At 39.8% G+C, this 144,179-nt stretch overlaps 4 protein-coding genes across 10 annotated transcripts in view; 1 reads left to right on the forward strand and 3 right to left on the reverse strand.

The window, feature by feature from the left end:
- The first annotated feature begins 8,865 nt into the window (after nucleotides 1–8,865).
- paqr3a (progestin and adipoQ receptor family member IIIa) lies at nucleotides 8,866–36,735 on the forward strand. 4 transcript variants are annotated; one of them, XM_044332351.1, is made up of 9 exons: nucleotides 8,866–8,983; nucleotides 12,555–12,600; nucleotides 22,285–22,519; nucleotides 23,289–23,451; nucleotides 28,037–28,192; nucleotides 31,203–31,400; nucleotides 31,487–31,577; nucleotides 32,054–32,232; nucleotides 34,092–36,735. In XM_044332351.1, the coding sequence occupies exons 3-8, from the start codon at nucleotides 22,326–22,328 to the stop codon at nucleotides 32,194–32,196; spliced, it is 945 nt and encodes a 314-aa protein (XP_044188286.1). In that variant the 5' UTR covers nucleotides 8,866–8,983; nucleotides 12,555–12,600; nucleotides 22,285–22,325; the 3' UTR covers nucleotides 32,197–32,232; nucleotides 34,092–36,735. The 4 variants fall into 4 exon arrangements, 3 of the variants coding, with proteins under 3 accessions (XP_044188286.1, XP_044188294.1, XP_044188274.1); XR_006398643.1 differs by lacking the exons at nucleotides 8,866–8,983; nucleotides 12,555–12,600 and adding an exon at nucleotides 20,513–20,697 and having other exon boundaries at nucleotides 34,092–34,330; nucleotides 35,130–36,735; XM_044332359.1 differs by lacking the exon at nucleotides 12,555–12,600.
- A 63-nt stretch (nucleotides 36,736–36,798) lies between these two features.
- Nucleotides 36,799–85,329, reverse strand: bmp2k (BMP2 inducible kinase). Its single transcript, XM_044332328.1, has 16 exons — nucleotides 84,340–85,329; nucleotides 64,166–64,284; nucleotides 62,655–62,760; nucleotides 61,907–62,049; nucleotides 59,295–59,416; nucleotides 56,942–57,023; nucleotides 54,854–54,986; nucleotides 54,018–54,121; nucleotides 53,846–53,925; nucleotides 53,500–53,648; nucleotides 52,331–52,533; nucleotides 52,052–52,234; nucleotides 50,596–50,858; nucleotides 48,843–49,012; nucleotides 48,146–48,265; nucleotides 36,799–39,972 (listed from the first exon to the last, which is right to left on the reverse strand). The coding sequence occupies exons 1-16, from the start codon at nucleotides 84,488–84,490 to the stop codon at nucleotides 38,519–38,521; spliced, it is 3,582 nt and encodes a 1,193-aa protein (XP_044188263.1). The 5' UTR covers nucleotides 84,491–85,329; the 3' UTR covers nucleotides 36,799–38,518.
- Nucleotides 85,330–95,456: 10,127 nt separating this feature from the next.
- Nucleotides 95,457–106,788, reverse strand: anxa3a (annexin A3a). Of its 3 annotated transcripts, none has more exons than XM_044332372.1 (15): nucleotides 106,723–106,786; nucleotides 105,839–105,843; nucleotides 105,093–105,127; nucleotides 104,955–105,002; nucleotides 104,720–104,807; nucleotides 103,710–103,804; nucleotides 102,320–102,433; nucleotides 102,147–102,237; nucleotides 101,407–101,486; nucleotides 100,934–100,990; nucleotides 100,752–100,845; nucleotides 100,565–100,660; nucleotides 100,308–100,366; nucleotides 98,980–99,102; nucleotides 95,457–96,343 (listed from the first exon to the last, which is right to left on the reverse strand). In XM_044332372.1, the coding sequence occupies exons 3-15, from the start codon at nucleotides 105,105–105,107 to the stop codon at nucleotides 96,278–96,280; spliced, it is 1,026 nt and encodes a 341-aa protein (XP_044188307.1). In that variant the 5' UTR covers nucleotides 105,108–105,127; nucleotides 105,839–105,843; nucleotides 106,723–106,786; the 3' UTR covers nucleotides 95,457–96,277. The 3 variants fall into 3 exon arrangements, with proteins under 3 accessions (XP_044188307.1, XP_044188324.1, XP_044188316.1); XM_044332389.1 differs by having other exon boundaries at nucleotides 95,457–96,615; nucleotides 106,723–106,783; XM_044332381.1 differs by lacking the exon at nucleotides 105,839–105,843 and having other exon boundaries at nucleotides 106,723–106,788.
- A 1,349-nt stretch (nucleotides 106,789–108,137) lies between these two features.
- fras1 (Fraser extracellular matrix complex subunit 1) overlaps nucleotides 108,138–144,179 on the reverse strand; it is a 298,584-nt gene continuing 262,542 nt past the window's right edge. For both annotated transcript variants that reach the window (XM_044332436.1, XM_044332428.1), the window contains exons 46-73: nucleotides 142,461–142,640; nucleotides 136,424–136,548; nucleotides 133,340–133,480; nucleotides 132,554–132,781; nucleotides 130,662–130,775; nucleotides 129,055–129,205; nucleotides 126,751–126,910; nucleotides 126,491–126,659; nucleotides 125,725–125,971; nucleotides 125,174–125,518; nucleotides 124,002–124,162; nucleotides 123,539–123,686; nucleotides 123,156–123,361; nucleotides 122,893–123,049; nucleotides 122,260–122,460; nucleotides 121,940–122,127; nucleotides 121,032–121,307; nucleotides 119,281–119,513; nucleotides 119,021–119,181; nucleotides 118,476–118,690; nucleotides 117,416–117,566; nucleotides 116,898–117,005; nucleotides 116,512–116,671; nucleotides 115,082–115,198; nucleotides 114,199–114,365; nucleotides 113,599–113,804; nucleotides 111,528–111,674; nucleotides 108,138–110,322 (exon numbers count right to left, since the gene is read on the reverse strand). In XM_044332436.1, coding sequence (XP_044188371.1) covers nucleotides 109,741–110,322; nucleotides 111,528–111,674; nucleotides 113,599–113,804; nucleotides 114,199–114,365; nucleotides 115,082–115,198; nucleotides 116,512–116,671; nucleotides 116,898–117,005; nucleotides 117,416–117,566; nucleotides 118,476–118,690; nucleotides 119,021–119,181; nucleotides 119,281–119,513; nucleotides 121,032–121,307; nucleotides 121,940–122,127; nucleotides 122,260–122,460; nucleotides 122,893–123,049; nucleotides 123,156–123,361; nucleotides 123,539–123,686; nucleotides 124,002–124,162; nucleotides 125,174–125,518; nucleotides 125,725–125,971; nucleotides 126,491–126,659; nucleotides 126,751–126,910; nucleotides 129,055–129,205; nucleotides 130,662–130,775; nucleotides 132,554–132,781; nucleotides 133,340–133,480; nucleotides 136,424–136,548; nucleotides 142,461–142,640 — 5,444 coding nt within the window. In that variant the 3' untranslated portion in view covers nucleotides 108,138–109,740. The remainder of the gene's footprint in view (nucleotides 110,323–111,527; nucleotides 111,675–113,598; nucleotides 113,805–114,198; nucleotides 114,366–115,081; nucleotides 115,199–116,511; nucleotides 116,672–116,897; nucleotides 117,006–117,415; nucleotides 117,567–118,475; nucleotides 118,691–119,020; nucleotides 119,182–119,280; nucleotides 119,514–121,031; nucleotides 121,308–121,939; nucleotides 122,128–122,259; nucleotides 122,461–122,892; nucleotides 123,050–123,155; nucleotides 123,362–123,538; nucleotides 123,687–124,001; nucleotides 124,163–125,173; nucleotides 125,519–125,724; nucleotides 125,972–126,490; nucleotides 126,660–126,750; nucleotides 126,911–129,054; nucleotides 129,206–130,661; nucleotides 130,776–132,553; nucleotides 132,782–133,339; nucleotides 133,481–136,423; nucleotides 136,549–142,460; nucleotides 142,641–144,179) is intronic.

Raw genomic sequence — 144,179 nt, forward strand, 5'->3', positions numbered from 1 at the left:
ACTGTCTTCAGTTAGAACTTTAAAGAAGTAAAATCAGAACTGTATAAACTCTTTGTGATGGTGTTCCTCAGGGAACCGTCTCCGGTCACCTGTGATTTAAATTTAAAGGTTCTTCAAAGTTCTTTTTTATTTTAGGGGGCGGAAAGCACTTTAACTACAGTTTAAGATATTCTTCTCAAACTCCTTCCTTAAAAAATTGCAAATATGGACCATGAAAAGGGGAATATAAATTCTTAAATTACTGTTAGAAATCAGAATAAACCAGTAATTTCATGCCCTCCGTAGCCAAATTTCCACATTTGTTCTTGATTTATAATATGTATTAATTGATTTTAGCATCATATTTTTTAAGATGTCTGTCAGGCTTATAAGACACTATATTTATGAAATACAGTTTTTGAGTATTAATAATTAATTAAACACTCTTGCAGATGTGTACAAGCAAAACAAAACCCAGAAATATAAACAAGGAATACAAAGTGAAGCAATCTAGAAGTGCAAATGCAGCAAAGTAATTCCATTATGTAGATATAAATTATTATACTTTTGCTGCCAATCACTGAAATGGCCAAATCTTCCATCAGGATGTCCGAGGTTGGCCTCCAGTGGCCAAAAATGCCAGAATATACCTGCATGTGCAAACAGGAAATCAAACTGCCAGGCTGGTGCAACCATTAAAAACAGCCCATCCTCACAAGAGTACTGTAGTATAGGTCTAAAATTCAGCAAAAATGACCTATAGTTACGTTTCGAGCAGTAGTAGTAATTATGACCCATGACGGGGTCATAATTAAGGTGACAAATTGCCTTTTTGGGACGAGGCGGGTTGGGTGAATGGCTAGTTAGATGGCAAAAAGTGGGTTTAGTTGCAGGAGACCACTGTTCAACAATTGTGGTGTTTACTGCCATGACGACGAAGGTTGTGTAACTTTATGGGAGTAGAAACCAACATTATTATGCTACTATTCTGGAAAGCGGTATATTACGCTCCTATAAGTCGTCCTGGAGTGCAGGTACAGTCGACCTATGTGGTTGTTTCATTATGAGGATGTGTTGATTAAAAAATGTCTTTATCTGAAGGTTTTATGAGTTGTAAAGATACAGTCAACAATAAAAATGTTGTCCAAGCAGGACCACAGAACAGCTTTACTTTTCAATCAATGTCAAATGTAACTGTAGTTACTGTATTATGGATCATTTTAAGTTCAATGACCCTCCTATTATTTATCTTCTATTGTTTAAACTTAAATAAGTGATACAGCAATACATAAATACATATGTCTGTTAACATTTTCCAAGCTTTTACAAATTATTATATTTATATTCACTCCTAAGTTTCTTTAAGTTTGGAAAAAGCATTTGTCTGTGTGACATTATTACATTCATATTATGCATCATCTTGTTCTGTAGTTCTTCATTTAATGTTCTAACTCTGCACAAATCTATCAAATGTAATTATTCTACATTTTATACACATTTCACCCAAATTCAACCATATATTTTTGGTATTGTTGTAAACTTTGGCATCTCTACTGGAATTTAAATTCAAATTCTGTGGGTTTGAGCAATGTTTGTTGCACAGGATGAATTTCTAGTGACCCACTGATGGTTGAAAAGCTTTATAAAAAGTCCCACATAAAGTTTACCTCTGTCTTCACTTTGCCAAACAGAATAGTCTGGTGCTGTTGTGCTAAATACAAAATACAATAGAAACGCAATATTACGGCACATCAGGCAGATTTTGCTTTCCTCAAATGTTTTAGAAAGCACAATTTTGAAAATGTACTTTGTCTCATTCTTCTTCTTCAAAGCAGATCTCACATGAAAAGTTTCTTGCTCTCAATAGGAACCACCTAACTAACCTCAGTAGAGACAAAATAAATGTTTTAAAGGTAAAGTTTGCGTTATTGTACAACCTGTCATGAATGCTGTTTCATCTTCCAGCAACAATATTCTGACTTTATGCCCTGAAGGATCCTCCAAAAAAGACTCCAGCCGGTCACAGACATCCTCTTCCTCCCGAGGCTCAAACAATCCTCCCTCGCCTCCTGGAGGAGCATCTGTCTGGGCCTCCAGCCCTCAAGGAGCAGACAAGATGGCGGCAGATGAGCAGGGAGATGCTCCATTTACCGCCAACGGGATCCATTTTTAATGTTTTGGGACAATTTAAAGCCCCCTTTTAATTACACATAGGTCCCTGTATACCAGGAGTCATGGATGGAGTGAATCGGAAGTATTTGAGGGCTCAGTGGCCTCGTAGGTGCTTTGGTTCTGGTCTGGGGACCACGGTGAGATGCTGGAGTTGACGGCTGACCTCGGCACTGTGAGTTCTTAAAGAAGTTAAAAGTCCCAGAAGTGCCGGAGGGGAGGATGAAATGGTCTTCACTTTTGTCTCACGGGGACAGATACAAGACTGAACTGGCTGGAAAAGCACTTTCCTGCAATTACGGAGGCAGAACATCTCACATACGTCCAGCCGGTTAAATCGCCATGATGGGTCAGGAGCGTAGACGCTAAGAGATACTGACACAGGTGGATTTTTACCTCACAGGTGTTTACCTGAAGGGGATCCGGGTGCAGTGAAGTCACATTTGAGACCACTGACTAGCCCCATGTGTTGGAGAAGTGGTTTGAACAGATTTTTGGGTGATTTAGAAACTCTTTCTTCCTTCAAAAACTTGTGATTTGAACATGATCGAGCCTTACAGATGGTTTTATCTCTCCAGAATTTGAGATATTTGTCTCTCAGGTCGCCGTTTTCACCCCTAATACTAATTGTCTCACCATGTAAGTTTGAGCAAGAGTGAATCACATTTTAAAAACAGATCAAATTCTAGTTTCGGATGCAAGGATTTGGATTATCTGTGTAGTTGAGAGTACATCGGCTGTTTATTTTCAGTTTGTTTTGTTTGGCAAAGAATACAGTACGGCTCTGCATGATGCAGATAGAGGATGCATGAAAGATTTTCAGCTCCTCAAATTAACTGTTTTCAGGCCTGACTTACTGAGCTTGTGATGTGTTTGCTCTTGCACTGCTGTCAAATTAGTTGCTCTGAGTTTTTGTCACCACTGTGTCACGGCGGTTACCCGTTTATCTCTCACAGAAGACGTTATACAAACATATCTTCATCCCGTAATTCAATTGATTTCACTTTAAAGGAAATGTTTGCTTGCTAGCTTTAGTTAGTTAGTTTGCTGTTAATGTTTAATTATTTTATATTTGAACATTGTTTTAGCAATCAAAGCTGTTTTTTTAATTGCTGAGATTTGGACTCGGCAACATCACTTGAACAAAGTCCGGTACGATGAGCGACATAAGCAATAAGACAAGTTATAAACAAAACACCAGTTTAACTATCAAACTTTATTTTCAAGGTAAACATATCGTCCAAATTACTTATTGTGAAGATGTATTAGATTTTGCAGAGTTACCTCTCGGTTCAACCTACCAAACTATATCTACTATACTTATTATGAGCATATGGAGCTTTTTACTGCATTGGACATCTGTACAGACATTTCAGGTGTTTTCACCTTTGTTATTCCTTTCAAATACTTCTATAAAATGCCTAAACTAAGGACTTTGCAACCTGTTTCTCAACCTAATGTACCGTAAAGTTGTTGCCACGTCCCCAGATCTTACCTTATCGAATCAATCATCATCAAAACCAAAAGGTACGAGGATAAATCTAAGTAAATAACCCACAGGCTGCAGAATAAGTGGATTGAGGCCAGAAGATTCTTCGGTGTGTGATAGTAAATGCGTCTGCTGTAGCCAAAAGGACTCTTGAGTGCAGCAGCATTATGCTTGATGCCATACATCATCCGCTGCATTACAGCGTCTCTCTGTTTGTCTGCTGCCTCCCCTTCAGCCTGCTGCAGCTGAACTCTGGCCGCCGCGATGCATCACGGCCGCTAGTTTGATCAGCAGAGGGGCCGCGGGTCGAGGTTAGCCGAGGTTCAGACCCGGTCTTCTTCTGTCTCTGGCCTCTGAGAACATCAGGCCGTTTAAGACAGTGATGAAGCCTCCCCTCCGGTGGATTGGGTCACATTGGTGTGTCTCTCACTTAGCCTGACTGACTCTCCCCTCTCCATCTCCCTCTCTGTCTGCCTGTCAGGATGGCAGATGACAGCGGGGGCCACCGGGGGACTGCCGACTCCCGGTGAAGCTCCATTTGCTGCCCTCCGTGGAGAATCCCTCCCACCAGCTGTATTTCAAGACCGTCGCGCTGCTGTCACGGCAAAGACGCCTGCAACAAGGCGAGGCCTCTCCCATAAAACATCAAAAGCGTCCGCTGCAATGAAAACACAAGTGAAGGAGGGGGTGGGGGGGGGGGGCTTGTCAATCTTTACAGCCCGTCTTCTAAGTGACTGTAGCCCACCGACGCTACAGAAGAGCTTCCACGCTATTTATTCATTTTTCATGCTGCGCGGTCGGTGATCCAAAATGTGCCATCTATTCTGCAGAGCATGTCCAAATGTCTGAGTTACCGTATAATGCCACACATAACGGAGCTGTCTGTAAAAAAAGTTTTATGATATGGAAATATGTTAAGAGCCTGTCTGTGATGAATGGACATTATAGGGGGGGCCAGAAATAACAGTAACACAAGCTCGCTTTGTTGTGGAGATTCACACTAATGTTTGAATGGCATGCGCTCGTATTTTTATACATGAAACAGATCTATAATCGCTGTGGCATTTTAAATCCATTGTTACCCTTTGACTAGAGAGAGAGATTGTTATTGTGAGCTTTCAAGGCCTGAAATACGATCTATATTATAACAAGTAAATAACTACAGTGGTTAAATGTTATTTATATGATTAAGCAACAGAACGTACCAGAGACCAGCGTAGATATGGTACCAGTCATAGTCAGATTTCAGTCAAAATTCATACACTTCTTCACTTCTAAATCCTGCTGATGTACAGATACCTAAACTAGAAAAAAGCTCAGAGATTTTCAGAATCTTTTAGAGTTTTTAAACATTAATGTAAAAACTTGGGAAGATCTGAAATGGTTGTGTTTATTTTAGATTCAAATTGCAGTGTACACAGTATCTATAATAGTATGCATGACCTATAATAACAAAGTTTGCATGTCACAACTTTTATATAAGTCTCTGGTGTAGCATAGACACATTGTTGTCATGAACTCCAGGCCAAAACAACTAAGATTTGGTAACTTTTCGTGTTATTATTCTTTGTCTCGTGTCCTCACAGAAATATAAAAACATCAGTCATTTGTTCACGTTCTTAAAACAGCCACAGATGTTTTCTTTTTCCTGATAAGTGACACCTTCTGGTGGTGGTACTTAGGACGGTTTAAGTGTCTTTAACCATCAACACTACATCAGTACGACATATACTAATCTTTATCTGTTAACCCGGGTCCTAACCTCTAAAACAGCCCTGTAAAGAAAGTCCAAAATATCTTCTTTAAGCTAAAAATGTCTTCACGATGAAGGTCTACAAGTCAACCTGGTTCTCACAGAGATAGAAGTGCAGAACACACACACACACACCACCCCCACAGAGATGAATCCTGTATGCATTATGTCCAGACTGACACGTCAAGAGGCCCTAGATTAACTGCCCCCCCCCCCCCCCCCCCCCCCTCTCTAGACTTCCTTTTATCCCCTCCGTTCCAGGGGCCACGCTCATTTACATAAACAGATAATCCTTGATAAAAATTTCCATTAGACAAAGGTGAAATGGATCAATTTCTGCTGCCAAGATAAATCTCACGTTTTACACCGACAGGGTCATTACACAAGCCACATTTCAGGAATAATGTATTTAAAAAGTCCGCCGATAGCGGCCATTTCCCGCTTTCCAATTACCTTTAAGAAAAGCTTATTCTGTGGACAATAAAGCACATTACAGCACAATATGATACAGTCCATAAAGATCAGCGTGTTTGATGAGAGGTTAGCGAAAGCTCAGCATATTTCGGGGGGGATGTCACAACCCCGTGGTTATCGCTGACACCTCGCTGTGCTCGCCATGCAAATGTCCTATTACGCCCAGTCCAAATAGATTAAGAGGCCTGTTCAGAAATAAACAGTTTTTTCCCTGTTTTTTTTTTTTCTCTCTCTCTCTGCAGTGAAGGTGGGAAAAGAGAAAGGATGGGAGGGGAAGAAGACGGGTTGTTTGGTAGAGGAGGGGAGGGGAGGGGGGTTTGGGGGGGTGGGGGTGGGGGGTGGGGGGGGTTGAGGTGGATTGACAGGACAGCGAGGTGATGCCACCGGTCCGGGGCAGGGAGAGAACGGAAAAACTCATTAGTTCGCTTCCACCCCAATTCGTCGCTCTGCCTTTGACCTTGAGACATCCACTCCCCTCCATGCCCTACCCACTCAACCCCCCCCCCTCCCCATCCACTCCCCCCTCCCACCCCCCCCACCCCTGTCTACTATTTTAGGTGAATTACACTGCAGGGTTGGGATTGGGCAGGGAGACAGTGGGGGGGGGGGGGGACGAAGCTACATCCACGCTGCAGAATATTCTAACCTGTTTGCCTTAGAATAAAACCTGCAACAAGTTCATTGGACTTGGAAACACAACGTCCACTTCCTTGTTTTTGACGAGCATGGTCTTCCTCAGCTGATGGAGGTTTCTCAGATGGTCTACCTGTTGTCACATGACCCAAAGAGGTCAGCATTGCACTCCTATAACAATATCAGACTCATGATGGACAGTTTTTTAAAAATTGATGCAGCAGACCCAGATATCGTCGTCTTTATCCCACACGTTTTTCTTCCTTGTCAAAAACTTGCACCTATATTACCCACAATGCAATGCAAAGTTCAGTCCACAGCCGAGATGAGGATCAGGCTGCAGAAGTCTGGTAACTTCACTTCTTTCTAAGTCCACGACCTCAGAGTTTGATGTGTAAAATCGATGGAGTTCCCCTTTAAGTGATGTGGTAACTAAACTATCTCCATGGCAACGGAGTAAATTCCATCCACTGAGGTTTGGCTGAAAGCTTCCAAAAAAAACCAAGCAAGTGGACCTTGTGAATCGGTTTGTGTGAATTGTTTCTGCTATTTACAAGGACAACAATAGACCTGTTGTGTTTTTTTTTGGGGGGGGGGGGGGGGGGTTATAAAAAGTGCTGACATATTCTTTCTACACCGGCAGATGTTTTTACTTGTGTAAATAAAACGAGGCTTTATGGGTAATTCCACCGAGTTTACACATGAAGATCGGTTTACGTTTCATGATTAGTACAGCTCAGTCTGTGGCTGCGTAGACGCTTTGTTAAGGCTGAGAAAATAATCCTGATGACATCATAGTGACATCACAGAAAGCTTGCATTAAAAACCAGGGGCATGGAGTTTGAAAGACGTGAGTGTTTACAAGGCAGGATACAAAATATGCCATCTAGTTGCAATATGGAAAATGTAGGATTAAGTGTTTTTGGAGCCAGAGCCAGACTTTTAGTCTTTTTACTTTTTTCTTTATTGTTAGTCCCTCAGTTTTATGAAAGTACTGTACAGAATCACTGGAGTTTCCCTTTACTTGAATACCCTACTGTTCACCTTAATGTAGCCTTTGAACACTTTTTCCCATCGCTGATGCTTTACGAGTTGATGTGAACAACAAATAAACTCAGTGAAGCACATGTTTAATCTCATAACTGCCTTACATAGATTTTATGTCATAAACATACATAGATACAAATCAATGGCCAAAGTGCAAAACCTCCTATCTGAAAAATGCACTTTTTTGAGAAAACTTGCAGAATGCTATTTGTCAAGGATACACAGTACATAACACACTGTTTTTGGACTATATTATGTGGTGTTGTTTACAGTATGTTTGTATGGTTCTTATGGTATTGTTAACACATATTATAGTAATATAGACAAAAACAATGTGTTATATATCGGGTATCCTTAACAAATAGCATTCTGCAAGAAGACAACAAGTATTTTTTTTTTAGTTTTCTCAAAAAAGTGCATTTTTCAGATTGGAGGTTTTGCTCTTCAGCCATCTAAATCCAAAGACAAGCTGTATGTGAACTGTATATGAGTTTTGTTCTTTTAGTATTGCCATTAAAAAAACAACAAAAAATACAATAATTTTGACAGCGGAAAGAAAAACATTTAAAGACACTTGATTGCAAAGAATCAAGCTAAAGTACTGTACTTAAGCTCAGTTTTGACGTAAGTGCTCTTAAGTATTTTCATTTTGTGAAACTTTATATTTCTACTCTGCTACAGATTTCAACTGAAAATATTGTACTTTTTATTCCGCTACATATATTTGTTGTTACTAGTTAATTTTCAGGCTAAACATACAGTAAATTCACTGCTTAATGTTTTACTACACTATGTATCAGTCATTTATAACATCACAACGGGTCAATCTGCATAATAAGTACTTTTATTTTTGCTACTTTGGGTACATTTTGTACTTTCGCCTAAGTACAAATTTAAATCCAGTACTTTAACTTGTAATGGAGTACTTTTACAATGTTTTTTTCAGTTTCAGTTTGTTTGTTCAGTCAAACCTAAAGCTAAATACTGTAACAGGACTGAGTTGTAAACAGTCCTTTATTATTGTTAATCTTCCCTTTTTGACGTGACTGTCAGTTTGTATCGTTTTGGTTCTTTTACATCCAGAACACACGAACACAATCAGGTAAGAGCGAGCAAAAAAAAAAAAAAAATCATAAGTGATCATGAAGGTATTTTAGTGTGAACGCAGCCTGAAACAGATGCAACATGGCCTCCCCTGGGGTGACGGGGTGAGGACTAACCACCCCCACTATCTCTCTCTCTCTCTCTCTCTCTCCTTCTCTCTGTTTGTCTCATGCTCTCTCTCTCTCTCTCTCTCTATCTTCCTCCTCATTATAGAGACAGAACAACCCTTCTGCTGTGAACAGAGTGTCCCTCTTTTGTCCCGGCTGCCTCGCTTGGCTGGAAACCTAAAATCTCTTCTCTGCCTCCCAACCTGAGGACGCCTCCCAACTTCTGAGGTATTAATTTTACATCGAGATGAGCTGTAATTTTTTTTTTTTTCCCCCTGCGTGGCTGCATGTGCCTGTAAACTCACAGGGTCACCGTGCCTGCAGAGATGAGGGAGGAAACAAAAGAAATCAGCAGCAGAGATCTCTGTCCCACCAACCGCCTCCCCTCCACCACCCCACTAACGCCAGAAGACATGAAACCCATTATCTTGATGGGATCAGGCAGCATCCATCTTAATACTGGATTGCATATGATGACAATAATGATTCTCAGAGCAACATGCCACCAGCTCGAGAGCTTCCTGGTGGCAGGTTTGGAGCAAATCCCGTGAGGATTTTTTATTTTTTATTTTTTTTAAAAAACCCCACTTACAAAAAAAGAGTCGGCTTGTATCTCAATCTGGTTTAATCTAACTGTGAATTATTTATCAAATGAGATCTATCTGCTGGAGCGTCTGTCCATCTATTTTTCATCGTCCGCAGGTCCCAATCCTGTCATTTCCTTAATCATAACTTCAATTATTACCCTGATCTAATGCACTAACTTTTAATAAATCATACCAGTTGAATCAGCCCCCCAATTGGTGTGTTATTTATTATTGGCTTGATGCAAGGGCCAGTTTTTTTTTAAGGGGGGGCCTGGTAGACTTTAACTCATGCAGGGAGTTGATGTCTTTATGGGAGGGACCAGACAGAGATACCATAGCGCCACATGCTGCCTGCAGAGGGGAAGTGAAGGTTGCATTTTTTTTTTTTTTTTTTTTTTTTTCCTCCCCCTGGTTTCTGATTCATCGCTCTGCAGCTGTGAGCCTTTTGTTGCAGCCACACAGTGAAAACAGCGAGCAACAACAACTGGGGCTTAATCTGTGATTTACTGCGAGTGATTCAGTCAGCTGTTCATTCAGACATTTAGTCTTACTCCTCGGATGGACGTCGTTCGGGTGGTTTTTAGTGTTATTTTACTTGCTGTTGAGTGTGAAACGGCGTAAAATAAATCAAATTAAAGACATAAAATAGCATTGTTGAAGTGCAAATTCAAGGACGTAGAAGAAGTGTCATTTTTTGAAGATTCATGCAGTAAAATAGATATTTTTTTCCAGTTTTTTGCATGTTTTTAAACCTCACCTTTTATTTAGCTCATGCATTAATTAAAAAAGTAATAATAAAATTACTGCTGCAAATAAAGTTAACTTGTCATCACATGCACACATTTTTAAAAATCTTGTTTATGCCATTTTTCAGCATTTCTATTTAATGAATTAGCAGCTCTGTGTGTGTGTGTGTGTGTGTGTGTGTGTGTGTGTGTGTGTGTGAGGAGGTGGAGAACTGAAACAACTGAACAAAATAACAATAAGAGATAATAATTCTAATGATAATTATATCCTGCACGGCCGCATACCGTACAGTCTCCTCTTCACTATCAGACAGATTATATTCATCAGTTTAATGTTGTTCTATCTGAGGCGGCTCATATTCAGTGGGTGGCCTCCTGCTCGCTCTCTGCCGTCCGCATCCACAGCAGGTACAGAGTGACCTCAGCAGGACGACGGATGAACTGCAGCCTGATGTCTTGTCAGTCAAACCACCGTCTGAGGAAACACTATATGATCATGAATGTGTGTTTTTTTTTGTTTGTTTGTTTGCTGCAGCGACACAGTCACAATAATAAGAGTTAAATTATAGAAATGTTCTGAATGGACGAGGTGGAGCAGCAGCAGCTGTACACCCAATGAGAGTCTGTTAAATCTGAACAAGTTTCTCTCTTTACTTTCAAGTGATACATCAATTTTAATCTCATTTCTCCGGGTTAGATTTACACAGCGATTAACGTCCGGCCAGTTTGATAAATTTCACTGCTGTTTATTGCCCCCCCGCACTCAGAAAGTTAAGATTCTCATATTCACAAAGTAATTTCCAAATTAATTCTCTCTTCAGCAGACAAGCGATAAATAAGAGACGTTACAAATGACTGCAGTGTTTTGTCGTCAGTCGTCTCGTATAGTTTGACTAAATAGCTGCAGAATGAAAGAGATTTGTTTTTTATGGTGGAGAACTGTGATGGTTTGATACTGAAGTGATTTGAGTCGAGGTGACACAGGATTTATGTGAAATTGGCTCATTTGTGAACTTAATGTACAAAGAAGTGAGAGGAGATCTGTGGTGCTACATGCTAACACACTTAGCTCACATTATGTTGAGTGACAGCGTTCTCTCAGCGTCAGGAAAATGAAATCTGGCAGCATTTAAAGCTAATTGATGATTCAAGTTTTGTGCATAAATTTGTTTATAACTACACAACTTAGAGTAACTACAGTCAGGGCCTGAAGCAGGATTTTAGGAGCAGTGAGGTTGTGAGTTTATTTTATTTATTGATTTAACTGTTCAGTTATATTTTCTGTAAAGTGTATCTGTCAGGAATATAACTCTAGTAGAGAAATAGTACATTTGATTTCATATTGATTGACTTTTTTATCAGATTTTGTGTGTTTTTGTTTGTTTGTTTTGCTTTGTTTTTATTTTATCCTACATTTTATTGAAGCTTTCAGTGTTGCTCTGTGAAGCACTTATTGTTTTGAAAAGTGCTATAAAAGTTAAGTTATTATTATTATTATTATTATTATTTTGTCTTTAAACCGTTTTACACAGTCCTGTCAGTAAGACTTTATGGTGTCAGATGAATAAGCCTAAAAAATACTGAACTGTGTGAAATTTTTGTGTAACTGCAGAATGTCCACATTCCTGTTCAGGTCTTTAAAAGCCCCACATTCCCAAAAACAGCACTCAGGACTATAAATCAGATCAGAGGGAACCAATCACACTTTCTCTGTCTAAACACCTCAACATGGCTGCAAACAGGTGATGTCACAGAAAATACTTTCAGATTTCTTACACTGACAGTTTTATTTTTCTCTGTGGAAAATATAAGCAATAATAATACATATTTTATTTAATCTTTATTGAATCAGTTCCTTTTGCTGATAAAGACCTTTAGATGCAGTATGAAAGCTCTAAAAAGCTAGTAAGTGGACCTTGAGTTGAGATTATTTTGTATTTTAAGCTTTATTAATTCATGTAGTCTCATTTAGACCAATAACATATATACACACATGCATCATGAAGTAATCCAAAGCAGTCATCACACACACACTAATTAAAACAACCATAAATATTATTATAAATATGAGTGTGTAGAACTTTAAAGTCCTTCAGAGTGTCTGACTTCAGTGTGTTTTGATGGTCATACTGGTAGGAAGGTTCATAGTTCATAGTTGGTGTAATGAACCTTTAAACCCATCCTGTGATCTGGTGTCATGGTTTAGATCACTCGACATTTCAACGAGCATAAACATGATGTCAGCCGCTGCTAATCAATATGCACAGAATGATCAAACCTGGAGGGAACAGAGACAAACTGTTGGATTTTTGGATTGATTTTTTGCTCTTTTTCTTGCATTTTTTTTTTTACTTGACATTTCCTTGTGTTGGGATTGTGAATATTTAAGGGCTGTTACTGGTCTTATTGTTTTTCATACCAGTTATTACCACCACCGACCTGTATGTGTGGTCTTGTGTCTAACAGGAAGCATACTGAGGAGGCTTCAGCCCATAAATCTGCATAAGTCACGGTGAGCAGACTTTGCGGTTTGTCCCATGAATCCATTTTGAAGTCGTAGCACCTGTGCATTTCATAGAAGAAGAGAGTGGAATAGCATGACTGTGTAAATGGCATCTACTGGTTTAAAGGCAGTGAACAAACATACAGAATATCTCCATAATCCAGAGTAGATAATATAGTGGATTGTACTTTTTATCTGTTTTGAAAGGAGAGTTAAGCTCTGTTTTAGTATAAGATTCCAATTTAGACGTTTAGTATTTGAGCGAGGTGTTTAACGGGAGTTTTGTAGAATAATCTTTAATTAAGGTTGTCACTCATGCTTTTCTGAGGGTCAAGAATCATCTTCTATAATCTTAAATTAAGTCTGAGTTATCAGTTTCACACTAGTGATTATTATAAGTGGCAGCAGCAGAAAACAAAAGCTTCATTTCCCATCTCTGTCCAAGCATTAGAAACAAATATGTGATATAAGTCTAGTGTTATAAGGTCATAATTTTACAGTTTTCCACCTCGTGTCAGAAACTTGCTGTTAAAGTCATTTAAAGCACTTTTGTCGAATATATTTGAGCTTCAGAATCGAGCCGCTTGTCGTTCCAACCTGAAGTTGTTTTAGGTGAGTTGTTAAAAGGTGAAGAGGTAGATGAGTACAAGTAACAATCATAAAAAGCTTTTTTTGGCTTTGAAAAATAAACAATTACATGATTTTTTCAATCTAAATCTTCTTTGGAGAACTCAAGAAAACCAATCTGTGTCCCATGTAACTCTGCAGAAAGAGGATAACTGCGCATATGCAGGTCTAATCTACAGTCAGTTTTATAATAAAGGGCTTATTTTGGCATTTTTCTGAAGAAAAAAAAATAAAAATAAAGTACCCTGCATACATACTCTTTGTGTCAAAAAGCTTAAACAGTTCGTCTGAGTGACGAGGACGGGGCTTACCATTTCTGATCCATTAAGGATTACCAGCAAGTTTCGTTCCAGCTGCAAAAAAGCGCAACACGTCGCAGCAGTTGTTGCTGTTGGAGGGTATTAATCTCATTCCCAGCAGCAGCTAAATGTCCTAAAACAACCACTCTGTCCTCCTCCTTAATCCTTCCACTGTTGTAAAAAAAATTGTTTTCGCTTTTCTTTGGAATCCCAGCAGGAATTACAAGACAGGGAACCAGATGTATCTTCTAAGACTAAAAAAAAAAAAAAAAAAAAAAAAAAAGTAAAAGGAAGCCCGGAGATTAAGACTAATGCCTTTCAATATTGTTATACAGATGAAACTTTCAAAAAAAAAAAAGAAAAAAAAGTACAAAGAGACTAAGCAACAATGCCATTTCATTCCCAGAAAGAGCTCAATGGCCCAGATGCTGCATGGATAGATTCAGAGACATTAGTGCTGGAACATTTGTTGATGCAACATTTCATTTTTACATTTTTCAGTTGGTGATTTACTGCCCTGCATATGGCCTCCGAGAAGAAAAACGCATCAAGTTTTGCACTAAATGTTTCCTTTTTTTTGTTGTATGATATTTCTTGCCTAATGATAGCAGCTCGGTTTATATTTTATTTATTTGTTTATCATGTGATTAATTATAGGGACAGTACAGATGAATCAACACGTGCATACAACACAACAAAAACAAAAACAACAGATAAACTATAAAGATAAATATATAAAGATATTCAGAAACAATAAGAATAATGTGTTTTTGTCTCGTTTTTCTCTAATTTAATAAACACCACAATCAAATAGTTGTGAAATATTATAAACAAATTATAGACCAACATGGTTAAACTTGACAACTGCTTAGAAATTAATTTTAAAGTTCCTCTAAACCGTCACCTGACAGAAAATTTAGTTTCTGAATATCTGTAAATCTAAGTTGAGTCACATTATCATCCAGCAAAATAAATCAGAGGATAAATAGAAACAGCACACAGCTGCTAAATCGTGCTTCCTTTTGTGCCTTTTATGTCACCTGTTTAAATACCTCAAACCACATATTTCACTGATTGAACCGACAGATCCAGTTTGTTCTGGTCTAGTTTTTGGTTTTGGGGGAAAAACAGACCATAAGAAGCTGGTTATAATTTGAAACCAGAGCCTCAAACAACAGAAAACAGGCCGTGAGATGTGTTGTGTGTTGGCGAGGCGACATTTGTTTAGGTTGTTTAACTTGTTGTAATGTTGATGCTTTTTTAGAAGTAAAGGTTACATAAAACTGTTGTTTAATCCAGTTTTAACCTGGTCTGGACTGTCTAGACCCAATCAGTGTTTACTGGGTCAGTATGGAAACAAATATTACATCAGTGTCATTGCTAAAACTCTCTTTTGGATATTGTTTCCTCAGGAGATGCCTGAGCTTTCTCAGGTTGGTTCTTTTCAGGAACATGTAACCAGTATTTCCACACACTCCCTCCCTCCCTCTGCGGCGGTCTGATTTCACCCCCAGCTCTGTGGGAAGAGCAAAGAGCTGTCCCCGGCACTTTGCGTCAAGGCCCGAAGCACGGTCAGCCACAGAGAGATGCAGATGTGATCGATGTGAAGAGAATGGGAGAGGAAGAGAAACTCTGTGTGACACGGATGGAGGGGGAGGAAGAGGGGGGAGGAAAAGGCGAGGCCACATCAGACGACTGCCGAGCTGCATCCAAGTGTCAGTGTCCCAAAATAGTGGCGAGCGACGACCAGACTGAAGACACCAAACAAACAACAGCTCTCAGATCAAGTAAACATCGGCTAACGCGCGAGACACGACAAACTGTGAAGCCTCCCTCTGTCTTCCGGTCTCGTTAATCAGAGCTGTGGAGAAAGCGATCGGAGGGGACACCCGTCCTATTAGAGGAGGCTGCAGCAGCAGCACCGCCGCCGCCGCCGCCGTCTCTCTCCCCTCCCTCTGACCGAGGTCCTCGCAAACACTTTGCCTTTCGAAAAAATGTTGACAAGCTCCCTCTGTGCGGTGCTGTGTGGACACAGAGGACAGAGTCTCGTCTCCAGCAGATGTCTTGTGGCGCCGACTATAAATAAAGCCAATGAGACCAGCCGGCCGCTGACGAGCACAAGCCGCCGCGAGGCCGTGTTAGCTTTGCAAAGGGCCTGTCTAGACTTGGCACGGCAGGCAGGCTAACATTTGGCAGGCCCTGCGTCGAAGCCTGTGATGCCTGTGAGCTTTGTGTTCAGGGAGAGGGAAAAAATAAAGATTCTAGCCCCCCAGATTTGAGGTTTTATCAAAGTTGTTTTCGATGTAAGGGGCAGGTGGGAGAGGAAACGGTGGGAGCTGAGGTGCATAAAGGAAGCAGCGCTCGGTAGAAAGGCGCCCGAGGAAACAAAAAAACATGGCTGCAGAGGAGAACATGTCATGCATTGTTAATTTCTCCTCTCTGCAGTAACATATAGTCAATTTAGCAAGCGTTTAACATCAGTGAGAAGAAGCATAACATCTAATGTATTTACCCTTCTGAATGTTCTGTTAAACGCGGTGTAACAGTCAAGAGAGAAGTGCACCAGTGTAGCCTTGTGTTTCATTGATGACCCTGACGATCCCAAAGGACATTTGTAGCCCGGAGGCCTGTCTGTCTCTATTTAAACCAGTCTAACAGCTCCTTGTTTGGAGAGGAGAGACTTTCACTTGCCAAGACAGTGTAGGAAGCCTCAATTAAGATGTAATGCGGTGTAATTTTATGGCACGTTTCATAGCAAGACGCATCTACAGTCAGAGAGAAAATATCCAGAGACGGCCGTAACACGGAACACTTCCGGCATCTCCGCGACAGCTGAACTATAATCATCACAAACGCGATATTTTGACACCAATAAAATGGCAGAAATCACCTCCTGCTTTTATAAGAAACATTCAGAGTATAAGTAGGAGCGCTTTAATTTCATGTTCCATTACACGCAGCCTAAGCACAAAATTACGTCGAGGCACGTTTCTCCACATTAAGTCTGACAGAAAAATGGAGGACGGAAATCAAAAATAAAGATTTAGTAAAAGAAAAAAAAAAAAAAGCCGATGACAGATTGTCAGAGTGAATCAGTGAATGAGGAGTCAGGAAAGAAGGTGGTGGGGCGGGTCAAGGGGAGTCGTCCTTATGAAAACCCTCCGTCGGAGTCCACGGTCTTCGGTGCATGTGAGAGGTCACGCTGTCACAAAAGTATCAGGGTCTGAAAACTGGACCTCCATAAAAAAAAAAAAACCTGAAGCTCTCATATCAGCCATTTCTGACATTTGTAAAAACAATCTTACTAAGGTAGAGAAGGTAGTGATTGTATGTGTTTTGGGGTTAAATTGGATGTTTTGTACAGTTTTTGTGTTTTAAATCTTAATAGTTAAACCTTAAATTACAAATAATCAACAAATAAATAATGTTAAAACCAATGTGAAACCACTATAAGCTGCACTTCCTTTAGTGGCCACTAGATGCTGCCTTAACGACAACTCAGACTATTATATTATACAATATATAATATAATTCACTCACACATATACATACCTCTCAACATCATGGGAAATATACATACTTGCTGTTTTTCCAAGAGTTACATGAGAAGGATCCAACCAACCACGTGTGTGTGTGTGTTAAGTGAAGCTAAAGCCAGTAGGAGATTAGTTTAGCTTAGCTTAGCATAAAGACTGCCAGCGCCTCTAAAGCTCATTAATGAACACGTTATATCTTGTTTGTTTAATCTGTACAGAAACGGGGCTGCCAACTTTCAACTTGAGCTTGGCGTCACATTTGTCGTGTGTGTCAGTTTTTGCTGTGGCAGCGAAATGATTTGCATTTGTATTGGAATAAAAGTGGAAAATAGGCGTAATATCACACTTCTGATTTATTTAAAAATGTATTTATAAATATTTGCATGAAATAAATACGACTGAGATTACACTGAGCAGCATGCATGGAAATAAATATATATATATATATATATAATAGATTTGTGTATATTTTGTGTATATTTCTCACTTTCCCCTGCTGCTGTTGCACTGTGCTGCTCTGTCTTGTCTGTCTGTGCGCTGTCAGTTTCCTCTTTTTGCGCTGCAACGTTATCAGTTATGAATTTGTTTGTTGTTTTTTTGTTGTTTTCTCCTGCTTCCTGTCTTTAGGCTATAGACTAATCACCATGTCTGTACATAGACATGACACTGGTATCAATCCTTTGGAAATAAGTGCATTTCCCAAAGTGTTGAGCTATTCCCTTAAATATAGAGTCAATAAATTGTTTTCCTGAGGACAACAAGTAAACAGGTTAGTCAAACTTATTTAGAAAAGAAGACGAAGGCAAACAGACAACAAATTATTACCAAAATGTCTCTTGTAAACATGCATCACAGTTTATAGACGGACTTCCTGCTTCAGTTTTGACCAAACATACATACTGCAGTTGTGCTCACGCCGTTTTCTTTGCAATGAGGGGTTTCGGGTCCACTACCTTTCAATTTTACCTCCAAATAAAGTGGTGAAGATAAACTGCTGGTTTATCGATGTTCCCAGATCTCAGCAATTACTTTGGAACTATGGTTATCATGATCCATGGCTTCAAAACATCCATGTAGAAACATTTTTATTACTTGTTTTTGTCCAAGTTTCCTCTTTGGCTTGTGCAAAACCCAACTGAAGTCAGTGTGTTCCCAAGTAGAAGAACAGTTAAGTGTTTTATAACCAAGGCTGGATTACCAAGTGGGCCCCAAAAGCCCCACAAACCCAGTCTACTCCGTATTATTTGAGTCAACATAATTTGATTAATCGTAATTTGTTAGAAATTTGCACCACTGAGGTACAATCTGAACTCTGACGGGTCCTCCATCCTCCATCTGGTGGTCCTGGTCTTGAAGAGGGACTCTATAAAAATCTAGTTTGAAGACTTTAATAGTTTTAGTTTATATTGAGCTCATTTGTTTTGTCTGACAAACAGTCAAAACCTAAATGATGTCGAGTTTACGATCCTGTAAAACTGAGAAAACTAGCAAATATTCACATCTTAGAAGCTGCTACATGTGAATTTTTAGCTTTCTTCCATTAAAAAGTGACTTATAGTGATTATTTTTCTGTCAATAGACTATTTGATTAATCAACTAATCATGTCAGAGTGCTGTCATGTATAGTTTGGGTCAATAGGGAGTCTCAGGAAGGATAATCCGGCCATGTTTATACGTAACTGATAATAGTGTGGGGAAAGAAAGAGAGAGAAGGAAAAGATAGTGTACATGTTCCTCTGTGTGTGTCACCTACTTTGTAAACGCTCTTTCCAATCAGATATAGCAAATGAGTGCAAATCACTGCCAACTGTAAACCCACTAAATCAATTAACATCTCCGAGCAGCGACTACAGCAGCAGGAGATTCTTGTTGTTTGCCCTTGCATGCACGAGTTACTATCTTAACTTGGCAGCTGACACTTTGCCAGAGTGGATGTGCTGAGAGGTGTATTAGAAGTGATAATGAAGAACACACTTCCACTTGAGAATGAGGCAATTAAAGTAAGGGTGTAAACAGCAGAGGGAGGACTGAGTGTGACTTCCCTCCTGAGGGAATCCTCCAACATCTCTCACACCTGAGAGGTCTGTGGAGAGAGAGAGAGAGAGAGAGAGAGAGAGAGCGCTCGCTCTGATGAGGATTCCTGATGACAGTTAGCGACAGGAGGATATAACACAGTCTCACAGTGCAGCGGGATGACAGCCAGGAGACTGAGAGCTGCACTGAATGGCCTATTTAACATGGGCCACACCTGCACACTTTAGTATGTATTTAAATTAATATTTTATCAATGATGTGACCTTTAAAGTAGCCTGCGTGGCTCAAAGATTAATGTACAAACTAGATCGATTAGTCAGTCAAAAGAACATTATTCAGCAGCCAGTTTGATAATCGATTAATCACTTAAGTCATTTTTCAAGCAAATATACCAAATACATTCAGATGGTCAATTAAATATCTTTTGGATTTTGACTGCTGGTGGGACAAAACAAGAAATCTGAAGATGTCTGAGCTCTGGACAACTGTGATGGACATTTTTCACAATGTTTTGACATTTTATAGACTAAATGAGTAATCACCTAATTGACAAAATTGTTGCCTTGTACAAACTCCATTAAGAGTAAGATAATCTGGGGGGGGGGGGAAATCAATAATACAGGACGACTATTACTTTATTTATAATAAACAATAATATTTGTTTCTTTACCACAAAGGCTACAATGGTGACAACAAGTAGCAAATTAAACGATGAATTAGAAGTTAAAAATATTTAGGTATAAAACATGCAAGAACTGTTTCAAGGCCTTCTGAAGGCCTGATTTAGCCATTAAACGTCTTTAGACAGTAGACAGAATTATGAGTAATGTAATTTCATAAGAATTAGAGTAGTAATGACCAATATACCAACACAGATTATAGAGTGCCACTGTTGCCAGTCCGACACATGTGGATGCAGGCAAATCTTGTATAGCTATGTAAATTAATATTACAGTTATTATTATTTGGGCATATTAATATTTTGCTTAATTTTTGCTGCTTTCAGTATAATCATGATGAGTTTCTTTTATTTTGTTCTTTCATGCAAAACAAATCATTTGAATACTTTTATACGAGCAAGATAATATCTAATTTGTTAGTGTTAATGACAACTTGAAATTTGAGCTTTTGAGAATGAATGTTAATATCTACATTTTGCCTTAGTAAACTTAATTTAAAGTTGTGTAGGATGGCAATGCAGATTTAATACCCTAATATCGTTTTGCTTAATTTACTGTACTTAATAGTGTGCAACTTTTGGTTGTTCGAATATTCAGTAAAATTCAATAAGAGAAAAAAATAGAGCGTGAAAGCTTCTACTCAATCTTGAAAAAAAAATCTCAAAATCCACTTACTGGCTTTTTTGGCAGCTTTTAACTGCGTCTTTACGGGCTATCTTCATGTTTTTTTACTCAGGCAGTGTTTGGGCGCGCTCGCTGGCCGGAGGGGTCCTTTGTTGATGACGTCGCTGGTGATTTGGAAGATGTTGTAGCCGAAACTTGACCAGCGCAGCGTTGTGTTTCAAGTTGATGTTAACTAATGTCTACAAATGCGTAGTAGCTACTATAAGCTCCAAAATGGCACAAACTGCTCATATACTAAATTAAAAGGTGAGTTTGTTGTTTATTTCATGGCTCTAAACAAAGCGGCTTATTAGCTAGCCTGTTAAATCACACTCCTGTCAGCTGTACGTAGCATGTAGTCACCAAACCGCTTATAAAAGTTCTGTTATCTTAAGGGTTATTTGGTTTATGGTCATGTTATTCATCTGATACAACCTAATTTAATACATCATGTGGTTAATTGGTGTTTGTGGACTTATTCGGCATTAAATAATTATCAAAGCAAGAGCGAAATATCAATAAAAGGACCACTTTTATAATTTGTGACAATGGTCGCCGTCGCCTTCTACAGTGTAGTTTCGCTGGATGGTTTAATTGAAGCTACTGTGGTAGGAAAGACATTTCTAGACAATTTAAATAGTAATAATAAATGCTCCTTGGTGTATCGGATGCTTTTATGGGTTAAAGTTTGGATCTTTGGGCTTTTTAAAAAGTCTTGAACAATGTTTTGGAGCGTGAATGTTTACTAGTACATAAGGCCGAAAATTGTCATATTAGTGGACGGAGTTTGGTGTTAGTTTTTCTTTGAGAGTGGAACAGATCAGAGATAAGCTGCAGATAGTTTCGTGACGTGAGATTACATGCAGGCTACTTCGGTGGCTGCGATTTTAAAGTAGACGAGTATTGTTAACTTTCTTTTTTTTCCAGTATATTTTTATTATTATTTTTCATTTCTATAAGCAATACAGTCCACACATTTCTTCACCCCCACCGCCTCAGGCCACAAACAAAACAAAACAAAACAACAAAAAACACCAACAAAAAGTAAAATTAGCACTTCCGCTATATACCATGAGCCAAAATAATGTCTTTACAAACAGTCCATTAAATATTATATATACAGTAACTTTATATATACAGTATGTACAGACTGGTGACAACTTAGAGGAAAAACTGGTCCAGGTCTGAATGCTTGACCCCTACAGTGAGGGGATCTGGTAGGTCTGTTATGCTGTGGGGGGCATTTTGCTGCCACGGTTTGGGTCCACTTGTCCCCTTAGAGGGAAGAGTCACTGCAAATCAATACAAAGGTTGTAAGTATGAAAATTATGTGAATCATATATCTGTGGGAGATTTTGGAGTGACGTGTTAGACAGCGCTCTCCACCACCATCATCAAAACACCAAATGAGGGAATATCTTTTTGAGGAATGGTGCTCATGCCTCCAGTAGAGTTCAGAGACTTGTAGAATCAATGCCAAGGCGCATAGAAGCTGTTCTGGCAGCACATTGTGGCCCAACACCTTACTGAGACATGTTATGGTAGTTTTTCCTTTAGTTTGTCACCCATCCATATATATAACAACATCCTCTCTTTCTGGAATTTTGCATTTCCAAATAAATGTTAGCTTTCTCCTCTAGTTTCTTAAACTTTCCCTTAATGTTGACTTTTTGCCTTGTTTGTCACTTAACCTCTTAATAAAGATGGTTGAAGTCAGCCTAAAATGAGTCACTGACATTCCTGTTCCATTGGACAGTGAGGAAAAACAATTACACAGTTACACAACTAGTTAGACTTGTGATGTAAGAAACTGTTTTAATTGCATCTGATTTGGATCTGACTTTGTCTCCTCAGCTTCAGGTCTAAAGACTAAAGCAGACTCCGCTGGCTCAGCCATGCCTCAGAAACTCCAGAAGAATGCCCAGACTGCACACTATATCGAGCTGGGAGGTTATCAGTACTGGCCTGTGCTGGTGCCCCGCGGCATCAGACTCTACACCTACGAACAGATCCCAGGGTTTCTGAGGGAGAACCCTTACATCACAGATGGATACAGAGCGTACCTGCCCTCCAGGCTCTGCATTAAAAGGTGAGAAGCGGAAATCAACAGGGTCTCGATACATAAGGTCAAAATACACTGTACTTACTGTGTTTGTTATTGTCAGTAGCTTATTATCCACAGTTATTTTGGGAACAAACACTTGATTATTTTACATGTGGCACTTTATTCATTCTGATTTTTGACTATACCAGTCCTCGGGGAAATCAGGGTGCATTGCAAAATACAGTTTACATAAAAATACATGGACACCTTGAAAAAAAACAGAGAAAAGTACATTTTAAACTTTGGAATTAAGTGAATCCAAATCATTTCTGCAACAGAAGAGGTGCTGTAGGTGTTTCTTACATCATCCACAGGACAGGAAAACAAACCTTTTACTTATTTATAATCCTTGGCTACAGTGACTTGTGGTTTTCTCTACTGTTAAAGTTGCTCTTCTTTAAAAACATTTCCTAAAAACAACAGCTTGATACCCACAAAAGTGCCTGTAAAGACAGGTTTCCCACTTGCCCACATAGTGACTGTTAGAAAACTGTGCAGTTAATTTAACAGTTGACAAAGTAAACGGTTTTTACTCATTTCGGTGATGTGGAGCAATAAGTTGATTCACAAGATTTAATGCTGTGAAGTAACAGACTTTATAGCAGCTAATTATATCAAATGTTCCTCAATTAGCCAGAGTCAAGAGAGGATGTTGGGTGCGGTTGAGATTATTCAGTCTGTAATAAAAAATGATGTTCTGTGAGGAGAACTGACGTATTTTTGATTGATTTAAACTTTGTTATCATCTCTGCAGCCTCTTCATTCTGTCCAATGAGACGGTGAATATCTGGAGCCACCTGCTGGGCTTCCTGCTCTTCTTCTGTCTCGGGGTGTACAACATGGCCTCCGTGCTGCCGGCCTTCGGCGCCTCCAGAGAAGACTACGTCATCTACTCCATCGCGCTCTTCTGCTTCCAGGTACAAGACTTTCCAGACTTTTCCAGTTTGATTCAGACATGATGGTTGTTAGAAATGTCTGATTAGGACGTCTCCTTACATCTTGACCAGATTACTTGGTTGATATTTCAATAATGCTCTGCTGTAGTTAAGATTAAAGTTGGAATCCACAATGTTTTTTAGTTTATATATTGTTAGTAAATCCCTCTGTATGTTGGACTATTATAAAACACATAATCACATAATCATTGAGGGCATGCCATCATTTTCAATGATGTTGAGAGTACAATTGAAACGGAATAAACACACAAAATCAATTGACAAACAAACATCAACAGAACACAGTTAAAAATACAAGAGCAGAGTATTAGTTTTAATGTGTGTTATAAAATGTTCCAAGTTTGTGTAGCACAAAACTAAAAGAAGTTTCCCCAAAATAATGTTTGCACACTGGACTTTGAGCGTTAGCCAATCACTTGCACAAGTCAAATCAATAGAAACCAACGTCTTACTGTTCAAGATGCCCACCTAACCTTTTCATACAAGATGCAATGACGAGTAGAATAACTGTCACTGGTAATAAATCTTAGGGTGGAGTGATCAACTGAATCAAGGGGTTTAAAAGTGGAGGAAGAGGCGTGTCTATAGATAACATCACCGTTAACCAAAACAGAGAAGAAGAAGACCTCAATTATCCGCTTCCTATTGAAAATTATCTCTGTTTCTGTACAAATATCCAGTTTTTTTGTCGTAGCTCGCTGACAAGTGTGAAATTTAACTTTTTGATCCAGCCAAATACCAAGATATGTATAGACCCCCTCAATACCGTGTCCATTCAGGGTGGTAATATCTTGCAATTTGTCAAAGGCTTGTTGTAGGATTCCAAGCAATACAGAGCTGTACCATCCGCACAAAGATAAGCATTGCAATTTGTTATAAAGGATGTAATGTTGTTAATATAAATTGTGAACAAGACAGGACCCAGTATTGAACCTTGTGGAACCCCTTTGCCAGCAGTAAAAATACAGAACGATCATTTCTCAAAATCGCACATTGCTGTCTATGAGACAATCAAAATCAATATCACAAAGCCTCTGTAAGAACCATAGACTGTATAAAAATATGGACATAGTTACCGTGACATCACCCGTTGGTTTCTGAAGAGCGGTTTTGAAGCTCAAAGTGAGCCGCTCCGGCCGTCGCCATCTTGGCAGTGCGTGACGCTGCCCTAACTCCCAGCCAATCAAAAATGGGCAAAGAGGCGGGCCCGAATGGCTGAAACAAGCCACCTAGCGGCTGGCGGACCTGTCACTCAAAGCAGCCATGTCCTTCATTATGCAGAACTTTACGGTTTAATAAAGTTTAAACGGATGAGTAATAAAAAAAATTCACCTCCTGTAGAGCTGTCATGAAAGAGGAAATTAGCTACAGAGACCAAAACCGTTTTTGTACCAGGCTGTAAACATGTTTATTTCTGCTGTAAAGTTTGGCATTTTAACATGGGGGTCTATGAGGATTGACTCGCTTTTGGAGCCTCAAGTGGCCATTCAAGGAACTGCAGTTTTTGGCACTTCCTCATGATCAACAGTGTCAAATGCTTTTGTTAAATCGACAAAGAGGGGAGCACTATATTTCCCTTTGTCAACAGCAAATGCAATATCATTTATAACCAAAGTAAAAGCAGTGACATTACTATGTTTAGCTCTGAAACCAGATTGGTGTGGACTTAACACAACATTTCTTGAGAGGAATGATTTGAGCTGATTATTAACTAATGACTCCAGGACTTTAGCAAGACAGGACAGTTGGCCGATAGTAATTAAGATAATTTTTATCACCACCCTTATGCAGTGGGACTACATGTGCAGATTTCCAGACCTGAAGGATAACTCCAGTAGAGATAGAGAGATTAAAGAGATATGTCATTTGTTCAGCAAAAAATGGGGCACAGAGCTTTAAAAAAAAAATGAGGGTCTAGTTTATCCTCTCCTGTTTCTTTCCTGCAATCGATAGCTTGAAGTGTCTCCTTGACAACAGAGAGAGTGAAGGCCTGTAGAGTGAACTGAGAGGTTTAAGGAGGGCGCATGAGCCAAAGGCTTATTATTAAGAGCAGATCCTTAGTACACCTTATCACACAAGATTCCCTGCAGCAGCAAAATGTGTGTTGAAAGCATGGAAAATCTCTGAAGTCTCATTTATTAAAGCTGTAATATGTAATTATTCCACTTTAAAATATCTAAAAACAACTAGACCTATGTTATATATGTTGTTGAGTTGTGTACTTACATTATCCCAAATGTTTCCAACAATTTTCAAACCCAGAGAAATCTGTAATTTAATCAAAGTAACAGATCGTTTCATTTGGTCGCCTGTCAATGGCGTCATACCTCCTCTACCAAAGAGTAAACATGCACAAGATGCAAACGGCGGCGCTGTGTTTGTCCGCTACAATGGCGTCTACCAAAGAGTAACTTACACACATACAAGTGTGTAAGTGTGTTTGTTGTGGTTGTTCCACACAAACTGTTATAAATTGACTTTTCAGTTTTAAGCCATATTTTCATGATAAATTTAGGTTGTTTTTAACTATATCTTTTAGCCAGAAGAAGGATTTTAGTCATTGGACATCTGGATATTAAGTTATCAGAGAAATAAACTGGACAAACGTTAGCAGCAGCTCGGCTAACAGCCCCTCCAGGAAGTCCGGTGGTCACCAAACATCATCGGAGAATTATTGATTTTTTTTTTTTTTTTTAGGTGAAACAGCTTTAATTAGTATTTTAACGATTTTAATCTGCGTGTATGTTTGTTTTTGGAGAGGAGGAGACCTCTGCGGATAATTGGGCTCCCGGGAAAACCGGCCGAATGTCTGACTCTAAAGTTATAAGAGAAATAAACCGAACAAGTGTTAGCAGCAGCTCGGCTAACAGCCCGTATTGGACGTAATTCTATATAATAATTGATCATTTATTTCTGAGTTGGGCTGCTTTGTCTCTTGCCTTGAACATCATTGACAATTCTTTGGAGAACCCGGGTCTTTATCTGTCTTTAACCTCAAGCTTTTTAAAAGGTGCATGTTTATAAATGATAGGGAGTAATGAATTTGTGAAATATTCCAATGCCAGTTCAACATCTGGTATTTCAGAGGTGTGATGTATATTACTGTCAGCAAGGTCACTGAGAAAAGCCCGTTTGTTAAAAGTTTTTAAATTTATTTTGATAACAATCCTAGAGCTCGATCTTTCCAGTCTAGCACTTCTAATGCAGGCTAGAGGACGGTGGTCACTAAGGTCAAGCGCAGTAACTCTAGAAGCAGTAATATTATAATATCCTATTGGACAGAATCAAATCAATCATTGTTGATTTTGAAGGGTCTTTCAAATTAGGTCCGGTCGGCTCATCAATCAACTGTGACAGATTGAGATTTTCATACATCTCTTTTAGACTATTTGCCAACCAGTTTTGGTCCGTCTATTCCGTACAAGTTATGTGAGGAAACCTCAGAATTATGCCAGTTTTCTGTCAGAACCAGGATATTTGGGTCAGTTTGTGATACAAGAATTTTCAGGCGATCTAATTTAAATTGATTACACAGACTTCTGATATTTAAATGCATCGACCCCAGCCCCAGGCCGTTTCTGGATTTGAAAGCATGTGGGTTAAATAAGATTTTCCAAGAGTCACAGGAGGGCACATGGCACCCTAGAGCTTATTTGGAGTTTGGGTTTTATGATTATTACATTTTCAGGGTTATAACAACATCGGACATTTGTACTTAAGTATACATCACCAGGCTTAAAATGATCAAATTCACTGACATAATAAAAATTCTTGGGAGATGAACAACTAAAATCTATTGAGGCATCAAGGTGTCTCTCTGTTAAGGCTGCTGACACAATCCATACCTGTAGGGGGCGTCAGAGTTTGAGGAATCTGTGGGCAGAGGAGGGAAGCGACCACAGCAGCACAGGTGTTTTCAATCATCAGTCCGAGACACTGCGGAGAATGTTTCCAGTTAACATCCTTGAACCTAGGCGGATCAGGTGTAATCCATCTTTTCCTAAAATATGAGGAACCTTCCCAAAAAGAGATTAAAATTGTCAGTGTAAAAAGAGTCCGTGTGTGTGTGTGTGTGTGTGTGTAGAGCAGTGTGAGTGGAGCCATGTGTGCAAGCTGACAAGTCTAGAGAACCAGCCAATCCCACGATCCAAAGTAGGAATTGGACCGGAGATAAAGAAACTTTTTCCCCCCCTGGTGGCCTTTCAGCAAGTTAAAAAGAAGGCTAAAATCATGTTTCAGCAGTTCAGACTGCTGGCGATTGATGTCGTTTTGTACCGACGTGTATCACAAGCTTTGTTGCTGTGGGATATATTTTTATTTATTTTTTTTACAAAAGGCTGGGAATTCTTTCAGCCAAATCTTTCACAGTAGCTCCAGGAAAGTTGGCTGTACAAGACTTGACAACCAGAGTCTTCAAATCCGTGTTGGGAAAAAATATTTTTTAAAAGAAACCCTCTTACAGTTTGTTCAATCAGCGATATATTTACATGTCGTGTTGCTGTGTGTATGCTACATATACCATCATTGTGTATTTGACTGTCCTCAGCTGTGTATGCTGTGCTCGGTGGGTTACCACCTGTTCTGCTGCCACCGCTCGGAGAAGACCAGCCGCCGCTGGATGGCGCTGGACTACGCGGGCATTTCCATCGGCATCCTGGGCTGCTACGTCCCCGGAGTCTTCTACACCTTCTACTGCAATAATGTATGTTCATCTTCAGCTTGCAGAAGCTCACCTCTCTGATATCAAATCTGTTATTGATTTAGTTTCCTTTATATTGCATTTACAGATCATATTGGCTGGTAAATATGAGAATTCATCAGCTGTTTTAGCCTCTTGCTAAGCTTGCAGATCTTAAAAAGCACCTGATGTATGATTAGGAAATGTATCATTTTCCTAATAATGTGTGTTATTGATTTAATAGAAATGTCAGATTTCTCTTGAGTCGGACATTTGACCGGCCTGCTGGTGAGATTAGTCACTTGTTGTGTCATCTGACCCCTTATGTCTCCCTCTAGAGCCGCATCCAGAGCGTTATTTTAAATCCTTACACAATGCTAAATGTGAACGAGCTACCCTCCAATCCTCCTGTGATTCAATTACACTAGGCTCTGTAAATTGTAAACGGCTGACTGTTTTTTCCCTTGCGGAGTCTCGTTGAAAGCAGCTTAATAATGTTAAGCTCTGTTTCCTATATATTCCCCCCTGAACCCACCACTGTATTCTCTATATGCCTCACTTCTGAGCTGATATTTTCTCTTCCCAACACTTCCACGATCTCCAGAACATTTGTCAGGATGCTGCAACTTCATTTAAACACACACTTTACAAAAGACAACCACAACGGTGCTCACACATAGTACAACTGATAGATTATTAGGAGAAAATAAGACCGTGGAATAAGAAAGAATGTAAAAAACGCTGAACATTTTCTGCTTCCTGCTTCTCAAATGTAGGAATTTGCTGCTTTTCCTTGTTTTTATATCATTATAAACTGAATATCTCTGTCTATTTGACTGTTTCTCGCACTCTTGGACATTATTTTAGTCACAGACTAAAAGTTCAGTTAATCAAAAAACTAATAAACAGATTAATTAGTATTGAAAATAACTGTTTCAGCTCAACCTGACAGTAGAATTAATGAGGGATTTAAATGAAAATGATTATTATTTATGACACTTTTACCTGAGACTACACAACCATGAAGGTTCAGAGAAACATCTTCATCTTTTGCTGCTCTTATCATTATTGTTCAGGGAATTGAAACTTATTTTGCGACTACACTCTTTGCGGCTACGTTAAACACATTTTACAGAATGTAAAATATGTTTATGTGTGAAGCTTCACTTTATTAACCGTCTATCCACATCTACACCTCCTCCCCGGAGACTTCTGATCGCATCGTCCTCAGCCTTTGAGAAGCAGTAATTGAATAAAGCTGAAGTGGAGCCCACAGTCTGGCTCTGCTGATTGACTCATTGTTCCTGGTGAATAAGCAACACGACACCTTCGCCGCGCTCGCCGTTTGGAAAATAGCCTCTGATGACACAAGCCAGTTTCAGTTCCTTATTCCAGCCGCCCACCACCATGTTTTTTTTTTTTCTCTCTCTCTCTCCTGGTTGCTTCTCCTCTCTATCCTTTTTTTTTTTTTTTTTCTCTTACTCCTGAAGTGTTTGGCTGTGCTCCTTACTGTTCGCTTTCCCCCGCATATTGGAAGCGCCGGGGTTATTTTGCCCCCAGAACGCAGCTGAAATCTGCTCCAGCTCAAACCAGATGGCTGCGTTCACGGAGCGGTCCGTCACTCCTGTTCCCCACCATATGACGTTCGCAAGTCTGGGAGCCGTCTCAGCGTCCCCCTCCCCACCACCACCCCTCTCCCTCCCTCCCCACCCCCCCCCCCGTCCTTGCCAAGACTGGGGCTCTCCGCTTCTGGGTGGCTCCACTCCTGTGGCAAGCCAAGTCCCTAAAGAAAAAAAAAAACTGACTTTTTATATTTAGCCAGTCAAACTCTTCTCTTCATCGGGAGTGTTTTTAGAAGATGCAGATCTGGAGAGAGAGAGAGAGAGAGAGAGAACACGGTGTCTGTCTGTCATGAAAAACGGGAGGAGAGCTTAAAAAATTTTTTTTGGCTGAAACCGAGCCGGGGGCCTTGTTCCTGGTGCAAATTTATTCACTGTGAAATTCAGCAGGACTCGTCACACGAGGACGTGTGACTGGACGGAGGCCTACATCCACACAAAACGGACAGAAGGGACTGAGACGAGGCTGGTCCAGGCTGTGCACACAGTTACTTATAGAAGTTTAGATATTAAGAACAGATCTGAGGCTTTAGTGTACGTTTGGTTTATGATAAAAAAAAAAACAAAGTGAAAACAGTGGGAGGCCTGTTTTTATCAGATGCACAGATCTTCATTTGTTATATCGTCATATGCCTTTTGCAAATATAATAAAGCCGTACATGCCAGTTTTTTAAAAAAGGAAGAGAAAGAAGAAGAAAATGACCAAAAACTCATCACAGAAAGCAGCAACAATCATTTACATTCTTGGTTAAATTGTCGCTTAATTCTTTCAATCAGTCAAATATCAGAAACACAATTTCCTAGAAGCCAATCTGATGTCTTCAAATGACTTGTTTAGTCTGACAAACAGACCGAAACCCAAAGATTTCTTTTTCAATCACACAAAACAAAACATAAAAAGGAGCAAATCCACAAATTCATGAAGCTGGAACCAAAGAACGTTTGGCTTGTTTCTTGATAAATTCTGTTAACTTTTGATCGACCGACCTTTTGAAAACAGCTGAAATCTAGATCACCATCAGAGGAAAATTATACAAAAAAATGACAAGTATTTAAAAACACAAGGGGATTTCCTTGAGAGGTCAAACTACTCAGGAATTGTCTAAATTTAAAGCCCTTTAAGCAGCTGTTAGTCTGATCTTTAATAACAGTTTCTGCTGTGTATGTACACTTACAGATTAGCTTATCAGTGACATTTTTCTTCCTCTGCAGCCCGTCTCTAAGTTTAAATCATTCAATAACTCACCTGTAAATGCACTGGTCTGATACCTCGATGTGTTTGTGTGTCTTTTTACATTTATGTTAGTTTTTGTTTTGTTTTTTTCTTGTTGAAACTGATCCTCAGATGTGTGTGTTTGTAACTGTGCAGGTGGTTGTGATTGACCTTCCCCTTCTGTGTCTCTGTGTCCCTGCAGTACTGGCGGCAGGTGTACCTGGTGACGGTCCTGGCCATGATCCTGGCCGTCTTCTTCGCTCAGATCCACCCTCATTACCTCAGCAAGCAGTGGAAGCAGCTGCGCTCGCTCATCTTCTGCTCGGTTGCCGGATACGGCCTCATCCCCACCGTCCACTGGATCTGCATCACCGGAGGCTTCTCCTCCGAGCTCGTCCAGGTGACCATACACGGCGTTGTCATGATAACCGTAGCGTTCACTGCTTTTTGATCTCTTATTAAAATAAATATTTCTCCCCTTTTCAGGCTTTCGTGCCTCGGGTCCTGGGGATGTACTTAATCGCCGCGTTAGCTCTCATTTTCTACGTTTCAAAAGTCCCTGAACGTTACTTCCCAGGTGAGACTAGTTTTTGATTTCAGTCTCTTCACGGGTAGTTTTGGATCATTTAGGAGACGATAACATCTGTTCACAATCACTACCAGCTTATTGTTCAGCAGAAATCATTCATATAATAATATTTAAAAGTCTCAAAGGCTAAAGTTTCTATTTTGGAGGCTCTCAAAACAGTTTGGAGCTTGATAAACAATGTTAAAGATTTAGTTTCATGTGATTCAAAGTGTAAATTTTCAGCATTAGGTGTCTCCTCCTTTTGTCACATTTGAAGCATTTTTAGAGCTGGAAAGTGTGTGTGTGTGTGTGTTTTATGGGTTTTTTCCAGGTCTTTAAAATCTTTAAGTTGCACAAAATATCCAGACAATTACCTGAAATACAGCCTAATGTCTGAACATCAGTTACAACATTTTTATTCTGTAATATTCGGGGTTTTGTAAAAGATAAATGTTAGAGTTTTATTTCCTCCTCTGTGGCTGCAGGTCAGCTGAACTACCTGGGCTCCAGTCACCAGGTGTGGCACATGCTGCTGGTGCTGATGTTTTACTGGTGGCACCAGTCGTCAGGCTTCATCATGGCGTACAGACACAGCCAGCCGTGTCCCGACAGCCCCCAACACGCGTAGGACGCCGCTCAGCACGCTGGGAGACTCTGTTATAATGTAAGCAGCTGTTCCACTCATCATCATACACATGTTTACAGCTGTTATATTCATAGATATTTGATATTTCTCCTTTTGGTTTTACTGATTTTCAGATATTGTGGGACATATTCTGTCTTAAATGCTACGTTTACTCCCAGTAGAGAGGAGCAGCGGTTTAAAGCTGAACTTCTGTCAACTCAAGCTATTTTCTGTTAAATTTTCTAGGGCTGTAGTCAACCAAAGAAAATCTTGGCCGACTAAAATCGTACATAATCTTCAACTAATCGATTAGTCGCGCGGGAGGGGTTTAACGGGACAGAGTGCACAGTAAACTCGGCAGCTACACATTTCTCTGTTCTGTGTCTTCAGGTTATGCTAGCCTATTGTTGCTAACTTTGGAGCTAACCCCCTTCACTTTTCCAGCATTTGGGGAAACAACAGACGTGACTTTTTAGCATTTATTAACCGACACACTGTAGTCTGTACTATACTGACAACTTACTACTAACTTTTTCCTCTGTCCCGCTCGCATCCACCGTCACTTCTCTGCTGCTCTTTCCCGCTCGCTACGCAAACATACTCCGTAACGGAGCCACGCGACCAGTGGTTTCCCAGGCAACGACAGACGTTGACTCACGTACCGGAACAGCGCTGCACAGAGACTCCCAAACGCTGTCGATTTCTGAATTAATGGATATTAATTCGGATATCAAATATTAAAAAAACATTTTTTGGCCTGGCGGGGGTTCTCGTTGTGTCATTATGGAGAAACACAGATTCAGTAAACGTTGAGTACAGTTAGACCAGCAGTCTCCATCAGGTTGGGCAAGTTCAAAGTTGTGAAAACAACGGGGGTGTTTTGAATACACCCCTGTTGTATGGTACTGGTAATTTGTGAGTCTGTCCCTCCCGCTGCAAGAAATAATGGATTAATCCTGGAAAGCCGTTATTGTAGCACTTCTCTCCTTATGAAAATAACACGGAGATTATTCGACCAATGAGAATTTAGTCGGACGAGAGCATATCGACCACAGCCTAAAATTTTCCAGAAATGTGATTGGTTGACAGGAAGTTTAGTCAGTATAAACTACAGAGAAGCTAAATAATCTTTGACAGATTTTAAAGAGGAAAATGTGAAAATGAGTAGAAGTACGGTGACACTTCCTGTCTCATTTAAGCTCCTGTGATGTTTCTAAATGTGTATTAATACTAATATTCATTCACTGAACTGAAACGAGGCCTCCAGTTGTTTTCTTGGCAGTTTGGATTTGAATGAGACGCATTCAGACATCTCATCAGTAGCTGTAAAGACGCAACGTGTAACTAAATGACACTGAACCTTGGATCGGAGGCTGTGATTACATAACAATCAGTGATGACTTTATTGATCAGCTTTCATGTGAACTACTAGACCCTGTCATTATCATCAAAGACGGTTTTCAAGGAAATTTAAGTGACTATCTTGTGTCTTTAGAGTTGCATTAATCAGTATTTTTATATTAACAATAGATTAAATTACTACATGTGTCATAACCAAAAAGCTGACAAACTTAGCAACAAGCTAATGAAGAAAGTGCAACATCTAGCAGCTAAAGAGCCTGATATTTTGTCTCTGAAGTTGGTGGAGACAAAACCGGAGCTAAAAAGAAGAGTGAATATTGGACTTGTATTTGTCAGGTGGATGGAAACACGGCGGAGGTGATGAGACGATCATGTGTCGATGTTCTGCTGCCCTCAAGTGACCAAATTAATTAATAAACAAAGTCTGTATCACAGTGTTTGTGGAGTTTTTCACATTCAGAAACCAGTAGCAGCTGATGGATGTTATCATCATTTTAACTATTGATTAATTTGTTGTGTTTTTCTCTGTTGTGCAGCATATCCCAGCATGCACAGGTGGAGGACGGGGGAGACAGCGGTCCATCACGGGACGACCACAGACACATTCTCACCTGCGAACCTCTTCGGTCCACCTGACCTGAAACTCTCCGTGATGTGGGAGGAAACCAGACAAACTAACACATCAGGATGGGAATCAAACCTGCAACCTCCAGGATGTGATGCGACAGTGTCCAGTGTATATTTGAGATAAAACAGGACCTCTGAGTGAGTGCAGGTAAACCATCACAGGAGGGTGAAACACATTTTAAATGATCGTCACCGACAAAACACTGAAACACGGCAGTCAAACGACAAAAATCTCCAGTATTTGAGGCAACTGAGTCCAAAATAACTTAAAATCTTTAAAAACAGACATGATCAGGGTCGGCAAGTTAAGTCATGTAGCATTTTTCTTTTTTAGAAGAGATCCCACATATTTCTGTAAGTGCCTGTTCATGTAGCTCTTGTTCAATTATGTAAACTTTCCAACTCTTATCACTTATTATTTTAAAATGTTTGTTTTTTTTTTTTAATCTGAGAGGAATTCTCCAAAATAATCTTATTTTGAATTCACAGTTTATGATAATTAAAATGATGTTTTTAAAAAACAATTACCCTTTAGGCTGGAATTAAATTAAATGTCCTTTTAAAAAAGGGAAAATTAAACGTTTTAGGTGTTAAATTTCACAATTTCTGCACTGTTACATTAAAAGTTTGGGTGGATGTTAGTAAGTCAATCAGTTTGATGCGATCTGAGTCATTTCTAATAGATTTCTTTTTATTTCTTAATTAATTTGTAGCTGCCTTGTTGGTAAAACTGTGAGTCTCTTCTTAATGAAGACAGCAGCTTTCAACATGCTTAGATAGAAAAACAACCAAAGACTCAGAGCCGCTGCTGCTGAACGAAGCGCTTCAGTTTTTATCTTCATCAGTTTGTTGTTTTTGTCCTTCTGTGAATTGATGTTTGTGACTGTCGAGCGAGACGAACAGATGGGTTTTTAAATGTTAAATGTTCTACTTACTTCAAAACACAGGTACTACAAAGACTCATGAACTGTAAATGTGAGAGAAACCTGATGCTCCAGATGTTAAATGTTCTCTCTCGCACACCAGTCTGCACCGCCTCTCACAAACTGACTATAATATCAGAGCTGAGTCTCAGCGTTCACTACTGCGATGTTTAAGCAGCAGTTTATTAAAGACAAACTGTGCTGAATCCCTGATGACCTGCCACATGAAACTACAGTATTATTTAAAGCTCACATCTTTAATTTTATTTTTATTTTCTAGCCCCCACAAGTGAATATAGAGGTCTGCATCTGGGTGTTATGGAGCAGCTCGGCCTCTAGAGGCTGCTAGTGAGACTTTTAGACCTTTTTTTTTAAAACTGTGTCCCAATTCCATATTTTAAACCAACGCTGACGTCTACACCGTGTACTCACGTCGACAGCAGCTAATAGAGAAAGTACGTTTGTTTCTTGTATACTAATAGATATTTATAGGCAACTGAAAAGTGTTTTTCTACATAAATTTTGATTATAAACCAACAGAAAACTGTACAAAGCAAGTAGAGATTAATGTCAGTGTTTGGAAAAAAAAGCTCCTGCCTATTAAATAGAGTGCTTATTTTATTTATTACGTACAATTTTTGTATTGTTTTTGTCTCTAGAGATGTAGCGTCACCATCCACAATGTTCTAACAGCTTCTTTATTTCAGCTTTAAAGGACAATAAAACCCGTCATCACTGTGCTCATATTTGAGGCATTTTTACAGTAAAATATGTCGTTTTTTAAAAGCACAAATATGCTCTGAAAACAGTTAAAATTAGTTTGAAATTGGGACACAGTTTGGTTTTTAAAAATTCAGGCACTGATTTAAGTTGTTTTTTGTTTTAAATCGACATGTATTGCAGTTTATATTTTAACTGCAACTTTTCTCTCCTGTTATCTGCTGTAGATTCTGATGATTTTAGTGGTTTTTACTCTCATCGTCACCATAGCTACAACTGTTGTTAGATTTTGTTTTTTTTTTTCTGCCTGAACTGACGAGAGAATCCTCCGCTGTAGGTAAAACACTCACAGTACTTTTTTTTTCTCAAGCTCATTTAGGGTGATGTGCAATGTTAAAAGTCGTTCATTCGTTGTTTATTTGTATTTTAATGCCTTCGTTCCAAAATGAAACACATCCATCTTCAAACTGCTCAAAATTTCAGTAATATAAACATTTTCGCAAATATTACAGTACTTTCATGAGTCTTAATTTACAGTAAATGTTAATTGTAATCACTTAATTACAGTTAAATGGTGTTTAATTTTGGAATGAATGTCATTTGTTTTCTGTGGTATTTAATGTTTTTAAGTTTTTAGACCGAGACGAATGTTCTTTGGTGTTAAGATTTCAATATGTCTACGTCTCATTATTTAAATTATTCACTTGCAGACTTGCTCTGTACAGTTTGTAACAGTTTCTCTAAAAAAAAAAACAACATATTTTTTGTCTTTCTTCCGATAAGCTTTCTGTGTCGATTTGGCCTTAAGACTCATTTTGTAGCAGCAGAAAATTTTTGTATCCTGACTTTTCATACCTGAGCAATCAAAAACTGCTGAACTTGACGCTAAAATAAAAAAAAATTAACCTTGTACTGTTAAAAGTGTTTGTTTTTTTTAAGTGTGCTTTGTTTCAAATTCAACTTCACGTTGCACTGAGATGAATCTTTTTATTGCATCAAACAGCAGTATAGCATGATAAATACAATATAAGATTTACCCTTGTGGAGAAGGAAAAAGAAAACAAAACAAAAAAAAAAGAAGAAGAAGAAGAATGGAAAGTAGTTGTATCAAATGGTTCCACTGGTGAAAACACAGCAACCTGCAGGTGTAACTCATGAATGTGCCGATTGTTGGTCGTGAAGGTAAAATGCAGTGCTTAAGGCCGTCGATGTAGATGCACACAGAGATCTAGTTCATGGAAGAAGTCAGCGCTGAAAAGTGCTTTCATGGAGACGAATGGTTGTTTGTTTGTTTTTATTCCCTTTATGAACTCGTCAATTCACCTCATCCGGCGGCAGCGGAACCACCTCCAGAAGGAATAAGTCGGGTGATATTCCATATTTTTGTTGCTAAAAAAAAAATCCCATTAAAAGATGAAAACCAACACTTACGAGTATAGTGTCCAGAAATACTCACCCGAGCACCAAACGTGGATTAATCCACCACTGAAAATAGTCCCCAACTAATTGCTTTATTACCTTCTCTTAAATTATAAAGCCACAGGCAGTGTGGGGGGAAAGTATTGAGAGAAGTTGTTGGTTTTGGTCTTTTTTTTTTTTTTTAAAACGGGATTTGTTAACAATAATAAATAAATATATAGAATACCACCAGGTCCTATCATCCTGTAACCGATGGTGTAATTCCCCATTTATTCTCAAGCGTAAAATGTTTCTGTAAATGTTATGAAATCTACAGTTGAAAGCACTTCCGTTGCTGAGAAAATAGCAGTAGAGCTTGCAAGCTTCTATAAGGGGGAGGGGGGGGGGGGGGGGGGGGGGTCAAAGATCTTAACAACACAAACCCTAGACTAGTGATCTAATGTGGCTTTGTGTTTCATTTCTTCCTTATTTCTAACAGAATGAGTGGAAACAGCTAAAAAAAATAACTGTACTTAAATACAAGTTGCTAAAATTGAAAAAAAAACAAAACAGTTAAGAGTCTAAATTTAAACCTGTCCCCAAATAACAGATCCATCTTTTTTCAAGGAAGTACAATAAATCCCTTCTAGTATTTCCAAGTGTAATGCAACACAAATCACAGCCACATTCAGCTGCGTAAAGACTACTGTGAAAGTATGCATAGGTCTAATAAGGATAAAACAAAAGTGGTTAAGGAAAACTCCCAAATGATTCCAACGACACCAAAAGGGCAACGCGAGCCGTTTTGTGTGTGTGTGTGTCGAGGGTTTCCGAGGTACTGTGCAGCGAGGCAGAGCGCCAAGCTCAGGTAAGGCTTCGTGGTGCTAAAAAAAAAACAACAACAACATATCGGTAGATCAGAAGGCAGGCCGTAAAGAGCTTTTTGCAGCGAGTCAAGCGGTCAAACATTAAGCTTATAATCACAGTACAGATTTTTCGAGTGGGGTTTTTTTTTTTTTTTCCGGTTCAAACGTCTTTACAAGCGTTAAAGATGCAGCATAAAAAGGCTTCTCAGCAAACAGGTACAGCTGAAAGATATGTGGAAACATCACTCGCACTCCACAGGATTTAGGTTTTTGTTACTCAAACTGAGAGATGTATTAAAAAAAAAAAAAAAAAAAAAAAGCGTTAGGACATTGTTAGTTTTGTCATCCAATGACATGATTGAAGATGTTCCCAAACCAAAAACAAAACAAAAAAAAAAGCTCAGGCAGAGTGGGAAGATGCAGGGAAAGTTACTGCTTCGTGGGAAAAGGTGCAGCTCCGAACGGGTCGAGCTCCACCGGCTGCGAGGGCGGAGGCTGCTGCTGCTGCTGGTGGTGGTGCTGCAGCTGCTGAGGTCCGCTGTGGATGACCAGTTCTGTGAAGGGCACCGCCCCGAAATCATCCATGACTTTGCTTTCACCGAGAGCGCCGTGAAGAGAACTCCAGGTCTTGCCGTTGGCCGTGCCCATGTCGCCCTTGCTGTCAGCGAGACCTTGATACTGGCCGTGACGGCTGCCGTCCGGAGGATGGAAAGGTTTGGCGCCGAATGGGTCTAAAAGAACCTCGTCTACCGGCAGAGAGGCTCCTTTGTCTTTCCCTTCAGACATGGTTATATCAACACTGATGTTCTCTTTAGAGTCAGAGGTGCTTAGGAACTCGTTGCTGCTCTGCGAGTCTCTGCGGCCGACCTTCTTGTGTCTGCGGACTCGCTCCGGCGTGCGGTAAGTGGGCTTGTTGGTCTTGCGGCCTCCCGTCGGCGTACCGTGGTGCCGTTTGCCGTTGCTGCTGCCGGCTGACGCCTCTTGCTTGGTTTTTCTCTGGCGTGACGACAGCTTCTGGAGGCTGCGCTGCTTCAGCCTCTGCTGCTGAGGACTCGACTCCTCAAAAGACGGCCGGAAGATATCTTCTGCGCTTCTAGACGTGGTCGGAGGCGGATCGGTGGGGCCCGGATGAAAGGGAGAGAAGCCAAAAATGTCAATGCTCTCGGGGGAAATGGGCGGCGTCTGGCCCATGGGAACGTCGCTGCCGCTCTTGCCTGACTTGGAGAGGTTCCGATTGAACGGCGCTTTGGTAAAAACATCAAACTCGTCCGTGGCTTGCTGCTCCTGGCTGACTTGCCTGAAAGGCGCTTTGGCAAAGATGTCCGTGCTCTCCGAAGGTCCGGCAGGCAAGTCTCCTCCGAGGAAGGGAACGGCACCGAAAACATCTACAGCATCCACGGCCGAAGCGGCTCTCGCTCTGCTGGGCGACTCGGGAGGAGTGATCAGAGTCATGCCGGCGTCCCCCCGAGGACTCCTCCTGGTAGCCGCAGCAGCTCCTTTACCGCCCGCAGGTTTCTTTGAGCGGGTTTTAACTCTGTTGGGGTCGTAGTCTGAATCAGAGCTATGCTTGTCTTCGTCTTCCTCGCCCTCTTCCTCGGAGTCCATCAGCAGGGGCCTCTGCCCTAAATTCTCCGGCTCGGTGTCGTCGCCGTGCTCGCTGTTTAGGCCTTCGTCCTCCTCCGGTTCTTCATCCTCGCTGCTTTTCGGCGAAGGAGGGTCGGACTCGAAGTCGCTCTCGGACTCTTCGCCCGGTCTGCAGTTGCTCTTCCTGCTTGCTTTGTGCTCCTTGGCCGCTGGCGGCTGCGGATCCGCCGCAGGGGTCGAGACGGGCGCGGGAACGCCGACTTCCTCGTTGGTCTGCTCGGCCGTTATCACGTTGGCGCCTGCAGGGACGAGACAAAGATATAAGAGTTAAAGGGGGTTTCCAGTGTTCTTTGTTTGCATTTCAACCTCAGTTTCTTTCACGTTTTATCAGTTTTAAAATAACGAGATGAGTGAAAGCAGGAGACTCTTGATGCCAGAAGTTTTCATTTCCTAACGACACCTCTTGGCCTTCTTATACGTGGCATTAGGATCAGGATTACTTGGCTTATATCTGGATCCCCCCCCCCCTCTCCCCCTCCCCCCCTCCCCAAGTCCTTCATGACATCATTTTTCAACAAATACAAATCCCAAGTTTGTCCAATATCGAAGCAGAAGGAGCAGCGAAAGGGAATCACAAAACTCAATATGGTCTAAAAGCTGCTCTGACTTCTCTGCTCTGACCCTGCAATAAGAAGAGCAGAGCTTACAAGGCTGAAGACATTAAGACGCCAAAGCTTTTCAAGATTCATAAATTACTTTTAAAGTCAAATCTCTCCTGGTGAAAAAGATTTAAGCTCTCAGTCACTTCTTCAGATTTAAAAAAAAAAAAAAAAATAAGCTTTGTTCTTCAGTTCCCACCCTTTACTTCAACGTTTCTATAAATTCTTACGCATATTTGGCATTTGATGAAAAAATGTGTGCCTTGTGTAAATTTATTTCCAAGAGATTTGCATAATGGCGACTTAGAAAATTAGCCTAATTAGCAAGTGGATAGTCTCCAATTATATTGAAAAGAAATTGTGCCATACACAAAGAGCCAATTTATTGTTCCCTATTAGTGGAAGCTCTACATTAGAAAGGATCCCCTGCTGTGAACACAAAAATGGAAGCTTCTCCACGTCTTCAACCGTCCAAACTGGCAGGACGTGATGACAGATAAGCCAAAAGCTTTGTTGTTAATAAATGAAACAAGGCAGCAATAAAAAAAAAATATTCTCTGGAATAAAACATTAATGCAGGAAACACAAGGTGCTCTGCATCTGTTCGCTTCAACCCGTCTGAATCACAGATTATAACTTGTAATCATTCGACCTCTCGGAGTGAAGAGATCTCAGCAAAACAACACGACGTCTCTAATCATGATGAGAAGATGTCAAACTAACACACAAATTTGTTTTGTTGATGTTCCTTTGAAGGGGGAGGGGAGGGGGGTGTGGGGGGGAGTGGGGTGGAGGGGGGGAAAGCTGAAGGATTACACGCTGTGTTGGACTTTTCAGAGATACAAATAAGTGCGTGTGATTGTTCTCTTGTCCGACAGCAGCAGGAGCTTAGAGACGTCTCCGCTCTCACGCGGTCAAACCTCCGGACTGATTTGATGAAGATGATGTGGAGAGAACCGACATTTACACGACTCTGGTGTCACTCTGAAGCCAAAGGTTGCTGAAAACAAATGAATGAGGCTCATTTTATTATATAAAAAAAATAAGTCTTGCTCACAGTAAAATGATATAAAATATTGTAGCTGAAGGTCAAAAAAAATAAACATTTCAGCTTCTCAAATGTGAGAATTTGCTGATTTTTTCTCTTCTATGTCGTCTAATTATTATAAAATTGTGATTATATAGTTGATTACCTGCAAATGTTGGTTAAATCTGAATATATATTATAACAATTAATCAGAAATAATAATAATTATATGTTGCTGCTAACTTTTCAATAAAGTATCAACACTTCTCATCACATCCACACTAAATGCAAATTATATGAAAGACAGACGGCTACAAACTGCTGCTTCTGTTTGAAAGGACTGTGGGTTTTTTTCCACCTCTGGCTTCCACTTTAGTTTTATTCTGAAAAATCACTTAGAAACTCTCCAGATTGTTAATGGTTAATGTCTTTTCCACTTTGACAGAGAGGATATGTGTCTTTGAGAAGGAATAACGACAGGTCAGATGATCAAAAGAATGACGACACTAAACTTAAAACGGTTGAGACCACAGATTCCTTCCCTGTTTGGTCTCTAATAGTAGATAGATAATAGACTCAAATATCAATAAGCAAAGTAAAAACATTATCAGTCTTTTCTAAAGGTTTAATAAAGGAGAGAAATATTGAAATCGTCCTACTCCTTTGATCGCTCTTCTGTATTTTATAAAATGAACTAAATCAGAGGATCAGTTTTTTTAAAGCAGAGACTGTTTACAAAGTAAATATAATATTTTATCAGCAGGAACTCTGAATTTCAACTATCTTACTGTTAATTATACAAAAGTTGTTCTGTATATTTACAGCTTGTTCATCTGATTATTATTCAAAATGAGAATGTAAATTATTTATGTGACTTGTTTCAATCCTATTTTTGTAAAAACATATTTCAAGGCCCACTTTGCTATTATTTGCATTATGACTTGAAGGTTTACTCTCATATCACATTTCAGAGTTTTAGCATTTTACATCCTCCAATTACTGTAAGACTGCTGCCAAAAAATTTAAAGATGAAACTTTGATATCTGTGAATTTTTCTCACAATTTCTTTTGACATTTTATACATTAAAATGATTTATTTTGAAAAGACCGTTCTACCTTTTTTCCCCCTACACCTCTGACCTCCACTTGTGGAAATCAGAAATAGATCAAATTTATATGATTTTACTCTAACAGGACTGTAGAAACCTCCTCGATTGACACGAGAGGAGGATTCTTGTCTTTATATATTTACTCCATCTAATAACAGCTTATTGAACTGATTATCGTTCGATCGCTAAATTCTATTTCAAAATAAGACTATTTATCGCTTCAACTTTAATTTGAAATATATATATTACAATATAAATTTTAAGGACCTTTAAGACCTTAAGAAGACATTCTGATGCTTATACCTGAAAGGAGGCATCTTAAACTCACCATGTGTTACATAAATTATGTAAATGACTGAAATAACACTATAAAAAGAAGGAAAAATGACAATGTAAGATCACAGATAAACACGAATAAATGTAAGGTTTTTACCACCATCGATGCTGCTTATGTTTTTTTTTAATGTTTCATACACCTGTTTGTCCCGGACGAACCCGACATTTGTTTTGAGCGTCACCTTTCCCCGCTTTGGAAAAAAACCCGCTTTGTTGGCGTTTTCATCGGACAACAGACAGCTCACATAAAGACAGCCATGTTAACAACAGGAACATCTTGCTCGTGTGTGTAAAGTGGTGGAGAAGACGCTAAAACTTTCCAAATACTTTAAAATAGAGCTATTTAAAAAAAAAAAAAAAGGAATCAAAAGTGTATTTTGATTTTTAAATGTTTTTTTTATTTATCAGTAACATTCTATAAAGAAATACATTCACACTCACAGTATGATACAGGACCTTTTACATAGTCTGTTGCAAAAAAAACAAGATATGTATAAGACAACTTATTGATCTATAGGTTGTATTCTTTCTGCAGGAGAGAGGTACCAGGAGCTGCTGCTGATTTCTAGTACAACTAAAACTTTGTTTATGAAGAGTTGTAACATTTTTTTTTTCCCCCCACAACACTTCTAATGAGATGAATTAAAATTAAAATAAAAAAAAGTTCCCAAAGTTTTAGTGATCTGTTCTGAGGCTTTCTAATCTCCTCAGCAGGATGTAAAGCTGACAAAAAAAAAAGGGGGGAAACCACACCCTTGTGACAAGAGGGAAAAAAAAAAGCACAGAAAACTTGCAAGTGGAAACAATAATATAACAACATATTCAATGTCTATGTTTACTCGTTCATCCCGTAAATCCTGGGATGCTGTTTTCAACGTTTCCTCGCACTTTAAAAAAGAAAATAAAGTCCAGTTAACGGCTTCTGGTTGTCCCTTTCACTTTTCTTTTTTTTTTTTTTTTTTTTTTGGCTTTGATGGTTCGCCTTGTCCAAACTATAGATCCATCCACCAATACACATGAACAAGATGTTTCTGAGTATGGCTGTCTTACTAAAAATGAAAAATGAAAAGAAACAAAAGCAAATAAAAGCAAAAAAAAACAAACAAAAAAAAAAACCTGAACCACAAATTCCCGATAAAAGCAGGCAGTGAAATGAGCAGAAATGTGGAACAGAAGCATCAGGCGACATTAACAGTTATCTTTAAACTTACCTTCAGCTAAAAGTACATTAATACATTTGTACAAAAAAAAAAAAATAACGTATGATTCATGTCTGCATGGATGACTTAAGATGGGTTCATCTTATCACTTGCTGCACTAAAAGGCGGAACAACAGCAGCACAGTGAGGATTAACAAACATACAGCCCTTTAGGATTGTATGGATTTATATAAGAAAAACAACAACAACAACAAAAAAAATCAAAAAAATGTCATCGTATCATCAGCACGCTCTCATCAAGCATTCCTCTCAGCGCAACTGTTAACATTTACACTACCGAACGTGCCATCAGCCAGTTGATTTCAAATTAAAAAGGATTAATGCAGTTTAGAGAACCAATGTGTCAGTTCTCATCAAACTCCTATTAAGCTGATTTATAGTGTGTCGGATTAACATCAGGTACATCAGGCAGCAGGAAAACTTCTTTAACCACCAGCCAACTGATGTCGTGTTCACATCATAACGGATCAATAATAGCAAACGTTCATGTCATCCAACAAGACAGTTGTAGGATTGAAAGTTTGGTCGAGGGAGGGTTAATTAAAAATACTGTGCATTGACAATATAGAATATATAATATATAATTTGGGTTGAATTACCTTCAACAATAGATCCTTATCAAGCACATTCATTTCATTAAGCACCGAGTTCGTCTCCCGTAGTTACAACTTCGGTGTTGACATGAACGATAACAGAGTTGGAAACTCCCACAGGACGTGAACATGACATTAGTTCTTCTGACAGGCTGGTCAACAACACGTCAGCACTGGGTAGATTTAACCATCATTTACCTGCCGACTGGTTGTACGTTTTCCTTCAGTTCAACTCTACTAAATAACCTTTAATTTTTGAGCCAAATGTGATCTAAGAGGAGAATTTTATTCCTTTGAAATCTCTTGTCAGCATTGTTGGCGAGGTAAATAAAAATGCCACACAAAGGCACTTTGTAACTAGAAATGGGAACCAAACAACTACGACAACCACTAAAAAAAAAAGAAACACTTTGTATTTCTAAAAAAAAAAAAAAGGTTGATACTTAATAACTGCAGTTAAAAAAACAGACGTATAAATGTGCCGTCACACAAGCAGCAAATCCACAACTGCTGCTGCGGCGGTTCGCTGCGCAAGCTAGCTGAACCGCTAGCTGTACTGCTAGCCGAACCGCTAGCTGAACGGCTAGCATTACCACCGTAGCATATTGTGACTTTTGTTAAAGCCTCCACTTGTAGAATTTTAGTAAATTAAAGCATCTTTCAAGCTGTGTGCTGTTATCTTTTTATGATAACTCCACTAAGAGCCACCAAAGTTGGAAATAAGAGACCAAACAATCGATATTAGCTAAACAGGATACACTGGGATCAGCCTGCATGTCGCTAATAAGTTTCAAGACTTGTTTGAGGTTATTTTGAAGCGTCTCTGTCACTGTAAAATGTTCTGCTCAGTATGTTTCTTGGTCACAATTATTTGATAATGAAACCTTATCAAAATGTCGTGAGTTTGTGTTAAAAATCGATATCAAACAATATATGGTTCAGTCTCTAGTACTGATATCAGATATCGGCCTCAAAAATCCCGTATCAGGAATATTTTGATTCTACTCATAGAGGCTTTAACTTGAAATCGCTCCGAGGCTGCGCTGCCCTGATTGGCTGAGTTAACCCTCAGTGAGTGGAGCTACACAAAGTGTTTCTATTGACTGTTACACAGAAGCTAAACGGTGTCTGAGGATGTAGTTTAAAAATGACGACGATTAAATTTGCTCTGCCTTAAGAGAAATATATATACGGCTACTACTGTAACTAAAACACAAATATCAGCAGCTGACCACACGCTAGTGTTGCTGTGTTGACTAAAGTTCAACCAAAAAGACACAGACCATACAAAAATCATCCTTACATTTAAAAAAAAAAGAAAATATGGCAATAATCAGCTGGTTTTAAAAGCCAGCGGGTGTGTGTGTGTCTTTACACACAAACTAAACAACAAAAGAATCACCTGAAACTGAAACAACCAGCTGACACACTGCTGCGATGGCACAAAAACAGGAAGTTTAAAGGCTGATCAAAAATTAGTTGCCAAATTTTTTCATGCCAGCCTGTAGGAATGACACCCAGACAAACCCAACAAACTGGGTTTAATGGACCGTTCTGGGTTTTTTTTAATTCAGTATAAAATTCCCTTCAATCTGTTTGGTTTCTTCTTCTTCTTTTTTTTTTTTTTTTGGTTTTTCCTTTGATCCAATTAGAACTCAAATAGGATTTTTATATTCATTAAGTAACCAGTGAAGACATTAAAATATTCCCACACTTACATTCAAGTGCTTAGAGGATTATATTGCATCGTTATCTTGTCGTATTCTACTCTAAACTGTAGCCACTGGACTTGCATTAAGCCTGCGTGTAAGGACACAAGAGATGAATTTACTGTAGAAAAAAACAAACAAAAAAAAAATCTACTCTCCTCTAAAAAATATCTAAGTGTCTTAGCGTTGATACTGTTTATCATTAAATATATTCTATGAGTTACAAACAGCGTTTCTAAATTGCCTATCAAAAAACCAATTCACATTGAAGGAGCAGGAAGAGTACAGAGGCACAAAAGCTTATTGCTGCCACCGATATGTAGAAATACTGCACTTTATTCACATTGTTATACTGAGGATATAATCTGTGTCGGGGTTAAACCGCATGCAGTCTGACTGGTTAGTTTAAGCCGAATGAGAACTAATTTTCAGGTTATATTATAGCCGATGTTAGCCTCCAACAGTAAAGTGCACAGTCCACACAAGAACATAACGAGGCTTCATCCCTAAAAAAAAAAAAAAACATTTTAAGGAATCTTTGCATTGCAGTTTTAATGGCCGAAGAGGGTAAGAGCGGTATTTTAATGTAAACAAACGGCAAAGAGCCACAACTTTGGAAGTTCAAGTGTTTTTTTTTTTTTCTCCCAATTGGAGTTTATTAGTACCAGGGCTGAGTGAGGTTAGATTGAAGCGCTAAAAAAAAAAAAACAACGGGCTCAGAACCAGGAAGCCAAGAAGAAATCACCTGACAGTCGTGTGTCAGGTATTTTAGTTTTATGTATGAATATTTGCTTAGAATAAATTCTGAATAAATGGAGCGGAGAGAAGCTCAACGCTAGAATCACTTCAATCTGCAGCTTTGTTCACACTTTCAACTCTTCTTTAAGTAGACATTAGAATAACTAGTAAATGTGAAAAAAAAATATACAATTTTGTGAAATTCTTACTGCAAATATAACAAATCCCCCCCAAAATAATCAAGCCATGACAGACCAACAAGTGCTAATGATTCGTGTAAGTCTCAAAACTGTTTTTAATGAACGATTGTATCTTATGGCTGAAATCATCGTGAAAATGTCGACATCACTCAGCCCTCATCAGTACCAACCGCGCGTGTCGTCGTGTTCTTTACACCGACGGGTCGTCACTTCAGACTCGTTATGTTCATATTGCTTTTAGTTTCATCCAGCTGTGTTCTTGACGTTTTCGCTCTAGTCAGACAAAATTTCTTACGCATTTCTTTCTTTAAAATTTTTTTAAAATTTTATTTTATGCAAAGCGCCTCACCGTGATGCGTACCTCGCTCCGACTGTTTGATCTAGACGGGGAATGTAACCCCAGACCCCGGCGGCGTTAAGAGTCTCGCTTGTTCCTGTTACTTGCATAAATGTTTGTTATAGCGAGGCGGTTAAAAAAAAAAAAATCACCCCCAAGCTAAGTATGAAGAGCCAGAACTGACTCCAGTGAATTCAGGAAGTGCTTTATCAATTTGTTAATGCACGTTGCTTTTCCTCCTCTAATTTAGGAACAGAAGTCACCGGAAGCTCGACCCGCCTCCTCACTATACTTCATACTGGTAACAGAAGCACAACTAACCTGCTGACTGACACTGGGAAACCAAATAAAAAAATCTGTCTGATCACTGGTTTTTGGGGTCAGTGTGGCGTGGGAGCTCCTGACTGGAGGTGAACAGAAGAGCTGGACAAGGGTGGGGGGGGTGGAGGGGATGGGGAGGGGATAGGGGAGGGCAGAGAGAGAGGGGGGGCAGGTGGCTCCACAGTGTTGGGGTCCTCACGGTAGAGACTCTTCTAAGACTTGCCTGCGCTGGCCACGAACGGGACTGAGCCGAACAGGTCCTCCGGTGGGAGGGGCTTGGCGGTGGAGGCGGCAGGCTGCGGCCGGTCGGTTTCCACACTGGCGGTTCTCTCCACTGGCTTTTCTGTACGTAGAAGATCACAGAGGGGGAAGCTAATTAGATCTACAGCTATGACACCAGAGAAAATAAATACATAAACAGACACTGAGTACAAAATACTCCTTTTCCATTTAGAATAGTGCACGTTAATAAAATATGCTGAAACTTATGGTGATTGTTACACGTGAATTCTCTTCAAAAACCTTCTTTTGTCAAACTAGAGCCCATTGTTGTTCCCTGTACAAACTCACCCAGTTATGATGAAATATTATTAAAGTAGGAAGCAATCAGGGAGCTCAAAACTTCCACCAAGGCTTCAAAGTCCTCTGATTTTGTTATTTTTTGCAATATATTTAGATATTTTTATTAAGTTTAATCTGGATTGCAGCAAAATACACATTTATCCTTTAAGTATGTGCAGCCGGTCATTAGAAAATAGCAATTATGCTCTCACACTGTTAAGAACTCCTTAAAAAGTGTAAAATGTTTGATATTTCATCTCTGCAACTGCCAGACAATCAGTGAGAAGAAGTAAATCTATTGGAAGGGCTCTATAAAAGTTTAGTAGTAAGCAATGAAACGAATGAAAAGGGTCACTTGCTTGCTCTGAGCATGTCGAACTCCCGGTCGATCAGCTCCTCCTCGGTCAATTTAGAGAAGTTGTCCTCTCCGAAAGGGTTCCAGCGAGACATGTCGGGGGGGTTACTGACTGTACTGTTGCAGCTCTGAGCGGGCGGGGTGATCCCGTCGGAGGCAAGCAGAGGGTTTCTACTGTGGAGAGAAGACAACAACAACAACAACAACAACATCCTGTTACAGAAAGAATCACATGTTTTGCCGCACAAATGAGACTTATAGTTAAAACCAAAAGAGGGCGGAGGGAAGACATCTTTGCTCTCTATAGAAAAGTCTTGAAGCTTGTATATATAAAAATATACACAACAGGCACAAAAACAATGTTGTTTTTAAGTTTTAATACTGTTTTTAAATATTTATAAAGAACTTTGTTTAATAGGATATTGTAGCTAAAAAGTCACAGGTTTTTACTGATTTTACACATATCCACAATTCAGGAAACTAATTTAATAAAAGAAAGAAAATGCTCAAGATGTGGCTGAAAGCTCTGGAAAATGTCCAGTAAGTGTTCTTTTAAAAAAATAGCCAAAATACTTCATTAAGGTTTTGTCATCTTACATTATAATTAATGTTAAATAATTTGAATTAACTGAAATCATGATTATTTATTGTGGAGAGAAAAAAATCTAGGGCTCTAGTCTGCTGGTCGATATGCTCTCGTCCGACTAAACTTTCATTGGTCGAATAATCTCCGTGTTATTTTCATGAGGAGAAAAGTGCTACATCAACAGCTTTCCAGGATTAATCCATTATTTCATGCGGCGGGAGGGACAGACTAACAAATTACCTGAGAAAACAACGGGGGTGTACTCAAAACACCCCCGTTGTTTTCATAACTTTGAACTCGCCCAACCTAACGGAGACTGCTGGGTCTAACTGTACTCAACGTTTACTGAACGTTTACTGAATCTGTGTTTCTCCATAATGACACAACGAGAACCCCCGCCAGGCCAAAAAAATATTTTTAATATTTGATATCCGAATGAATATCCGTTCATTCGGAAATCGATAGCATTTGGGAGTCTTTGTGCAGCGCTGTTCCGTCTGTTGTTGCCTGGGAAACCACTGGTCGTGTAACTCCGTTAAGGAGCATATTTGCGTAGCGAGCGGGAAAGAGCGGCAGAGAAGTGACGGTGGATACGAGAGGGGCAGAGGAAAGGGTTAGTAGTAAGTTGTCAGTACAGTACAGACTACAGTGTGTCGGTTAATAAATGCTAAAAAGTCACGTCTGTTGTTTCCCCAAATGCTGGAAAAGTGAAGGAGGTTAGCTCCAAAGTTAGCAACAATGGGTTAGCATAACCTGAAGACACAAAACAGAGAAATGTGTAGCTGCTGAGTTTACTGTGCACTCTGTCCCGTTACAGTGCCCCCGCGCGCGACTAAGCGATTAGTTGAAGATTATGTACGATTTTAGTCGACCAAGATTTTATTGGGTTGACTGCAGCCCTAAAAAAACTGTGGCTTTTTATGCTACAAGGGTAGCTGGGCTATAAATCAAACATGGAATTTTTTACATGTGGCTTGACATGAACTTTGATTTTCATGGACTGACTTTCATACTGAATTACGTATTAGTGGTTCTACAGACATAAGACGCTTTTAAAACCTTGTAGAAGGGAAAAAAAGTTTGAATCTGAGCCTTCAGTGACAATATGAAGAATCAAGGTGATAAAAATATTCCAACGCTTGATTTTGGTTTGACCTGCAGGGGACGTTACCTGGGGTTAGTGTATGACGGATCCACAGGTGACGGTCCCCCCATCTGACCAGTTGCGGCTCCACTTCCAGCAGTGGGTGTGGTTGCATTGTAGGAACCCAGTGGGATCTGGAACTCAAGAGGGGACGACAGATAGGGGAGAGGCTGCTGAGCGGGGTGATGCTGCTGCTGTTGCTGTTGTTGTTGTTGTTGTTGGAGATGTTGATGCTGTTGTTGTTGTTGCTGCTGCTGCTGCTGGACAAAGGCCTGTTGGTACTGGTGCAGCTGTTAGGGAAGGAAGAGAGGGAGAAAAGGGGGAAGGGAATGAGGGACGGACTTTTGATTTCATGGCGCGCACAATGATGACCGAGATAGATGATGAAATGTTGTTAGAAACCAGTTCTGGATTTTGGAAAGCTGGGGACACAGTGGAGGGGGAGGGACGAGGGAATGAAAGTCAAACAGCACGTAGGACACCAAACTGAACAAAATGAACCAAGTTCCAAATGCAATAAAAGATCACCTGAAACACTGACTGACAATTTTAAAGCTGCGTTATCACTATGTATATCGTTTGGTGCTGGACAGGTGCCAAAACACCAAAACTACAGTCTAAAAAAGGCTAAAAGAGCTCCGCAAAGTCAGTGATAAATCTGCAAGTTGCAAGAAACCCCTTACATGTTTTACTCAAAGCATACAGAAGAAATATTTTTATGGGAATTCTCTTTAAGGAGGTGATCATTACACCGTATAACAAATCTGCAGTCACTTAGCAAAGCTGGTCTAAGTTCACAAAAGAAATGCTGTTTTGTTTTTTTTTAAATATTTAGCTGGTTTCCTGGGAATAAGAACAGTAAATGTAAGAGGTGCTCTCTTCCCCTGCTTGCGAACTGCTTCATATGTCAGGATGCAACACAGAGGAAACTGCTCGATTTCACCCTCTGTTCGATCCCCTCGTGGCTTCGCTCGGACCAGATTGCCTCTGAAATAAAACAGATGGTACTCGTTCGGTGGGAAACGAGCTAAAAATTGTGCCGCCCTAACAGTGCGTATTTGGAGGACCTGTGTTTGTGTGGTTGATGCAGTATCTGCGTAAATACTAGTTTTCTGAATACTTGGACGGGGGTCAGTAGGAAGTTTGAGCGTCTGCTTCCAATGCTGCTTGGCACAGAAATGAAGCATTTCCACTGAAGAGGGACTGTCTGCCAGTGTTTGAAACAGAGAGAGCAATTTTCGGCCATCCTGACATTAAATGAAATATTCGGCTTCGTGTTACTTCATGCTGCGTCTCCATGTGTTTCGCTGTCATTTGCTCAAGCTATTTATTGCAGAGTTGGATGAAATACTCCGGCTCTGAAAATTCTGTGATGATTTTAAGTTCGAGGCACCCTCGAATGCTTGAATGGGTTTGAACGTGAGCAAATTCAAGCAGCAGATCTAACCCGAGTCTTTGATGCAGACCCTGTGACAGAACTCACCATGGCAGCGTACTGGGCCTGGGCCTGAGCCTGGGCCTGGGCCTGGGCCTGAGCCTGAGCAACCTGCTGCTGGTACATCGGCTGCATCATCATCTGTTGCTGCTGCTGCTGCTGCTGCTGCTGCTGCTGGAGCAGGACCTGTTGCTGCTGCAGCTGGAGGGACTGCTGCACAGCTTGTTGATACTGGAGGAGGGTTGTTAAAGAGATTACAACGCTGTAACATTTCTCTTGGTGACATTTTCAGAAAGCAGCAGCGGTTGGGTAATGACTTGACTATACCTGGAGGTATTGGAGTTGCTGTGCATTTGCATGTTGTTGCTGCACTGCTTGTTGTTGTTGGTGGTGATGTTGTTGTTGTTGTTGTTGTTGCAACTGCTGTAGACGCAGGTCACCGGGCTGCAGTTGCTGCAGGACTCGGTGCTGCTGACTGCTGGGCTGGGGCTGGGGCTGAATGGATGGCTGAGCAGAGCCGGGGGTGGGAGCTGTGTGGGTAGATATAGATTCATGGATTTATTCCTCTGAAAACCGTTTCAGGGACGTAATCCAACAGAAGTTTAACCAGACGCCTGATAAATGTTTAAAGCAGAAATGAATGATTTTCAGATACATGACTATCATGAAAACATTAATATCTGAGTATTCAGACATCACAAATAGTTAAGATATATCCTGAATTTTATACTGAAGTAATATGACATTTCTCTCTCACTTGAAAAGTCTTTCTGAGTGCAGAAACTCAAAAATATGATTTTTAAAACCTGGATTTGAAAAGTAAGGTTGCTCAGTCAGACCTGTTATGGCAGTTAAAAGGTGCAATATACAACATTCAGCCCCATTAGATGTTGCACTAGAGCACCAGTTTATTCAATAAAGTTGAGAAAAAAACAAAAGAAAACGACATCTGAACACACACATCAAACTGTCAAACTAGGAAGTGCTCATAAAATATGGATCAAGTTTCTGTTACTGCATCGCCTATTTCATACGTTTTCAGAAACATATTTTAGTGTACTGTTTAGCTATAATATGAGAAAATTTGTGACCCGGCAGCCATGTTGAAAGCGGATTCTGGGGGGACTCACATGCACTCACATGCATGTGCAGCTGGACCAGCTATCAAAACAAAGAACAGAGACTGATTACAACACACACACAGAGGGAGTGTGACTTCATTCACTGCTCAGGTCACCATTACTCATCTGTTTCTTTACACAGCAGATAGTTGTTTGCAGACATCTAATGGGGCTGAATGTCGTATGTATTCCACCTTTAAAACAAACTAAGGTATTCAGTTTTATCTCATACATATACACATTTTATATTTCTCTTTATATTACTGTAAATTTCATTGATTAAAATGTTCTTTATTCTGATGAAAATCTACTGTCAAGTCACTGAATGTCTGATAAAGATAAAAAAAATATCAGTCTCACTGATGTTTAACAAACCTTTCTGGCCGTTGCTGACGGGTGCTGAAGGCACGGTCATCTTGACGGGGGTGACAGTGTTTGCGATCGGCAGGACGTTGCTGTTTGCTGCCTTTGGCCTCTGTCTGGGAGCTATTGATGTTTCAGTCGGGCCCACAGAGTCTGTTATCCTGAGGGGAAAGAATAAAAAGTTGTTTTCCTTGACCAGTAACACACTGAGCATTCATTATGTCATATAACAATTAACATGCATACGTACAGTAATGTTTCCACTGTTCTTGCACTGAATTCTCATGTCTAATGTGCTTTTATTCAGTTTGTATATCATTAAGAAAGCAGTTTTGAGTGAGTCTTCAGTGAGCAGTACCTGGCTTTCGTCATACTTTTCTTTGCGGCGACCTCGCTGGCCGTTAGAGGCTCTGGTAGTGATGTAGGGATGGGAGAGTTCTGGAGAGAAAAGATCAGAATCATGGTTAAAAAAAAAAAGCAAAAACTGCAAATGCTAAACACCAAGCAACTGCATTGTTCTTGTGACTTACAAAGAGATTTGGCACTGGACAGTCCTTTCCAGCTAATTTGAAGGCAAAGTAGGACACTTGGTAAATGTCTGGTCTCTTCTCCTGGTCTGGTTCGAGCATATATCCTGTTAGAGACAGAGAGGTAATTTAATACAGTATGATGAGCACAACAGTTATGGATTCAATGTGGTTGCATCTTTCATATTTGGCCACTTGGGGGAGCTGTTGGTCTAGTAATTAAAAAGGGAAGCTCTGCCACAAGATACAAGCAGGGAAGTGAAGTAATTTGAAAGCAAACAAGGGCTGCCATAACTGGCAGTCCATGACTGGTTCAAACAGGCTCAAGTTGTGTAAATGCATGACAACAAGAAGACAGTTACTGATCAGTGTGTGTGAGCAGAGCAGAAAGGGAGCATTATCAAAATGACAAAACAACATTGTGCTCCCAAATTACAATTTAGCTAATGATAGAAAATATTTAAGTAGAGTTAAAAGAAGAATATACCTCTTGAAAATGTAACTCTACAAATTCTTCTTTGCTGCATTCTGCGCAATTGTTTTATACTTTGACATGGTTGAACCCACAGTCAAGTTCCTTTATGTGGCCAAATATGTGTCTACTATTCATAAAAAAGTGATTTACAAAACACAAAAGGGCAAAAAAAAGAAAGCTTTCCACTTCAAACAAACCTTTTCTACAGCTGTGTTTCATAACACAATAGACTGAAAATATAGTAGAAATAGTACTAGTGCAGTATATATCTCCCAAATCAGTCTAAAGTCAAATGAATTACTACCAATAATCACTGGAACACTTATCCGGACTTCTTTAAACCAACATTAAGTCACAAACTTACTGATTAAGCAGTGCAACTTGAAGGAGAATTTGGAGTTATCTGGAACAATAAAGGTTCCGTCACATATGGCGACTTGACTCTCCCCAAATGGAAGAGCGAAGAAACACAGCTTGTACAACAAGCATCCAAGTGCCTGTGAAAACAAAAGATAAGAGTCCAGTCAAACACCTGCATTCACTAACTTCCACAGTTGCTTATTGTTTGATTTTTTTTTAAACGCTTAGGGTCAGGGAATACAGGGATACAGAAATGATACTTTTGTAAATATCTTACTTTGAGGGAAATACACATCTTTTTCTACAAAATAAGACATAAATCTCAAATATATTTCAATATGCTACGTCAAAATAAAATACATATAAAATCAGCAGAATTACGACTAACAAAACATGTTGTCTGATGAAAAACATAAGTGAACAAAACTATGAATCTGACCGAGCATTCACTTCTTTAATTATTGATGTTTGACACACAGTTCTGGTGACATTTAACAGCTGAAAATAACTAGTTCAGTTCTGTTTTTACCACCAGAAAATGCGCTAAGTCTCGATACAAGAAACAGGAAGAAGATCCAAACTAACTAGAGCTAACTAGCTGGTTAGTTTTGAGTTATAATACACAATCTGTACTTTTTTAACTGTTTGAGGGAGAATTATCTGCAGTATTCATGACAGTTGCAGGAAATATACACGTTAACTAAACTTCTCCTACTACCAACATTCTCTACATATCAAGTGCAGTCCACTCTATTGGGAAGTGAAGTCCTGACGCTGGCAATGTTGTTCTCTTTCTCTCCCCTACTGAGCAGCACAAGACTGCTTAGCAAAAGAATTAATGTTCCTTATGTCACTGGCTAAAAAGCTGCTTTTAAAAAAACCCAGGCCCAGAGTCTCGTCCCCCTGGCAATATGGCTGTCCAAAACAAATCCACATGCAAAAACGCTCTGCTCCCAAATAATATATTCAACTGGCGCTATATTTGGCTCCGGCATCTTTTTTTTTTTTTTTGCTGATGATGCCATTTGAGATGAAAGAGACTTTGGAATTAGCCACAGCATTTAGGGATGTTTTCCTTTGAGCGCTCTATCTGAAGACAGATATTCTCCACTGAACCAGCTAATCCAGTCTGATACTAAAACTCCTAATCTGCAGTCGGGCGGCGTATCCGCACTGCACGACCTCAAAACACAAGAATGACTGAATATAGTTTAAAAACACGTGGCTAAACATAGGACAGGAAGTGAGAACGCAGGGGGTAGTTAACAGGAAGTTGGTGTTTGTTATGAGATTAACAGTAGTTTCTGCATCTCCAACACGTTTAAGAAACTACAATCAAAAATGTGCATCATCAAGGCAAAAGTAGTGAACTTCTGGATGGTTTCTTTCATTAACTTAAGCTAATATTACATGAAATCCTTGTGGAGATTTCCCTATTGTGAATACTCCAAAGTTATGTCCTTAATTACTAGAATTAAATTACTACAATTCATCATTGTTTTATTCCATCCTTCTAATCTTCTTTAGTCTTGATTCAAAGCTGTAAAAAACAGCAGGAGAGGAGTGAAACACCTTTTATATGCACGAGGTGTCCCATCAGCAGCCACATCTTTATACGCTTGCTGTTTTTAACTCCCTGGGTTTTAGTGCATCAATTTACACTCGCTCTTCAAAATGGCTGCCGTCCAAGCGTTTATTTCCCGCCTCTCCGCCTCACACCTTCCAATCAGCCGAGGCCCGTTTCACACGAGCTTATCGAGGTCCTCGACCGGGGCCTAATTATCTCAAAACGGAGGGGGAGAACAGAAGAGGACAGGCGAGCGAGGAGGGGAGGGGAGGAGGAGTAGGGACGACGAGATGGGAGTCTTGGCTTTTGTTGTGAATGATGTCGCTTAATGTTTTATGAGGGAAAAACATTGTTGGAAGGCAAAAAGCCCAGGGGCAAGGCGAGGGCGAGAGAGAGAGAGAGAGAGAGACAGAGAGAGGAGGAACCTGTCGGGGCAGAGTGACACACAGGACACTGCCAGGACAAACCAGCCCTGCAGTGTGCATAACACACACACATATATAGAAACACAAAGTAGGAGCGTACCCATATATCAGCCTTAGTGGTGATGGCTTTCCCTGCGTACAAGTTAATCATCTCCGGCGCCCGATATGACAGGGTCGTGTACCTGTGAGTTACAACAACAGAGAATAGTCAATGGCAGGTCAATGTTCAAATGTCTAAGCACCAGTGGAGGGAAGTTCATGGACGTCAGTTAGCACAATTTTGAGATACTTATACCTCATTTAATGATACTTCATACTACTCCACCATATTTAAAATAGAAATATTGCATTTTTTGACAGCTGTAATTACTTGTCATGACATTTAAATACAAAACATATGATGCACGATGAAGTTAAATAGTTCTACCTCGACCAGCTACAACATTAGAGTGCTGCTAACACATTAATGCACCATTAATAATAATAGTAAACTTTCTGAAAAGGCGCATTTTGATACCTTCTTCTTGCAGGACTTTTAACATGTGATGGAATATTTCTATATTTTGGTTTTTGAATCTAAGTAAAAGCTTCATATTTCACTGTAACATTTTATTTAGTTTTCTATTCACTTAATCAAAGTCACACTGATAACAGTCAAACAGCTGGTTGTGTTTGGAATAAAAAATGAAAATGAGAAGAGCGTTTGATCTGTAGGTAAGTGGTTAGTCTGAATGCGTCATCGTAGTTCAGAGGCTTGCCGGATCGTGTGGGCGGCGTCATGAGAGAAAGAGAGTTTACACAGTCATGTACTGTCGATAAGCCTCACACGTTGTACTTTATTACAGCTATAAATGTGATAAAGTTTACAGGCCTGATCTGACCGCGCTGCTGAGATTTGATGCTCCGCAAATACAAAACATTACACTAGCGGCAGGCTGCGACCAAACAAAAATAGGTCAAAACCTGGTATATGGCTGGACCGTTTTTTTTTTTTTAATGACAGATACAGGAAGTGGCGACACGTGGTGACCGAGCCCTGAGAAAGTGCGCTGGGCTTTGACTGAAGCCAATTTGACATAGAGCCTTTCTCATGATTTGTTCATTTTAATACATTTATATTTAGAAATTATATCATACATCAAAATGCTACAGAGACATTATGGTCATCGGATCATGTTCTCCCCGGGATGACGATAGACGTTAACCAGCCAATCATCTCAGGAGTCGGGCTGCTTTCATGTTCATTACAATGTCTGGTAGTTTTCCCGTTAGCCGTGCGAACTCCCACGAGGTGCACCCAACTTCTCAGCGGTCTCACCCTGCCAGCGCCTCCTCGCATCTCCCAAAACGTCGGAGCAAACAGGCGTTATTTGGATAAACTGACCACATATTGGGAATCTGAATGGTTACTTTCTCACCTAGAAAAGTATTTAAACTTAATAAAGTGACATATTAACAGTCCTACAGCAAAATACTACAACGGCCATCGCCGCCGGTTGGTGTGAAATGCATTCTGGGATACTAGGCTGTCCCAAGCTTCGTCCGCCAATAGTGTAACTTCATCACTCAATCAGTCATGGCCTTTCGTGTTAAAAGGCCCCATCGTGTCCCACAGTCACCACCTCCCATTACATCATCATCTTCAGCAATGTCATATGACTATGTGAGCAAACCAAAACATGCATGGTGCTGCAAACACTATATTTTGAGGAACTGAGCTGTATCTGCTACCAGAGGGTCACGCAAGCTCCATCTGGGAGGTTTGTGAACACAAATTTTTTTAAAAAAAAGAAAAAAGGGTCCAAGTTAGAGTTGGTTGCATGCGACGCTTTATTTGACCGCCCTCTGGCAACACGCCACAACCGGTTTAGTTAGAAGTATTTGGCTGGTCTAAAACTGGTATGAATTCAGTGTGAATGTCACAGTTTGATTTGTTGGCCTGGGATGTCACACATCATAAGACTTCAGACCTCTTCAGATAAAGCGAACACTTTTTCCTCAAAACATATAAACCAGTTATAACCTTTGGGTCCAAATAGTCCTAAAAACTGAGAAGCACCAGGAACTAAATTAGAAACTAACTGCTAACAATGGCTTTGTTTGAGTTTCTGCACATAGTGTAAGAGCACAGAGAGCTGCAGAAAGTGACAGATAGTAGTATCATTTCAGGAGGAGGGACTTTTTGGTACTTTTATGTAAGAACTAAAACTGAAACTATGTCCCTGCGGTGGAGATGAAGGTAAAGCTGGGGACTTTCATGTGGTTATATGCTGGGAATTTTTGACAATAGTTTTTCATAACTAGTTTGTTTATGTTTCTAACCGCTTTAACAAGAAAAACACAGATCCCATCCTAAAAAACTCCAGCTGGCAGGCAGAACAGCAAATTATACATAAATATCTGGCATTTACCGGCCACAGTGACTCGATTTCTTTGACTGACATGAGACTTACTTCTTAATCTCGTCCTCCACGGCGGTCACACCGTCTTTATGTGGCTGCAAGACTTTGTGAGTGGAACTGCCAAAATCACACAGTACATAACTGCCCTGGTCATTCAGAAGGATGTTTTCAACCTGCGGAAGGAACAGACAGAGGTTTTATGACCAGATACAATATATTATATATTCAGTTCTGTGTCATTTTGTTTTGACAGGTTGATTTGTGGCTCATGTGCAAAACAAAAACAACAAAGGACACAGTGTTAATGATGAGAGCGTTCAAAACTAGGCCCAACCAATATCATCTGATCACAAAAGTGCAGCTTCAGCAGTTTCAGATCTGCATTTGCAGTCCCTGCTGTGCCGCCCACAGACACAGAGAAGTAACAGCAGCACATGGTTTAGCAGCGCAAAGGTAAACACACTGGCGTGAACCAACTGCAGACGAGGAAATGAGATATCTTCTGCCAATTTGACACTTTTGAAACTGCCTGCAGGTGTAGACAGATGCAACTTTCTTCGCCTGAAGGTGGCAAAACAAACATGACTACATCTGCAGGTTTAAAAAGGGGCAAGTATACTTCATCAGAACTGCTTGTAAGATAGTCAGAAAGCTTCGGAAACCCCCTCCCCTCCCTGCTGCCGCTGTGTAAGGCCATTTCTGTAACTTTCCAAAACCTATAACCCGACGCCACATCCTGATTGGCCGGCTATGCAGAGGTGAGCAATGAGCCAGGATTGTAACCTCTATCTCTGGGTCATTTCCCCCCCGCCCCATCTATGAGGGGAGACATTTCACTCCGTCTTCATGCAGATCTGTTTGGTATAACTATAAACACTTATATACAAACAACGCTTAAACTTGCTGCCGCTGGTATTTCTATGCTTTCATATCAGCTGTGACATTTTTTTTTGTGACAGACAGATGAACAAACAAACAACCCATCTGTAGCTCATCCCCTGATTACATCATATTAGGCAATGATAACAATTAATGTCCACACCCACACGCACACGACTGATTTAATACACAGTGATGGAGTAGCGAGACAAGCCCTCATTACAGTAATTCTGCCACAGGATTCTCATCATAGCTGTTCTGCGGCCTGGGAGACGGAAGGAAAATTTCCGTAATGCATCTGTCTGTAAACAGATCTGTCCCTTATTATGTTATCAGATGAAAATAGGAAAGTTTCTGTGAAGATTGGGAGTGAAGTCTCAGCCTTTCTGTATGTTTCAGAAGTCAGCTTTCAGTTAATTCTTTTCATTTTAGGGGCCACAGCTGATTGAACGACTTAACCAAAGAATTTAAAAGATGGGAAACAAGGAGGCAAAGAGATAGAAAGACATAAAAAGATAAAAGAAGGAAAACAAGTGCATAGATGTAGATGTAAAAAGTGAATGTCTGAAGATAAAAAAGAGGCAGTAAGGCATTTGTGGAAGGTGTGACAGAAGAAGAGGATCAAGATAAAAAAAAAAATAAAAGACTTTCCAAGGAAAAACTGAGCTAATGAAAGCAACACAGAGTCTCTCAATACTGTTGACAGCTCAGGGTTAAGGGGCTTTTTTTTGCACTCTCACTTCCCCTGGCGATGCGTGACTGGGGCCCCCGTGGTCTTTTGTGTCCCTGCGATGTTATGTAAGCCGTGTAGGCTGAACAGATAGACGGCGAACAGAGGACAGGCCTGTGGAGCTGAAGGGACCACACTGTTTAGAGGCTTGTCCAACTGGACAGAGTACAGCAAGCCCACTGATGAGGGAGGGGGGAGGGGGGAGGGGGGGCACTGAGGAGGATTCAACCAGGCTGGGAAATTACCACCGGCCTCTAAGCATCAGCAAAAAAAAAATAAGGTTGTTTATTTGAAAACCTTATTCTAAAAAAATCAAGTTAGCAGAAAGTCACGGAGGGATTTCGAGATAGTTTGGACGCTGTGGAAGGAGTTAGTTTGGCGCTCTGAGAGGAGGAGGAGGAGGAGGAGAGAGGATATAGAGGTGGATGAGCTACAAACAGGGGGGTGGAGGGGTCGTCGGACTACAGGAAGGAAAGGAAATAGGAGAGCAAGCTGACAAAGGAAGTGGGGGAGCGTAAGAGGAAGCAGAGGAGTTAGAATGGGGGGCAGCGAAGTGAAATCCAAAGTTTTATTTCTTCTGCTGACTGAGCAGATTTGCAGTTTTTTCCAAAACATCATCTGACATTTAATTTAATAAATAACTGTTCAAGTGGCGATCAAGGAGCTCTTCCTCATGATTTTGCAGGCATTTTTGGGAAAAGCTTTCTTTCTTTAGTATTTGTTTAGTATTTGAGCCCCACTTCACAACTTGTCAAACAGTGTTGATAATATTGAGACATCGCTGATTCTGTTCCTGCTTCCAGGAATATTATGAGGGGGCCTTCCAGATCTACTTGGTCTTAATAACAGACCCAGTAGTGAGTAAATAGCCCTACCAGAACAAAACATGTACAAGCTGTTAAACTCTGAATTATACTTCATGTTTAGTTTTTAGTCAGAAGAACAGGAAGTGAGCAAGCAAGTTGGATTTTAATGTTTTTCTTGTAAGGATTTTGTGCTTCTCTCTATTAAATATCTTTGTAAATGGAATATTCTGAGTTTTCTGACGGTTTACCTTGAGGTCTCTATGGATGATGGGGGTCTTGCATTGGTGCAGGCGGGCCACCGCCTCACAGGTGTCACAGAAGATGTGGAGGACCTCGGCCTCGCTGAAGCCCACGTTTAACCGCTGGTTCATCTGCTTCACCACCTGACCGGCTTGAAAGAGAAAGAAGACGGCTTTAAGTTTTCAGTTCAAGCTGGGAAACCAATGCGAGCCGGTGTATTTGGCGTTTTGTCCCCCCTTGCAATATAGCAAATGGTATCTAAGTAAAAGTCAGCTAGGGACATATTTTGTGTAACCAAAGCCACAAACATGAAAAAAGTGAAATGGTGTGTGTTGTTTGAGCACATGACAGTATTTCCTGCTTCACACTCAGCGTGGTGTTTCCAGGACATTCATATCAATACCGAAAATTAAAGCCAAATGTTTTTACAATTTTTTTTTTTGCTTGCAAACCAGATGTGTGGGAAATAAGGATTCATATCAATCTCTAAATAAACTAAATACAATGAATCACCATCTAAAAAGTCTTTGTCTATCTGATTGTTCTCAGTAACCAGAGTAATGTGTGCATGTAAACGTGTCCAATGAGGGCAAAACTGCTCAAAATAGCCTTACAAAAAAAAGACAAGCTGAGCCCTGTGAGCTGCCACGATCGATACGGGGGCCACGAAAAGGACAGAGGCTGCGACAGAGCATTTAGTACGAGTTTAACTACCTCTAACGCAAATAAAACATGAAGTGATGAGTGTTTTCTTACCTTTACAATACTCCATGAGGATGAGGACCTCCCAGACGCTGTCTGACACAGCGTTGATGGTGGAGTCCAGGTAGCCGACGATGTTCTTATGGCCTGACAGCTCCTTCTACAGACGGGACGACAACAGTAATGAGCAGGAAGATCCCACTCGAGATGTACAAGTGTGTGTTTCCAGAATCAAATGAACTCTTAATACACAACCTTAAATAAACAGCGGCTACTGAGGAGATTACAAAGAGTAAACGTGAGGATTGTGAACACTTTTATCCCTCTGTGTTATTGCTGGTGAGCATGCATGTTTGAACTTGTATAGGGATTGTTTTATTTGCTCGGCAGTGGTTCACTGCTTCTGAATGTACAATTTAAAAAAAAAAAATCAAGCAGGGGGCAAACAGCAGCAGTCTGGAATAACGCTTTGCTGTTTCTTCTTCGTCTTTTTAATGTGGTGTAAGTAACAAAACTCGATTCATTCTCTGGATTAAAGCATCACACTGTTTGTGTTTGTCGGTTGTTAAATGCCAGCGTGAGCAGAGAGACTGCTGTGTGTTGTGGAAACCGACACACCTAAGGCAACGTCCCAAAAGGCCAGAACTGTGTCAATGTTTAAGGTCAGCTGTGTGTGTGTGTGTGTGTGTGTGTGTGTGTGTGTGTGTGTGTGTGTGTGTGGGGGTGAGTATTACACATTGTTCCAGATGATGAGACAGTGAACAGACACATGAAGCTAGCCAAACAGCTCAGAGTGAGCTGTTCGCAGACACGCTGAGGTCAAACGTTCAAGACGAGACATCTGTTGTTGTCTAACTTGTTGATGTCTGCTACATGACGATATCTAACTTCGAATGGCATGAAACACCTTGAATAATAACGTGTTGTGATCATGCGAGTGCCAACTATGTGAGACAGATCAAGAGTATTTGTCGGTGGACCAGGTGCTTTACTACAATGCAACCCCAGCACACAGCCAAAAGTTTTTTTTTTTTTGCTCTTGCCAGACTGGTAATGCTGGAAAACAGGATGGGTTATGAAGATGGAATGAGGCTGTTTATACAGTATGCATCTTGCTTTATGAGAGCAAGTTTGTTTTTTTTAATGAGGGCTTATGTCCCATTTGAAACAGGAATTATGTGCTTAAATTAAATACCTCAAAACTTAAGAGTGCCCTCATGAAACGTTTAGATAATGAGCACAGTGCTCCGGCCAGGAAAGTAGTTTGACACTAAGGCAGAACAGTGGAAAATAATGTTGTGTAGATCAGCAAAAGATGAGCTAATACTTTATTTTAAAAGTCTTATTAATCTCAACTCATGCAAATATCACCACAACCTGAAGCTGCACAGTTAACCCCCAGTGATAACATCTTAACTTCCTGTTGTCTGTTTATTATTATTAATGTGATTTAAAACTAGTGACCGTATTTAAAATATAAAGCTCTTGCAATAAAGACAAACAGGAAAACTTCAGTGGAGCTTAGAGATAACAACTCTATCTAAACAGAGTGATGCTGCTCTCACCATGATAGTGATCTCCCTCTTGTAGACGTTTAGGTCCGGGACGTTGTTGACGTACATCCTTTTGAGAGCACAGCGGACGCCGCTGTGCGTACGAGCCAGGAACACCACCGAGAAGCCTCCTGCGTAAACACAAGATGACCAGTTAGCGTCACATCGGCATACTGGAGTTCTTCTTTTCACAGGTGAAGTGAAGATGACGTTAATCATGAGACAACACTTGTTAAGTTATGCCCCCTCCCTCTCCAAAGCTGTCAATCTAGAGGAAACACTGTAAAAAGTCATGCAATGTGGACAAACTGCTTGTTGACCTTTAAGAAAATGCTCACAAGACTTCATTTGCCTTACATGACAATTGCAAAGACATTTTCAGGGTTGAGGTTTGTGTAGCAAAAAAAAAAAAACTTTACATAGTTGGTCTAATTTTCCATTACCAACTTCTTTTTCCCCCCTTGCTCAAATTTCCAATTTCTGTGTCACTGCTCGTGAACCAACATTTCATGCCTAAGTAGTGTGGTTGTGCTGCTCGCTGGACAACAGTGGAAGACTGGTGGTGATGCCAAGTGTGATTGTGGTGCATAAAAGAAGTACAAAAACATAGCAGTGAAAGTGAAAAACAGGAGCATGCACACTTAGCTTCTCTTAAAAGTTAATGAAGAAAAATGTGCGTCAATCATATCAGATAAAAGGTGTAATAAAAGATTTATAAGAGATTATGTTTTAACGGCAGCTAACTGGTTTCATGAGCAAGTAGGGTAAGCTCATTTAGCTAGCGCTGGCCTAACTCCAACTGGGACTAATCCTGGAGTGAATGAAGCCGGCGGCTTTTATGAAATACAACAAGGTTTTATATATATATATATATATATATAAGACATGAAGCTGAAATTTCACTGAGTGGGATTTTTGGTGTTAAAGTGGGAATTCAGGTGTAGGAGCCGGAGCCTGTAGACGGGGGACAGAGGTGTTCAGCTGGGCTTTTTCTCTCGCTGCCTTGTGTGCCTCTCTTTGGTTGAATGGACACTGTGATGGGACTGTCCTTGGTCTCATTAGGACGGGTTCACTGAGTCACTGAGTGGTGTGCATCAAAGTCCACCGACTGGGGAGGAGAAAGGAAGGATCTACAATGGCGCGCTTGTTGCTCAACAAGTTACCTTCGGTCAGCTGAAAAACAACATGGATTTGGATTGGAAATGAACAGAAAGGGGAGGGGAGTTGAAGTGACCAGTGGGTACACAAAGGCTTTCATTGAAGAATGCATGCAACACTACATTTAAAAATTGTGCTGCTGTGATGACAATGCAACATAAAACATCCAAAGTACACTTATTCACGCAGGTTAAACCTGTGTGTCTCTAACAAAAAAGATAACAGACCTGAAAATCAGGGAAAACAAACATAAACAAAGTAGAGTGTAGAGTTTGCTTATGTAGTCACAACAGTGAGAGTTAGTGTAGCAGACATTATCAGATTAGATGGGGTGACTGATGCATCCAACCATTCTGCAGCAACAAGGGGATGAACAGGCAGCTAATGAGACAAAAGACAGCCAGCTCTGGCAGAGCTGCAGCTGATAATAAAGCCATCCAGAGCATGTGATGAGAAACTACCATGAACCACCGACAAAGTGATGGTACGTTTTGACTAGGGCTGCCCCTCTAAAAGTCGCTGAGTCGATGCATCAGTCGATGAGTCGAGCCGACTCATGTTTTTTTCAGTCAAATCGCTGCTTTTTTTTTTTTTTTTTTTGACACATCACAGAGTAACACAGTGAGACAGCATGACAGACTCTAAACTTTTACAGTCTTGTGTCTAAATACATGACTGTAATGGAGACAGTGAGGAATGATGGAAACTAAAGACAGATGCAGAGCGACTGTTTCCTGCTCTGAGCTCCAGAGGTAAATGCAGCAAAGTCTGTTAAACTACTGTTTAAACAGACGTACCAGCGTCTCTGCCGTCCAGTGTGATTGATTCTTCGGTTGACAGCGCTGTCAGCAGCCGGCAGCAGAGACGCTCCGTGCTGCTCTTGGATTTACACCAAGACTCATATCAGGACACACGGTTTTATTTGTCTGACTGTGTGGAAATGTGATGTTTTCACATCACAAATGATGCACAAAGAGCATTAAAACACGAGTCTTACAGGTACATGAGACTCATGTTGGCTGCGTGGGGGTAGAACAGGGCGTTTGATTTTACTGCAACTGCGGTAATCAGGCGGAGACATGAATAATATTTCTCATAGGAGGCAACGCATTGGTCTGAAGCGCCGACTCAGAGTCGACTGTAAAGATCCTGCGTCACGAACAGCCCTGATTTTGACGGGACTGGTTATTTCTATTCTGTCATTCCTTTTTTTTTTGTCTCATCAAATAAATCACCAGGATCTTACATTAGCACTTCTGCTGACAGTCACAAGGTCAGGGTTGACAAATGATATAAAACTCGAACAAAACCAAAAAGAAATACAAACTACCGATGGGAGCAAACGTTATGTTCATGCTGCTGAAGCAAACGACAAATTATATCAAAAACCCATCGCAAAACAAACAAAACACAAACAGAAATGTGTCAGGTAATTGGCTTATAATCACTTGAAATATTTCTGATGTAGGGGGAAATTATGAATTAGAATTAGCTAGAATAATGTTAGATAATTACAGGATGATGACATTTGCAGTTGTATCCCTAAACCTGCTGCCATCTAAACAAAGATTAAACCGGGACAGAAATTCTTGCCAAGACAAAGTAGAAGAGCCAAAGCTGTTTACACCTGCTGGATGCTGCTCATCGATTTGCCCCGGTCTGCCCTGTGTGCTAAGGTTAGCTTGATGGTCAGCCCAAAACTGCTGGGCCAGGCTTAAATTGATTTCCTGTAACAAGGCAGTTGAGTGCAGAGCCATCAAGAGACTTCTTGGGGGGAGTGGGGGGGGGGGGGGGGGGGGGGGACTTCAGACAGAAAACTGAATCATATGACTGTCTTGTGAAAAAGCTGCTTTTTTAAAACAACAGGATGCGTTTATGAAGTACAGGGACTTTCTGCAAACTAAAACCCAAATCATATGTGATGCAGAGTCTGCTTTGATTCTGCTGGATAAGAAAAAAAAAAAGCTACCTGTGAGTCATCTTGGTGCCAGTCTCAAGCTTTATGTACCGCTTTCACATGTAGTAAAGATAAAAACTTACGGCAAGAACGGAGGCAAGAAGACGTGGACCGGATCACAGATTTTACAAGGCGAAATCCATTAGCTCAGGCGAAGGGCCAGGTGGCTAAAAAGAGTTAGGCTACTTAAGCATGCATGGACATGATACAGAGGAACAGCTAACTCTTACTGTAAAACAGAAAAACAAACCAAATGAAAAGCTGCAGTTAACACCTTAACCACAAAATCCTCTCGCACTATGTCGCCTTAAACCTAGTGCAAACTACAAGACTTCTAAAATCCAAGAACTCCTCGAACCACAGGACATTTTTTTTTGTTGGTGACTGTTGTCATGTTGGCATCGGCTGCACAAATGACACAAGCGATCTCAGATGAGGGTGACAGATTGCGAGATTATTCCAGTTGAATGGGAGCATGAGAAACTGTTTCTTGACCTCAGGTTTCTTGTCGTGCAGTCATTGGATACTGCTCATCTCTCCAAGGGGCTCCGTATACAAGTGCATCTTTTTTTCGGGGGGCTAGAATATCCTATAAAACTGCCTCCGAGACAGAACCACTCAAACTGAACTACCCCAGTGTGGTGAGCACAAGCATGGAACCTGCATGCCCACATCCATGCATTGAATTCTTGACAAATCATCCCTGACATCAGCTGTTACCTGACTAGAAAGGGACTATTTCACTATTTCACTTGTCCTGGCGTAGCCTGGTGTTTTGCCTTCAGAGGCGGGGTGGGTTTTTCTGCAGAGCTAAAAGAGAAGACAGAGAGGCCTCAGAGCAGGGAAGTCTACAATACCAAACACTCTGCCTGCTGGCCTGGCTCTGGGACTTGACTGAGGCCATATGCTCCAGGATCAGGTTCTCACTAAATCACTACCCTGGGGCTTTTGTTGCCTCCCATGACTATGCCAGCCACGGAAGTGGTACGCTATTGAGTGTATTATTCTCCTGAGTGGCTCTGGATGGAATGATTTGTTTTAAAAAGGGGCTTTGTGTCCAGCATACCAACTTCCTGCACAGACGAGGGACCCCTAAACAACACAAAAAAGGTCCCTCACTGTACAGGAGACCGGCTTCAACCGACGACAACAACAAAAGTTGTCTGAAACTACCTGACACTAGATACACTAACACAGTACGACAAACAATGGGCTTCAGCAGGGGATGCAAACACCATCATGTTTACAGAGTCAGACAACAGACTGGGCGAGACTAGAACGATGACCGGGATTCATGGAGCCACGGAGCTGATTTTCTAATGATGACAGTGAAACAGGAACAACAATGCCAGGAACCAATGACTTATGAAAAATTCATAACCACTTTGTCTTTAACAAAACAATGGAGGGATTAATCCCATTGATCCAGGCCATCACTTACACGACCATCTTGCTAAATATGCTTTTAAAAACAAAATCTTACTTCTTAGAAAGCTTCTGTTGTCAGTACAGGTGATCTGTTGGGCTTACAACCCTCTGAAAGATATAATGCCAACTACAACTTCCTGTCGCTGATTCAACAAATGCAGTAGGATTGGAACTAACAATAATTTTCATTACTGATTATTCTCTCAAATAACCTTTTGATCTATCGGTCGTATGAAAATGTGAATCAGATAAATAAAATGTGATTTAATGGTTGTTATGTTCTAAAGCTCAAATAAACACCTCCATGTAACCCTGCAGGAAGGTGCCGCGTTGCCGGACTTTGTGTGAATGCAGAGCTTCATCCTGTCCGCTGTGGCCTCTCTGCTCTGCGTGTGTGTGTGTGTGTGTGTGTGTAGCTCAGCCCTGCCCTCGGTCTCTGCAGACACACACACACACACACCTGCAGCTCTTAATACATCCATGACACAGAGACAGAGAGCAGAGCGGAGCAGAGGAGAGGGACGGAGACAGTGATGAGTCTTAACCTCACACCCTGAGCACCCGAGTCTATACATTGTTTCGTTTTTTTTCCCAGGAAAATCCTGCATAGTATACCTTTAAGCAATCTCACAACTCACTAAAGGCACAATTATTTTAGACAGACACAGACGTCTTCGCTCCGAGTTTTTAGTTACATAGATTGATGATACAGCACAGTAAGCTTCTCATGCATGGAAGTGTAACTGAAGTACTAAAGCACTGCTGATGGGCATGTCTAACTCCAGTACTCAGCGCCCCGATTAGTCACATCTTAAATGTTATTGTACCTCCCATTCTGCTCGTCAGTAGCTGGCTGCACTGTGGACAGGATGGAAGCGCTTCGCCATGTGGACATGGCCAGTTGTCAGTGACAGTTGGGAGGAAAACCCCGAATCCATCAGGCCAAGAAGAAAGGAGGGAGGGGTGGGGGGGGTATTGACATTAAAGCCTGGTACTGAATGAGGGCTGTAATTATTGGAGAATTTTTTCCCCGGCCCAGCATCCAGCGCTGGGGACCCTGACATCACTGCGAAAGCCTGACTAACTAGGACAGTCACAGACAGCCCACATGACAGCCTGTGAAAGAGGCTTGAAGGAGGATCTCAACAGCTTTTGCGAAACAGATACTCAGTATGCCTTGTGACATAGGCGAAGGAGGAAAAGAAAAAAAAAAAAACTTCAGAAGTGGTGGAGGAGTGTCTCAATGAGGGAGGATTAGAGGATTTAGTAACATGCAGCGAGCAGAGATGATACGTTTATAGTTTCTGCTCAGGCGCAAGACGCAGATGTTCCTCCTCTGAAGCATGATGTCATCTGTGATAACAGACCTCTCTGACCGACAACCTCTCAGTCTCTCTCTCACCACTCTCTGAAAGACAGTCTCTCTCTCTCTCTCTCTCTCTCTCTCTCTCTCTGAGTTTTATACTTAAGTAAGTGTGACGTCTTAGCTTGTTAAAAAGCTACAAACTAAGAATGTAGTTCAATTCAAAGTGCCTCCTTCAGCTGCGGAGGCACTTGTGCTTTTAAAAAAAGAGGAGAGAATGCCATTTCTTTTGGAGAACATTTGGAGCAGGCTGAGGTATTTCCTCCTGGAGGCCCTCGTTCCCTAACATGAACCCACAACACTTCCCCTACAAGCCTCACACAGTTGTAAAGCTTGAATATTAAGAGTAACCGGCTTGAACTGTCTAAAAGTAGTCTGTGGTTGCGCTGTTATATAAAAAAAGTGTGAACCTTAATATTAGCTTGTATAAAAAGAAAAATGAGTAGCGTGGATAATACCAAATACTGGTTTCAATACAGATCATTTTTTCCTTATGTGAGTAATGAGATAGTTTTATTAAATTAGGTGAAAAATGGATTTATTTTCACTGAGCTTTGTAGAAATATTTGTCACCTTCTTTTGTCTCCTTTCGCCTGCGACTCTCCTCTTGGCCTTCTTCCCCAACTTCCACCTCAAAAGGACTGGTATTTCATAAGATTCAACTGGGAAATACTTGGGTAAACTCTAAAAAAGGAACACACATCTTTTCCATGACTTTGCCATGATTTCCTTGGACTTAATGAATGTGCTGTACTATCTTTAATGCAAATTCAGTTGTGCCTTACAAACTTTAAAGGGCATTTTCCTTTACTTCCTAAAGGTCCCAGTATCTCCCAGTAAGAAACTCAAGTGACATTAAAGCAGTCATACATTTAGGAACATTACATACGTTTAATACGAGGACCTAGAATAGTTTCGGTTACTGATCCAGTTTGATCACAACTGTGATAACTGTTCTCCATCTATGACTAAAGCACAGGAGCTTTGCTGATTACTGTTGGTCACTTGAACTCAACATAATATTGACCTAAAAGTTTAAGCTGTTAGTGTCATAATTGTTAGCCACCCTGGAAAAGAAACATGTTAAGTTAAGACGCCAAAAGCAATAAAATCTCTCTGAGGAACTTTTTTCACACAGATAGATATGCTGTTGCAGCAAAACAAATGATGTCAATCTACTCTAAATATATCTGTCAAATTTGATTTCCAGATGGTTCTCACAAGAAGATAAAAAGTTTAGAGGAAGACATTTTCCCAGCTGAACAGTCCTCAAATTTAGTTGCTCTGACTGAAAGCAAAAAAAAATAAGTAAATACAAATAAAAATGGTGTTTTTCTACATGTGAAATCCTTCATGTAGAATTAACAGGTGCCGTTTTCCTCAGTAAAGATAGGAAATGGATTTCCATTAACCAGCTTCAAGGTCTTTGCCAGTTTGCGATGCTGTGCCAGCTGCTCCTGCTAATTACCAATAATGACTTTTTGATCCCCAGCGCTTTAGCAAATCCTTTGAGATTTGGTTATTATTCAGACTAATACGGGAAAAGACCTTTTCTTTGGCTTGTTGAGATAGCTTCCAAATATGCCATTTGGTAACTGTAGAAACAATAAGAGTAACAACAAACCTGTACAGCTTAAGAAAAGACAGCTGCGAACATATGTTTCAAAATGTCAGACAAAATACGTCGTGTGTCAAGACTAGTTATCGGTCTGAAGGTAGTGATCTGATCCGACACCATCCACCCTGAGATTTCGCACGTTTTCCCCAGGCACTGACAGACGCATCGCTTTGCAAACATCGTGCCCTTTTCACCCACTTCAGGCTCGCAACTATTTGTTAAGAACTCTGCTTAATCGGTTTCTCTCAAGTCTTCAAAAGTTACAGTGTACTGACACTCGGTAGCTTAGGCTGCCTAAAAATAGACATGAACTTGCTTTTAGCACGCAGTGGAGAGATTCCGCACTTTGTGAGTGTTTTTGACATCTTTTCTGGACCTTTCAAGGTAGAAAGGCCTGCTATGATCTCTGGATAGATGAAGAAAAATCTCCTTTGAAACTGTATTAAAAACAGAAGCAAAGATAACATTACATTCGGCCCATCACTACGTGGAAATGATACAAACACAGTATGCGTGGCCGTGTCAAGGAGATAACCAAGGTTGCTGCATGTCAGATATTTTTAAACTTCTAGGAGGTGAGGATGGCACTCTGCTAAAATACAGAGGAGACGGTGGGATGCTGCGAGCATACTGGACTCAAAATGAATAAAAAGGTGCATTCAGAGGGGAAAACAGATGAAAACCCTCAATCTGGCAAACGTTCCAACATCTGGGATTGTGATTTTGTCATAAACAGCATGCTGATCACATTTCCATGTTACCGGTTTTAGAAGACGCACACATATCACCTTAACTGTATAGTTAAGAGTTCAGTATCTATCTTTGATGTGGATCCTCGTCGATGCAAGATTGATGAAAATGTAGTCGATAGTCATGAAAATCAGTCCCCTGATATTTGCTCGGACCTTCAATCTAAAAATATAGTTTTGCATTGAGGAATCCAGATATTTTCAGAGGGAAAACCCAAACATTATGAAGCTTTATTATGCCAAAATCCTTATATATATATATATATATATATATCTTTTTTTTTTCTTTTCCTATCCTCTAATTAAACTCTAATCAAAGTTTCTTCACTACGCTTACAGGTAAATCTGCTCTGTATTCAGCACCACGCCGCTCTCCCTTCACAACGGAGAGGTCACTTTGAGCTGGCGAGTGTACATCTGCTTAGTATCAGTGCAGAGTTTGAGCATGACAGCGCTGCATGAAGAGACTCTGCCGTACTATTTCTTACTTGTGATGAAGTATCGTCCAAAAATATGTAAAGCTGTTTGTCACAAGCATGGTTCTTAAGGAAAAAAGTGTTTATTCATTAACGAATTTCATGGCAATCTGCCTTCTAGATTACATGATGTTGCATCCAACAGCTTATACCTTTTCCTTTTTGTAAAGAGAAAGCATAAATGTTCCCATTAGACTTTGGTATACTGACATTTTTCAACAACATCAAGAAGCCAAACAAAGTTGTTGCTGTCTTAACACATACAACAATACTTTTAGACTAAAATATAGTCTAGAAGTATCAAATTTGATCAGAAACTGATCGTAGAATAAGTAAATGAGATTACAAATCTGACCAGACGCTTGATGTCAGCTTTCAGTACCAGTCGGTCAGTACCAAAAAAAGTAATGATGATCCAAATGAGGTCTGAACCCTATAATTTGTAGAAGTGATTTATCCCACAAAAAAGGTCAAATAGTCCACCAATATTCATCTACTAAGCCTCAATATCCAAAGCAAATATGATGGAAATCCAGCCATTGGCTTTTAAATACCTTGTCTTTTACCAGAGTCTGGGTGAAGGGAAATTTGGAGCCACAGTAAAGGTCATGAGTCAACGATAGTTACCAGAATTCTTCAGAATCCTCCTTTTTCCATCTGTAGTCTGGCTAGTTGTTGTCAAACTTGCGCTGGATGAAAAGGTCGGACAAACAGAAGGACAGACAAACTGGCTGAACTCTTGCTGTTGATAATATAAAGCCAGCTGTCAGTCCGATATATCAGTCAAACCTTACATGTGACCACTGATCTCAGTCTCCAAGAATAAAGACGGATCAAAGCTAACAAACAACCCTGTCTGATGAAGAAAGCACACTGAGAAGAGCCAAAGAAAATGGCAAAGCAGAAGTGGCTGGAAAAAAAAAAAAACTGCTTATTAAACAAAGAAAAGCCATAAAGAACTTTTGAGTAATCCCTGATCACTTTTGCTTTAACTTCCACAAATCCAACACCTCAATTCTGGTGTGTGCACACTAACTCCTGTCTAGCAAGTGAGAACTGCAAACACAACTGCAGACACTTTGAGGTTTGCCTCACGAAAAACCGTCTTGTTTAGTTCTCATTTGTACACTTTGGCCCACGCGGTGAACACAGAAGCGTCGGCTGTGATCAGTCCGGTTTCCGTCCTGACTCAGGTGAGTGATGCAAAGCTTTAAAAGCCGACGCAAGTGTATGAAGAAGACTTTCTAAGAAGCAAGTCCATAAAAGGTAATATGAGGAGGTGCGGCAATGAGTGTACATGTTTTTTTTGGGTTTTTTTTTTTTTTTTTTTATCCTGGGCTTAGTGAGCGGGACGGTTCTGGCAGTCAGCTCTCATAGATCTTACCTCAACAGTGTTTACAAGTGAGCCGACAGACAGAAGTGGCTGTGCTTTGGGAGGCTTTATGATGAAATTGGGATAGAGACGGAGGAGCCGCTGGATGACGGGGATACATGAGGGTAAAAACATTAAAAACAACAAGGAGCGGATGTGAAAAGGAAAAGTTCAGCGCCATCCTGACATACAAAGAAAAACAGAAAAGTGTCCTTGTTTTTCCTCATGATGTGTTTGAATTTCAAAGATGAGATATCCATTATTAAAAAAAAAAAAAAAAAAAAAAAAAACATATATAGCCTTTAGGAAGATTCATTTTGTGTGTTAGCAGTGGTCAAATTTGCAGCAAAGAGAGATAAAGACAGCATCCGTCAGGCTGGGGAAGGAGGCAGTGAGTTCAAAGGGATCAAGGCACCAGTGTTTCTTTGGAAACATAGTGGGGGAAATGTTTTTAAAAAAAAAAGAACAATGTGCTATCATCTCTACCTTTCTTATCCTCCTGATAAAAGTAGGAGCAGGATACAGAAAAGCTACTTTTATTTAACTCTTCTAGAGCTTGTCAAGAGTGTAAATTCTGATTAAAATTGCACAAATTAGAAAACTGCACTCTTTAAAACCCTGATTTTGATATAAAAAAAAAAACGGCTAATCGTTCACACCGAACCCCTTTATATCAAAAAGTAAACATGACGATATGTGAAAACTGCTAAACAAACCTCTGATAACCACCTCCGATAAACTGTACCTGCGATACATCAAAGGAAATTTCAAGCTGTAGATAACGGTGCAGCAGCAGTTTTCTGCCTTATGTGATTCAGTGTAGATTTATACTTAAACCGTGTCTTGGGCACTCAGTCAGATAAAGACCAGGTGCTGCTCGTTAACTGAGAAGGATGAACGGAACCATGCGGGACCAGAGTTTAATATCCACGTCTTGCAGGACACTTCATGAATGTATATCATAAATAATCTGAAATCTAGCCACAAACGTAACATTTATCAGACTCTTTCACCCAGAAATGTGTGTGTTGGTGTCCACAAAATAGCCAAATGACAGAGTTTTCTACAGAAGCAGCAATATTACATATTTTTCTAATTTTGTATTCCAGTGTGTGCCAACCAACAAGCACACAATCATCTAAATAAAACTAAAAACTCTTGAGCCAGACAGCACATTGTCTCCAACTTGTTTACAGTCCCCACAGTCTCAGTCAGTAAGAGTGAGGCAATCATTCATCATTTCTGACGCGTCGTCCAATCGAGTGTAGTCATACCCAAGTCACTGTCATGCTGTCAAATGTGCCAACATAATCCTGTGATCAGTCTCCAACCTGTACTTAGCTTCTCTGGCCTTGTCTAAGAAGCAGGCCATGATTTATTATTCATCACAAACAGTATCTTGTTTCTGGTTATCAGGATATTAATGTTCACGGAGAACATCACATCCAGATTTCACAAATTTGCACAGCTGCTAGACGACAATCTCTGACTCATTAAGGTTAGGTGCTTAGGTGCACTCTGTCTCACTCAGACTCGCATTAGGGCTGTCACTTTTTATTAGAAATTTGAACTTTTCTTCAAACGTGGGGGAAAAATTTAATATTCCACCTTTAATGACCTGTTCGAATTAAAAATGTACAGTCTATTAGCGCGACAGACCTTTTGAAATAGTTTTTCTTGTGATCCAGGAAAGGGCGTGATTAAAATTCACTATCAGCTTGACCTATCGCGTTCTCTTTGACCCATCCCTAAACTAAATTAAAAAATGGAGGACAGTAGCGAGCAAAGCTGTGCTGATCAGACAATCGAGGCACCGAAGCATCTGAGAAGCAGGGTGTGGAAGTACTTTGGGAGCTACGACGTAGATAAAATGACCAACAAAGATACAACTTGCCAACTTTGTGAAAAGCAGCTGCCTTACTTCTTCAAAAAACAACGAATCTGAGGACTCACCGGCTAGCTTAACACACATGTGAGGCATCAAATGAGCGGAGCAATGTTAACTCTATAGCGTTGTCTGACTACTTGAGACAATCTCAAGACACATAATGCAGTTGTATGACATCATACAGGAAAATATAAAGACTATACTGAACGGTTAGACGCTCAGACACTGATGGATGGACATCACTAGCCATATATATGTTGTAATTGTATCTCCAACACATTACAGTTTGTTTTGTGTTCGAATGAATTCAAACAAATTACTTGTCGGTTCAAATTCGTTTGACCTTTTGAAAAAGTGACAGCCTGAACTCACATGGTTTACGCTCTTTGGCCTCAAATATAGAGTGCTGATAAATCCAATAATTTGTCAATACACTGATCAAAAGACATAAACCATCATTGAAAGTGCACTGAAGTGGAATATTGCACTGGCTTTCCAAATCAATGTCCTTCTGTTTGGCATCTCCATATGACCCAAGCACACACACATACACCCACATTTGGCTTGGCGCCCTCCTCAGATCTGGTGATAATGAATTGGTAGAAAATAATTCATTTGCAGTTTCACAAAGAGGGGAGGGGCGGTAGCGCTGAAAGGCAGATACAGAAGGCCTCAATGAGCAAGCACAAAGGCAGCGATACCCATCACAGGACCAAGAGCTGCGTCGTACCAGCATTCTTTCTACGGTGCTAGAATAAGACAACAAAGGGGGGCACAATGTGCCTATTCATCACCAGTACAGTATGCTAATAATGTAGATGGGATACATTCTCACCACCCTCCCCTGGCAGAGAGGGAGGATCAAATAGGTCATTCAAAAAAAAAAAAAAACATTATCAAAGGAACGCTCTGACCTGCACTGCATTGATTGATGAAGCTCCTCTTAAAGCATAAGAAAGAAAGGCAAAGCAATTAGACCTGCACTTGTTTCACTCAAATTACAATGTTTTATGTTTGTAAGAGAGAGAGAATATGGTTGAACCCAAAGCTATGTGTTGGTAGACCCTGGTTCTTGTTGAAAGTGTGGATAAATAAAAAGGGATTTGGACACTTAGATCTGTTTAAAACCAGTTTACTGGAATCTGTTGGAGAGTTAATCTGGGAGTTTGGTCTCCCTCCATCCAGTATGTGGCAGCACTTATAATTGAGGAACTTGCTGTCAACTGTGCTGGGCTCTCCAAGAGCAACCTCTCAGGAATCTAAACTGCTCTCTGATATCATCAAAATATTTGGATTGAGTCATGAGGCCCGTCAATATTATTCCAAAAAATATTCTGCCAGGCTACTACACTTCCAGCAGCATTAAGGACTATCTGGGAGAAACATTTAAACCTTTCATTTAAAGAGTTAGAATGAGGGCTGGGTATCATTCAAAAATTTTAAATACCGGTACCTTAACTTGGATAATGGTTCCTGAACGATACCTTTTTTTGATACCAAGTACATAAAATTCAGCTCCTTGGCGTTTTTACACACTCAGAACAGCTTCATAACATAAAAAATATAAACCTATTTACCACAATCACTTTCACACTGTTGACGCCATCGAGCTAATCTGAGCACAATAAACAATTCAACCCATAATGTCAGCTGATGAAGTCTAGATGTGGCACCCAGTATGTGCCGTGACCGTAATGACTTGCTAGTTTTAACATTGGTTTTGTTTTAAAGAGAAAGTGTGTTGAGTGCACAGCTAGTTAACGTTAGCATAAACGGTTTTATCACCTTGCTTTATGACAGTTGTTTTGCGTAGTATACTGTCTGTTGCTAGCCAGGTTAACAGCTCAAAACGTAGCAAGTAGCATCATCAGCGGCTTAAACATTAACAGGAGCTTGGACCAAAACACGTAACCTGCAGATAAGACGAGACAAAGCTGTATTAAAATATCGAAGTTGATGATGTTGCCTATCGTTTGAAGTCAAAACAGTGGTAATGTAGCGAAGCAGTCCCTATGTGACCATAACACTGAACATAACATAGGAGTCCACAGCTAACGTTAGTGGAGCTTCACAAGACGCTGTTGTCAGCCATTCATCAGCCACTGAACCACTTGTCAACGATAAGTAATATCATCTTCGATATTTTAATACAGCTTGGTCTTGTCTTACCTGCAGGTTATGTGTTTTGGTCCAACCTCCTGTTACTGATGAAGCAACTGTAGATGCTGCTGCTACCTCCACCATTGCCGTTTATGTTGAGAAGCTACAGCTCCACTCCTGCTAGGTATAGAAATCTGATACTGAATGACAAGGCACTGTTCGATACTCGATAGCTTCGAATCAATTCGGTCTGTGCCATAAAAGTATCTAAACTCGGTACCCAGCCATAGTTAGAATGGAAAAGGATATGCCAAAAATCAAAGAAAGCTGTCAAGATATATAAAAGTAAGACTCATTCAACTTAAAACCCTCAATCGCTTCTATTGGACACCATCTAGACTCAATTAGGCCTTTAAAAACACAGAGAGTACATTACTCCATATATGCTCTGGCAATGCCTTTAGATTCAAGACGTTTGGGGAACAAGTCCACAATTGTATAAAAGGAGATCACCAGCAATGACTTTGAATTCTCTCCAAGGTTATGTGCTGGGTGACCCATTAGCTGTGAAAGACCGTGGAAACACAGAGCTGATCCAAACATGCCATAATGGTGGGTAGACAGACTTTATTGAGGGGGGATGGAAAAAAAGACAGAAGCTCCCTCTTGGCGGGAGTGGTTCATAGAACTTGGAAAGGTGGCCTCAGGAACTTTTCTATAGAAAGACAGATGGAAAGATTACATCTTAAAATGGGGAAAATACCAGATCTATATTTCTAAAGGATAAATAATGCTGTATTCAATATCTGTATGTTTACCTTTAATGTATTATGCTACCCTAAGTGCCTTTGGTGTTTATTTTGTACACAGAAGATGCAAGATGATGATGACAGTCTTGCTGGAGATCTTTGGTTGTTCTTGCTCAACTGTCTTCTGGTGTTTCAATCATGTTTTTTTATTCCTGGTAGTATCGTCCAGCCTTAACTCCAAGCAAATTATAATTAAAACTGGACTAACATCAGTTATTGAACCAAGCATCAATTTGATTATTTTGCGTGATTTTCCATGGATTTGCCACAAACAGACCTGAATAAAAAAGGAGTGGAGCAATATAACTGTATACAATCAATAAAACGGTGCTCTCCTCCACCATTGAACGAATGGTGCTCCATCACTGCTATAAAATTATTGATATTATTAATACCATAATACTGATTTCAACCATAGCTGAGCTCTATAACATTGAGTCTAATGTTTTTCATTTTATCTAAACTCTGTCAGACCTATAAAGGCTGTGCATATCTGTGTTTATTTAACTTTTGACTCCTGATTTCATTCATTATTCTCTTTTAACAAAGCAAACATTTCTGAAAAAATTCACAACAAAAAAGAGCTTATCAAACGCGCTCGACACCACGTGGGAAACATCAGCTGTAACCAACGTTCGCATTGATAAATTTGTTCTGCAAACTTCTAGTAGAGCAGAGTGGGGGGGGGGCAAAAAGCCTGTTTGGTGAATGCGTGGCGTCCATCCAGATCACAAGTGGCAAAGGACAAGGTGAAAAAAAAAAAAAAAAAACACACGTGTTCGATGTGAACACAGCAGCTGTTTGCATGGAAACAGTGTTTGCGTTTCTTCTGTTTACATGATCTGTGACTTGTCATGGTCAGGGAGTCCCTGCGACCGAGGCTGAGAGCTCATCTTCTTCACCCTGTGACTTACAGAGAGCCATTATAAACCCCAGTGTAAACATTTCAAGGTTTTTGCTGACACCAGGCAGACAAGGCCAATTTGTGTTCAGTCAGCATGTTCAGAGAGAAAGTTTTTTTTCGATTTGCGACAGGCGTATGTCACTTAAAATGCACAGCTGAGCGCAAGGAAGGCCTGTTATGACACTTTCTATATGAAGAGCATTGAAACCAACAATGCAAGCGAAACACAGGGGAATCTCTATGAAGCTTAGAAGACGGAGGTGACCCTAAACAGATTATGCAGCGATGAATTATAACCTCGCCGTTAGCGTCCCCCTGTAAAACTGAAAAACACTGAGCCAAGTTTTTTTTCCTGTTAATTAGAAAGAATCAGTCACATTTTCACAGAGAATTTACCGACACATGCAAACATCATCTGTTTGCTTTGTAACTACAGCGGCGAGGTGGGCGCAGCGGTCGTGTTAACGGTCGTGGTCTGGTGAATAAATAACGGTGACATAAGGGCTATTATGCAAGTTCAGCTGACAACAAGAAACGCTCCAGAGGTAGTTATCTGTTAAATGGTTAGTGGCTGCTCAGCAAACAGCTTAATTAAATATTCTGACTGTAGGTACAGAGCGGATCAGTTAGAGGAACAGTCTGTCTGTCCTCTTAAACACTCACATATACTAGAAAAACTGGCTTTGTTTCCTCTGAAATTAAAAAAATAAGCCTTTACTTGATGTGACAGTCAAATAAGATGTACATGAGCACTTTTATTTACGTGCATAATGACAGAAGGTTCAGGAATTAACTTAATTTGTGTCTGGTATGACACCCCCATGCTTCATCAGGCTTTCTGTGAAACTACCAAACTTTCCAAAACCTGTCATTTATAAAAAAAAAAATTAATTTTCCCGAAACTTCCAGGCTCTGTGAAAGGACCCTGTATGATAAGAGTTAGTGGTGAAAGAATGACATGCTCACAGATGCATCCTGTTCCTTCATGTCATTCGTGTTCCTCTTGGAGACAGCGTCGGAGATAGTACTCACGAGAAACCCGCAGAGGCTAAAGGGGACTGAAGGGAAATTACTTTGTTCCCGACTCGATGTATAAACTGTCACTGCTCTGAAGATATGTTACAGGAAGAAAAAAAAATAGCAAAACCATATATGGTGTCGAGAGAACTTTTGAGCTTGATTTGAATGTTTGGAGGAGACGGTGACATTTGGACCATCCTGAACAACGAAACCTGTCCATTCAAAGGTGTTTTTAATCAGTTTCTCTTCTCCAGGTGACTGTGTGTTTGGCTTTAAGGGAATGATTTTCGGCTAAAGCTGCAGGATGATGTTTGAATAAGCGAGACATCACATGATCCATTCAGTACCTAGACATCAGTCGCACAAGTGACCCGAGCCTGATTAAACCTGTGCACACTGATGAACCTCACTGGGTTTATGAAAATACAACAGGGTTACAACATGAACGGGACACTTAAATGTACCATATCTGTTATCTAATGTGATTAAGAACACTACAGATCAATGTGAGCATCAGTTCATACTGTGGTTTCGCCTCATCTGATTTTGTCATGCAAGAGTTTTTGAGGATGAGGAAGTAGTGCTGCTGCCATGACAGTGAGTGGCGGTTTGCCTTTAACACATTAAACCTTACACTATGGCAAACTTCTGCTGTTGATTCAGATCTTGTTTTCATTTCAAACTGCAACACAGTTCACTAGGAAGATAACTCATGTACAAGTTCAGCTTCATTATTAGTGGAGATAACAGTTCATGACTACAAATATCACTATTTTCACCTGGCCAACCCGCCCCTGATGCAGAGTTACTCGGTGGTCTCTAAACAACATTAGCAGGTAAATCCCCAAAATTAATCAGACACTTTTCCCAACTTCATCAGCCAAGTAGTTCTTTAAATAGAACAGGACCACCAATTGATGGCTGGTTACCTGCCAAGTGGTTCCAGCCACAAACCCCCAAACCTCAGAGAAGAATTAGCAGCAGTGGGTTGGTGGTTAAAGGTCCTGTGTTGCTGAATGAGACCAGCACTGACAGAGTAAAACGCTCCATTCCTCCTCACATGTACTTCATGACACTGTACGGTGCTATATTTATATAAAAGCATCTTCAAGCTGCTCATGTTTGTGTTTATTTACATCCTGACTGTAAGATGTGAGGAACTAATTGATTTACTGTGGTTATTGTAAAAAAAAAAAAAAAAAAAAAAGAGTAGCTCTTTGTGTTCTGTGTGTGTGGTATTTCACTATATTTGAAATCACATCAAATAGAGAACAAATGCTCTCAACCCATAAAATGGGTAACTTGAACTTCTTCTTCTTCACTGAAGAAAAAAAGAGTAGATCTGGTTTAACCTGTTGCACTATTTCCCACTTTAAAAATAGAGTTTGAATTCTGCCCTCGCTGCTTTTTGATGCTGTGAATATCACATCACATGCTTTCATTTCTAATAAGCAGCAAGTGTCACTCTGAATAAGTCTTCAAAGTGCTATTCGCTAAAAAGTACGCCTAGCACTTTAACCTCTATGAAGTAATATGAGTAAAATAATAGCACCTCTGCTCTAGTAGGACATTATGAACTCATTTCACCTCCACCACTGAGAAACAATATTCTACTTTCAGAGTCAACAACATGTCTATTCCTGACTGCAGCAGACGCTGTTAAGAGAAAGTAAATATACAATTATATGATTAACGGTGCGGCCCGGAGAGAGGAGCAGGAGCCTCTCAGATTGGGACAGAATGATGAGCAAAGGTCACAATATAACCTTGTGCTCCTGGTAGCAAAAACCAGCCACAACCACTTCACATGATTACATGATGACACAGGCTCATGACTGCCTCCCGGAAGGGTTGTGGGTGTGTTTTTTTTTTTTTTTTTTCCTTTTTTTGGGGGGAGCCGAGTGAGAACAGGTTTACAGTCAGGTTCACTACAGAGCATGTTTACTGGGTTGTGTTACTTGAAAAAAAAAAAAGGTGTGTCAGTCGTCACGTATGAAGTGTTTAGCTGGTGTCTTTTATTCATAGTGACTTATGAGAAGTATTATGAGATCAGGAGTAATATTAGTCTGCCTATGTGAGAACAGTTTAGCTTTCACCTTCCAAGTTTTTGGCCTGACCTTGGCTCAATAAATCCTGGCTAAAGCCAGAAACACAGAAGTATCTTTTTAAATCTAGTGCACATTTAAGACCAAAGCATATGAGTGAGTAGTATTTTGACGGTAGCTTTGACAACAATTTTCCAATAATATCTAATTAGCATCGCCTTATTCTGTAATTCGAACTATGAAAATATGACTAACAACTTCCTAGTGAGCCAGGAACCTAACGACCAATTAGTCAAGATATTGGCTTGAGCTGGGCTTGCTGGGGCAACTCTATAAATCAAATGTTTCCAAGTAAATACACTGTGATGAGTATTGAACAGTTCGTGAAAAGAAAGAACAGCTGTTTTGTGAAACATGTTTGTTTTCTCACTTCCTCATTCTATGCCTGACTGTGCGTAGAGTATTTTTCATTTCAACACTTTTAAACGCAGGTCTTTGTTAAGCCATGAAGGGAATTTCTGCTGTTGCCAATAAGCTTGTCAACATCCTCAAGAGCTGTATTGGGTAGGAACAGCCATTGCATAAGCCATTCTTTATGCATTTACCCAACAAGCACTGCTGTTACTTGTTTTTTATGTTATGCAATCTAAGCAAATTACTATATGTTGACTCAAAACTACTGTCTCTCAGCCAGCCAATGTTATGACCAGTTCTTGTACATTTCAACAGCTGCAAAATTCATATTCCCCTAAAATATGCCCATGAAAGAGAGAGAAGTGCAAACTTCAGTGAGAAATGTTGGACAACCTGATTTTGTAACGGCTGAATCTTTACATATGTTGACACAAGAGGCTCTGCCGTTGTTATCCTGAGGGCAAGCCCCCCTAGTGGGGCAGCTGTAGCAGGATGTAAACTGCAGCTGTACAGGGAAAAGTTACACATTTTAATTTCAGCTATGTAACAAATCCCTGGTGTCCCAATTTAAGTACCAAAAAGCTTTCGCAGCCTCGAAGTGGGGAGTGGCGACCTATTTCAATCACTCTGCAGATGATTTCTTGGGGAAAAATGAGCAGATGTTTAGAGGGGAGGGGGGGGGAGAAAAAAAAAAACTTTAACTGTGGACTGCAACACCAATTACCAACCCATAAAAGGAACAGTGGTGGAGAAGTTGTGTCTGTGTGAGTTATTCTCTCCACACATAGGGGGATGGCGGGTGTGTCCCAGAAAATATTGGGGTGGTTTATAAAGTGAGAGATCTCCTATTGAGCAGGCACTGAAATGCTTAGCTACCGTACATACCCTCTGCTATGAGCTCTTCCACGGTGACTTGATACCGGCCGACTGCAAACACTTTCCCCAAGTAGCTGCTGACTCCGGAGCTGGAGCCGGAACCGGACGCCCCTCCGAGCCCGCCGCTCTCGGACTTTGGCATCCTGGAAAACTTCTTCATCCTTTAACTTTCACAGTCCCGACACCACCAACTGCAATCCTTGTTTGGTGGGGAAATAAACCACACTGTCCAATTTAACTCGGTTGTGTCCGACTTCCCCTATCTACTTATCTGAAATCTTTTCTTCTCCTGCATGCTCCGCGTCTGGTTCTTCGGGAGGGACAACTCGCTGTCGGGTGACACGACATGAAAGTACAGTTAATATACAAGCGTCACGGTGGGATGATACAACCCCGACAGGTCTCCCAAAGCTCGTACCGGTGACAGCATCCACTCTCAAAATGTCAAAAACAATAAACAGAGATAGGTTCGTTAGCTAATATGACACATCACGCTAGCTGGCTGCAGCCGTTGCTAACATGCATGGACTCAGCGGTGTGCAGTCAGGACGCTCTCCCAACAATGAGAAGAGGGCAGGGGACAACAAATGCAGCTGACACCGGTGTTGATAACACCTCCACCAGCGGCGACGAATCTCTCAAATGAATATATCCAACTCGATAGTCCTCCAAAAAAATTAGCCTCGGCGTCGTTAGCGTTACACGCCGCGACTTGGTTCACTTCACTCGGGCGAAGCGGCTAGTTAGCTCGCTAGCTGCGGTAGTTAGCTGCTAACGAGCCGAGCCGAGCCGAGCCACCCCGAGTGCAGGTGGGCTAAACGAAGTAAGAGCCCGAACCCGGTGCAAGTAAGCGTCCGTGGCTTATCAGAAAACCTCCAGCGATGTCGTTTTCGCCAGGTTCATCTTTGTCATCTCCGCTCTCATCCGTGTCATCTTTGTTGAGCTTCGCTAACGTTAAACTTCTCGTGACTCCCCAACTGCAGGCTTCAAAATAAGTGGGTGGTTTGTTACCGTATTTACCCAATGAGAGTGACAACCTAACCTGACGTGGCCCCGCCCCCTCCTATTGTTATGATTGGTGTAAGAGGAGAAGGTATGGAAGATTATGAACGCTAAGAAAATGGAAAAAAAAATGAATGAATGAAATTGTGCTTCATAAACATAAAAATACGTATGGTATCAATTCAGAATTATGAGATATAAAGTCGACATTTTGATTTACTAAATCTAAATTATGGTATAGGCCTTTCTCAATAAAGGTTACACAAAGTTCATACTTGTTTCCTCCCATCCTCCTGAGTACAAATCCTTGGCCAGTTGAACTCTGGAGTCAAACGTCTCACATTGCGAAGACACAGTACACAGTGCAGTTATGGTAACAGAGTTCTTGCTAACATCACTAGCTCAGGCATGCTCTGGTAATTACACTTCAACAGACCTGCACACCTGTTGTGTGACAATATGATCTTAACCCAAGAGTTAAAACTAACAAATGTGATACAGCTGTTATCTTCACTGCAATGTATGTTAAACATAAAACAAATTCAATATACAACACATGGTCTCCTTTTGTTTGCATTTATATATATTAATCATTTTTATATATGTGAGGAGATCTGTGCATATAAAGACCCCAAATGACATAAAGGTAGCACCATTGTATAATATCAAACCAATAAAAACATGAACCTGAACATCACCTTTAGCCAAACAAGTAATAAATATATAAGAATATTAAGTATATAAGATTTTCATCTCTGTGACCATGTCAGCACCACAAGTACATTACCACATACAACCATAGGCACTGACCTGCCGTTCATCTCAGGAGCCAGCCAGCCACTGTAGCTGCTGAGATAAACTTATTTGATAAAAATACATCATATTCAAAACCTAAATGGTTGATTTCACAGCTTCCTCTGCAATCAACTCTGGTTGTTGTGAAATGCATTTTGGTATATTTCTCTACTCCACTTCCACAGAAGTCAGCTACTGAGGTATCCTGGATAAAAACATGATAATTTATGATCAAATTGGACCAGTACTTGGCCCGTGACTGATGATGTCACAGTTTACAAGAAGTCCACAAGAACAGACAAGACTGCAGACTGAGAAAAATCTAGAAAGACAACATTATGATGAGTCCAAACTATGAGATTGTAAGTCAAAAGTATGACTTACAGTGTTTATGAGTTTGTTTTTTAAATTTTCATCCAGCCTAATTTTCATGTGTATATATTTTTTTCCCAGCAGGACTGATCTTCCATAAGAAGCACCCAGACAATGCTCATCTGTGACAGGGTGGAGTGAGTGACAGACAGTCCAAGCAGTTTGGTTGAGGAAAGAGAACACAAAACAAACTGGAAAGAATGCAGTGCATGGACAAATAAACAAACCTCAGGCTACACTGAAGTATTGTCTTATCCTGTGCCATATTTCTCACCCTCTTCATCATTAAAAATACTTATCAAAGGTCAATCTTTGTTTTGCTTGAACAGTGTTGTCTCCTATGGGGATCTGCTGATCTTTTCTAAGGCATAGGTTAAAGCTGTTACTTCCCCAGTATGTGTAAATTGATCTCACGACACTCCCTTTCATTTTAATGATCATGCGCAGTGGAAAAAACAATGTGATTTTTCACCAGACACTGCAGATGAGGAAGTGGTGTGACAGCTGCATTTGTGAAACCAAGGCTTTGTGAACAAAAGCATGTGTGTAGGCAAGAAAATCCAACATATAATTCAACAGACTTTCATTCCTTCGTGGTTTAACCAACGTGCAACATCACCCTAAATCACCTCTGTCATCTACGTCAACTGCTAGAGGGGAAAAATGTGTACTTCTGCGGTAACTGGTCACAGTTAACATATTCAGGTCAGTGGTTATAAGGGGAGCACATGGCTGAGATGGGGATTACATAAGAGATGAGGAGGAGCAGTGCAGGATCACATGACTGTATAAACCCCCATGTCTGGACACATCCTGTTTCTGCAGGGGGGGAATCTTTCCTCTCTGACACACTTATTGTTGTCTGGCTGTCTGTGAGGTGTATGCTGCCACCTGTTGGTGTTTGAATACACAGAAACATACAGATAACTCATCATTCAGAAAGTTCGAGTAGATGTATCAACAAACATCGACCCTGCTTGAATATCTTTGAGTGTTTAATTAAAATATCCAACTTATTCATAGCGTAAGTTCTTCACAAAATGTCATATTTCAAAACTGGGAGAATGAACTTTATACAATGAGCTGGAAGTTTATTCTTAAACTTGGAAATCATTTAGTTATGACATTATATAAGTGTTTTAAGATGCCATCTTTGGACAAAGAAGGGTTATGATCTCCTCTCCCCATATATGACCACCTGTTATCCAAATTATATACTTAAATCACATTATAGCAACTAAACTATCTCCATATATACATTATATACATCACAATAGGCCAGTCATATACATGATTTGTGCATTGTGCACATTACTATTCAGTTTTGTGCTTATATGTCTTATATGATATTTCTACAGTAAGTCAATGTGTTTACTCATTTTGACTTGGATCAAAACATCTATTTTGAGTTAAAAGTGTGGCTTTGGAGCAAGTGTGCCAAGCGTTACTCTTTTTCCAATTGGCGCTGTTTTTTAAATGCTTTGCACCTTGGTGATGTGCATATACTTGCAACCCTTCATTATTTACTCAATTAAATATGATAAAATATGGGCCACGTAGAATTCTAGCATAATAAAATGGTACACAGTGCACAGAGAGTGCAGGGGAACGAGGGTTACCAGGAGCCCAGGTGTTGTTTAGCAGGTTACTTCGGCCATGGGTACAATAACAATATGTAAAACATAAATAAGAAAAATGCTAACAGACAAACCCTGAGACACAGTTTCCCTAAAATCTGTAATATGAGTTCATCTTTACAAACCCATGTTGTGCACACAAGTATTTAAACCCACAGAACCCTCAGTACAAGAACTACAGATGCCAAAGTTTCCAAAGATACCAAGAATGTGAGGCTGAATTTTGGGGATATTTGTGATACACATAGACATATTGAATATTTTCATTTGATGATATAGTGCAGCCACAAAAAGGAGCTTTAGGTTTAATTGCTGAACTCAGTGTTGGACCAATTAGACACAAAATTGGATACTGTCATACATACACTTTTCCCAAATTGAGGCTAGCTTTTGCTTTTGGCACAAGAATCTTTGTGAATTTTTAGGGTTTTCATAGTGGCTCAAGGGGGAATGTTAGAATAAAATCAGCTGTTTAAAAGGTTGATGACATTCTTGTATCCTTATTCCCCAACTATCAGCCTTGCACGCAGCCTACATTCATCCTCACACACACACAGTGAAGCAGTGAAGTGTTAGGAAGGCAGACTGCAGCGCCGTCCTATACTGTACTCCTTCTGAATGGCAGCCCGGCTTATGAATGGAGACTTTTCACATGGGAAGAATATAATTGGGAAAATTCACGGACAAGCTTACATTTCCTGGATTCATGTCAGGGTGAGAGGGGAGGGGGGGGGGGGCTCTGTTTAAGCGCTCCGCTCTTGAATTCTGGTCTGTTACACTTTACACTTGGCATCACACACCAGTTTAGAGTCTGGAGCGCAGTGAGCACGGATGAACTTGGCCTACATTTTCCTTGTATTCCCCTATGAGTTTCATCTTCCTCACTGGAGCGTTGCTGGGTCGCTCTACAGATCTGAGAGCACATTGTCACGGAAGATACAGTCACACATTAGAGGCTTCATGCAGTCTGACACTTACCTGTACACAAGAATATACTGATATCACAAGAAAACTATCAGCATCTGTAGGAATATATGATAGATTATAATTTAGGACATGAAAAGATGCATAAAGTCACTTCAAAATTCAGTACAGGATTAAAGGACAGGTTCACATTTTTCACGTCAAGTGCCCAAATTAACATTAAAACCGTTTTTTTCTTGTTGTAATCATTCCTCCTGTTCATTCAGGCACCTGACTATTGTTTTAGGACAGACTTGTAAATTGTGAACCCATCTTTTAACCTCAGATAATGCAATAATTGCTCAAAAACAAAATTACCATATATTCTAGGTCACTACACTGTGTTGAACGTGTATTTAGGAATATTTTAAGTTCCTACAGGAAAATACTATCACTATACCAATGATGCTATAGAATATATTATGATTTCTATCACTAATTACTTCATTAACAGTTAATACATGTTTTTTTAAAGGGCCACTGCATCAATTTTACACATGTTGTTCACTAGTAATGTCGTCCAGAGCTGTCTGAAGTCTCATGATGTGATCATGGAGACGTGGAGTTAAAGAAAGATGCAGAGGTTGACAGGCAGGAAGGGGTATCATAAAAAAACACTATCCAGTTGCATAGTGAGAAGTGTAAGAGCCAATGCTTTTGGCACTTGACCCATACTAGGGATTTAGTCCCTAAATCCTTAAATCAGGAGATATCCTCTTTTTTTAATGCCCACTAAAAGGATATCTCTGAAGTTGGGGGGCTTGCAAGAAAGAGATTAACCTATCATGCAGACCTCTGTTGCTTCCAAGTACCCCAAAGTATCCCTTTATATACCTAAATCTGGCCTACAGACAGGCCAGATTTACAATAATTTTGACATTCAAAACCCAGAATAAATCTCCTTTTTGGAAAACAGCTGAATCACAGGAAAGTCATGTGTGTCTAAAAACAGTTTCTCTAAGCTGCACCTGTTAGTAGCAGGAAGTGGTGTAAAATAAAATAAATAAAACATGATATAATCGTGGGTTTTTGGTGACCAGTCATCCTTAGTAGATCATTTTGATCATTATATCCAGTATGTTTGTTCTAGTATGTTTGTTGTTGTTGTGTTTAAGTGTGTTCTGGCGGCATGCACAATGCAAACTCTGTGGAAACAGATTTCCTCTTTGGAAACAATGAAGTCTACAGTATCTATTTATCATTTGCATCTGTCTAAAAAGAGATTAGCATTTTTGTAAATCATATGTAAAAGTCAGACAAAAGATCAAAACGTTGCTCTGGGAGCTATCAGTGCGGTGTGCGGTTCTTTTGTGACGTACCTCTCTCTGCCCGTTGGCGTCCTGGCTGAGGAGCCGGTTGGCGTGGTTCGAGAAGACGTCAGGAAACTACCTGCACCTGAGTAGTTTAGCTTATTTAAGTGGCTTCTTTGTTAACCTCTCACTCTTCTCTTTTTCCCAGGCCTCCACCGGCCAGATGGTTTAGTGTTTTGCTGTTTTGTTTTGTTTGCACGCATCACATGCTTCACTCATCCACACGTTGCATTCATTACTGACTTCGCTGACTAACATTATCATTTTTTTCCCATCTATCTTAAGTTGACAATAAACGCCGTTTTAGAAGCTTTATTCATGTGTGATTTCCTTTTTTTGTCGCTGACTCTGAGCCAGTCCGTGACAAACGGGGGCTCGTCCAGACTTTCTGGTAAAGTTAAAGTCTTTCTCTTTGGTAAACCTGATCCTTTTGAGTCAAATAGTTTTGTTGCTTTCAGTTTGTTTTTTGATCCAACACCTGTAGAAGTTTTCTGGACGTGTGCGCCCCCGACAGTCTGTAAATGAGATGTATCGTGGGTTCTGGAGGCCTCGACGTTCACCCTATTGTACTCCATTTACGTGAAAAGCTGCTGAAGTGAGGCCAGTTTCTAAACTGTAGGTATTGCTTACAAATAATAAACAATATTTTAATAAAAACCCTGGCTGAAACACAGTGAGCCTATCCTCTGAATGAAGGACACCTTTGTTTGGTGTATGCTATTACGTTAGCTCTTTAACCAAGACGCAACCCTCTTTACTGCATCTGGCTTATTGTTGATGAGGTCACAGTTTTTCTGCAATATAACAATTCATCACTAATCTGTAAATGACTAACAGATTATTTATTGTCCGTTTCATAAGTTTGTTAAGCGGTACCAAAGGGATGTAAAAGAATACTATATCATATTACAGCCTGCTATGAAGTAGGTCACAAACGATGGTATGTATGAAGTGTTAGAAAAATATTTTTTCGAGCTGATAACCCTTCAAACCTCTGTTTCACTATCATACTGAACACACACACGAAGATAAAGGAGACGTATAGATGTAGGCCTGCAGCCTCACTCCTTGTTTTCCTTCAGTAGAGATAAAGAGGGAGGGGACGGGGGTTGTTAAGGGGGCAGACTGAAGGACTCTGTGTGATTACTTTGGCTTTAATGAGGAAAACGTCTTTGCCTTCAGGCTCTCATCCACCTCAATAGTCTGTGAGCGTGTCTGGCGTGGAGTTTTACTGTCGGCTCCCCGCAGGACTGCAGCAGTAGGTGCTTCGGAAAGATGAATGAGTCTGTAGATTTCATTTAGGAAGGAACAGGGGCTGACGTGTTTTATGACATAAATAAAATATCCAGGAATTTATGAAACGTTACATCCTCTTCCTAGATGTGAGCGGGCAGCCCGGTGTCTCAGAGTACTTTTGGGTTTGATGACACTGACAGCAGGGAAAGCTGAGCCAGGCAGAAGCAGGGGGTGAAAGTTGCGGCGTGATTTGACATTTCATTTCAGCCTTTTGCAGTGACTGACAGCTGTGACGTCGGTTTTTCTGCTGACGTTGTCACATCGAGTCCCTGAACAGCAAGAAGCACTTTGAAGCAAGCAAACGTCTCACCTGACTTAGCAAGTCCCCCTATTTAGCATTTGTTAGCAGTATTAAACTGTTTATAACACCTTATAATGTAGTTATAAGCAGATATGAGTTTATATAAATGTGCAGTATTTGTAAGTAGTTATAACTTCTCCTATGAAGACATAATTTATTTTTTTCATTGTGTGTTTATACAGCAGCCTCCACTTATGAGTGTCCACAGGAGGAGTTATAGTTGTTGACAAATACATTAATAAATACTTATATCTACTTATAACTACAATATAGTTCTATAAACCATTTATTTAATGTTTATTTATTTTTATTTATTTGTTTGTTTGTTTAACAGGGACAGTGCACATAGGTATAATAGTATAATATGTAATTATTCTGCATTAAAATGTCTAAAAACAACTAGACCTGTTATATATTTTGTTGAGTTGTGTACTTACAATATTATTAATTTAATCAAAGTAACGGACCGTTTCATTTGGTCGCATGCCAATGACGTCATACTTCCTCTACCAAAGAGTAAAGGCGCTGTGTTTGTCCGCTACAATGGCGTCTACCAAAGAGTAACTTACACACATACAAGATAATACATCAGTGTTGTGGTTGTTCCACAGAAACTGTTATGATTGACTTTTATTCAGTTTTAAGCCACATTTTCATGATAAATTTAGGTCCTTTTTAACTATATCTGTTAGCCGGAAGAAGGATTTTAGTCATTGGACGTCTGGATCTTAAGTTATCAGAGAAATAAACTGGACAAACGTTAGCAGCAGCTCGGCTAACAGCCCCTCCAGGAAGTCCGGTGGTCACCAAACATCGTCAGAGAAATATTAATTTTTTTTAGGTGAAACAGCTTTAATTAGTATTTTAACGATTTTAATCTGCGTGTACGTTTGTTCTGGAGAGGAGGAGACTTGATTAACACTGGACTAATCGTATCCCAGTGAAGCTGGTTATTTAATGACGAAGACAACAACTCCCATGATCCCTTGCTACTTCACACCGTCATCACACTCCGTCTTTTGTTATTGTTTTGAATGAGACCCCTAGCGGCTGAAATTACGTTTAATAAACATTGCTGTAAATGCGCCAGAGTTAGCCAAGAGACTAATTTTCAGCTGTAGTCCCTGGACAGATGTTACAGAGTCACTGAGGTCATTTATAAGCATGCGGAACAATTAATAAAATGAAAAAAGAAGAACATATATAACATTAATAAAAAAAACATCATTCAGGACATCCTTAAAACATGCAACACAGAGACTCATGATACAAGATATGCAAGAGTTTACTAACAAGAATGTTAGTATACTCCTTATAAATAGGAGGACTTAAAGTAAAATGTGTGTAGTAAAAGTGTAACTTATAAAAAGTCATATTTTTACTGTCGGCTGCATTTTGTCTCCATCTTCAGGAAGAATCAGTTTGAAAATGTGATTGCTGCTGCTGATGGTGTTTTAAAAGATACAGATTTCAACTGCATCAACCCATTTTATATATATATATATATATATATATATATATATATATATATATATATATATATATATATATATATTTGCATTTCATTTCATTTTAGGTGAAAGTTCTTCATCTGAATTTCATTGTTGCCAAACAAGAACCTTAAGTTGTGTTTTTTCTCTCTCTCTCTCTCTCTGAAAAGAACCACACATGGTTTTACTTGTTGCTGTTTCTGGAGCAGATGTCACAATTTTTAGCAGCTAAAGACCTCATTTTGGAATTAAAGTCAGATTTACCAAAAGTAAAACAGGCTGTGTTTGGTTCTCGTACACCAGACTCCCTTCAGGCTGTTGTCACTCTGCCCGGCTTTTCCAATATCAGACCTCAGAACTTTTTTTTCTGAGGGATTTCTGTGGGAATTAAACTATGTTATTGATGTTTTTTTTTTTTTTATTGTTGATTGGAAACAGGGGAAACGGCTTAAACCCTAATTAAACATCTCTTACAGCTAAATCTATGGTGAGGGTTTCTATCCTCAGATAGACCTCCGTGTGCTAATATTGTCTCTCTTAACAAGGTCATCGTGCATCATTACACTCAAGGCTGCTGCAAATGAGACACATTGATTTTTTTTTTTCTCCCACCTTCTCTTTACTTAATGGATGAGTTGAGCCTGTTCCAGCATTGTGCATTACCCATACGTGAGTCTATTATATCGTTTAAATGAAGTGGAGGGGGAAAAAAGAATGATAATAATAATAAGATCACCTCCAGACATGTTTTAAGACATTTAAAAGGATTTTGCTTGGAATTATAATCTGCGTCTGATTTGGTTTTTCCACAAAAAAGTTCAACTACCTTGTTAGAAAAAATGACATTTCCTGCACTTTTTCCTCTGTTTTCTGATGTTTAATAGATCAAATAATTAATTGATGAATTGAGAAAAAATAACTGGCATATGAATCTAATTAAAATTATACTTATAATACTATAAATCCGTTAGTTGCAGCCCTAGTTGTGACGTCTCTAAATCATGTTTTGTGGTTACTCGTTTCAGGGAAACTTTCAGCAGATTAATGAGGAAACAGCCTCTTGGTGTCAAACTCTGCACATACATCATTTCACACAGTGACGCTCCAAACATCCAAGTTAAGAAACAAGAGACAAAACACATTTTTGAGACTTTATATCTGCTGTCACAGAACTGTGGCTCCATACAGTAATGTATTTAATCTCTCAGCCAATTTGTGGTTATAATGACACTAGTTGGCCAAAAATTTGTGACAAAAAAATGACAAATTTATCGTCTGCAAGCCGAGTCAGATCACTGGAGTCAGCTGAGAACAATCAAATTATAATAAAACAGAAGAAAGCAGAGCATAAAAACAATGTGTGAGAGAAAGATAAGAACATGTGTGGATGTTATGTGTACTCGTTTTTACATATTATAAAGTATAAACACAATTTTCTTGAATATAAGTCTAAATAGAAGTATGTAGAGTATATATTTGTTATGTATATGTGTAATTATGCCTATAAATGCAATCTCACAAAACTGAAAGTACTGTGTACTGCATTGTTATTGATATACTGCAGTATTTCTACTTCATAGTGTCTGTAAAATACATGGATGCATGAATTTATTCTTTTATTCTTGGAAGACTTCCTGATTTCAGTGAGACTACTTGTTCATATAAAGGATAAACAAACCATTTTTTCAACTAATTAGGACTTTTGACATGAGGCACATAACAGTCACATAGGACTGAATGTTTATGTGTATCTCTATCCCTAAATATGGCCTCTATAAGCCTCTTAAAGCCCCCGCATGGGTCTTTTGACCTGCAAATGTTTAAAAAGCTTTAAAACCCTGTTGTTGACGCAGACCTGCCCCCTGCTGGAGACTTTAATGAACTACCAGACTGTATGTAAGTATGTCAGTGTGTCATAGAGAGCAGACAAGACACGATAAGAAAAAACAACATCACCAGCAAAGATTCATGAGGGTGTTTATTATGTCTGGAGGTTACAAGAAAAACATAAAAGAGATGAAAGCGAAGAAGATCAAATGTGAAATGTTTTATCTTTTGAATTTGTCTTCTGTTTTCTTTTAATCCCCTCCACGCCTATGTTGTGGTTATTTTTAATTTCTAGAGGATATCCTACACTTAATTATGTTTTATGTGAAGATCTTTGCACGGCATCATCAGTGATTTAGTTAATGAAATAATGAAATAGAACCAAAAAATCCAGAACCTGTGGTCAAAATTCCCATTGATTGATCCATTGATGCCATTTATCCAATAACTAATTGCTTGACTAATCATTTTAGCACTTTTATAGTTACGTTAAATTCAATTACAATGATTGGCCGACCATTTATACATGTGTATCCTATATTATACAGATTTTCAGCAAGGAAAAACTCGTTTTTGTCACATTTTTGTACAGAAATGAAAAGAAAAGTCTCCTCTTAATTTATTTGTCTGATGTTTTAGTTCTCTGCACATCACATCACGTCTTCTATAGTTGTCAAGTTTTCAGCAGGTAGAAGAAAAAATGACTATTTTAAATTACTAAAGCATAAATGAAGCATGGCAAATTGCTAAAATCGTTTTTTTTCATAGCAGGTTTTTGAGCGTGTGTTTCCTTTTATAATAAATAAAGTCCATGTGAAGTTTAGGAAGCTGTTTCCTCTCGTATTTAGCATAAGAAGATGTAGAGAAGTGAATGTTTCACGTTGATAAAATCTGACTCAGTGAAATGTTAAAATGAGAGAAACTGAGAGCGAGAGGAAGGAGAACACGTCGATGTTAGGACTCATCATCTCCTCCGCAAATTTTTAGCAGAGTCTTTTCATACTTGCCGTGGCAATCAGACTGAAACAAAACAGAATTTTATATTAAAACTTCATCTGGCATCTCAGGCTGTCGACACGCACGGAATCAATCTTTAATGCTGTAAACAAGTTAGTAGTTTGAAGATGAAGCACGCCAGACGAGGATCAGAATCAGAGAGAAGGACAGAGAGCCTACAGTGTGAGTTAAAGAGGAAGTAAGGTTTCTTCTCGGGCGCCGGGTGGACGGGTTAGTTAGTCGTCTCCTCCGCAGATGGCCTTCACGCAGTCCCCATGTTCGCCCGACAGGTCCGACTGGAGGAAACAGCGACACAAGCAAGGAGAAAAAAGTGTCTAACAGCGACTCTGACCAGCACGTCCAACATCCAACATCTGGACTGATGGGATCATTGGAGTTTTAGTTTCACTAGCTTTCACTTCTGAATGTGTTTAATCCATCATTGGATCATCTGAGGAGCTAAAACACGATGCTGTTGCTTTTTGTCCGCATACTAAACTAAACTGGTATCTGCCAAACTTTTCTTTTTTTAAGTCGTTTGAGGTCTCTTAAGTCTCAAGTTCTTTAGTTCAGTACAAGTCATTAGCAATTAGCAAGAAAAGATGAATACTGGCTATTAAAAGCTACATGGCATTTGAACATTTTCCTTTTAAAGCTGTATTAACTATGTTTTTTTTACATAAAAGAGAGTCCTTTCAGAGCAGAGGCCTTGTTTTAAAATATTTAAACTGGGTGGATACGTGCAGCCAGGGGTTTCTTTTTTTTTTTGTTCTGGGAAAGTTTTTGCTTCCAAGTCTCAAGTCTAGTCTGTAAGGAGACAAATCTCAAGTATGTCAAGTCTCAAGTCCTTGTTTTTGTGATGTAAGTCTGCATCAAGTCCTCAGTCTTAAGTTTTAAGTCTTACAGGTTTGTTGCAGAGAGGCTGCAGCTCTAATGAGTCTTCAATCAAAACCTCAAATGAGCTGTAGTTGCTGAAGGAAGACAAACTGGCTAACTAGCTAAGGTTTAGCTTGGTTAAGAAACTAAACTATAAGCTACGACTTCATATGTGTAGCAGAGTTCTGCTGTCTGACCCGACCATGACGGAGGTCTGTAAGGTTTAGGTTTCATAGTGAGTTTCGGTCATTTTGTTGCGTGAAGCTTCGAGCTCAGGTTGTTTCTGCTGTCATCTGTATTCATGTTTATCATGAGCTGCAAGTAGATACACTTTGCCCAGCTGGGAAAGACAGTATAACTAATCTATGTGTTGCATAATTAGCTTAATTAGCCTGGCAAGCTAATCGTCTTTAATGGATAAAATAAAGCAAAAAATATTTGTGTCTCTGGTTCAGGTTCAGATTCGGCAGTCTGATTCTGTTCGGTTTGGTCTTGCAGATGCAGGTCTGGTCTGGGTTCAGGTCTCTGTTTTAAGCCTGTGCAGAACTCTAATATGGTTTTTGTTAAGCTTCTTCCTCTCTAAACTTCCATGACTTTTTCCACTGTTCTTTCTTAAAAGAAAAAAAAAAATTAAAATGTTTCTGGATGGAACCGAAGAATTTAACTCAATCGTTTCCAAAAGCAGCTGAGAAAATGTTTGTCTGACTAAAACTCCAACAGTCCCTTCAGATGATGGATAGATACTCGTCAGAGTGGCTGAGATAGAAAACAAAATTACCAGCTTCAGCCTTAAAAATCAATTAGGAACTGCAGCTGGTAATCTACTCTTGAGGACACATAGACTGTCTTTTAATTTGTCTTTTTAGGCTGCAACAGGTGGGTGGTTTCTTTTTTCCTTTATTTCTTTAAATCATTTTGATCAGTTCTGGAGACAAAACCCACCTGAGCAAACAGGAAGTAGAAAAAAAAACCAGATAAAAAACAGTCGTTGAAAACAGCAACACCAGATACTTAAAAATAGAAACCTTAAGAATTAGTTTTTCCCAGGAGAAGATGTATTCCTCAGTAAAACAGCCGACTAATCAATATTATTAAAATACACTGAAAATAAGTGTTCAAATATTTGTAACAGATTAGTTTTGTTTTATAAAGCTCCAGTTATTCCACAGATTAGTCATTTAGTTTCAGTCTTTGTGTGTCTCAGAGGACCTTCTCATTCATTCATTATTCATAAATATTTGGTTTCACAGATAAAACATCGGTTTTCCAAATCAAATCAAGCTGTTGTCAAATTGAGGTCAGTGAGATCATACTTCAGACTCCGATGAAAACACTTAAACTCACAGAGGAAGTTCAGGCAGATCAGACTCAAACTAAGGCTTCAAATGTTCTTGTTTTGTCTGATCAACACTGAAAGATTTTCCGTTTACTATCATGTTTGATACAGAAAAGTTTCAAATCTTTCACATTTGAGAAGCCGCAACCAGCAAATGTTTGACGTTTTTGATGAATAAATCATTAAAAACGATTATTAAGAGTTCAAAATAGTTGACTCACATCTGAACTTCAGAGTCCAGTCAAAGCCTGTGATCACACTTAATTTGTTATGAATTTATGTTGCTGCAGACAAAATTTATGCAAGTATCCTCTTACTGAAATGTACTGGAGTGAAACCAGTGCAGTCTGGTTACAACAGTATAGAGATAAATACAGATTTTGATGACAAATACAAATATTAGTAAAACAAAGACACAAAGTGTAAAGAAGGTAAAATAGTTCCTCACCTCGATGGCGGAGTGCAGCGAGTAGCTGTAGAGCTTCTTGAACTCGGCTCTGATGTCCAGCAGGTCGATCTCAGACCGACTCACCATGATCCGGTTCAGAGTGGACTCATCTGTTCCACCGCCCTGAGGACAGGGTCAGCAAAGTCCATCAGGACAGAAACAGCTTTTAAAACTCATTTTATCTCTTAAAAGGAGAATGCTGGCAGGTTTTTGTAGACCTCTGTTGTTGTTCAAAAGCTATTAAGACATGTTAATGAGTAATGAGCCACATTGTGACATGTTTGCAGTGTGCACATGAGGTTTGTTGACAATAGAAATAGAAGCTGTATCCTGTAAGTGACACTCATCCTACTTCAAGTCTTGTATCTCAGAAAACCAAGTTACCAGAATTGATTTCTTCTTGTATTGTAGATAAAAAGATGGAGAAACTTTCTTTCCATTCAAATATATGTGTTTCTTCTTCTTGTTCCTACAGTTGGATGTTTGAGCTTCACTGTGCAGAATGATGTTTGTTCTCACATTCATCACATTCATCTGGAAATTAACTATTTCACAAATAGTTTGGTTCATAATCCTGGTTCACTATTCAACTTATACTAGTGTGATGTGGAAACTTGAAGCCTCCAGAGCACAAACACAAACACTGAAGACGGACTTTACAGTGAAGGAGGAGACATCTGGTGTCCAGCAGTTCAACTTTTGATATTAAATATATTTAAATATATTTGCATATATTGTATTTATATTTGCTGATTCTGGAATTTTTAATGAGGGAGAAGGGGTAGATTTTTAGGTAATTTTAAGGATTTTAACGAGATAATTGAACTTTTTTTTAAATGGAAAAACATCTAAGACACAAATTATTATTCAAAGTAGAGTCTTTTATATACATCTTATAACTTGTCTGGAGGGGATCTTTAAATTAATTTAGAAGATCAACTTTTCAGTAAAAACACCTGTAATGTTGCACAACTACTTAATAGTATATGTTACTATATGTTTATTATTTGTGCTCTTCTGCATATTCCTCATATAAAAGTAATAACATCTCCTCAGTTAACACAACTACAGTATGATTATTATCACTCTTTGCACTCTTAACTTCTCTGTTCTATTTGCATCTTGTTTACAGTTCACAGGAACAGTTTCACCTGTATTCAGTCATTTCTGACGACTGTTGTGTTGTTATATTGTGTAATTATACTGTAAATACACTGAGAGCCACTAAACCAGAGTCAAATTACTTGTTATGTGTAAACTCGGCCAATAAAGATGATTCTGATAATTTTTTTTTTTACAATCATAAGTAACACAAACAGTAAAGTCACCTTCATGCTCTCGTACAGGCGTTCTGCAAAGTAGATCGGCACGCTCTTCACACATTTCACTGGAAGACGAACAAAAGTTGTTTAGAACGACAAGATAATGCAAAGATAAAATGAAGAATTTCTCTTCAGGACAAAGATAACAAATACTTGATAGCAAACGTATCCAAAAGCAAACATTTTCATGCACAAATGTGTAGTATTTTGGAATTTAACCCTTCAAAGTGATATATTGCATATTAATAAGCACATTAACCAACCAACAGCCACCAGCAGCTCCTCCAGCTCTCCAGACATCTCTCCTTCGATGCTTTCTTGAAGGGTTTTTCCGCTGATGTTCTTGTATTCAACAAGAGCTACACAGAAAACACAGATTTGTAAAAAACAACTCTTTTTCTCTCTTTCTAGTCCAGATTATAAACACAATATGCTTTAAATATTACACACTCTGTCTCAGTTGAGGGATGCTTCTGTGACAGAGGATGTCAATGAACTTAGATTCATCGGTGCCCCACTTCTTCTCCCCGGCATCATAAAGGGTCTGGGTACAAAATATATATATATATATATTTAGAGACAATTATGTTTAGAAAACCACTTTTTATTCTGAGCTGAATGAAGTTTGGTACCTTTGCATCTTCTTTTGCCTTATGTGCATCTACTGCGGTGCTCTCGTCCCTCTTACCCTGAAAATAAAGCAAAACTTTAATCTAAATCACATCAATTAAGAAAGAGGATGTCACCAAAATTCACCAAATCTGATCCGTCTTTTGTCCATCTGACTGCTTAAACTCTTTACAAACTTATGTTGTATTGTTAAAATGTGTATAAATGATTTAATATTGTGTGTATATATAGTATTTTAATGTGTTTAGGAATATTTGCATGTGATGTGCAGCCATTAAAAATATGTCTTTGGTTTGAATATATGTGTAAATCTAGTTTCAATGAAGTGTCGGAACAAGCAGGTAAAGGATATGTGATACCGACGTGCAATGTGGATAAAAGGTGAATATTATGAATAACCACATAATTCAGTTGTTCATTTGGTTGTATATTGTTGTATATTTTATTATTCTCCTTTAATATCCCGACGACAAACCTCAGCCAGGAGGAGCAGAGCCGTGCAATAGTCTCCAGAAACTTCAGTCTTCAGGTCAAGGGTCAACTTCTTCTCTGTTTCTGTGGAGGAAAACATTCAAGAAGAACTTGATGATTCAATGCTTTAGGATGGAACGCCATAAAATTTGACGGACATTCATTCTCTGACATTGACAATATATAAATTATCTTTTTGAATCAATTTCAGCAGATCTACAAAAGGAGATGATCTGTTTAACGGCGGTTTCACGGCGGGCTGCCTCAGACCTTCACTCAATAGTGTTTTCACTGTTTTTTTTTATTTGTTCTATCCCACAAATCATACACAGCATACTGTATAAATACAGTTTATAATTAAATCCTGCAGTAAAAATGTACAAATAGTTGTAAATGTAAATCCAAGCAGACTGTACAGACTGGAAAAAGATGTGTATATACTGTATCTACCTGCATATACTGCACATAATCTATTACATTACCCATACATTATTTATTCCTTTCTATTGTTTTTAACTCATAGGGTACTTGGTACTTGTATATAATAACTTTATGTTTATGTCTTCTATCTGTGTTTTAGTGTATCCATATTTACATTTGTATCAGTGCATTGAGAGCTACTGAGAACTGGAGTCAAATCCTTTATGTGTCCAAACATGATGGGCCAATAAAGCAGATTTCTGGCTCTGATGTCGCTGCTCACCGTTTTAATTACAGTCTTTAAAAAAAGGCAACGCTGTTTACCTTCCAGATAGACGTCACACAGAGCTTTGATTTGTTGGTTGGTTCTGGAGGCAAAGATTTCAATCAAGACGCTGTCGCTTGTTCCGGCTCCCTGCAACATCACACAGTGTCACTTTAACACATCAAGTTGAATGTGTTCTAGCCATGTTGTTTAAATTGTATACAAAGCTAACTTTCATCGCCCGCATCACTTCATGACAGTCGTACGCTGCAGGAGGGGTGACGAGCGCCACCAGCAGGTCCTCAAAGTCACCGTTGGTGTCTCCTTTCAGGTCGTCCAGTAACGTCTACGAGGTAAAACACAACGAGACCGACTGTCACGTTTCAAACATACAGAACCGCACCCACACAAATACATACAGGCTTCATACAGCTGAGCATAGATGTATTACCAGAGTAAACACAGAAACTGAGATAAATGTCACATTAAAGCTGCACGAGGGAATATTTCAAAATAAAATGTGTTGGAGCTTAAATCAAAGACTGTGTATGATTCACTCTCCTGTTAAAAAATAGTTTCAGGTGTCAGATAGACGAGGAAGAGATGAACTGTAACTTTAGTTGTAGGATTATATATTGTAGATGTCATTTTTTAAACCTGAGGCTGGCTTAATAAACATCTGTTTGACTGGTTGATTGAGTCAGTCTTTGTTTTGCCTTTTAGACCAGTATTAATGCAAGAGTTTAAATAAAAAGAAACAGACTCCTTCATCTTAAGCATAAAATGTTGCCGCCCTAAACACTGACTATGTAGTTAACAGCCATGTTTAACAATCTGACGCCTGCTGGAAGAGGTAAAAAGAGGAAAAACTAGCTCATAATGTTTGGTTTGCTAACAATGTTGTAGAACAAGCAGGTTTTTAAAAATAGTAACTACGATCGTCCCCTAACCTTAACCCTTTGATTATTATTGTAGCCATGACGACGAAGGTGGCCTAACTTTAAGGAAGTAGTAATTTTAACCCACAGCACGTGTTTCTCTAACCTTAATTAAGTGATCATTTTAACCCAAACCATGATCTTTCCCCTAAATCTAACCAGACCTTAAACACAGCGTTGTCACATCATAAAACATAATTATTTTTTAATTTTAATTATTTTGTGATTAGTAACAGTTTTTGAAAGCACAGACAAATCATGTTTGATTACTGCTGATAGCGGCGCCAGATTAGAAAACGCTCCTATGTGTCATTCTGGAGTCACATGATCAAACAACGTATTTGGTCGTTTAGTTTGGAGGACTTGTTGGGAAAAGTGTACTATGTGTAGGTTGTTTTAGGACAGAATAAAACCAAACCAAACCGACCCAAAGTGACCACAAGGACCCTGACACAGTGACGATATGTTTTATCCTAAGAATGACAAAGACTTATTCTGTGTAAACATATATTTCCAATCAGAGCTCCTATTTCAACACAAAAAAGTGGTATAATGAAGCAGCTCTTTTTCTGAGTGGTTTTTAAAAGCCTTCCTATAATTATGCAACTGCTGTCTTAAACCATGAATACAGATTGTAATTAACTCTGGATGACAGTGTCAGTGCCAGAATAAACAGTATCTTACTCTTCCAGTGGCTTCCTGATAAGCTTCACAGATGAGCTGCCTCTGAGCGCTGCTTCTGTGGGTCAGAACGTCAATCAGAGTTTTCTCTGTGGTGCCTGAAACATTTTCAAGAAGAACAGAGAGAAAATAAATTGACAAAAACATGAAAAAAACAGACAAAATAAAATAAATGTAATAAGTTTATAGTAACAATTCTTTGTTTTAGTTGTGTATTTTACTGTCTTAGCTTGTTGTGTAAGTGTCTTTGAGTATCTACATTAATGATTAATATTAGACCTACAGCTATCTTAATTATGCTGATAACATATTGCTAAATGTGCTAAGTTAGCATTAGCACACAATACACCACATGATTCTGTGGTTTAGTTTTGTGTTTTTACTGTATATTTTTATGTAAAATGTCTTTGAGTATCTACAAAAGTGCCCTGTATTAAAATGTCAAATTATTATTATTAATATTACATCTAGAATATTGTAATATGCTGGTAGGCTAAGTGTGCTAAATTAGCATTAGTACACAATACAGCATATAATTTTTTTGTTGTTGTTGTGTATTTTACTGTCTTAGCTTGTTATGTAAGTGTTTTTGAGTATCTACAAAAGTGCTCTATAATAAAATGTATAATTTTAATGATTAATATTGGACCTACAGCTAGCTTAATTATGCTAATAACTATTGCTAAATGTGCTAAATTAGCATTAGCACACAAGACAGCACCTGATTCTGTGCTGTTCTATGTTCTAGTTTTGTATTCTTACTTTACTAGCTTATCATGTGCATCTTTTTTAGAATATCTCCAAATGTGCCCTTATTCATCATAAAATGAATAATTTATTCTTAATATTACACTTAGTATTTTAGTATTCTAACTTTAGCATGTTAGCATAGTATGTTAATCTCATAATACAAGAGACTGACAGTAACTCAGTCATTCATTTTAGAGATATCTTGCCACGACTTTGCATTTGAATGAAATCTCCTGTCTTTGTGTGTGTGTGTGATTGTGTACCGAGTCCTTCAATAGCCTTCCTCAGAGCCACAGCGTCCTCTTTAGCATCAAAGTTTGCTTTGGGCTTAATGGTTCCTCTTTCTCCACCCTTTAAAGGAGGCACAAAACATTTATTCATACCATCTGAGCACTAAAGAACAAGGTGTCATTCTGTGTTGCTGAACAGTTTGTATTTCTTTTTGTGAAATGATAAACGACACAGTAAAGTAGCGTTAAAGTGTAAGTTTGGACCTACTTTTGCTGCGAAGGATGAAGGAGAATTCACAAGACTGTCCAGGTCATCCTGCAGAATGAAAAGTCAAATAAATAAAGTTTTTTTTAATGTGATCAGTCAAAACTTCATCAGAAAATAAAAACACAGAATTTGACTCACCCATAAAGTAGCCATGACGACAACAGTTAGTTCCTCTACAGTGAAAATACAAAACATACATATTCATGATTTATGGTTATTTTGTTATTTATGGAGACAAGCAGCTCTATGTCCTCACATCTGTTCCTCTTTTATTCTGCAGGAAAATGTGGGTCTAAATTCACTTTTAAATTTATTGTATTGACTGTATTTTTGCACTGTTTTGTCACTGTACAACAGTATGTTTGTTTTAGTCAATAGAGTTTCACATTTAAATTACCCTCCTTTATCTTCATCTATGATTAATTTCCTGTGATATTTACTTGGATAGTGTTCCTGTGAAACTCAATAGCAAATACAGCATCAGTCCCACATGAAAACAAACATTATTTGACATCTGTTAACTTGACTAATGTTAGTTATTTGACTTCAGATTAATCTCTGAATAACTCTAAATCCTGAGATTTAAGTCAAACTTCTGACACTGTTGGATCACCCCTAAATTCCCAAATTTCTTTACCTGTAAAACTGTGCTAAAGGGAAATTTAGGGATTTTGGGACAGCTGTAGGCTGTTAAGATCAGAGTCTTTAAAATGATAAAAAAAAATACTAAAGCAAGAATATTGGAGTTATAAAGTCTTTTTGTCAAAATTCAGAATGTTTTCTCAGAACTCATTTAACTTTAACAACTGCACTTAATCCTCTTCTGTCCAGTAATAAGTAAAAACCGACCTTGTAGCACTTTTAGTGTATTTTGTACTGGAAACATGTACTGTTTGTCATACTAGAAGATAATTTGAATATTCTCATCTAATATAAAAATATTACAAATCTTTTCATTTTACTGGCTAAATTCCATGTTTATAAAAGCAAATTTACAGGAAAAAAGCCAAACTTCTTGGTTTTCACAAAGGAGGTCAAACAGTTCATTGATTCAATTAGATTTTTCTCTAAAGGCTGTAAAAACTATTAATACCTGTTATTTGTATGAGCTGTAACTCTGCCTGGCTCAAAGTTTTTGCTTTGTCTTCTGCAAACCATAAGATGAATATTCTTATATGATTCATTTTGTGGTAGAAGAACTAGTAATTCTTTCCATATGTCAATAAAAGAAAAAATATATTTTAAAGTAGCATCTGTCTAAAATAAACAACAGCAGATCCTCTTCCTGTTCAAACGTCTTTGTTTGATCAGGATCAGCTGCTCTGCTGAACTTGAACCTGAATGAAGACTCATCACTACACTGAACTTTACATTTTTAAAAAGGAAAAACAGAAAACTCGGAAACTTATGGAAATATTATAATGGTACCAGAGAAGATTAAAAAGAAATCCCATAGTTCAAAGCAGATTCATACTAAACTCCTTGTTGGAAAACTATTTTGTGTCGTGATACAACAGATAATAAAAATATCATTAAATATGAGACGCTCAGTGTCAAGTTGTAAGTGAGAAATATAGATTCACTGCAGTTCAGTAGGTTTTTCCTCAGGTAATAATGAGCTCATGAGAAAATGATTTAGATCATCACATCATGTGAACAAATCTCAGCTGTAAACTTTCAACTCTTTCGCTCAAAAGAACAAATCTGTTACGTCACCGAACCGTCAAACTAACTTTACTGAAACTTAATCAACCAGAGAAAATCTTACCTGGATTTCTGTCTGAGCTGGAAACCTGTTCCTGCCACACCTTCAGGATCTGTGGAACCTGGAAACCTGAGAGTTACCTGAGAGTCAGCTGACCACGCCCACTTCATACCTGCATGTGCTACCTTCAGGGACGCCTCGTACACTTCAGATATCTACCTTGTAGAAGCCTTTTTATTAAAAAGAATGAGCAATTAAACCATCCTTCATATGAAATACAGTATAATTAGGTTCTTTTTTTGTATTTCAGCAATCTATTACAACAGAAATATAAATGTTTCTTTGAATATTTTTAACTCATGAACACCATTATCCTCACAAAACCTACATTATAGCTACATAGACAAATAAATGATACAAACACAGTGATAAAGTACAGCTAAACAACCTCAACCAGGCCGTCATTTACTGGGCCGACTGTTATCTAGAGACAGATTTGACGAGCAGAGTTCAGATGGGGAGTATTAAAAAGTTTATTTTAGTCAAACATTTTAAACAGGCGAATGTAATTCACTGCATGGACAGAGAGCGTCACCAGTCTGAAGAATAATGAGAGTTAATAATGAGTTATTAGTCACGTCTGTAATATTCATAGGAGTAGATTATTCTTAAGTTTGCCAGCACATAATTGAAAGTAAATGCATTCAAAGTTTAATGAAAATGTACCGTAAGAAATATATGAGCAGAAAGTCTGAATCGCTGTTTGTTTGAGGTTACTTTTTTAATTAGTCATCTTGTTTGTTTTACTTGTGTTTAATGTTTGTTTGCTTTAATTTAACTGTAAAAGTGTTTATGATGACATTAGTTTTGATTTTATTTAGTTTAATTTTTGATTCTATTTTACAGGATTTCAAGAATAAAATTCAGTTTGACACAGTAAAAGTTTTTTTTTACAAAAAGTTTGGAAGAAAATTTGAAGTTAATTGAACCTTTTTATCAGCAACTTTTGGACATAATTCATACATTTCTCTAAACTTCACATCCCAGTTTTGATGAGTAATATCAGCTCCTACTGTTGCTTTCCAACCTTTTTTAACGTGTGACCCCTTAAAACAAAGCTGACTATTTGTAACCCTTCGTCATCATTTCCCCCCTTTTTGTTTTATCTCAATACTTTTTAGGGCTCGATGAGGTGAAGTTTTCTAGTAATACACAAGGAAAAAGCAAAAATTAGTCTGAAAAAAAACCCAAATTTGTCTTGTTGTTTGTGTTTTTCTTGCTTTCTTTTACTTCGACCTCCAAATTGGGAACCAACACCACAAATACTCACATTCAATGTTTACCTGCAAGTACAAAATGTTAAAATATTTGCACAAAATCTTAAAAGAAGAAGAAATCTAACACTTTGGATTTCTACTATTTCCCCAAAAATCCCTTGAACAGAATGAATAAACATTAAAAAAACAACAGGACAGTTGTGGGTTTCAGATTTTTTTTAATTACTAAAAAAGGCACCAAATACAGGCATCATATTGAAAGCATCATAGTTATTTTTCCACGAAATGATAGCACCAGAAATACAATGTTATTTCCCAGAATTCCCCGTTCCCCCAGTGTTTGATTTGATAGGCACACAGTTGAAAGAAGATCAGAGAGACGAATGGAGAGAAAGACAAATCTCACATAAGGTTTTTTTGTTTTTTTTCTTTTGCAGTGCTCAGTTTTCTCTCCGGCCAGTGTCATACACTTATAAAGTAGTACAGTGGTTACATCAGTAGCTGAGGCATAACATAATACATTATAAGAGGGTAAGATGATAATACATTTAAAAAAAAAAAAAAAGACATTTGAGTGAGACGTGAGTGGGCGTACATTAAAAAAATAAGTGAGGAATTTTGTGTCTTTGGGCGGAACGAAGGCAAACAACAGACACACAAGTCTTATAAAATACATCTTTTTTCTTTTTTTTTTTTTAAAAAGTGATTATTTTCCATTAGAACAGTAGTAAGGCTAAAAGCACACCGTCATGTGAACTGGATTGAAACCTTTATCGTCCGAACAATTTGATTCGTTACAATCACATGGAAAATTTTTTTTTCACTTTCTCACTCTCGGAAAAAAAAAAAAAAAAACACTTTGGATGATTCTTTTTTTTTTTTTTAATTCATGAGGAAAAATACTGCATGGCACTTAATATTGGCAGCTGTCAGAGTACAGTACAAACAAAAAAAAAATAAGAATAATTTGAGCTGAAACAAGAAGAATTATCTGTTTTCTTTTTTTTTTTTAACGTGACAGTACAAATGTCTCTAAGTAAGGCTTGAAATACACGTTTTTTGTTTGTTTTTTTTTCTTTAAATGCAAACAAAGCTCCTGCTCACGAGGGAAGGATTAACAAAAGTTATGGCGTAATTGCACTTGAATAGGTATCATTCATTTCTGTTATTATTTACACTCTGCACTAGCAGCACACTGTACTGCGCTTAATACTTTCACAGCGGTCAGAAGCAGCTGTAGCCCATGTAGGAGTCGCTCCGCGGGAAAAAAATGTAACTTTTATTATGATAAATCCCAGTTAATTTATATATTTTTTTATTGTAATTAATAACGCATGAAAGGGAGGACCTCTACACCGGCTACCACTCCGCAGCAGTGACATTTAGTAGCAGTGAAATTATACGATGCAGCAGAGAAACAATCACCAGTGTCTGAGCTACCTGTCACCAATTTTGGTGCTAAAAAGGATGTAAATGTCAAGTAAAAAATAGACGTGAACAGTTTCAGATTCAGGAGTTTTATTGTCGACGATCGATCGATCGATCGGGATGCAGATGTTTTGGCTGTTTCATGCAGCTGAGTGGTTCGTGGGTTCCTGAGGTAGCTCAGTTGCGAAATGATTAAAATGCTGCGTCGCTTTCTGCACATCACACTCTTCCCTTTTTCAAAGTGGTATAAAAATACTTTAACAAATATCTCGTTCCATTAAGTACAAACTTTCTTTTTAGAAAATACCTTTTTTTTTTTTTTTTTTTTTTTTTTCAAATTTCACTTCCTCCTTTTTTCTTTTTCCTCTTCAGTGTTTCAGACCTCAGTGCCGTCGTTGAGGTTGTTGTGGAGTTTGACCTCCAGGTTGACCTGTTTGACCTTGGCCTTGCCGTTGGCTTCCTGGTTGCGGTTGAGGATGTTGATGTTCCTCACCGTGCAGTGTTTGGTGCTGAAGTTCTTCTCCACACACTTGTCCATGCACACCTCCACCTTGGTGTTGAGCGGATACTCCTCGTAGACTTTCGAAGCCTTCTTGTTCTTCTTCTTGGCCGACCGTCGGCAGCGGCGGAACAGGAAGCAGGAGGCCAGCAGGACCAGGACCAGCAGGGTCACGGCGGCCACGCCCCCGCCCACCGAGCTGCCCATGTGGGCGTTGAAGGTGGCGGACGGCCCGGCCTCCAGGTGGAGCGACTTCATGTTGGTGCCGTTCTTCACCTGGTCGCCCTCGTTGTCGTAGATGAGCGACTCGTCGAGAGTCAGACGGCCGCTGCGATCCACCAGGTCGCGCTTGGGGCGGCTCAGCTGATAGGTCACAGAGCGCTGGATCCTGGGGCTGGACCGCGACTCCGGGCTGATCACATAAATGACCTGCAGGTACCACTGGTGTCCCGCCTCCACCTGTCAATCAACACACAGAGAGCAGAAAGACTATTGAACCAAACTATTAAACCAAACTTCTCCTTTTTCCAGCAAGAATCTCAATTAATGTTCTTTAAAAGTCCTTCAGATAATCACACTGTAGAGTTTGAACTGTACAAAAACATCCAACTTCCTTTAATATCTGGGAATTATAACATTAGATTATTAAAAACTTCACTGCACTAAATTGATAATTTCCAATTTGCCTTGAGGTGCTAACCTGGTCTTTCATTTATTGACAGTATGTAACTTTATGGAAGCCTATAGGAGACTATATTAAAATGATAATGTAAACTTGAAAAGGAAAATGTAATTCTATAATAGCATTATAAGTTTCTCCATGTGTATGTGTTACTTGAGTAAAAATGAAAATGAAAATGCAATAATCCAATTTACACAGTCGTAGCCCACTGTACAGTATATTCAATATTCAAATGTTAATTCAAATTTAAAAATTAACATGCAATATAAACAATGTAACCTGAGTCATAAGTCAATAGTCAAAAATTAAAATGCAATTTTCTAACAATTTGAATATAAAAACAGTATTTGACATTTCATTTTTAAAGACTTAACCTGCTGTACGGTTGACAAAAATCAAACAAAGTAAGTGAAACAGCGCCTCCAGTCTACTGCATTTAAATTTACATGTCACCACGCTCTTTTGGTGTCCAAATGAAAATAAAAATGCAATCAGTCTCTCATCAAGGTGAGTCTTCAGTTAGGACGTCACTTCCTCATTCAGTGACCTGGTTTGGCCTCCCTGGACCTGCATACCCAGTACACCTTGTGGTCTGACAAGGATACTTGAGGGTAATGGCATTTTAATTTTTACTCAAATAACTCATAAATATGTGGAAAATTATAATGTTATTGCTGAATTACATTTTTATTTTCAAGATTACATTATCATTTTAATATAGTCACCTATAGGCTTCCATACATCTTTGAGAATTTGATTTACATTATTTTGCTCTTAAGCTAAAGGGGAGTTTGTGATAAGACTTTACACAATTTACACAATTAAAATGTGCTAATACTCTAAATCCCTGTGAAAATTATATATATGAGAAATTAAGTCCATCAAACCACTTGATCGCTGAAGAAAACGTCTCACAAGTGAAACACAACAAACACTGTATGCTGCTGATGACACTGATGTAGTTTGAGGTGATCTCACTGACCTTGTAGAGAGCGTCGACCTTCATCGTAAAGCCGTCGACGCCCGGCATGGCGGTCATGGGCTGCAGCTCCAGGATGTCTGAGGCGAAGTTAGCCTCGAAGGGAACGTCGTGGAAATATCTGTCACATACGTCCGGTTGTTTACGATCCTGCAGAGAGCAAATATTTGTTTGGATGATTCAGCATCGTTCTCTTCGACTATGACAGATACTATCACTGAAGGTTCAGTTGTAGCTTCAGGTGTATGACTAGTCTACAGTAAATAGTTCTCTAGTATTAATGCCAGGGGACAGTAATGAGCAGCACAGGGGGCTCCACAGGGCTCTGTACTGGCTCCACTCCTGTTCACATTGTATATGTCGGACTTCGAATACAACAAGTCTAAGCCCCCCTCTAGTGCCGGTGAAAATCTGTTGGGTGGACATTGAAGTTGTGCACACCTACAACTATCTAGAGATCCTTGTGGATGACAAGCTGGACCTGTCTCCTAACACCGATGCCCTCTACAGGAAGTGGTGGAGAGAGAGGCACACTGAACAAACTGAAAGCTATAACGGACAGTAGCAGACACCCTCTCCACAGCCTCCTGGAGCGACGGAGGAGTAGCTGCAGCAGAACGAAGCGATTCAGGAGATCCTTCGTCCCCACAGTGATAAGACTGTTCAATTCCTCCTGACTTGACTGGATAGTTTTTTGTTTACAATAAAGTAATATCTATCTATCTATCTATCTATCTATCTATCTATCTATCTATCTATCTATCTATCTACTGTAGATGCAGGGTTAATATATGAAGGTGTAGTTCCACAGCGGCACCAGACAGAATTTGCATGGTGAAGAACGTCAGTGATTTAAATAACCCGCAGGCTTTGAATGTCTTTAAAAAAAAAAAAAAAAAAGATGTGGTGACTGGTCTGACAGGTGGAGCAGGTAGAAAAAGAGAAGATCTGTGTGAGTATGTGAGTGTGTGTGCTTTCACTTTGTGCAGATAAAACATTACAGCAGGATTAAACTAATTTGAGGTCATCTCTAAAGCAAATACATTAAACTAAAAAAAGGTTTGACTCCTTGAAAAGGTTCATTCAGGTTTATAACAACAACAAAAAGTTATATTATTTACACAAAACAACAAACTGTAAAGTTATTGATTGCTTTTACTTCATCAAATCACAAAAACAAACAGACTAAATCAATTTGAAGCTACTGTTTAAGGACAGAAATGCAAAATAAAAGGGCTCATCATCTAAAGAAAATATTTTACATATTTTAAACAAGACATGCAGGTTTTAATCAGATCCTTCATGGATAGAGAGTGAGGTTTCCTTCTTTCAGTGGAGGTTAAATTATACAGTTAGTGTTAATGTTGTAGCTCCACCTTTGCTTCAGCTGCTACAGTCTGTTTATTTTACTATGAACACTGTCCTGACGGGGAGTGTCGTTTACAACAAAGAGCCTTTATTTACTTTGACTAAAAGAAGCCGGTTTCTATTTGACGCTGGTTCTTCACTCTGATTTTTCTGTTTGATGATATTTTTATGATATTTATATTAATATATTAAAGCCTCTAGAAACCGGAGTCAAATTCCTTGTATGTGTGAACGTACTCGGCCAATAAAGCTGATTCTGATTATTATAAATGATTCACAGATTGATCATATTTTGTAAGAAGCCTCTTTGTTTTCTTAACGGTTTTCTACTCGTTGTGTTAATAAGCTGCTTCTGTTGTTTTCTTTTAATACTAAATAAACATTTTCTTCACTTTTAGACCTCTACTGTGATCTGTTTCATTAACAGCAGTTATCACAGTTATTTAATTAGTTAAAAAGTAAGACTGAGCAACAGACTGGTGGGTATTAAATGACTATATTCTACTAAAGGTGATGCAATTAAATTATTAAAATGAAATTATTCTGACAACCTTTGCAAAACAGTTCTTTTCATTTATTTACTTAATTGAGGAAGGTTAATTTAAGCTAACCCTTTTTGAATTAGTTTCTTCCTACATACACAGATCACAGCAAAATAAAACAGAAAACATGGAGAAGTGTTTTATATAATAATAAATGTTTGTACCAGCAGTAGGAAACGATGTTTGAGGTGTTTGTTGGGTTGGATGCAGCCGTACTGCGGCCCCTCGTTGTACAGCGTCCCCGTGGGGTCAAAGAAGGGAACGTAGCCGTCCCTGCCGGTGCAGAGGTAAACCTTCTCCAGCTGCAGCTTGTAGGCCGCGTTCAGGTTCTGCTCAGGGTTCCACAACACCCGGCCGTACAGAGTCTGACCTGCAGGGGGCAGCAGAGGAAAGTTGTTGTTTTTTTTCCACCTTTTATTTCTATACATGATTAAAATGTTTGAGTTTGTGCTGCAAAAAAAAAAAGTTCAGTCATAATCTGAAGATTTTAAGTCACACACACTGATGGAGAAATGCTGAAGGACCTTAAACAGTTAAAGAAACATAAATGGATTAAATACAACACACACAAAAACTCAGTCATCCTCTACTGAAAAAGTTTGGAGTATGAAAAACAAAACTGACAGGACACTTTATTGTGAAAGGACATGTCAGCAGGAAATCCTCAAATTCAGTTAAACCAAAAAGCTGCTCATCACTCTTCACTAATTATCTAATTATCTTAATTAAAGGGTTCCCTCCGTGCTATAAACCTCCTGTCGTACCCATGGAGAACGCTCCCTTGTAGTCCATCTCGGCCATGGAGACGTCAGCGCTGGCCGGGTCCATCATGAAGACCTTCTCGTTGTTACACAGCTGGAACTCCGTGTTGAGGGAGTAAACGACGGGGACGGGACGGTTGGTCTGCTGGAAGGCGATCGGCACCAGGAACCTGGTCGAAGTAGGAGACGTTAAGGTTATCGGCTGTGCTTTGATTTGTTTTCCTGTTCCCACAATGCACCTGGGCTCCTTAACACATGTCATTATCAAATTATTGTTTGGGCTCTATAACAGAGATTCTTCAGTGTTCTTAAGATGTTTTTACTACTGTGTAGAATTAAATTTAATGTTTTTCACAGTTATACCAGTTAAAGAATGATGGAAAACCAGTTGGGACAATGAAGCCTACAATTATTTATTAAGTACATGAATTTATATCACATTTTTGTAAGAACTTCTCAGCTGTATATGACGAGTTTTTGCTAAAACTGACACTTGTCCATCGTGAGCGGATGAACTTCCTGTTATTGTAGCTGCAGTATTTTGCTGCAGGTCTGATGTTTCTGATTGAAACTCCACAAAAAAGGATTAAACAATTTCCTGCAGCACAATCCACTGTCGCACCAGTCAGATTTAATTTATTAGTGAGAAAAAAAACAGTTCAACAAGTAATGTTACTGATTACAGCAGGGAAGGAAAATGTTTTCAAGATCCTTGTAAATCAAATTTTAATAACTTCTAAGGCTTTTTTTTTTTGTGGGAACTGAATTTGCTGGATAATTGTTTACAGCTGTGTGTGTGTGTGTGTGTGTATGTGTGTGTGTGTGTGTGTGTGTGTGTGTGTGTGTGTGTGTGTGTGTGTGTGTGTGTGTGTGTGGGACGACGTACTTCTCTGGAGCGTGAGCCGTGCAGGAAAGAGGTTTGTCACCGGGGTCGATCCAGGGCTGAGTGGGCTGAACGGTGCAGGGGATCAGGAAGACGGTGTACTCTCCAGAATAGTCCTTCCTGTTGATAAGACAACACAGAAGGCAGTGAGATACGGAGCTGAAAATGGGTTGATCAAGAGTTCCTCTGGAATCCAAAGTGAGAAGATTAAAACCTTCTGGGTTTCTCAGGAGTCACTTCAGGATTTCTAAAGAACCATTTTGGTTGTTTGATGAGGAACTCTGAGGTTCTCTGCAGCTGTGATCAAACAAACACGACATCAACCTCCAACTGAGATCTTGCGTGACAGTGAACAACATAATAGACCAGATTCAACTTCTGGAGAAATATATCTGTGGTTTTCTGCATAGTTTGGGCCCATCTGGAGGTTTCCTATACGTATATGTTTTCCTAAATCTTAAAGCTGCTTTACAGTAAAACTTCCAACAAATTTAATTGCATATTTTGTTGTCACTCTCCTGTAAATGTCACTACTGAGTGAGGGATCTAATTTCATAATTTCCATTTAAAGTTACTGCAGGAGAACTTTCATTTTGTGTTGATTTTAGCGCCCCCCTGTGGACAAAAGTGGTAGTGTTTTCCCAGAATGAAGACTGCATTTCCTATGAGGCTAGCAGGTGCATTTGTTTTGGAAGTGAGTGAAAGAAAGAGCTACTTATTTCTAACACTAACACTTCTTTTTTAAACAGCTGTTTGCAGGATGCATAGCGATGAGGTAATGTATCTATTTGTGGCTATATGAGATTAATAATTGTTTGTTTTGGTTACACGTAAGGCTGAATCCGGCAAAGCAGCACCTTCCTGCAGGGTTGTACGGAGATATGTGCAGGTATCGATGTGCTCAAGGACTGTCTTGATCATATAAAACTCAAGAAATCAAGACCATAAAGGTCTCAAGACCTCAAAGAACTCAAGCAGTCAGTTTTTATTGTAAGTAGCCATGTTGAATAAAGGCTTTTTAACTTAATCCTCCAGTTTTTTATTCCTGCTCCACGCCAGTAGTGCCTGAAGTTTGTTTTTCCTAATCAGAAAATAACGTTTTATTTCTCAGATTCACTCACTATTCTCATTCACACACTAGATTTGTTCTCTAGCTCACTCAGCCACCACTGCTGTCTCTCTCTATCTCTCTCTCGCCGACAACAAGTCTAACTTTACTTTTAACGTTATCAAATAAAGAGAATATGCTCCCTCCTCATCCTAGTAAGGTCTCTGTACCTTCTCATGCTACGATGCTACATGTAATGTCAACATCGGCTCCTCTTGTCTGCGTGCTGTAAGTCGTTTCATCTGATTTTGTGGGAAATTTGACCCGTTGGCAGCATTTACATTTAGAATAACTACATTCACTTCCTCCGGATGAAGTGACTGACCTGCTGTAGGAGCTGGTGGCCCTCCACAGCTGGTACGGTGAGTCGAAGGTTTGGGCGCTCCACAGCAGCTGGATGTCAAACTCGATTCCTCCGAGGTGGTCGGGGGCCATCAGGTGGGACTTGTGGCCCGGCAGAGTGTGGTGTTCAGGGACAAACTGACCTGGAGGAGAGAAAAAAACGGAGGAAATATGTTTTTATTCCACTAATGTGATACTGACACGTGTTGCTTCAGACCAGAGCTCGAGATATAACACATCTTTGTACACAGCTGGATATTCTCGTATTAATAAGAAGACAAACACTTTATAAAGCAAAACCTACTGTAGGTATGATCTTATCTTGGGACTAATATGTTTAATGTGAGGGGTTTTGTTGTGTGAACTCACCTCTGAACTTAGCGTGAGTTTTAAACTCAATCACCAGTCGTCCGTCTTCTCTGATGTAAATCCTGATGATCTGCAGTCTGGCGGAGAGGACGCTGTCAGTCTGAATGCCTGCAAACATCAAACACCAAACATGACAGTTAGAGATCTTTGCTAACATAAGCCAAATGCATCTTTAAATTCACAGGAAAGATAATAATACATTTGTTGTAAAAGGTTATCTATTTTCATCTTATGTTTTACCTAAACTGCAGTTGCCTCACTAGTCAGTGTAAAACAATTATGCATAAAACAACAAGTCGAGTCAAATTGTCATAATAGTTTTGAAATTGGAAAAGGTAATATAATGTGTTCGCATGTGGAGAAAATATGTATTATGAGAAATAGGATTGTTGTGTGTAAGCAAGAATAACCACAAACGTCCTGCTTCATATTTAAAGGGAATCTCCACCAATTTTACACATCAGCGTGTGTTTCCAGGTGTTATAAGTGAAAAAAAGACGTATTAAATATTTTCGAACCTGTCCTCCAGAGCACGGTGTCGTAGAAGAAAGAGAACTCCATCTCGGTGTGATGCTCCAGAGAAGCCCAGCCTCTCGGCGCCGTCACGTAGATGTAGGACACGTAGAGAGGAACCTGCACCGTCAGGAAGGACTGAGCCGAGTCACGAACCTGGAAAAAACAGTAAACAGTACGCTTTAATGTCGGTTCTCAACATGAGGGGAGGGACCCTACAGAGGCTCATGCTGTGAGTTTTAGTCTTTCTTGAGTATTTTATAAGTTATTCAGAGTCACAGAACAAACTGGAGAATTTCTCCGTGAAGGATGTTCCAGCCTTTAGAAAAGTTTTTTTTCTTCTTTTCTGTCAGCAGCATTTTCTAAAAAATTAAATTCTGGGAAACTGAAATTCTATGACAATTCACTGACAGACGGGCCTTGAGCTAAACCGCGAGCTTGACACCGTTCTCCAACTCGACAGCGGCTGACAAAACAAAAATCCACTCAAGGTTTATTAGCTCTAGTCCTGGAGCTTTCAACAGTGTGTTGCTTTCGAGGTCAAGAGGGAAAGCTCAACTTTTAAACCTACAAGGATGAAAAGTCCTAAAAGTGCTCCGAATACTAGAAAGTTTGAGCAAACCTTGTGTTGTTATGTGGAAGAAAATATGATTTGACTAGAAATATGTATTATGTAAAGAAATAGTATTATGTGGTCTCTGCTTTATACTGTTAAATACCTCTCTGGGATGTACTCACTGATGCGTTTTGCCCTTCGTTTGGACCCGTGTTTTGCCCTTCAGTTGATCCCCTGCTAAAAGCCTTTCTGTGCCTCTTGTCATATTGATGAAACCCAACGATACAGATGTATTTGTTTCCCTCTCATTTACATCCTCCATGCTTTGTTTATATATTCTGTCTCAAACAGTCTGTTGGTGCTTTCTTTTCCTCCTGCTGCAGCATAATAAAACCTGACTCTTTGGCTTCATACAAGATTTTCCTCATTTTGTCCATTTTAAACTACTTTTTTTGCTTATCACGACTCGTATCCGGCGGCAACAGTAAGACGCTGACTTTGACTTGTACCTGGAAATCGGCAGTGACGGAGCCCCCGCAGACGTCGATGAGCTCGGTCATGTCGTAGTAGGCGTCGAAGGTCCAGATGCAGCTCTTGAGGTTGAGGTGCTTGTAGAGTTGGATGCTCTTGGCCTCCCGGACGTTGGGGTTGAACTGGTAGGGGCGGTCGTATCCGGGACCCAGAGAGATGCTGTCGTAGGACACGTCGTCAAGGAAACCCGTCTCTGTAAAAAAAAAAGTTGCCAAGGTTCAGATTAACTGCTCGGACACCGTAGCTCTGACTCTTAAACCGTGAGAGATGCTGGGTGCTCTTGAGATAGAAAATTGAGAACATGTTGCGCTGGTTTATTTAATCAAACCTGCTCTGGATGTGAATCTCAGATAAATCTTTGAAGTGTAAAGTGATGTAAATGATTTGGTAAGTAGCCTGCGGGTGTCTACGTCTGATCTCTTGTTTCAGCCCTCAGGTGAGCTTTGATGAAAGAGGACACACAGCGTGTTTGTGTGTTTGAGTGAAAGGTAGGTGTGTGTGTGTGTGTGTGTGTGTGACTGACCAGAGATGCCCTGCAGGTCTTTGAGGGTGACCAGGTTGGAACAGACGTGCTGCTGCCGGTAGATCGACTCCGACAGCAGGAAGTGCAGGTTGTGCAGCGGCATGGTGGACACCAGGGGGAGCATGCCGTCCTGATGGGGGATCTGCACCGAGATATGGATGCTAAAGAGGGACACACGGAGCAGAAGACAGAAGAGATTAACAAACAAAGTATGAGGTTTTGGTGAAGACTTTTATCCAGATCCACCCGTCCCTCCTCACCGGTTGGGGTGCTCTTTGTGTTTAACGTCCAGGTATTTGAGTGTTGCGATGAAGGACTGAGCCTGGAAGCCTCTGGCAGTTCCCGTGGTAACAGGCGTGTGGCAAATGGAGCCCTCAGTGCCGATGGTGGCGATGTTGCTCCTTAGCGGCGTTCCAAGGTGACCTGACTTATCCCTGGCCTGCGCCACGCAGCGAACGTGGAAACGCCGGCTGAAATAAATGCTGTCCAGGACCTGAGAGAGGAAGCAGAGCGGACGAGATGTTAGAGACTGTGATGAAGAATAAGACTAAATGCTTGTCTTAAAGGAGGCCTGGGTGCATTGTGTTTGTCTGTCTCTCTTCCTACTGAACGTATAAATCCTTAAAAACAAACATATAGTTTCATTTTTTTCTCTAAAACGCTTACAGTTAATCCAAAATACAGCAGCTAGTCTTCTAACCAGTGCTAGCCGTAGGTCCCACATTACCCCTGTTTTTGCATCCCACCATTGGCTTCCGGTAAAATTCAGAATAAACTACAAGATCCTGCTGGTTATTCATAAAGTGCTCCATGACCTCGCCCCCTAGCTACATTTCTGAGCTCCTTGTTCCTCATTCTACTTCACGACCTCTGCGATCCTCAAATCTCGGCCTTCTATCTATTCCCCGCACAAACCGCAAATCAAAAGGTGACCACACATTTGCATTCCTAGCACCCAACTCTGTGGTGCCTCAAAACTCATTTATATCGTCAAGCCTTTCTATAGACCTCCCTTCTTGTTCCCATGTCCTGTTTTATTTCATTTTGGTTGATTTCTGTTTGTCTATTCTATTAATCTATCTGTTTCAATTATTGCATGTGTCTGTGTCTGTGAAGCACTTTGTAACTGTGTGTTTTAAAAAGTGCTATATAAATAAAAGCTTACTTACTTACTTACTAATTTCCTACAACAGAAACAACCACTGTAGTTTAAGGCAAAAGTTACACAAACAGGACAAAACAGTGGGGACTATTTTGAGTAGGTTGGTGCTCTAGTGAGTATTTCCAGCAGCAGGACAGTGTATGAGTGATTGACTCAAAACAAACAACAGTTATTACATTTTTGGACAGTAATGGATTTCTATGGCACAGAGGGATAACATATATCAGGCTTTGGATACACACACACACACAAAACTTGCTGGTAGGATCAGTAAATTGTTGGTTTTGGTCTTTCTATGTGATTGGTTGACAATAAGAAGACTAATCTTTTAAAAAATGGAACAATCACACCCTCATAGTTTTATATAGTGGTACCATTCCACTTCTAAAACAAGTAACATTAGCATAATAGCATGCTAGTTACTAGCATGCTAGTTACTAGCATACATTGTTACGCTACAGTAGTAACTGACAAACGCAGTCTAGCAATAATTAGTCTTAGTAATTCCATACTACATAATGATCTTTAATGTATACTTTTATATTACAGCTGCCAATTCAAGTTAAATTAACCAGAAAGCAAAATTTCTCTAAATATTTGATTTTTGTTGAACATTTGTCAGTTACACAGAAATGCTAGTAAAGCTACTAAGCTATCCTGTTGATCTTTCACCATCATAAATATCACAATCATGTATAACTGACTATATAACAAGTCATCGCGCTTTACATTTTCAGTTTATATTTTTTAGTTTGAAGTTTGTCTGTTAGTCATCTTGGTGCTTTGTGGTTCCTTGTGGCTGAGTTTGGTGGAGCCAATGAGTTTATTTCCCTCCATGGACCGACTCACCATGTGGTTCACGCTGGTATACGGGGTGGTGTCTGTGACCGTCTCAAAGGGGGACCGGGCACCGTTGGTGTCGGTTGGCGCCGCCACTTCCCAGGAGAAGTGAACTTGAGTCTGGTTGATGCCCGCCTCCTCGCAGCGCTCCTTCATCACGGAGTACTTCGGGTAGTGAGGGTCGCAGGGGGTGACGCACACCAGGGGGTAACCTGGAGAGGGGGTCTTCTTACTGCCCTCCTTCGTCACTTCCTGGACGTGATCGTAGTCAGCGAGAGAGACCACCTGGGGAGGAAGGAGGATTTTATTGTTTTTATTACAAGAGTCCACAGTAGCTTGGTGGGTAGAACACAAACACTGCATGAGATTAGGCTTCCTGCTGAGGGACTGTAAGGCATTTGGAGTAAAATCACCCATAAATATAATATTATATAATATTTTAATGGCATACAAACATAGCTGAACTGATGTACTCATTGTAAGTAGTTAAATTAAAAGTAGTTAAATGCATAAGAAATGTAAAAGCCTGTAAAATATTGCTAATGTTTTCTGCTCTCGTCCTCTAGTTACTGAATATGTATTGGAGGAGAGGTGAGCTTTCGCTGGGAGTGAAGATGTTTCTTGCTTCCGCTGCCAAGCGCACTGAATGCTAAAAACATGTTAAGCACTCTGCACTGCTGGAAACACACAAAAGCATAAAACATCCATTTAAATCAAAGAAGCAAAGTCACTAAAGTCCTTAAAAAAGCTGCTTAAGACACATCGTGTCCTAGTTTCTCCAACTGCTCCTGCTTTATATCTTTGTGTTGTTCTGTGTTTGTTTTATTATCATATAAGACACATTGGATGAGTTAGTTATGTGACAGCAGCCGTTATTTCATTTAAAGACAAGTTATACTGATAGATATCACTCTTACAATAGGTGGGGAAGGGAGGATGAGACTGCCTGCAGCCTCCTGGTCCAGAATGGTCACTGTTGCCATAGTGATCTCCCCAAGTACCGCCTCCACAGGGTCGTCAGGGCCAAGGACCAATGAGAAGGACTCATGCCACTCCCTGTCCTCATTGGACAGAATTTCAACCTTGAACAGGATGTGGTCCATCCCTACGGAGTGATCGAGAGGAAATGTTGAGTCATATTTCATCTCAGTAACATTAGACTCAGACAGCTTCAAACTTTTTAGATTCACAAACATGCAAAAGAATAATCTGTAACTTTCAGATTTTTGGCACTGACCAGGTGTGAATTTGAGCACACGGCTCTTGGGATTGTAGTCGACTCCGGACTGGGCTGATCCGTCTCGGGTGCTGCAGCGGATCTTGGAGGTCCGATCCAGATCGCCCCGGCGGATCACCTTGATGTTGAGCACCTCAACGCCGTCCGGACCAGGAGGCTCTCTGACCTGATAGGACGCCTGCTCGAACTCGATGGTGGGAGCTGGAACAGACGAGGATACAGAACGGGTCACAGTGCTGCTCTGGTGGTTACTTAGGTTTGCTTTAAACCTTAAGAGGCACATAAATGTTTAAAATAAAAACATCATCAAGGGCTCACAGGAAGCTTGCTCAGTCCAGTGTTGGTTGACACATTTTTATGAAGAATTCAATTGTTAAATAGTATCACTGAATGGTTAGATGAATAAAAAATAGTAAAGTAAAGTTTTTTAGAAGTTTCATAGAGGAACCTGCATAATATTTGCTGTAAATCCACAAAAGTATTGGACAGAACTAAGCTGTGAGCAAAGGCTGAACTGTGTAAATCTTATTCTTTTGCAAGAGTTCAGTGGAGGCCCTGAGGATAAAATTTAAGAAAATACCACCGTACCCTGATATACACGTTTATAACAGCTGAAGAAGACGGCCTGCTTACCATCTTCATCATTGGTGATGGTGATGGTTACGATGTCGCTAGCGCCAACCATGGCGCCGCTCCAGTGGTCACCCAGCGGCGTCCCAAGATGCACCTGGAACTCCTCTTCGGGCTCAAAAACGGAGTCGTCATTAATGTGAACTGTGCAGTTCTTCACCTGCAGAAACAAACAAACAAACAAACAAACAAACAAACAAACCCTTGATATGTAGACACTGAAAACAAGACTGAATTAATCTGCTTCGGTTTAAATTTTTTTGTACCTTTTCTCCTTTGAGGAAAGTGATTCGTGACTCATCTGCGTTCCTCCTCTCCTCAAAGTCATCCATCACCATGGCTGACATGGTGCGGGTGAAACACCTCACCGATGACGTGAAGGACAGGTCGCCTGTACGGATGACGGGGATGTGCAGGACGCTGTCTTTCTCCTTCACTGTGTAGGCGCTCTTCTCAAACTGCATGCTGGGAACTGAGACAGAGGACGAGGTCAATGTAACTAATATGTCAATAATCTATAGGTATATACGTATTTAACATGTGAGAAGCCTCAAATGAAGACAGTGAAAATGAATAAACCATTATTATTATTATTATTATTATTATTATTGTTATTGTTATTATATAAGTGTGTCCAGTGTGTACGTACTGTCCTGGAAGGTGTCTGTGATGACAACGTTGGCTTCGTAGGGCTCTTGGAGGACAGCACCTTGAGGAGAACTGAGGAAGACCACAAAGGACTCAGATCCTTCAATGGACGGGTTCTGGACGTCATCCATGATGGTCAGACTGCATGTCTGTGAAGTATGGAGGAAGGGCAAATGTTTAATTTATTAATTGCCTATTTGGTTTGTTTTTTTTCACCTTGTTTTCAGTTAATTATGTTTTTTGTTCTTCTTCTGGGCAACAAAAAACTCTTTACCTTACAGAAGGTTCATAACACAAAATCCCTGATGTGCTTCTCATACAGCCTTTAATGGACTCATTGGAGATGAACAATTATCCAAAAGATGTGATTCTTGAAGAATAATCCAGCTGCCTTTGATTTAACACTTTATATATCTTTAGAAAGACGCCTTTAACGACCTGCAGAAACTCCTTCCTGTCCTCACCTCTTCAGTTTTCCCAGGTTTGAACTCCACCTTCTTGGAGCTGGGGATGTAGTCGACCCCCGGACTGGCTGACGGCGGGTCTGAGGGTCGGGTGGCGCACCACACAGACGTCACCGAGGACAGGTCGCTGCCGTGGCGCAGCACAGGTATCTCTATCGTGCCTTGAGTGTGAAGATCAAAATGAAACGCAGGTTAACACAAAGTATACAGTAGATGTGTGCTCTGGGGAAACTAACAAACAAGAGTCTGAATATATCTGGCGACCTTCTACAACCCCGGTTTACAAAGTCTGCTTTGGTCTGCAATTTCAAAGTAATTAGCATCATAAATGAATTTATAGCAGCAGAATAAATTGACAGAGAAACTTAATTTTGAAGCTAATCTCGCAGCGTCTAATTGTGCTGACTGTTCAGCGCTGCAGTACATGCTTTTATCCAAGATTAAAGAAAAAGTCAGAGAACCACATAAAGAAGAGAGAGATAGACAAAGAAATCCGAGGAGGATTGGTGGCGAGATGAGACGAGGCGTACAGGGAGTGTATTTATAGCAAGTAATATATTAACATACATCTCTCTACCAAGTAATGTGATATGACATTAGCTTTTAACTTGTGATCCAGTCAAAACGGCTGCTCAAAATACCCTGAAAACTTATACGTACACACCATTCACTCATCCATTCACACCAGTTATTTCACTTTAGAGATTTATTTTTTCTTTTGTACTTTTGCTTTGAAGTTTTTCGGGGGCTTTAAAATGATTCAAAAGAATTATATGTGGCGCAGTGTGATTGTGAACACGGTGTAGGAAGTATTTCCTACCGACTGATAATAATAATCTTGTTCCTGTATGTTTAAATGTTCATGGCGTGTGCTTATATTCTGTTTCATGTGTAGTAGCTTTGTAAAGAGACGGGGTAGGGATCCACACAGGCGGCACTACTGGCAAAAAATTAATGATACACCCCAGGATGTAGCCACTGTGAAACTACCCTTTCCTAAGACATATTCTTTTTTTTCCACCTTCCCAATTTCCCTGTGAAGATCATTAAATTTTTATATTTCTCTTAAACAGCATAGCTAACTAAAGACTGAGGAGTGTAACTTTATTTTTTAAAAATAATTCCTCTTGGTGGTAGAGAATGATCTGTGTCTGTATTTAAGAGACTCGTACCGGCGTCTTCAGTGAAAGTAAAGGTGGCGTTCCCAAGAGAAACAGTCGACGCGTCGTTGGGTCCGTCGATGACCACCTTGGCCACCATGACGTCCCCCATGCGGGCGTTATCCGAGGCGTCCGACAGCACCAGCTCAAACTCTTCCGACAGCTCGTACTCGCTGTCGTCGATCAGCTTGACGTCACAGGTCGACATGCTGACGCCGGGGCCGAAGATGACTCGGTTGTCGTTGGTCATGCCGCGGCTCTTGTAGTCGGAGCCGGACTCCAGACCGTGGAGGCTGCTGCCCTGAGCCGACTTGGCCAAAGTGTAGCAGAGAGCCGACACGGTGCTGGAGGTGTCACCTGACGTGGGAAAAGAGGGAGAGATGGATCATTTTCCTCCTGCATTTCAACATAAACGACTCTAGCATCATCTATTCTTGAAGACGTATTGGAAGAAGCAGATACAGGATACATATACGCACTCTGTCATACATTGAAAAGAAAAGAAGTACCTTAAGTTTAATGTAACAAGAGAGAATTAAAGCGAACAATAGGTAAATAGGTACCTTTTCTCTCGATGGGAACGTGGATCAAGCCGGTGCTCTCGTTGACGTGGTAGGTCTTCTTGTCGAACTGTAGAGTCGGTTCGTCTTCCGTGTCGTTGATGTTGACGACGGCGCGTGTGTTTCCACCCAGCAGGGCGTACACGGGCATGCTCAGCTCCACCTGGAAGCTCTCGATCCCCTCAAAAACCTTATCATCGTTAATGATGATGGTGCACACTTTGGTGTCCTCACGCTCGTCGAACTGTACCTGTGAATGGACCGCAGAGTAGTGATGTTGTTAAATATGTGCTGTTCTTGTGATTGGACATAATATCTAATGGCTTAAGTATGAAAACAAAGACAATGGAGGACAGAGAACAATAACAGTGACATGGGATGGTGACAAAATCCAATGGGAGGTCTCATATTCTTTGTGAGATCAATGAATAGCTGTATGACCTTTTGATGGGAAATAACTAATGTTTCAAAGAGCGCATGGAGGCTTCAATTTCAAACAAAGAGATCCCCTCAAACAAAAAACTGTGCTTCTATTTTTGGAAGGTTTAGTCTCCCCACTGACAAACGGGAAAATGAAGTGCTCCAAAAGGATCTGAGGTATCAACCTGAAAGTCTTATAAAAGGCTTTGAAAAGTCTCTTAATAATAAAGTTGCCATTCAATACACAATTGCTCAGAAGCAGGAAAACGAGTAGTGGATGTTAAGATTTGTTCAACTGTTTTCTAAAGCCAATAGAAAGTGAAAACCATAGGCAGAGAAAGGCTGTTACCTGTCCGGCATATTCCACATAGTCCTGCTGGCCGGGACGGGATCCGACGCTGCTGGTGGAGGTGGCGCTGCCCTGTTCGGTGCGGCAGAGCACGATGGCGTACTGGTTGAGGTTACCTGTTCGCTTCACCGTCACCGCCACAGTGCCGGCCTTCTCACTCACATTGTAGCTGTGGAAACATCAGAGGAAATGATTGGTTATTCTACAAAGTAATAACTAATTTCTGACCAGACAAAAGCCTCACAACACATGATTCAGACCTTTTGTGCTCGAAGCTGATGAGGGACCACTGGATGTGGAAGACGTTGTCGCTGACTACGTTGGGTTTGCTGTCCTTGACGAGGAACTTGAAGTTGTCCATAGTTTCCTGAACGTTCTCCTGGTGCAGCACGTAGCGGATCAGACCCAAGTTGATATCAGCTGGAGAGGAGCAAGGTCAGATTAATGTTGATCAAATGTGAAAATCTATTATACACCTCAATTATTGCTTCATCTCAACCTCTCAGGTCACAAATCGCATGGAAAGTCACAGAAACACCCCGTTTTTTGTCATTGAACGAAATTTTTCTCAATCAAAATAATGTGTCAACACTGTCACAGAACATTGCAGCAGGTTGTAAACAAGCAGAACCAGTTTGAAATAACTTTCCCGACTGCTGAAGTGTCCTTGAGCAAGAGAATAATTCACTTTTCTTTCCCCAATGAGTCACCTTGGCCTTACTGTGAGTAAAGGGACAACAAAAAGAGACCCTAAAGGGATCAAATTTTAATATTAACAATCTTTATAAGGTTTGTCTTTCCCGTAAAATAATGACTCCTTAATTTGCTGCCTCCGGCCTTCTTCTATTACTTGAGAGGAGTAAAAAAAAACTTGAAAATGAAACTAAAACTCATCACCGGCTCACAATTTCTGCTCATTTATACCTTCCAGAGGAGTTCTTTGTAATTGATGGCTGAAAGCCAAGAAAAAAAAAAAAAAAGATGAGTCTCTCTGGTAGAAAGCTGTTCAAATGACCTTCAGGAAGTTCAGAGTAAACATGTATAGTAATGAACAGAAAACAGAACTAAATGGGACCACACAGGCAAAAACCCCCCCCCAAAAAACACTCATATCCAGAAAAATAATATTTCAAAACACGTTTTCAGGCTGAGAGCAGGGAAATGGCAGAATATGAGTAAATGTTGGCAGTTGGGATAATGTTGACAGTTAATCCCGTAACAAGTAAATCCCATTCCCTTTATTCGCATTTCTTTTTCTCTCAGGGTGAATTTATTTTAGTTATTGGATATTTGTTATCATTGACTAAATGATGTCTGTTCACTCCAAAATCTCAAATGCAACACATAAAAAGTGTCTGTTTGGAGTTTCTCTCCAGCCTAGAGGATCAACATTTTTACAAAAAGCAAGCTGACATTGATCCCTGGCTGCAGCCTAGAGGTGAAGATAAACAGCCTCGTGATGAGAGCGCTGCTGATTCAAACTGCGTTATTGGCTGGGAGACATGGGCTGGAGGGGCTGCTGAGGTGCCTTTGAACAAAACCTTTCTTGAAGAAAAGGTAGTCATTTCCTTGTATCCTTGACCCCTCGGTCCTTCAAAACTGTTCCTCTACCTTCAAATTTCAGGTGTAACATCATGTATGAGCTGAAGAACAAAGGATGAACAGAGGAGGGCAGTGACGCAACATCAAAAATGGGTGAAATTAAGTAAACTTGACTGCAGTCTTCAGGTATGGTTTGTGTTGACCCTCCTGTTGTCCTCAGGGTCAATTTTGACCCAAAACAGAATCCTGACTAAGAAATTATGAATAGTTTTAACTATAGTTGAGATCAGATGGATTATGGCGGACTGGTATATGTAAAAGTCAGGATACTGTTTTAAAACCATTTCAATTTTTTTGATGACAGTACATAATGACACCTGTTGTCCCCCTTGGTCAAAATTGACCCGAGGACAACAGGAGGGTCAAATTTGAATTAAGTTGCCACTCCATTATTCAGAACTCTCTTTGTTAGGGTCATTGTAAATTAAAGGTAGGGTTAAAAAGTCACCCAAAAGCTGTGATTTCCTACCTGCGGATCACCAGATAAATCTGAGGCATCACAAAATGATTGAAAAGAGACTTTTTTGCTTTTCTCTTTAGAAAATCTTGATAATTTCACCTCTTCAGCCTCTTAAAAATCCCTCCAATTAAACAACATAAGAAGAAGAAGACCATAACTTGTAACAATAACAAGTAGACGTGGCTTCATTTAATGCAATAACAAGCCAAAAGTGTTAAGAAGCACTTTTGAATATTGGAAGCTCAATCTGTATAACAGAGTATATTAAAAAGGTGTAATGATGATCCACTAATGTAGAAAACTCTCTTCCTTTTCTAGCAAATAATGAAAATAGATGATGAAAATATAATTGTAAACACCTGTTTTGTCAACTACATCATTTCTTTTTCCTAGGAGAAATACAATAAGGTTATGTAAGATGTTAATATGTGTCTGCGGTAAAAAAATAATTTAAAAAAAAAGAAATGAAGGCCAGGAAAAATAAAGAGATGAAGCTGCGTACCTTGTGTGAAGGTGGTGATGGGGTTGCCAGGTTTCAGTTTGCTCTCCAGGAAGCCGTGCTTCGGCTCCGTGGTGATTTCGTACACCAGCTGCCCGTCGTCCGTGTCTGGATCCATGGTCAGCAGCTCCTTCTTGGTGATCAGGTTGGTGGCCTGGGAGACATTAAAACAAGAAATGACTCCAATTACTTACGCTACAGTCACATTTATACTAAACATTATGGTTCTCATATGACTGATGTCATCTACAGTCTGAAGGAAAATGATTTAGCAAAGTGTCCTCTGCCCTCATGAACTACATCTGGTGTCATTATGGTAATAAACTCCTTTACTGCTGCTGCAGTGGATCTGGATAAATGAAGGCAGAGAATATACAGATATATTTTTCGCATACTAAAGTGCGCAGTGGTTTTACAAGCGTACACACACAGACACAGAGAGTGATATTTGGCTGTCATCTTGATTTGAGTGTCCTGGAGGCAGAGTCTGCAAAAGTTAGACGTGCCTGAAGCACTTTATTTCACTAAAGACGCTGCCTGCTTTGATCTATTAATTCTGTTTATTTTCTTTTTAACTCTGTATCTTGACATCATTGCAAAAACCTCAGTGATTTTCAAGGCTTGAATGAATGAATTAAAATAAGCATCTGTTGATTTTTATAATGACAGATCTATGAACTCTTACTATTCTTCTTCATTTTCTGGGCATCATATGTACATGTATATGTATTTCTTAAAACAAAAATATAGATACTACTGTACGTTCATGTTGAAACCATTTTGGCCTAAAAAAATATATATAATTCATGGGGATCCAGACCTGTGTTAAGTTTGTAAAATCCCTACAGGCAAACAAAGAGTTTTCTCTTTATCCAGGAAGATCAAGAACATGAAGAAGAAGAAGAACCAAAGATCTTCAGTTCAGGCAGCGGATGAACAGGACTGAACTGGTTTGGTAAGTTTTTTTTGCAGCTATTAGAAGCAGATGCAGGATTTTTATAATAAGCTAATTTGCCTCAATGAGAATACATTCAAGACTTAATTACCTGCAGTGCTAACACAGCACACAGACTCAGGATAAATGAACAGTGACATTTTTACAACTTCTACACAGGAAACCAAGGGTTTACATTGTGTTGAGGTGTTTGAACCAGCAGGGGGAGCAAGTAAATTACACACTGTGAGCAAACAGTGATAAAGCTTCTCTTTGCATTTCTGTCAATCACAAAGACACGTTTAATAGATTACTGTGATACAATCGCTCTGAGAATCACATAGAGATGTGTGTTTTTGCACAATCATGTATCCCAGACAAACTCTTAGAGTCATTACTGGAAAAAATAAAGATTTTTTCAGGTAGAGTTTGTTGAGTCTCCTGCTAATTCAAACCTTTTTGTCTGTAAAGTGTCCAGTGAAAGTGGAGAACAGGAAGGACGTATTATTATAAGCTGCTCAATGACAACTTGAAAGGGTTCTGAATTAGAAAAAAAAGGTCTCCATCACTCCCTTCAGAGCTATTTAACATCACCACGAAACAAAGCAAAGACTAAAAGGGCATATTGGAAGATGTTCATGATGACGTGATCCTGCTGCAAAAAGAAGACTTGTACCTTGTTGTCCATGTACTCCAACCACTGCAGCCCCAAGTTGGTAACAATACGCGGCGTGCCGTCGTCAACCGGCAGGATATCGATCTTGAACTTCTGTGGAGCGGCTGTCACTATCTGGAAGATGGAACAGTTGTGACATTTGATAAGTTCAAAGATTTCACGTTTCAAGGGGAATTTGACGAACAAAAACAAACAACAAATAAAAAGTTTTTAACCTTTCCCAATATTCTCTTTAAAGGGTTGCATCATCCGAACCACAAAAAACCCCCTAGTGGTTTCTAACCATCCACATAGCTTTGCTTTTATTTTATTTTATTTATTATTTTAGATATCTGTCTCAGAGATTTCTGCCTCTACCTCCAATATAATGGACAGTGTTGAAATACGACATTTGAAAAATTCAAGAGCAACATCTGGTTGCAGAAACAGCATCCTGGATACTTGGGCTGCAGCCACTTCCTCATAAACAGATCACCCTGATGTCACGTTGAGAACAGCGAATGGAAAAGCTCTGGATATAAATGCCAAAAAAGAAAGTGCTAACCCTAAGGCTAACCTTTTATTGATTTATCCTCCCTTTAAAAAAAACACTGATGGTCGGCTAAATCAGATAAACTACTCCAATATTACTAGTTACTGTTTTGTCCGAGGTGCGTGAGGGAATTACAGAAAGAGCAGATGCTGTTAAGGCCAGCTTTGACATGTGCCATTTGAACGATGTGTTCATCCAAAAGGGTGTTATATGAGCTCATACATTATTTAATAACAGGGGCAGCTCCAATGGGAGAAAAATTCACCTCAAAACACCGACGGCGTTAATGCCACAAACCTTCTCCTGCGCTACGGAACATGTGAATATCAAGTCGAACGTCCCAAGGTGATGGAAAGATAATAAACACTAGCCTGAGAAGTGTTTCTGTGTGTGTGTGTGTGTGTGTGTGTGATATCAATACCTGCCTGCCATCATTCAGTTTAATCATATGGACTATTAGTAGTGACAGGTGGTGGAGGGCAGCTGAGAGAGGGATGGCTAAATTGACAAGCTGAGAAGTCAATTCACCCTGAAGCTTGCTCATAACTATCACCATAAAGCTGACATTAACACACACACACACACACACACACACACACACACACACACTCCTCCGTTTAATGCATACTACCGCAGTCCGGCTGGCAATGTGAGCTGTTAAAGAGGTTAAAAGATGAATCTAAGAGGTTGTGAGATGATTAGAAGGAAATAATAACCTTTTTTTTCCAGACTGAAATACTTTACTGGTGTCTCAAAATTATTCAAATGGGAAAGTTTATGTGACTCTGAGTCATATTAAAGATTAAACAAGCAATAAAAGGTTAGCAATCCACTGCCTTTGCCCCTAGCTAACCTATTTCTACAATATCCACACTTTTCAAAAATTGTCCTCACTGTCTTCATCTTTAAAAAAAATGTCTCAACTTTTTACTTCAGGGATTAAGATTCTGGACATGAACTGCAACTTCCTGTTTGAGTCTGACCCGCATCTGTTGATTTTCTGTCTCCTCTCTGCTACTGTCTCTAATGATGATACAAAAATGCCTGAGTAATATTTAAAAAAAACTTTTAAAGAGCATCGTAATTTTCCAGAAATGTCACTCTCCAGGTCTGTAACTGAACTTTGTCCTCACAAAAATACAAGTACAAGAGCACACACACATACACACACAAACTGCTGATTCACCCCTCACGTCACATAAAGGTCAGAGCAGTGACTCCCCAAACACACACACACACTAACACGACCTTCAACGCACACCCCAACTCTGCTAATTCAATCGTCTAGCTGTAATAAAAATGTCAGGAAGCTGCCTCCTTCACACACACACACACGCGCACACACACACACACGTGTTACCTCCTTGCCGCCCTCCTCCACCATGAAGAGCTGGTTGGTGCCGTCGGCCACAGTGAAGGTGAAACGGTCCTTGAGCGAGTTGGAGCCGTCGTGGTTGTAGCTGATGCGGTTCTGGTAGATGTCGTCCATGGTGAAGCTGCTTGTCTCTCGGTAATGCTGGCCGTTGCTCGTACGCTCCACGGTGCCGTGGCGAGGAGCCTGGACGACGGTGAAGACGATGGACTCCGCCTGAAGGAAGTAGTGTTAAAGGGTTGAAATGTTAAAGGAGGCACGATGATGGACGGTTATGGTGAAATATGGTGCGAAGGCTGCTCTCTAAAGCCTGCTTCTACGGCTCTATGAAGGAAATTTACTATTATTATTTTTGAAATGATGCTCATTAATCATGCGAGGGGAAGGTCAGGTCTTTTGTTTTCCGTCCATGAGAAAGAGTCACTGTCCTGTCGCTGTCACTGTTCCTGTTCCTGTGTACATAGTTTATAACCAAATAAAGGAATACATTCAGCTTTGTAGCGGCTGTTTAAAGACATTCTGGGAAATTAAGGGAATTTTTAATTGCAGTAAATGTAGGCAAGGATGTCGAGAGAAAGCACCAATGTTTTCTGTTTCCTTAAATCAACAGAAAACATTCTTTATAAAGTTGTTGCCAGAGAAAATAAAGCTCTAGAGAAGAGCAACAGAGGCCAGCTTACACAGCTTATCACTTTAGAGGTCCTGCTCTTTTCTAAACAAACCTTTAAAACCGGACAAAAATAAAAGAAAGTTTTCAGGGATTTGTGTAGCTACCTCAGTGTCTGCGTCGGTGGCTTTCAGCTCAAACTCGGTGATGGTCTTCCTCACTCCCTCCTGGACCCTCATGCCGGGGACCTGGAGCAGAGGCAGGGAGTCGTCCACTGGTTTGATGGTGATGTAGAACGTCTGGGCAACCTGGAGACAACGTACGCAAATCAGTATTAACATGAATCAGCTTCGATGCAATGTAGATGTGCACTACTAGTATTTTTGTGTACATTTCCTTCTTTCTACACGTCTGTTTTCTCCATCATCACACTTATGTTTAGGATCAAATTAGGCGATGCTGAAGTCTTCAGATAAACTGAAGGATTAAGTGTCTCTTCATAGACTTCTTAAACTAAATAAAATACTCGGATTGTCTGAAAAATAATCAAAACAGAGCAGTTTTTTCTCAGCTCATGAAAAGCAGATGAACACGGGACGGTGATGATAAATCCTCCTCTACTAAAAAATGTATTTTTACTTCTTCAGTTCCTTCAGTTGGATGTTTGAGCTTCAGTGTGCAGAATGATGTACGTGCAGAGTTTGACACTAGAAGGCTTTTTATCACAGTAATTTGCTGAGGGAGGAAAGTTTCTCTGAGCTCAACTTAAATCTGAGTTTAAGGCGTCTACCTATGATCATGCTTTGTGACATCACAACTAGTTTTGAGCCAATCGTGGTCCAGTATGTGAAACTTGAAGCCTCCAGTGCACAAACATCTGGATTTTTTCAATGAGGGAAAAGGAGGAAAAGTCATTTTAAGAATTTTTATCAAGGTAATTGAATGTTTTTTTAATGGAAAAACCCTATCAGACACATTCCAAGCAGAGGATTATTATGTCTTTAAACCTGACTCAAGGGAATCAATATCTTCTACTGAGAGCAGTTAAGTGATAGTCACTTTCAACACTATACGCTCTGGGGAATATTCAACCCATCTATAATTTCAAAACCCTGATGATACACCTCTAAAAAAAGCACAAACTGCAGTTATAACAGAAACTGTGACCCGGTATCTCCCCTGAGCAATCCCATCTCACATTGAGTAAAATATTCTGCTTTAGTATGACTTTAAAATTCAAAAAGACTTAAATGTAAAACATTTATGATAAATATGTAGTGCTTTTCCAGCGGGAAACTGCGAACCGGAGAGGGGAGAGTTAACCAAAGTAGCACCGAACCACTTCACAAACACTAACAACTACAGCGGCTACAAAAGCCTCCACACACACTGCAGTCAGCCAGGCGTGAAGGCCAAATGACCTTTTTCACATGTTTACTCAAGTCCTTGTGGTCCTCATTAGTCTGGATTAGCAAGGCAGATTTATGTATGAGGCGAACTGGGTTTAGAGGGGGGGGGATGGAGGGTGTGGTGGGGGGATCGGGAAGGGCTGGAGTACCACTTTCTCTCCACTCTAAAAGCTCGGGGTTCGTTAGATTTGATTGATATTTTTTTATATTGAATAAAATCCTTTAGACCTCATATTGAAAGGGAATTACTATGCTATGGGTGAGAAAACTTTTCATAAAAAAAAAGGAGTTTTGCAAGATATTTCAGGCTAAAAAAAAAGCTTCTTCTTCTTCCAACAATAAAGCCAATGACAAAGCAGTCTGGAGGGCTTTTTATGTGGAGGGTGAACACGCTGCCCGCCTTTAATTCATTATCATGAGAACTACGTGACACAGGCATTGAGAGCGGGGTTATCTATTGTGACAGAAGTACTCGGGCTTGAATAACGTACACGTCTGCCCGCCTCTTCAAACAGAGTCGTCTTAGCTGGAACTTTTGATTACGTGAGGTGAATTTTTTTTTTCAACTGAGCTGACCATTCTGTGGGCAACCCTTAATGACTTGACTCGTTTGTATCAACCTTGAAGAAGGCTCAGCAAGTCCTGGTTGATCCTAGTGTCACGTCCTGCCTGGATTTTATCTGTGGTTTTTGGACTCTTTGTGTATTTTGTTCTCTTGAGTTTTCAGTGTTGCATTCATGTTGCCTGGTTTTTTTCTGTTTCCCTTGTGCCTTGTGTGTCCTCTCACCTACCCTGCATCACCCTGGTTACCCTTAGTGTCTTCCCCGGTTTATCTGCCCCCCAGTCTGCCCGTGCGTTGTGTCACCTGTTGTCTGTTTACTTTAGTTCCTGTTTTATTTTGAAATATTTTCTCCTTGTGTCTTCTCACCTTTACTTCCTGTGTTTGATCACCTCATGTGTTTCACCTGTGTCTCGTTTGCAATCACCCTGTGTATTTATCCGAGTTTTTTCCTTGCGTTTATGGTCTTTGTTCCTGGTCCCAGTGTCTCTTGTGACATCGTATCCAACCTGCTTGCCGTCTCTGCGTTTGGGTCCACCTGCTCCGCTCGCACAAACCTGACACCTAGCCTGTCCAGGGAGTTTAAGTTGCCCCCGTCTAGCTGCAGATACAGTCCGCCTACATGCAGGATCAATAGGCTTAGGAATTCTTTTGTTGTGGCTGCCATTGGCCTTTTAAAAAATGCATTGTGATATCATGTTGTATGTTATATTGTATTTACTGTTTTGTCTGACGGTTGTGTGGAACTGCTTGCTGCCTCGAGGATAATAAAGATTTCTTTGACCTCGACACAATGTATGTTGTTAAATGGAAAAAAAAAAGACAAAAGAGCTAAAGTTTGTTGTATATTTCCTCTCTTTGACATAGTCTTGGTGAAATAATACATTTCACATTTTCCACCAAATGGAAATTAGCTATTAAGACTCAAGGCTCTTGTTAAAAAGGAGGTTTTGTTTTCTAGAGAGAACTTGGAGAAGAGGTTTTTTACTTTTGATTGAAGCAAAGTTGTTTTTTTAAACCAGTATCTAGCGAGTGTGCACGTCCACACTTTGTCCAAAAGGTGTGATGGGATGTCACAAGTGGACAAGCCTAAAAAGTTGGGAATTGCTGGGTCACATCCAATCCGCTTAACTGAAATGCTCAAGTAAAAGCCCCTTAACTTATCACAGTGCACCGCTTGGTATCAGAAAAACCTCCTTCAAAGCACCAAATTGAGCCAAACCACCCCTAAATTTGCTTGAAAGGCAGTTTTATTCTTTATAGCGTTGACCTCCCCCGTTCACCTCATTTGTCCCGTCTGACACAGTGAAGGAGAACTGGTCGGCGTGCTTCTCTTCTTCGCTGGTGTGGACGTATTGGATGCTGCGTGATGCCAGATCGGCCTGGGTGAATGTGCTGATTCTGGTGCCTGAGAGAGAGAAGATGGAAGAGCTGTTAGCTGAGTTGGAACAATCAACAGAAAGTAATTTACTTCCTTTTTTTTTTCTTTGAATACCCACATCCTCTGTGATTCATCCCAACTCACACACACACATATAAACGCAAAAAAACATCATTAAGGCATCCGGTCTTTCATTAAGACACATTCACTTTGAACACACGCTGCCACACTCATTTATTATCATTAATGCATTTTGTTGTTTTTCCACCAGTCTTTCCTGTGTTACATTTTCACTGTCAATCGTTTTTCTACCCAATACTTCTGTCTGTTTGTCATCCTAAATTGTGTTTTTTTAATCTTTTTTTTATTTTGGCATCAGCTGGTTTTTATAAGCCTCTCTTGTCATTTCACCTCAGAGCACACACACTGAGTGTTTATTTTTCACTTTTTCGTTTTTTTTGGCTTTTATCATTTTAATGAGCAAATAAACTTAACTGAACCTAAAGTTAAATATTTTTTAACGAGGCTCCGGCTCCACTTCACTCTCTGACGCCTCCACGGATTAAAACTCAGCGGGAAACTTAATCAGGTTTGATAGCATCAATCAAACGTTACTCTGCGTGAAACTAAAGGCAATTTTCTAAAAAGGAGCCCAAAATATATATCGTGCATCAGAGGACACAGACTTCTATTTCTGCTGATTTGTTATGGCTGGATGCTTAAAAGGGACTTGACTTAGGTTTTAGAAACAGTGGCCATGTGGTTCATACTGTATATACAATAATAACAATTATTTACAGTTGTGTTTGATGTAGAAAGTGATGACATGGTTTTGTATGATGAATGCAAAAGAGAAGATGGACATTTTCTCTGATTTCAGTCTTAGATATATCATATTCTAACATATCATTCTGTCAGTAGGCAGTTTAAAGGATCAGTGTGAAGGATTTAGTGCCATCTAGTGGTGAGGTTGTAGATTGCAACCAAATGAATACCCCTCTAGTCCTCTTCCAAGCATGTAGGAGAACCTACGATGGCCATGAAACTTGCAAAAAACGCGAAAGACCATCTCTAGAGCCAGTGTTTGGTTTGTCTGTTCTAGGCTACTGTAGAAACATGGCAGTGCAACATGGCCGCCTCCGTGGAAGAGGACCTGCACCTTGTATAAATATAAAGGGCTCATTCTAAGGTAACAAAAACGCAACAATCCTTATTTTCACGAGATTATACACTAATTAAAACATACTGATGAGTCTGTTCTGCTAGATGCCACTAAATTCTACACACTGCACCTTTAACAATTCAAAAAATTATCATATAAATAGCTATATTGATACTAGATGGGTGTATGCCTCACAATGAAACGCGTCCTATAATTTGCAGCTAACAGTGTTTCACCATTTCCTGATAGTAAATTAAGGGAGATATTGTTTGTTCCAGGTCTGTCAGCGCACTGCATGAAGAGATATTAAGTATAAACAGACCTCTTATGTCTGTGACTTTGATATGAAAGTAATAACTTGTTGAATATTACCACCCAGTAGTGAAATCAAAGTTATTTCCCTAAGCAGACGCAAGAGACAAAAGGTTATTTCCCTGTGTGGATGAAAAACAAAACTTCCTATGAAGCAGGTCAAATATTATACAGGGAGAGCTATAACTCATTCAACGTGTCACCGAGGCCTTGAAGAAATGGAAGTGGAAGCTTTTCAACATCAATCTTCTTCACATCAACTTTTTTGAAGCCTAGTCTGTGTCATCAACTCTCCCCGGCTGGAAGTTTATATAGTACATCATCATAATCAGGACAGGCAGACAGGGAGACAGAAGCAATACTCAGTAGTCTGTAATAATAATAATAATAACAGTCAGTCAGTGATGAGGTTTTGTACATTATATTAAAGGGAATTGTATTTTTCTCTTCCATTTATCTTGACAGGAAATTGCAGGAAATACCAAGTTACTGTTTCCCAAAGTTTAAACACAGGCTGAATGCTGCGTAGGCAAACTGATATACTTTTATAATATGAGCAGAGAGAAGCACATACAGGCTACAAAAGTTACTTATTTAAAACATACTAAAAAAAAGATAAGGGCCTGCTTGATTTGGAAATACTTGTAGGAACAGACTGTTCTGATATTCCTGCATCCCGTGCAAAACCAGGAAAATTTAGGCTTCCAGATTAAACGATAGGTTCACATTATATTAACACAATAACAACATGTCCGTATATGCATGGAAATAGTTCTGGTTGCTGTAATCATTGCTCCTGTCATTACCAGTCAAGAGGCAATCCCTTCCTTACCAATGTAAGAGACAAAATCTGCAGTCCTAATTCTGTGCAAAAATGCATCCTGAAAGCTAATATGAGGCTTCAGCAGACTGAATTAGACAAATCCGTCTTATATCGTCCACAGTTACAGTCATTTAGCGCATAATTTCTTCTTTGTGTTAACATCCTTTCACCACAGCATGGACAGGTGGAGCAATTACAGCAAAACTCTTTCAGTTTACATGTGAGCATAATAATGTGCATCCAGACTAGGTAATATCATGATATTTCAGGGTATTTCTGTGATAATCACATTCTTGACGATATGACAAAATACTCCTTGCGTGATTTTTTGCTGTCCTCGTACTCAACCGGGTGCTTCTGCTTGAGATGGTGAAATAAATTTGTTGTATTGTCTTTTGTTTTTACAGATTTCTTGCACTTCTTACATATCAGTGTGGTACTGTGGTGATGTAACCAAACCACTTCCACACTACTGAAGTCGCCCTCCTTTCTCTGGAACTAACTCCTCCACTGTGCAGCCGGTAGTGATGTTAATTTCGCTTTCAGCCATGCTTGTTGTTGCTGTTTGTAACGATGTGACGTCATCACGTCAACAAGTTGGAATATGGCCATTATCATGATATGAATTTTTTCTATCATATTAAAAAATTATATTGATATTGATAATCGTGAACGATACGATACGGCACATCCCTAATCCAGACATTCAGAGTTTTTGAGATGTTTAGTCTTTGGCAGTTTTGAGGGTAGATTTCACTTCATTGCACAGCAGTTTTACCACTGTGATAAACTGATTTAACGTTTTATTGTTGACATAAAACAAAACATTGATGAGCTGACAAATGACAAATGACAAATTAACTTACATTTAATCCCAAAAGTCTTGTTTCAGTTTCACAGAACTGAGCTGAGCTCGTGTTCGAACCGCAGTGGAACTACGGGAGATTTGTTTTTCATAAGTCAGCCAACCTCAACAAATCTCATTTAACATCAAGATGTGAACATTGCAGAGAGGTTCAAATGCTTTGGACTCAGCAGAACTAATGAAGCCTCTTGGATAAGTAGATCAGTCTATTTGCATTTGACTGAATATTTGTTTCCTTTTTTGAAAGTTACTCCAAAACCTATTTCTAAAACACGTCACACTGAGCTGCAGATAAATCTCAGGTGAAGTGGGTTTTAAATCTCGATTGATTTGTATGACAGGTGCCCTTTGACTAACACTCCACCTGAGAGGGGTGTCACAACCTTACACAGCTAACAAGCCTTTTGAAGACTTTGCCTTTGAAAGTGGGCATTGATAGAGCACATTCATCTCTTTGTGCTGTTACCTTGACGTTCCCTCGTAGGCTGACAAGCTATCCCAGAGGAGCAGGGCAGCTAGCTGTGCACGTTAGCATAGAATGACAGATTGGCTGAACGGCTAGCGGTAATTATCCAGGGCTGCTCTGTGGCTCCGAGGTGAACTGATGCTCGAAGATCGGAGAGCGGTGTTAACATCCAGGTAATTAGCATGCTGCGAGAGCGTTCAGCGATGTGGGGAATCCATTCAGCCGGGGCCCAAATGCTCAATAGCACGGAAGCTAATAATCACCTCTTTGTGGTGGGAAGATGCATCAACTTCCTCTGTGCTTCTTCCAAATGTAATTTTGCTTGCAATTTATTTCTGCATAAAAACAGTTTGAGGTGACACGAGAGAAGCTTTATTTATTTCTGAGCGGAAATAAAAATAAAAAAACACCTGGTAGTGATTTTGTGGTTGTACTGAGGAAACGTGCATAATGAGTTTGTTGTTTAGGTTGCAGAGTTTGGTAATTAACTGAACGTGCATAAGAGATTTAGTTAAAGCTGCAGTCATTCAATATCTGTATGTGTGTCTATTTTGAAGGGGGGGGGCAGCTGGAATACATCAGAGATAAACACGAGAGGAACTGGAGCAGGGCTCATTACACTCCCCTCTTTGTGTGTGTGTGTGTGTGTGTGTGTGTGTGTGTGTGTAGAGTAATTATCAAAGACAGAATGAACCCTTCTGTATATGAATTTACTGTATGAGTGTATGAGTCTGGAGCAAATCCGTTTCATCAACGTGTGACTGAGCATTTACCTGCTTCCACCTATTATATAAACATTTCTCCTTTCAATAGTGGGCAAAATATTATTTCAAAGTTCTCATTTTTCATGTGCAAGAACTCAAATTGATGTTAAATGTTCTTAAAAACTAAACTCTTGTAGTAATATCACAGGAGTATTATATATAAAACTGCTTCATTTTACTCATCTTCCACTACATGTGCTGTCTCTCTTGCGTGTTATTAAACTGAAGGTTTATTATCAGTGTCTCAGATTATTTTGTTTTATTGCTTCATTCTTACAGTATTATTGTATTTTGGGATTTTAACCGCTAAATATCTACACATTTAGCAGTAAAAGTAGGAGGAACAGGAATTAACTTACCTGCAATATAGAAACAGTTCCTCTTGACAAACCAGTCTCACCTCAAGGTCCATTTAGTGGTTGTTCTGGAGCCTTCTATCATATCACACCATCTTCATCATCAGCTGGAGTTTGTTCAACAAATTTTACCCCCCACCCTCCCCTCCCAACCATTTCATTGACTTCTTGCTGCTGTGTGTGATGTGATTGAAAGTACCGGAACATCTACTAAATGGACCTCGAGATGAAGTTGTTTTGTCAACTGTAAAGCAATTTTATTCAAGTCAGCAGTCGAGTCTGTGAGCTCTGATATGATGTCCCGAGTCTTGTATTGTACAAAACCAGTAGAGTGGAAATAAGAGTCCAGTACCAATTTTACTTTTTAAAAACCGCTAGTTCCTGATGGCCAGTGGCGTCCATCCCAGTCTGCCACAGTGTCTATTTTGATTCTACCTCACAGTTGGAAAATTTCAGATTCTGCACATGGTGGCTTTCACATGTATTAATGGTAGCGGATATTTTTCCAAAAATCACTATTTATGTTGTCAAATTCCAGTTTCAGTCATTTCCAGTAATTTCTCTTCATACAACAATTTGAAAACACTTCTGGTAAAGGCAGAATTGAGGGTGGTTTGTTTGATTTGGTGCAATTATACCACCTCAAAAAGTGGTATGATGATGTCTTTTTTGGCTCCAAAAGCGAGTCAATCCCCATAGACCCCCATGTTAAAATGCCCAAATTTACAACAGAAATAAACGTGTTTACAGCCTGGTACAAAAAACGGTTTTGGTCTCTGTAGCTAATTTCCTCTTTCATGACAACTGTACGGGGGGTGAATTTTTTTATAACTCACCCGTTTAAATTTTATTGAGCCGTAAAGTTATGCATGATGAAGGACATGGCTGCTTTGAGTGACAGATCCACCAGCCACTAGGTGGCTTGTTTCAGCCATTTGGCCCGCCTCTTTGCCCATTTTTGATTGGCTGGGAGTTAGGCAGAGTCACGTACTGCCAAGATGGCGACGGCCGGAGCGGCTCACTTTGAGCTTCAAAATCACTCTTCAGAAACCAACGGGTGTCGTCACGGTAACTACGTCCATATTTTTATACAGTCAATGCTTTTAACACTCACATTTCCAGTCACCAATATAAAACCAGTAATGTGGCTCCTTCAAGGGCCAGTGGAGGTTTGAAACCTTCTCTGCCTACCTGGGCTGGCGGCGCGTTCCAGGTGACCCAGGCTTGTCTGTTTGGTGATGCGGAAGATGAGTTCGCTGGGCTCGCTGTCCTGGTCGCTTGCTGACAGCTGCAGCGTAGTTAGCTTCTTCATCGAGTTTTCATCCAGCACCAAACCTTTGTTCACCACCACGGACGGAGGAAGACGATCCTCTGCGGGAGAGAAGAAGACGAAGGTTAGATACAAGAGAAGAAAGTAAGAAAGAAAGTAAAGGAGAAAAAAAAAAGGCAAGAAAATATCTATAAGTCTGTGAAGTTTTGAAAACGATTCAACCGAAAGGATATAAAAATATTATGAGTCAATTTCTCATCCTGGTAAACAACGAACATGATGGACTGAATCAGCAGGGGGAGAAAGAAGAGGAGACTGATTTGGTACAAAGGGAAGGAGAGGCAAGGAGAGAAGATAAGAAGAGCAGTGGGGTGTATTATGAACTGGAGAAATGGAGGAATGACACAACAACAAGCACAAAACCGGAAAAAGATTAAATTGGGTGATGGCAAAGGAGGGAGGAAGACATATAAGGAGGCATGACAGAGAGATATAGGTTGGAGAGATTCGGACAACCGGATAAGGAAAGATTGAGAGAAGGGTGGGAAAGTAATCAGAGAGCAGCGTGGTGGGAAGAGATATGAACAGAGAGCTTCACTATTGTCACATCTGAGAAGTGGAAGAGAAAAAGTAAAAAGTGTGGATATAACAGAACAGGATAAAAAAGAAAAAGTGAGCTGGAAAAGATATGAGAGAATCAGGACTCTGTTGAACCGTGAGGGACAGAAAATCCTTCAGTCTCCTGCAACTTCTGGAGCCTGAGCTGCTTGTTGAGGTCTGAATTTTAACTGCTGAAATGTTGCAGCAGGTTGGCTTCGTCCCCAGAAGGATGAGTGCAGAAAAAAAATAAAGTTTTTGTTGTGTGTCTTCAGCCAACACTGCATACTGAGGAGCAGTATACTATCCAGCTGGCTTAGAAACATAAAAGTTGTGTGATACAGTGGACTGCATGTGCACTAGCTTCTTTTGTAATGTAAATTAACTGAGCAGACAGGATATAAGGGTTAGTGTAGGGTAGGGTTAGGGCCAGGGTTAGGGTTAGGGGTTAGGGGTAAGGGTTAGGGTTTAGGGTTTAGGGGTTAGGGGTTAGGGTTAGGGGTTAGGGTAGGGTAGGTTTAGGGGTAAGGGGTAAGGGTTAGAGTTTAGGGTTAGGAGTTAGGGTTAGGGTTTGGGTTGGGGGTTAGGGGTTAGGGTTAGGGTAGGGTAGGGTTAGGGGTTAGGGTTTAGGGGTTAGGGTAGGGTAGGTTTAGGGGTAAGGGTTAGAGTTTAGGGTTAGGAGTTAGGGTTAGGGTTAGGGGTTAGGGTTAGGGTTAGGGTACGGTAGGGTTAGGGGTAGGGTTTAGGGGTAGGGTTACGGTTAGGGGTTAGGGTTAGGGTTTAGGGATTAGGGTTAGGGTTTAAGGTTTAGGGTTAGGGGTAGGGTTTATGGTTTGGGTTTAGGGTTAGGGTTTAGGGTTAGGGGTAGGGGTTAGGGCTAGGGTTAGGGTTATTTTATTCTGTAAATCTTCAGGGGTTCAAAATTTTTAATGCAATTCAAAACACCGATGGAGAACCTACTGAAAACCAGCATGCATCAAGTCATTTTTAACAAGAGTACCAATCTGAAATGATAATGACCTGATCCAAAATGAACCCCAACA

This window comes from Thunnus albacares, chromosome 2 (assembly GCF_914725855.1).
Source record: "Thunnus albacares chromosome 2, fThuAlb1.1, whole genome shotgun sequence".
Lineage (NCBI taxonomy): Eukaryota > Metazoa > Chordata > Actinopteri > Scombriformes > Scombridae > Thunnus > Thunnus albacares.

Coding starts and splice junctions, on each gene's coding strand:
- paqr3a (XM_044332339.1), top strand. CDS start 20,637: ATGCGTAGTAGCTACTATAAGCTCCAAAATGGCACAAACTGCTCATAT. Junction 20,698..22,284: donor CTCATATACTAAATTAAAAG/GTGAGTTTGTTG, acceptor TTGTCTCCTCAG/CTTCAGGTCTAAAGACTAAA. Junction 28,193..31,202: donor ACACCTTCTACTGCAATAAT/GTATGTTCATCT, acceptor GTGTCCCTGCAG/TACTGGCGGCAGGTGTACCT.
- bmp2k (XM_044332328.1), bottom strand. CDS start 84,490: ATGAAGAAGTTTTCCAGGATGCCAAAGTCCGAGAGCGGCGGGCTCGGA. Junction 53,926..54,017: donor GTCCAGTGCCAAATCTCTTT/GTAAGTCACAAG, acceptor TTTTCTCTCCAG/AACTCTCCCATCCCTACATC. Junction 53,649..53,845: donor AAAAGTATGACGAAAGCCAG/GTACTGCTCACT, acceptor CTTTCCCCTCAG/GATAACAGACTCTGTGGGCC.
- anxa3a (XM_044332381.1), bottom strand. Junction 103,805..104,719: donor GAAGGCTATTGAAGGACTCG/GTACACAATCAC, acceptor AAAATGTTTCAG/GCACCACAGAGAAAACTCTG. Junction 96,344..98,979: donor CGCTGCACTCCGCCATCGAG/GTGAGGAACTAT, acceptor GTTTTGTTTCAG/TCTGATTGCCACGGCAAGTA.